Here is a 114,573-nt window from a genome sequence, read left to right on the forward strand (position 1 = left end):
AGTAGCGTGTTAATGAATTGCATCTTTATCGTTAACGCAAATATATTGGAAAAATTTTGTTTGCATAGAGTGTCAGCAAAGTAGGTCTGCAATTTTTCAAAATGGATATGACAAATTATAAGGGGAAGAGAAAGAAAAAACAAAGAAATAATAATAAAAAAAATCTTGGAAATATACCAAAATCATGTTAATAACTGGTATTGTTGAAAATTAAAATTTTAATTAGATAAATCCAACAACATTAAAAAAAAATCAATTTTTATATGAGTCCTTCGAAGACACGTAAGTACCGACATATTTGGATGGTGATTTTTTTGTATTTATCTCGTGAATGTCTTTTCAACAATTCTAGTGGTTTGAGTTTCAGTATTTCTAGAATTTTGTTTTTCTTTCCTTGTTTTTCTACAGTAAATCTCGTCAGTTTATTTTTGAGCATTGTAGTCCGAGATACTACGTTGCTTTAAATTGCTATATTTTTCTAGCAATGGACCATTTATTTTTAACAAGCGGGACGTTAAACTTAATTTTTTTAAAAATAAAAGTGAATCGCACCTAGCCCACAGGAGCAAAGACCGAATATCCAGGCCGACGGACGGGTCCCTCGCTGGTCGCTAGTAAAGAACATTTATAACTCTCTAACACCCATTTTTTCAATTTCGTAGAGTTTTAAAAAGCTTTGACTTCTTATGAATTAAGACGATCTCTATTGAACGAACACAATAGGTGATTTTCTTTTTTAAATCTCACTTAGTCCCTTTTCCATTTATTAGTTTGGATCCAATTGGAAGTAGTAACTTGGAAAATATATGCAGGGGTCTGTTTCAAATCCTCAGCTACCCTCGATGCCATTTGGCAATCAAGATGATAGATATAGAGGTAAATTAATCCCCATTATTAATCTTGGTTACAATTAACAGAAAAAAGAGCACTGTTGGCCTTTTCATTCATAGGAGGAGCCCAAAAGCCAGTCACTACGTCCTGATGTAATAGCCATTGTCAGAGTCTAGAGCTTTATGTAGTTGTTCTCGATCATCCATTTTAGACTCCAGTGGTTGGCGGCACACTTGTAAGCCCAATATGCCCATCCAAATTGGGCACGCCCGTAGACTTCGATTTGAGCTTTAGCAAAGTTTTGATAATCTTCCATCGATGCTCCGTTCACTTCCCATTCTCCAGTCCATTCCCCTGCAAAAATCTCAGCACACGGTTCAGCACATTACCTTTCGAACTAGTCGGAGCATTATCTTCAATTACAGTTAAGAGGTAGACTAGGCTTCGAAAAAACTTCAAGCACTGGTTTTGATTGCGTAAACATTGGTTTTGGACTTACCAACAAAAATGGATGGACCATTGGCAGTGGTCACGGTATCGAGATCACTAGACCGCTGATTATGGATAAAGTCAATGTTCTGTTGCGCATTCATATTACTGAATGAATCTGAGAATAGGTTGTAATAATGCACATCAATGGCTACGCAATGCAGACTGCTTGCAAATGAGAGGAGCTCCTTTGCATCAGCGTTCCCTAGTCGATTGGAGAGGATCACATAAGCATTTTGAGTGTACTTCCTTACGGCATCGTATCCAGCTTGATAATACTTCTTTAGGGTGTCTAGACTGATGCCTGGGGCCATTGGCTCGTTCATCAATTCGATTGCTGCAAGACTTGTATTGTTGGCATACCTGTTTAGTAGCAAACATTGCATCAGAATTCAAACAATTTTTCATGTATAAGCAACCTGATTTGATTTGGAAGGTAATTCACAATATGGAGAATGTGTAGAAAAAAACTCATCGTCTTACCTCTCTGCAAGGAAATCTATGACAGCCACAGTATCTTGAATGTTGGAATCTCCCCATTCTTGGTACCCATCTCGTGTCCCACTGTGACCATTGCCATTTTGTGAACCTTGAATCGCATGCAGATCAACAATTACCTTCATTCCGTATTCCCTACATAAATATACACGTAAATACGTAAACCATCATCAGAGTTATTTATAGCACCTGTACAGAAAAAGGTTCCCAAAAACAACATTAAACCGTCAACTGATTTCATTTAGTAAATGATACTCACTGTGCCCATGTGAAAGCATTGTCTAGGGCTTTCAAAGAGCCACTAACAAAAGGTTTAGGCGGCGGATCGCATGCGATCCACCATCCAACTGGAATTCTGACAGCATTAAGACCATTTGCTGACATGAATCTGAAGTCCTCGTCAGTGATGTAAGCGTTCCAGTGATCCTGGGATGAACAGGTAATTTGCAAGTCATTCGTGGTTTAGTTATACTTATAGTTGCTAAAATGCTAGCAGCCTAGCACAAACTTCGGTTCTCTTGTTTATGCTATGAATTATAACTTTTACCTGCAAGACTTGAGGGGCTCTGTCTGGACCATAACCATTTGTGAGCTGATATTCACCTCGTATGGCGTTGGGATTGACAATAGTCATTTTGAAGACTGATGGATCACCGTCGTCCCAACCTGAGCCTACATAATCTGCAGTTACCAGTGTCTCTGATATTGCCTGATTACACAACAGAAGCACAGTAATCCTTCATGTAATGCGGATGATATATTAAGCTAACACACACACACATATGGTAAGAGTATTAAACTGATAGTTAGCTACGCCACTTATAGTACAGTGATCCAAAGTGTTGATCACTAGCATGTACACTACTGCTCTTTAACTGTTAAGAGCCTGGAGTCACTAAAATGATCATGTTTTAGTCCACAAGACACTTTTCATGGTAGGATTTTCCTGTATCAGATTTATTTTGTACACCAAAGGAGAAATTTACCATCAATCTAAAACAAACTAGTTCGGTGAAAGTTCCAGAGCTCAAATGACAAAAAATAAAAGAAATTAAAAGTACTATTGCTGAGAAAAAAAGAAGAAAGATTAGGCAAAACCTGAAGGAATTGTCCATTTGATGCTTGGAGGCGAGCTATACTCCGATCATCATTTTTCCTTATGATCTGGAATGTTTCTGGGTTTCCAGCAGTATCTGAAAATGCTGTTACTTTGTTTCCTTGATCCTCTAGCCCCACAAACTGCTTGTTGAACACCCTAAAGTTGAAATATGTCTCATTGATCCTCCACAACTGTGAAATAAAATCATCAGTAAAGTAAAGATGAGAAACATGCAGCATGAGATTACAATTATAAACAAAGCTTACAAGTCCAGTTAAAATCACAGCAAAGGTAAGTAGTCATAGATATTATCCAGAACAAATAAAGGTAAATAGGAGTACTAATGTACTAAGTCTAGCTAGATCATTAGTTTAAAGATTTTAATTACTCTGAAAGTTTCCCAGTCAGAGGCTGAGGGCCGATTGGCTACAAGAATGGTTCCACCTCCATTTTCTGAGCAAAGGAACTTCTGTAGCCTTGTGGAGAAGAACCGCACTTGAGTTCCATCCTACAGTAAATTTAAAACCCAAATTAGTAAAACGACAATAAGATATACGTGGGTGTGTGTGAGAGAGAGAGAGAGAGATTATCAGCTTAATCCAAAACTAGTAGTAAATACGACTAAAACAATTATACGTGGTAGTAAGAGAAAATAAAGTAAAGAAGTTGCATGGTCTTTCAAGGACTAAGACATCGAGAGAGGTCTTAATCAATGAAGTGAGGGCTTGGGATAGATATAATGATGTTGTGATGGATAGTTCACACATGAGGCCTGAGTGATATGTTGATGATCAGGAATCAGGATGATAGAGTAAAGCTAAAATTACCAGGAGATCATTGTTGGGCATCCCATCATAGAGAGAAGGATCCATCCACCCTTCATTAACGAGCCAATTTCCTAAATTCACAGCTTTAAACGGCTGTGCAAGAGAAGGAGATGGAGCACACAAAAGCAAGAGTAAAGGAAAGACTAGTAAATAGTAAGCCATTTTTATTCGCACCCTTTGTCTGTGAATGGAAGGATTTTGAGGTTGGACAGCGTTTCAGAAGCTAGAAGCATATGTACCCTGGGCCCTTCCTTTTTTTTCTTTTCTTTTTAGGGGGGGGGGCAGCCTTGCCCCAAAGACATTGCAAAAGGAGGGGAATTTCTACACCAAGCTTTTGGATAATCAAAGGGTATTTCTCTTTGATCATAAAATGTCTCTCATGGGTTATTAATCAACAGAAAACAAGGCGGACAACAATCTGCTTTGCTTGCATGGCAGGAGTCCTGAAGCCAGTTCCTTCTAAAGTAGCAGTTTTTACATTTATTATAAGAAAAAATATTTATAATTTTAAGTTTTACCAGTCAGGTTATCTTACAGTAAAAAAAAAATGAAATTGTCGCAGGGAGAAAATACCAAGAGGGCAATTTAAAAACTTAGCTATTAGGAAAATGGGCCGGATCGATGAAGCCCACATTGAAACCCTTACACATTAAGCAGTTATTTGTTTCCCTTGTCTCTTCACTTGGCCTTGGGTTTGAAACTAGAGCGTTTCCAGTTACGAGCAGAGTGTCTTGTTCTCTTCTTGGATCCCCACAGCCTCAGGTACTCTCTCTTTCCCCCTCTCTCTGTCTCAGAGCCTTATCAATTACTGTTACTGGATGCCTGTTGGAAATGAAGAAGCAAGCAAACTGTAAAATCTAATGATTGCTCATCTGGTTTAAGTATTGATTGCCAAAACTAAATGAAATAAACAATTTTTTATTTCTCACTCAATTTTGCTTAATCAGTTGGTATCTTATAAGCTTATCCCATAATTTTATCTTGTTATTAGTTACTGAATTTGTAGTCCGTAGCTGTTTGCATCGTATTTTTTTGCTTTCATTTTAGATTTTTAGTCACTGTTATGTGTGAGCGAAAATAGGGAATTTAGGATTTGTGGAGCTTTGTTGCTGTCAAACTGGACTTTTGTATTCTTTTTTCATCTTTTGGGTTAAGGGTTTTTAATTTTGTGTCCAGTTCAATCCTGGCACTGCAGGAGTCGGCCAAATTTTGATTTGGGAATTGAAGGTGAAGGTTGAAACAGTGCAGCAGCAGAAGGATTTTAAAAAAATGGCGGCAGCAGGTGGTAAGGCAAGTAGAAGTTTGAAGAAAGCAGTAGTGAAGCACCCAGCCTATGCTTCTTGGGGGAGTGTTGTTAATGCCCAAGTCAAAGCCAAGCTGACACCATCCTCTAAGTGCAACTTGGGTAAATTTCTCGGGATTCGTGATCCTCCTGCCTCTGATATCTCCCAACTCATCACCAGGTTCATCAAGCTCAACAATCGTCAGGTTTCTATCTATTGTCACTACCCTCTTTTAGTATTACTAGAAATAGCAATTGGAATGTTGCCGGGAAAATGTTCTCTTTGATGGACTTGCGTACATTTCTTGCAAGTGATTGACGAATATTGGATGAATGGCTTGCAGAACCCTGGCATGAAGAAAGATGTTCTTTCAGAGGAGAAGTTAAGGACCATGTTGGAAGGCAAAGAGAGAGTTGGAGTTTCAGAGATCGCTAAATTGCTTGCCCAACAATTTCCTAAACGTCGCTGAGATTTCTCTTACCTTCTCATTTTGTTCTTGCCCAAGCTTTCCAACCTCATGCGCATTATTATGAGATTTTCTCCATTTCTTTGTTTGATAGATTCTTAAGTCTTGATGGAATTATCAGGTGTAGAATTGGTAACATCTTTTGAAGACCTGCTATTTTATGACACTAAAATCAGTGGTCTTGTGCTGTGACTTTTCAAGTTTTTCTATTGTGAATAAAAGTGTTACCATCACCAGTTTCTGTCTTTTTTTTATTGTGTCAAATGATGCTGTGCTTTTGGGTTTATTTCAATTTTTATATATCATGAGTGCTATGGTAAAACCAAAGAAAGAGTTCAAAATTTCTGATACACACCATTCAGCCTTGTAGTGGGCATGTGATTTTATGCCTAAAGTGCAGTATTATGTGTGTGCTATCTATATAGGAAAGGTACAAGAATCGTTAAACAGCTTAAAGCAAAAAAAAAAACATTTGTTGACAGCGGTTATGTTATACTGATCATATATTTGATTTAAACAAGGCTAACAATTCATCTTAATCCCTATGCATTAATTGCACGTACAGGTTTGAAACCCTGCACTTTCAGAGAATCCATTTCTGACAGGCTTACATGTAATTTGCAAGGTTGGGGATAGATCAGGGTCTAGGTACTTTTGCGTTCTGAGCCTATATAGGAGTCTCCTCTAAAATTCATTTAGTAGTGATCATCCTGCACATCAACTAAATGTAGCTGCAACTAACTTTAAGGATTCTGTTTTCTGAAAGAAACCAGAATTTAATGATGTGTGCTGTTTATGGTGACATTCTTGGCCCTGGCATGTTTATAATATGTTTTTGCTTTGTGCTTCTACTAGATTTTTGGTACACTGCTCCCATCTGGGACATGAAGTGTCTAGTTTTGTTCCATTTATTCCTTATCATGGCACATCAGGATTCTTGAGTGGTGTTAGTGGTCCATTAACCAATATAGTTTTTAATCTGGATAGGATCTGTTATATTACAACCTGTAGGTGAGGCATTTGTAGCATTGGCCAACCAGAAATGCTAACTCACAAGATGCCCGGTCCCTTAGAGTGAGAGACTTGCATGTTTACTGGTAGGAAAGAAGTTGGTGAATCCCAGACTGAAGTTCAGTCCTGAGTTTCAATATAGTGCTATATGAAAGAAAATACACGATTCATGCAAGCATTGTCAATATCTGTCCATATTCAACAGCTAATTAGCAAAGAAGTGGTGAATCTATTCAGTGGAGGGTTGCAAAGAGTTTTGGTGTCCTTCTGCCTTAGAAAGTTACGTGTTTTATACTTTCATCTGTTTTGGCAAAATAAAGATATGTCTGGATTTGTATTCTTTCTGCTTTAATGCACTCTGTCAGTTTGTAAAAGGTTTCTTTTTGTTCACTTTATTGAAAATAGACTTGTGGACAGAACCAGTTTTCTCATGGTGTCTTGGATTGAAGGTAGTTTTAGAGAATTTTGTGCGTGGTTGGTCAACTGGTGTCCCTTAGAATTTGTCGTGAAAATTTTCAATCATTGATTTTGTTTTGCATTTCTTCTGCTTTTTTCCCCTATTTTTCTTGCAATAAAGTTAGCATTGTCATCTAATTAATTGGTGAATATGACATTGTGCCATTTCCCTTTGAACCTCTGTTTGGATTTGTTGTGCAACAACAAATATAAGTTTCTGACTGCAAGAATCACTGGAATGTCTCTTGGGTTGTTTGACTATTTTTGCATTTTCTTATGTTAGTCCAAATTCCAACTAATGTGGATTGCTTAAAGTAGTCAAATGCATTAAATTATTTGGTGTTATTAACAATACATCTCCTGATTTATTTATTCATTTGTGCAACTCCTATAATGGTCTTTAGAGATATCTACGTGTGTTGATGCTCTGGCTCTGGTCATGTCACTTAGTAATGGAGTGGTAATTTAGTTATGCATTCGGTGATATCACAGCAAGTTTTACCTGAATATCTCGCTGTTGCATAAGATATTCATTTTTTTCATTCATTTTACAATTTCAATCTCGCTCACACCCCCAAACTTATTAGCGGCCAAGAATGGACAGGTTGTACTCAAGGAAAGGAGCAGAAAGCTCTGAGTCAACGGTCATATTACTGCCCAAATACTCTTGTAGCTTTGACAGATTAATGTTGGTTCAATCATTCTCTCCTACAAATCTTTTGATACATGTGTTATAGATCTTTCTCGACCACACCTAAGTATTGGCTGGAGTTTCCACTTTATTTGGTGTTTGCTAGTTATGCGGAACTTATAAGTGCTATCTCGAGTCTTGACTAAGTTATTCTTAAAGGAGTTTGCTGGATTCATATGCTGCAGCTTTATTTTATTTCCTCCGGTTTAGATTAGGAAAATTAAGTGTGGGTGATAATGTCTATTCTGGGTGTACGCTGTATTCTTTTGTGCATTCCTAGATTTTGCTATAACTACTGGAACAAAAAAAGGTTCCAAGCTGAGTTGTTGAAATGCATGCCTTGCTTTTGTGTTTCAATTAACATCCAACTATTTCATCATCATAGTTTCGAGATTTTTGAATTTCCTCATCTTTTTCTTATACCCTATACACAAGTCATGTTATGTAACGTTCGTGTGATATTACTCGTTGCGGTCACTGCGGTAGGGCTTGTTGTTTACAAAAGCAGGTCCTTGCTGCAGCTTATAAATAATGGGTTTGTTGTAGGCTTGTAGCTCTGCTGTGGACGGAATGCAAGATTACAAGCTGAGAGATGAGATTAAACTACTGTATTTGGGACTTTCAGTTTCATGCGTTCTCGTGTCTGTTAAAGGAGAAGAGTAAACCAGAGCCAACGTGCTGAGAAATTTGAAGTGGAAACTAGCGAACTTTTCATGAAATTTTTGGTATTTGGCTGGAGTTTCCACAAAACCCTCGCCCCTTTTCATGTTGTCTCTATCCTAGTCTCTGTATTTTAGACCCCATACGCTGAGCACGTAGACTGTGTTCTCGGCAATGCCTGTTCGATTAATGAAGACATCGTTTTTTTCTGTCAAACGAAAGATGGAAAAGGGCAATGAAAAGGATAGGCTTCACGTGTAGCGGCTCCCCCATAGAGGACTCTTCACACAAAGTGAAAAGAGTAAAGGAACAGGTTTGAGTCACATCTGTCTAATGGCAGACTAGAAGAAATCGGCCATTCAATTTGATGCAGCCTTCTAAAGTTGCCCTTTGGAGGGAGACCTACGATGCCTAAAGGTCCCTCGCCAGAACGAGTAGTCAGCGGCTCAAATAGGTAAGCGGACTCACAAATCCAGGGCAGCAGCATCTACAGACATCTAGTCATGTAGGCATATCGCAGCCGAGGCTCCTTGTACTCAACAGGGTGATTGGTATTATTTATATTTTTTAAAATTTATTTTTAGTATGAATATCAAGACACTTTAAAAATATAAAAAAAATATTTTTATTAAAATACACTACCAACGCTTTTCTAAACACGTTATTCTAATACAGGTTAAGAGGGAATATATAATCAAAGCACGAATAAGGCACCTTTTCTAACTTAATAATTTAGGGAATGCTTGTGTTTAATTTGTTAGGCATGATTAGTTTTTTAAAAAAATCACCGAATTTTAAGTTTGTAATTCGGAATATAAAATAAAAAAAAAAGTTCGATCATCGTCGCCCAAGTGCATGCACTCGACAATAAATGTCTATCTCTGCAATTGAAAGAATCGAATTCAACAATATATGAGGTACGCAGGCTGGAGGTGGTGGACACGACTTGACAAGTCCACTGCACCCCAAAAAGGAATGACCTTAGCTCTATCCACGAGGTCTTCTCTGTCGTCTCTCGCCCTCCCTTTGCTCTTTTTATCTCCACTCGTACTATTCCATGGAAATTTTCTATGATTTGCGTAACTCTCTCAAGTTACTTCAATTGTGTTTGTTTTTAAAATTTAAATTGTGTTTGCACCAAATAATATTAAATTAATATTTTTTTTTGTAAATTTGATATGTTAATATTCAAAATAAAAAATATTATTTTAATAAATTTTTAATCAAAAAATCTTTTATAAAACAACATTGAATCGCATTATCAAATATGTATATATATATATATATATAGTCTAATGCAAAGTTAATTTTTTTTATATCTCAATGAAGAATGGTTTTTTGAGTTAATATAATTATTAACTGGACCGTAGAGTTTATTAACACAAATTAATTGATCTTTAGAATATTAAAAATAATTAAATAATCTCTTGACCAACATTGACCATCCCTGTTTAGGGATTAAATTGAATATATCTTTCCTGAGAAACCATAAACTAGGAGGACTATATTCAACTCCGTTAAACTAAGAGGATTAATGTGTAAAATCACATCTAGTATTATTCAAGACACCCTTACATACACATACGGCTAAGTGTCTGTCAAACAGTACTTCCTACCATATTACAACCATGCATGCAAAGCTTTTTCATGCATCCAAGCAAGTACTTTTGCTCGATATTTGGCAGGAAAGAGGTCAGCAAGAGCCACTGAATAATTGAATGTTGCATGGAACACGACAAATTTAGCCTTGCGCAAAGAGCCAAGAGGTATGTATAGTTGTAGTTTTTCTTTTTTTCAAAAGATGGAATCTAAATTGTGGAAGATCTAACCATGCTACATCAAGAAACTTATATTAGATTTGAAATTTAAAAATGAACAGTGTTGTAAGTGCTACTATGATGAAAATGTGAAGTGATTGGAAGAATATGTCACAGTGTTTTTGGGCTATGATCATGTTAAATAATTTTGTGGGATTTTGGGTCATGGTGAACCAATTAGATTGAGGTGATTAATTTAGGATCTTGGGTCTACAAACATTCCCTTTTGCCTCGGCTACATTATTGGAAAGAGGGAATTTATATTACCTCCAGAGGCCCATTCCCTTTGTTCATTGTTTGATATTTACCATTGTTTTGTGTTGGTGAGGGGCAAGTCACGTGAAATAATGGAGGTTTTATCTTTTTTTTCTTTCAACTAAGCTCCCAGTCGAATGTCATATTTGATTCGTTATGGGTGTCAAATTAATATGAATATCCGGATTAGCTTACACGTATTTTAACTAATTTTACGGGTTCTGAATTTAACAACCATATAAATTTTTAATAATAAACATATTAGCAACCACATGGTTCGGATTTGAGACCATAGAAAAATAAGCTTTTTGATTCCAAGTTCTTACTACTGAATCACCCATTTGATCATTCTTTTATTTTTTTTATGATATTGGACTAGTATTTACAACATGCCTCCTAATAGAAAGATTAATGTTCCTCAAATTGATAAATAAAAATAATTATCAGCAAACAATCAATACAATATACATTAATATCAATATGCGGTTATGTATTGAAGTGATTGTGTTGAACTTATTCCTTGATGATAGATGACATCAAATGACTCTTTGCAGCATATGATTGTTCGTAAGTGGTGATAAGTTTGTCTTTTGTTACGAGTATACCCCTTTTATTAATTTCAAGTAAGGATTTACTATAACTCTTATCACTTTTATTGGTATCGTGTCAATAATATTAAAAAAATATATTTTATATTCTATATTGCAATTCAATAATCTATTTTAAATTATCATAATATTTAATTTTAAATTTATTAAAAATTGATCTCTTAATACAAATTTCACTATTATATATATTTTTACTCTCACCATAATCTTTAGTGTGAAAAACATATTTATTGGAAAAATACTTATTATAACACTAAATTTTTTGTTCTTGACCCAAAAAAAGTAATTTTAAACTTCCGGCATTGTTTCTCATATTATACACCTAGTTAAAGATAACAATAATTACCAATAAAAAAAAAAAATAAATTCTTATGTTAGTTACAAATAATTACAAGCATACTTATGTTTCAAACTACGTTGCGAATCGTTCATCTTATATTTAGAAAGTTTGAGTTTCGGCAAGATTTAAATTTTGAAACAACAAGAATTGATGATGTTTGCTCATAAAAAAGTTAATGTGAATTTACTATAAATGAGAAAACAAGAGAAAATAATTAAAGACTATAAAATTATAAAATAATTGATATTTCAACTTTAGTCCTTATTCATTTGATTTTAAATTTTTTATCTTGGTCATTTTATAGATGTTTTATTTTTTTACAGTTTCACCCTTCAATCCCAATTTATCAAATATTATATTCTTCGATTCGATCCTCATTCTTTGGATTTCTAATTTTTCTTCTTGATCATTTTGTAAAAGTTTTATTATTTTCAATTTCATCATTCAATTCAATATTATGCTTTCCAATTTAAACCTTATTGTTTTTATTTTTAATTTTTTTTCTTAACTTTTTTGTAAAAATTATTATTCTTTTCAAATTCACCCTCTAGTCGAACACATTATTTTTATGTCAATTTTAATCCTCATTCTTTTGATTTTTTTATCCTTTTACTAGATTGATTTTTTTTCAATTTCACCCTTTAATCAAATAGAAAATTTATTTTGTTTTTTATTTTTTTATCCTCATTATTTTAATTGATATTTTTTTAAATTTTTTTTATATATTTTTTTTTCAATTTCATCCTTCAATATTTGATTAATTGGGAATTGGATTTCATCGCTTTTTTCATGTTAGGTGCTTCAGGTCTAATGACTCGGGTCACAAGATTAAAAAGGTAACATATATTTTTTTAAAAAAAGAGTTTTATAATCCTCTTTATATTTTTATTGAGTTATTTCAATTTCATGATCTGGATCATAGATTTAACAAGATATACCAAGTTGATTTAACTTTGATTACCTTGATTACATGTTTTTTATGTTTACTCAAAATTAATTTTTTTAAAATATTTTTATTTTATTTTGATATTTAAATATTATTTTTTATAAAAAAAATAACACGGTTACAAAGGCTAATGTATAAGAATACATTTTTATGCGGCATTCCAGTTTTTTTTTAATAAAAAAAAGCAAATGAATTCTCTGCGTCATGAAGTCCAAACTATAGAATATTTCGTGATCATTGCTCTTGGAAACCATGATTATTTTGACACAACAAACAAACAAACAAATAGCTAGCACATTAACCTGCTGTAATATAAAAGCTGAAAGGGCATTGAAAATCACTCTCAAGCACATCTCATTGACACCCAAACCATGTAAATTTGAAATTGGATTCAAATCTCTGCCTTGGGAGTCGCAAAAGCACCACTTATTAAAAAACAAAAACGCATAAGTAATCCTATAACTATTTGATGCAATATTAGTACTAAGTTAAAAAATTGCAGAGCTAGCAGACAGAGAAAAGAAAGCCTCATGAAACCCTAATCTGGCCAGCCAGGCAACAGGGGGTTTCTTTTGTATAGTGGTCGTTGCTGTTGGCACAGCCTACAACGTTAGCTAGCTAGGATCATTGTGATGCAACGCCTAAGCAATAAAGTCAGTATATATGGAAAGGTGTTTGCGTTCTACAATCCAGGGTTGGCAGAAAAAGCTCACAGACATAGCTTCGTTGCACAGTGACTGGTTTTTCACTCCTTTTTTCCCTAGTCTGGGATAGATCAATGGCAAAAACAACCCCAAGTAAAACAACAGGGATCATGCATTGCAGTTGACCCTGCATCCACTTGAACATTCTCTTGCACTTTAACTGTATTTAAAAAAAAAAATTAAGTTTTTTTTGTATTTTTAAATAATTTTAATAGGTTGCTGTAAAAAGTAAGTTTTAAAAAATAAAAATAAAATATTATTTTAATAGATTAAAAAGATTAAAAACAAAAAAAAAACTATGCGAATGTCTCTTTCCATTCACGACACTTCTCTGTTCAAAAGCATCCAAAGTCAAGATCAGGATCCAGATATTTGTTCAGTGGACTTCGTTGTTACCCTTGTAGACTCGCCAACATTACATTTCCACATCTAATGTTTATAATCTTCCATTTCCATCCTTTTAGTTTCTAAAATGTTACCTCTAATTTACCATTAAATAGCGTACCTTTTGAGTTTATTTATTGATTTATTTTATATTATATTTTAAATTTATTTTCTGAAAATAATAAGATAAAGTAAGGAAACAATTAAAAAAGGGTCAGTTTTTAATTATTTAGTAGTTATTAGTAAGAGGACAACACTAAAGCTTCTTAAGACTATGGTGGTAAAATTGGAAAAGGAAAACTTTCAGGATAGAAATAGAACATTGGTGAATCTATAAGGGTAGAATATAGTTCGGCCTTATTTGTACTTATTGTGCCTTTTGATTCCTCTCCTCCTCTCTGTATTTCTTGTTACCTTTCCTTTTCACTCATCATCTCTAACTCTGTGTCCTAATAAAAGGAGCTGGCCTCTGCGTGTGCATGTATTAGACTTCGAGACCAGAAAGAAAGTGATCTAAAAGGAAGTGTTGAAGAATATGGATCTTCGTTCTAGAAGAGGCAGAGGAGAAAGATCAGAACTGAGCCCAGACAGGGTCAAAGTGTGCACGCAGCAACCAAAGGTCAAACCCCTAAAAAAGGTTCAAGTTGTTTACTACCTATCCAGAAATGGCCAACTTGAGCACCCACATTACATGGAAGTTGCCCATTTGGCCAATCAACACCTTCGTTTGAGAGGTGGATTATAACAAGCCAATTGAATTCTTGCTTCTTTCCTTCGTTTCTCAATGTTATTCTTGCCTGTGACATTCCTTTGTTTTTCGTCCTGTACATGATAGATTTCACGGATCGGCTCACAGTTCTCAGAGGAAAAGGCATGCCCTCTCTATATTCTTGGTCTTGCAAAAGGTACATGCTGCTGTTACATGTTGACAGTCTCTGATTGCTTGTGCTAAATTTTCCTTAAGGTCTACATTTACTGTTTTGATTTTCATTTAGGAGCTACAAGAATGGGTATGTTTGGAATGACTTGGCAGAAAATGATACCATCTATCCATCTGATGGAGCTGAATACGTTCTCAAAGGGTCTGAACTCGTTGAAGGATGCCCTGGTCAGTGTCTCTCTCCATTAAATGATTGTTACAACTTACAAGTTGCACACAGCACTGTATTGGTGGGCTCATTTGTAACATGCATTTCTTTTGCAGAAAGGCTTCAACAACTTAATGTAAGCAATAATAGACAACTAATTCAGGAACCCAATCTCCATGCAAAGAGAAAACAACTTCTGGAACCTATTCAACAGCCCAGACAACTCGAAGAAACGCATGGAACCAAGTACTATCAAGAATATGATGATGAAGAATCACAGGAATCACAAGAAGAATATGAAGATGAAGAGAAAACAAGCTATACAAGCTCCACAACACCCCACTCTCGCTGTTCAAGAGGGGTATCCACAGACGAACTTGAAGAGCAAGTACCCCGCAAAAACCCCACCACTGAGTCAACTCAACATCACTCCCCCCCAGAATCAACACCCTCAATACTCTCTGAGAAACCCCGTCAAAGCACCAACAATACCTCCAAACGTTTTGAAGACGGTGACCCCGTTGCCATCGTGTCAGCACCGGGTCGTAACTCGGTCTTACTCCAACTCATTTCATGCGGAAACTTGACTGTGGCCAAAGCAAAAAACAATGTGCCTAGTTTAAAGCAACCGGCTGCAGCTGTGACAGTGAACGGTCCCAATGCTAACGTGGTTAAAAGGAGTGTAAGCGATCTTCATAGAGGGGTCTTGTATAAAACTGCAGTTAAGGTTGCTGAGGAAGAGATGATTAGCTACATGTCCGAGAATCCTAGGTTTGGAAATCTACAGTCTGAAGAGAAGGAGTATTTTAGTGGCAGCATTATTGAGTCAATGAGTGAGAACCGAGTTGTGGACGAGCCAGCTTTGAAGAGATCCAATTCCTATAATGAAGAAAGGTTAGTCACCAAGTCATTAGTGATCCTATCTTAGAACATTTTTGCAATTATTTCAAGTCTAGTCGAGTTGACTCAGTTCAGTTTGATTTTGACCCTCAAACAGTTTGCATGTTGGCCATCCATGTTAGATGAGACCTTGGTAGCATAGTGGACCAGCTGATATGGATTCCAATTCCTTGACGAGCCAATTATAAATTGGTCCCTATACTTATAATAATAATTATAATGTAATCCCCATAGTTCTTAAAATATCTTAATCCGTTGACCTTATCTGGTTGTCAAGTCTGTAACAAAAATCGAGGGAGGGACTAACTAAATGGATGAAATATGGAAACACAGGGATTGATTTATTATTTTTCAAGACTAGAGGACTGTTATTACTTTATTTATTAAGACTACAACGACTGGTTTATAATTTACACTTCTGACAAGACCTTTCGAAAATTAACAAAAAAAGGGTCAAATTAGAGCGGTTGTAGTGGAGGCTTTAATTATTAAAGTTAAAGATTCATATCTTCGACTTTTTGAGGAAAAGAAAGCATAATAACTCCATGGTAAACGCACTGTAACAAATTGAGAATCCTCACTTTTTTACTTTAGTTAATTACCACCAAGTGATGATTGTCTGGTTGATCATGGCTAGAAACGGTGCCTTCGAAAAGAACGAGCAAAGTTGCCTTTTCCGTTGCTTTAATTTTTCGAAACAACTTTTTTGGTTCCCTGTGTTAGTTTTTGCTAGCTTGTCAATCCGCTTTGTTTTCCTGTAGTATAATGTAATTTGCTTGCCATTTCTAATCGTAGAATTAAATTTAACGTTTTCCCTTTGTTAAAAAACTAACCCAGGTGCACCAAGGCTGGAATGGAGGATGTTCAGGAAGAAGTGAAGGAGAGAGCAGCAAGAGGCAAATGCATCCCTCTCAAAAAATCTTCATCATCTTCGAAACAAACCAAGAAATGAGTACTGATGTGTCCCATTGAGTGGAAGTGGTTGCAGCATTAATTATTACTAGCAGTTATTAGGGTTTTACCTAGTAGGGTAACTGTGGTGCTGTGGAAATTAATTTGACAAGGATGTTGTAAATCTTGGAATTGGAGACGTTGAGAAATGGAAACCATGGTGCTAGCTGGTGTGATTCCATTTATTACTGTTTGTCTTTGTGTGCTCTAATGAGATTTCGATCATTTTCATCATGACACCCTTCAATCTGTGGTTCTCATCATGCAACCATCTTCGTTTGCTTTCACTCAACTGATGCATCTTTGATTGGATTCGATGTGGGAAAATTGTTGAGTGGAGAGAGGTTACTGAAAGAAGCCTAGAATTTCCTATCCTTGTGTGTTATTATCACTGTAATCATCATACCAAAGAATCCAACCAAATTTGATGTCTTTGACACTTGTCAAAAGGCAAATTCATGCAATTAAAGGTCCTCAACGTGATGATCCATGCTAAGAAAGGATATCAACAGACAATCGTATTCTTTGACCAATACATGTAACCATCATCTATCCACCATTTGCACCTTCCCTGGCGGGTATTCTTTGACCAACGAGTCCAGCGCCTGCCTTTTTCTTCTTTCTCCGCAAAATTCCAGATGAGCTTTTTTTTAACTGAGATCCGATGTGTGTAGGCCCGAATGGAGTTGATACAAATTAATCGGGCTTGAGTTAAAGAAGTCCAGGACCCAGTATCATTCGGTGTTTTCTCCCGATTAGATCCTTGGGATTCTTCTAATCTCCTTGTCCAATAGACGTAACAAAACAAATCTGACCTAAACTCAGAAAGATCATGAGGCATCAAGCCTAGAATACATGGGTCCGTAAGGACCTAGCAAGCCTAGTGTCTACTAGGCCCAACAACTATCTTCATCTTGCTGTTTGGACTTCTAGAGGCAGTCTGGTTAAATCCAAATTCCAAGGAACTTCGTAAGAAAATAATCAAGCTTTTAATTAAGAAAAATAAACATGAATTGCTGGTCACGAACTATTGCTAAGATATCAGCGCGACATTTTCGGCTAACCCACGGATGTTGGCCTTGTTGAAGTAGTTTTTCAGCTCAGGATCACTTTCATAACGATGATCAATGGTTCATGGGCTCATGGCTCATGCAATAAAGCAATTTCAATGCACGTGATTTGATTCGATGTGAGCTTAAAGATCTCCCCAAGACAAGGTACTTGATAAAAGCACCCAAGATTTCCAGGGCATTGCCGAAAACGATGGTATTTGCCCTTCGGATCCACCATAACACGTTAAACTATAATTTTTTTAGGGGGGAAATTTAGGCCTACCCCTCTTTGTTTTCCCTTGGATCTGCTTTAATTGCACCAGAAATCTTTTAATATTTCCTCATCCATCAGGTCAGCTTCAATATTTCATAAAATAGAACTTTGATAGAGAATTCTTGGCGCGACTTAAGGAATATTGAAGCAAGCCAACCGACACCAATTAATTCCTAGAGATAGTAATGCCGCAAGACTTGCTGTATATCTTCTTTTTTTTGTACATGTGACAGTACTCTTCCCCTCCTCAATATCAGAGCCACTGCTTACTTATTTTCTCACCCTAAACGAGCAAGCTCTCACTACAACATAATCACACTCGTTTTACCCTTCACCTTTGTTTCTCATTTTCTCAACTTTTGTTTTCTTAGTTCCTCACTCGATCTTGCCACTAAACCATGGCTAGGCTGTTACTATTTGCCTTGTGTGTGCTCCCTTCACTTGTTAGCGCATGGAGAATGGGAAACCCTTTCCATGTCCGAGGCCGCGTCTACTGTGACACTTGCCAGTGTGGCTTCGAGACCAAAAAAACTACTTACATATCAGGTACGCACGCACGCACTCCTTTTTATCCTCACTAATTCTAATTATTGCAGCTTTTCTCCATACAGATAATGGGTTTTATTCAATATACTATAATATCCGATCGTAGTTCTTGATGAATATTGTGACGTCCTCCAGGTGCAACGGTTAGAATTGAATGCAAAGACAGAACAGACTTACAGCTTAGATACAGTATGGAGGGTGTGACAGACTCAACTGGGGCATACAAGATTAAGGTTGTGGGCGACCAAGCGGACAGGATTTGCCATGTTGTTCTTGTTGATAGTCCACTGGCTGACTGCAAAACGGTACACCCAGTACGCAACCGTGCTGAAGTTATTCTAACCCGTTCCAACGGTGCCATTTCTGATCTTCATTACGCTAATTCCTTGGGGTTTGTGAAAGACAAGGCGTTGCCTGGGTGTGCTGAATTGGTCAAGAAACTTCTAGAATCCGATGAATAGATCAACAATGAACATTCTTGATAGGCTACGTACCTAGTCCCATCTTTTAATTACTTATGGTGTTCTTCTTGGTTTGATGTTTATTTATTTGGTAGCTTGTCTCTTAGCTCATGAGACTACATATGATGTCATTGTTTGTGCTCACCTGTTTAGTTTTGTTTTGTTTTTCATCTACTTGATTAATAATACTAAATTTATGACGAGTGTGTTCATTCCTTTTCTTTTGCTTAGATTGGATCGCTTTTAACATAAAATTTATTTTCTTGAAATGGTAAATAAGAGGCGTTGATATTTAATTTATTTTTATTATAATTTTAGAAAATAAATTTCATTTAAAATTTAATTTTTAACATTCAAAATGATTTAAACGTAAAATGTTAAAATATTTAAATTTAATTTAATTTTAAAAGTATTAAACATGTTATTAAAAAATATTAAAATTTATATTAGAGTCTCGTATGAAAACTAGTAGTGGATCTCCAATCAACTTTTGGAGGAAAGGATAATATTATTTATTTTCCAATATATTTGAGGAAAAATTAATAAAATCCAAAACTTATGAATCAATTTATAATTGAGTAATACATTTGGTCAATAAATGATTTAATTAATTTTATTATTTTTTTTTAATTTTTTTTAGTTTAACCTCAGTGTCCGGGTCAGCTTGCGTGTACCTCGACTAATCTCACGGATCCTAAAGTTAACAACCATATAAACCTTCAGTAGTCATCATATGAGCAACTATTAAGACTATAAAGAGAGCAAACCTCTTATTTTCAAATTTTTATCACTGAACTACCATCTAAATGGTTAAATTTTAAATTTTATTTTTAAAATTTTAACACTATAAGTGTTCCACTAATTTTTTTTATAAACTAAAAGTACTAAGCTAGAATCAACTCAAATTGTACTAGAAATTGAAAAGAATCAAATTAATAAAGACGACGCCGTTTGGCTCTCTGCCACGGCCCTCGCATGACGATCCTCTCCCTTGTCTCGTTCCTTGAAAAAGGTAACATGGATTTTTATGGTCCTTCAAGTTTAGACTTTAGTTATATTTACCCTTCAAGTTTAAATTTAGTTTCGCGAGACCTTATACTCTCAGTTATTGATCAAGTGTGTTTCCTGTATGGCTAGTGGTTGGAAAGACTGATTAAGAATGTCAATTTTATAAGAATTTGTGTTTTGATTCAGTCATGTGGTAAGAAAAAATAAGAAATAAAAAAAAAAATTCAGAACCAAAATTTAGTTCTTTTCTTCTAAAAAGATTTAAATAATAAAGGAGAGGAGGAGAGAGAGTGAACTTTTTATTGATTTTGTTTGAATTTTATTTTTGAAGAAGTATTTTGTGTCTTTGAAATTTTAGGTTTTTATTTAAAAAAAAACTAGTTTTCATTTTGATTCTTTTATTTTTATTTTTATTTTTTATTCAATTTTAATTCTTGTTTTTTGGTAATAAAATGTTTTTCAAAAATATTTTTCAATTAAAAATTATTAAAATGGTGTTTTTTTTTAACATTAACACATAAAAATTATTAAAAATATATTTTAAAAATATTAATTTAATATTTTTTCAGGTAAAAAACAAATTAAATGATAAAAACAAAAAAACCGCTAAATTAATTTGATCATCCATGCGGCATAATTCAAATCAAATCAGTGAGTTTTTGAAATGAACATCATTAACAAGTTTCTTACATTAGTGATAGATTTGGATGGAATATGGATGGACCATGTATGACAAATCGTTGAAGAACAAGGTTTTGAGTGACCAAAATTGAAGTAAAGGAGCTAAAGTGACCACTTGTAAGACCTTGAGGGACATTGGAATTTATTTTCACTCCTTTGAAAACGTTCATTTCTGTTCGTGCGTCTGTCAACTCTGTCTTTCTTGTAATATCGAGGACGAAGAGTTTTAACTTGTTTGCCATTCGCCAACAATCACTGTTAAGTCTTCTTTCTCTACTTCCAGTCTTTTCTCTACTTTGTGTGTGTGTGCGTAATTGAAAAGTTTTGGATCGTGATTCTTGTGCTGATTCTTTTATGGTGCAATCCTGTTTCTTTTTTTGTTGGGGTAGTTTGATTTGATCATAGGTTTTGTCTTTTATTGAAGCTGAATTTGAAGTGGGATTTTGATTTTGATTACCATGAAAACAAAGAGAAACTTTAATTGGTGCCCCCTTTGCATGTGTTCTTTTCCTCTTAATCTTATCATGTTTGATCCACGAAAGGTTTATTTTTTTATGATTATTTGAATTTCATGGAACCTGGAATAGTATTTAAGTGAACTGCTCAATGCAGTATGATTTAGTATAGTGAAGAAAATGTTAATTTTCTCCACGGAGAGGAAAAGAGGAGGAAGAAATTTATGGGTTTCAATGAAGTTTCGCTTTTGGTTTGTGCTTAAAGACTAACTGTGTTTAACGGGGGATCGGGTTCTAAGTTAGAGCTTTGGTTCTTTTAATTTTTATAGATAAATAATTATAGTAGCATTTGGTTTTGAGCTTATTGTAGAATGAATCTTCATGTTTAATTGGTAAAATCGAAATAATTTGTCGGTATTAGATTTTCTATGTTTCTCAGATGCTGTTTCTAGGAAAAACGAATCCATTTATGTTTGCTAACATTTTTTTTTCCCCTTTACAGTGTTGATATTTTCAGTTTGATAAGGGATGGCAGCTGTCGCCTTGCACAGATCCATTAGGACCATTCAGCTCCATGGTGGTAGCAATGATTCTGCCTCTACTAAGGAATTTGGGAATTCCTCATTGAAATTTATCTCAAAGGGTTTTACAGTAGATGTAAAGTTTCTCAGCGACAGGAGTCACAGTTTTAGCCACTGCAAAATGCATTTTATTGGTGCAATTTCTTCTCATGCATCAGTGGTGGATCAAATCTTGTCTACTTCACACGTGACCACCAATTTCAATCAGAACACATCAAGTGAGTGCGATGGTTAACTGTTCTTTTATAGTTGACTGTTGTGGTCTTGAATTTGTTACTTATAATGGCCATCGTGGTACATTGCATCATATTCCATCACATATACTTGCTTAATAAATCTGTTAATGCAATGGCCTTTATGAAATATTATCAGATAACCATGGCAGACCATTCTCAATTTCAACTTTGCTGAATAACAATTTCCGATGTCTGTGGTGTCAATTAAATACTTGCTTGTGATCTCTTTTTGGCAGTCGAATCTTCCTTGATATTGATCCGGCATGGTGAATCTATGTGGAACGAGAAGAATTTGTTCACTGGTTCTGTTGATGTGCCTTTAACCAAGAGAGGCATAGAGGAAGCCATTGAGGCTGGTGAGCGAATTAGCAGCATACCAGTGAACATGATTTACACATCTGCATTGATTCGTGCACAGATGACAGCTATGCTAGCCATGACTCAACATCGTCAGAAGAAGGTACCCGTGTTCATGCTTCCATAGCATGGCAGAACTTCACTTTACACGCACATTTGGCATGTCAAATCATGTGAGCAAGTCACATATAGTTATGTCTTCTTTCCATTCCATTTGTCTTGTATTACAATCCCCACATTATCCAATATCTTATTATGAATGGAGCAAACTCAGCTGATGCAATTTGAGCTGGCATGCGATATCTATCAGTCATGAATCTTCACTGTAGAGGGACACAGTGTTCAATCTAAAAAACTTCTTCTGATGCTTTCTTGCCTTTTTTTACTGAAAAGAAAAATGTTGCAACCCAGCCCAGCCTCATGAAGAATTCCCATTTGGTGTCTTAATTTTTTTTTTCAAACAGTACACAACACGTTTAGGTCCAAATCCTCCATCGTTTAGCCCAATAACTTTTCTCCCCTTCTCGATAGTGTCCCCAGCTCCCACTTTTACTGGAGGCTTCCTGCCTGCCATAATATGGACACACCATTTGTAATAACAAGGCCTATCTATTGTTGTAAAAGGTGCCATATGTTGGCTGGTTTTGTTGTTTGACTACCATAGATGGCCCAGTAATTTTTCTGTTCCTTTCAAAGCAGGATAATAACATATACGTCCTCATGGGCACACCTTCCTCGGGGCTAGGGGGGTTACAAAAGATGTCTTCCTCAGCACAGCTTGACTGAAATATCAACCTCACATCATCAAGTATTTATATGCATGCAGAACTCATCTTTTGTCATTTCATAGATTAGCTTTCAAAAATACAGCATATGCATTTAAAGCATAGGTGGGAATTCCATGATCCTTTTCATTTGTGATCATGTCCTTGATCAACATTCCCTGTTCTCCTTTTATTTTCATTTGGGCTGTATTCTCATGAGCTCAGTGAACATAATGTTGCTCATTAGTTTGTTAGGGTGAATTGGAAATCATGGAGCCTGTTACTTAGTTATTCGGTCAGTTACTTGAATATAGTGATCACTTCAAAGTATCCTGTTTGGGAGTGTGGTTGTGGTTGCTTTTCAAAGTGCTTTTCATTCTGAAATGCATTAAAATGATGTTTTTTTTTTTTAAAAAAAAAAATTATTTTTGATATCAACGCATCAAAACGATCCAAAACATAAAAAAAGTAATTTTTAGCCAAAAAAAAAGAATTTTTTGGAAACGTGGGGTGGCCCGCGTTTCCAAACGCTATGGCTAGTTCTGAAGTCCTTGTAGATTTATCTTTGCAGAACAAATTGTAGGGAAGTTAAAACTAGCTGTCTTCAGCTAGTATATAACATTCAGCAGTCAATGGAACCGATAATTTCAGAATCTACAGAATTATATTTTTTAACCTAATTCATGTGTACTGTAGATACCCATTATTATGCATGATGAGAGTATACAAGCAAAAGAATGGAGTCAAATTTTCAGTGAAGAAACAATTCAGCAATCTATTCCAGTCATAACTGCTTGGCAATTGAATGAAAGAATGTATAACCTTTTTACTCCTTTCTGTTTCTTTGTTTTTTTTTAAATAATATATTTACATTTAAAATTTGCTAGCTACAATGTAATCCATTTTCTTCAGGTATGGGAAGTTGCAGGGTCTTAATAAGGAGGAGACGGTTGTAAAATATGGAAAGGAGAAAGTGCATGAGTGGCGTCGAAGTTTTGATAGTCCTCCCCCAAATGGTGAGAGCTTGGAAATGTGTTCTCAAAGAGCTGTTGCCTATTTTAAAGAAAATGTAAGTCCATAAACATTGTATCCCATAATGCTTCTTATTGATACAAATCTCATGAGAGCCTTGAAGGGGGTGAAGCATAAACATAATGTGTTAGGCATATGCATATAGGGTTTACATGCATCTCTATTGGTTCATCTGGTCCATAAGAAACATATATTGCAGATTGAACCCCAGCTTCAGAATGGAAGGAACATAATGGTTGCTGCCCACGGGAATTCTCTGAGGTCCATCATTATGTATCTTGAGAAATTAACTTCTCAGGAGGTAATGCACTATTTTCTTAGGATTGCTAAGTGACTAAAAATGCTTTCATCAATTTGCTCAAGTTTTATTTGTTTGTTAAACAGGTTACCAATTTGGAATTATCTACTGGGGTTCCATTACTTTACATATACAAGCATGGGGAATTTTTGAAGAGGGGCAGTCCTGTTGGACCTACAGAGTATGGAGTTTATGCTTATACCAGGGTATGAACTCTATGCTCTTTGTTGTACTTGGTCATGTCATTTGTGAATTTTTCACTCTCAAATTTTCAGTTGTTTGTTCAGATCTTTACTTGTTTGTAGTTCTCAATTACCATCAAAGGCAAGTATGATTGAAGAAATAAAATCCTTAAACTTTGTTTGTTTTGCATTGCTTGACTGAAATAATTGGCATCTGATTTTTGAGTTATCAAAGTCTTTATTCATTACCAAAAGGTCCATCAGGATGTCAAGAATCATGTTAGTTTTTTATGCATAGACAAACATGCTCTGTTGTCCATTTGACCTGCTGTACTGTTCTTCATTGATTGAGACCTTGCCCATCCTGTAAAAATAAAAAGGGCATTATCAAGCATCTTCAATTCTTTACTTCTCCTGTGTTCGCTTCTACTTCTAGGTTTCTTATGTATCCATTTCTTACTCAACCTGTTTAGAAGCTCTTTTATATCCCTTACCAGCTAGTCGTTTTCATGGTAACAATTTTTTTGAGTTACATTTCAGTAAAGCAACTTGCAGAAAGGAATCTTCTATTAGCTGTTGCAGTCATTACTGAAACAAGTTTTCAGAGGAACAATACTTGTTGATTTTCTACATAATTCTATTTGTTTCAGTTTGCCTTTGTTTCACCATTACCACCAGCAAGATTGAGATCTGCATTGATTCAAAGCTTGCTGTTTGATGATCCTTGGTATTCATTGAACTTTTCACACTGAAATAACATAGAAAAATCATGTACAATCTTGCCCACAAAGAATGTTTTCTGTCTAAACATGTCAGAAGTGGCTGATAATCATGTGCCTGCTTGCCCAAGGAGATAGTTTTCAGTTTTTGATCACTTATGTCTGATAAATCACATACTAACTTTTGAAAAGTACCATTCTAATGGAACTTGAAAATTGGAAGCACGGGCTGTTGTTAGCTTTTAGTGAGGGTCAAGAAAGATAAGTAAACCCAAAATCTTGTTTTTGAGGTTATATAATGGACACATGCTTTGGATGGACCACAGAGAGGACATGTTTTGGGATGAGAGGGTAATATTGATATATCTAAGTATTTCATTGTGATAATTAGGAAAAAAAAGGATAGTGAACTCAGTAGAAAAAGTTCCATGCTATCAGATAGAATGTCCTAGTTTTGCTCAAGTCTTCCTCAGCATGGGAAAATGAAGTGAAAATGGCTTAAATAACTGTTTCCGTGACTCTTCTTTTAGCTGGGAATGTGTTTGTCATATGAAGTAACATTAATTCATAGCAACATTGGTGTAGATCCTTGTAGGTTGCTTAATGTGGTGTTATCTTTTTCTGCTACTGTTGGCTGTTTGTTTAGCTTGTCTTTTGCAGTTTCTGTTGGAACTTTATGCTTCAGTCCTGGTTTTATTGTGGCTTCTATTGCATATAAGCCTAGTTTTTGATATGGAACTTTATTATTACAAAGAAAGTATTTAGTTGAATCAGTTTTTTTTTTTGGAACCATCTCTTGTTATTAGATCCCATTAATGGCTTGTATGCACAATAGTTGTTTCTAAAATTCCTTTTTGGTAGACCTGTTTATACAATATGTTGTGCAAAATGTATGTTACTTAGTAAGCAAAAGCAACGACAGTTTACTGAATTTTTTCAATCTCTAAATGGAATTCATGTTCATGAATTTTCTCATGGCCTTGTCGTCAATGCTTTTTTAATTCATCTTGTGCATTAACTTGTTACCTATATGTTAAACCTCATTCAAAGATAAAGAGCAGATGATGCCCCTTCAGCATGTGCAAAATGTTCCTTAATAGCGGTTTCTTTCCCCTGCTTTCTTAGCCTGATCTATCACAATTTGTTTTTTGTCCTTCACAATTCACCAGCATATTGTAACATTATCTTCCTTTGAACTGATTTCTGATATCTTATCTGCTTGCTAAATGTTCTTAATGCAGAACTTAGCTCTTTACAGGCAAAAATTGGATGAGATGGTGCAATAATCAATTCAAAAACCTGGTAAACTTCTTGTTTGATTTTAGATATTGCCAAAGAAATGTATATTAAGGAAATCACTGTTTAACATCTGATGCGCAGCCTCATCAATTTAATGCTCAATTTTTCTCTACGGTTTTGCAGGGAATATATATATATATATATATATATATATATATATATATATTATAATTTTCCTGGAGATTTCATAAAGCACTTGAAACTTGCTGACACTTAGAGAGTACAGTTCTTCACTGATTCTACATTGCGCACATGTGGCTAATACTTTTTCAGTCAAACCACAGTGGTCGTCAAAATGCTAGAGAGTAGTTCATAAGGTAGTTGATGGCACAATATTAAAAGATTTGGGAATCTTTTTGTACCTGTTCAGGTTGCAAATCTTCTGCTATTATACAGTGAGATTCAAAGAAATAAAGCTAACAAAGAAACCATGGTCTTACAATTATTAGTTTCTTATAAAATGCTGATGATTGTCGATGGTTGCTATTAGATCACCTTTCCCACAAGGATGATGGGAAATCGACGCAATGTATTCAACTTTAACTTTGATAATAGAATCAGCTTCTGTTGATGGCATGGCAACCAAGATGCCGCCACACTTGGTCAAACGCTTGTTAAAAAAAAGACCAAGACCCTGAATATTTGTTGCTGTGGCATTTCACATGAAAAAAAAAGTGGAATCTGTCAAAAAATGCAACGCATGTAGATACAATAGCAAATGTTCGGCCGTTGAATTGCAGTTGGAAATGGCTTTTGTATATGAGAACATGTCTTTTGTAGTTGACCCAAAAAATGTGCAGGTTGCGGTGTATCTTGTTTTTCTTCCTTCCAGGCTTGGCCTTGTGGTAGTCGATTTACCATTCCATATAGTAATCAATTAACTCCAACTTACGCTAATGAATTTATTCACTCTTAATCATGTGGTAAAGATTTCCTTGACTAAGAAACTGAAATCAAGGTGGACAATGGCATCTTCGTAGTTGACGTTGAAGTGCATTGAACAAAGAAAGCAAGCTAGGTTCAGAAATCTTAAATTTTGTTTATGTTATGAGGGGATTTCACTTTCAAGGGGTACTTGAAGTTGCCTACTGTTAGCGTCCTTTGACAATATAGTTGCAGAATTCCTTCTGCTAGTCACGAAGGTGAAGCCTTGGATTATTTGTTAATTTCTAATTCTTGGATCATCAACGGTGAGGCCTATTCCATTAACAGGTAAAAACAAATGATGGGTCCTTGTCGATCCATAAAAGAAGTTAGAAGACTCGAATCTATTAAATAAAAGCATTCAAGGAAGTAGTATTATTCAGTTGAGTACATTCAATAAAATTGGAAGTGCTTTCGTAAAAAAAAATGGTTGCAAGAGCTCGAAGACACAAGTGATTCTAACCCTAGGAATATGCGTTCTGTTCTCACCAACTCAGATACGATAGGTAGGTATTGTTCGGTTACTCCTTTGGTCATGTAAATGAGGAGGATAGATACGATCTGTTTTCTCATTGTGCCTGCTCAGAAGCTGTGTGGAGTTCAATTCTGCAGAAGAATGGGGTCTGCAGAGGAATGAGGTGTGTAGAAATATGGGTGAATGGGCAGCAGAGGTGGTCATTAGGCTAATGAAATGGATAGCATGGAATGTTATTTGTGTATGGAATTGGAAGAGAAGGAACAGTGCCCTGAATCATGCAGATGTTTAGCTACAAAATACAAGATTATAATTTTGCAAGAAGCATTTACGAATGAAAGCAAAGAAGAGCAGGGACTTGACACTGTGCTCCTGTACAAGATTTCAAGCTCAACTCTTGCCGGGTATAAACAATTTCTCGAGGCCATTGGACTTGGAAAAAACCCATGAATTAACTGTGGTGCACTTGCGAGAAACTTCTTATCAGAGGACCTGCGCACCCCAGTGTTAGTCGGGGCTCCGTCTGGATATCTTATGCTAATAATAAAAAAAAATCTAAGAATGAATGCTGAAGCAGTACTCTGCTGTTTGTTGCAACTTGGATGTCCATATAAATTTTATTTTTCTTGCAAAAATTGTTATCGATTTTGTTGTTACCAAAACATCTATGGATAAACAGAAGCATTTGAATTTTAAAATTTAATCAGAATTATAAGGAGCAGATATATATTCTCTATCTGAGGCTGACAAGGGTTTTATATATATATATATAGCTGAATATCTTCTCTCTTTTCACTTTTTTTAGAATGGTTATATTTTATTTTTCTTAATAAAAAAGTGAGATAAAATCTTAAAATTGGGAATTATGGATATATTATAATATTTAGCTCGGCATATTACGCATAAACTTGGCCGATTGATTGTGTATCCACCACCGATTGCGGTTGTCCTAGTGACTCCGGTTTCTTCAATAACAGGGAAGACCATCTCCCTTATGTGGCAGAAAGTCTACTGGATTTGGAGGTTTTTGTTTTTAAGAAAAAAATAAACAGCTAAGAAATTGTAAAGCATGACTCATTGGTTTCTCTTTTTAACAGTCTTTAAGTTCCCCGAAAGCATTGGCACCAAAATCTCATTCTTTCGTAACAAGATCACAAAAACTCATCTTTCCATAATTATTTTGACAGAAATAAATAAAAGAATCCATCAAAATTCTTCAGAATTCACCATCTCAGCAAACCCAGAAAATCCCCCCCTTTTCTCTCTTAAAATCTTCAATCAACATTTTATTTTTGGTAAAGATATTTAATTAATTTAAAATAGGTTCTTGATATGTTTCAAACACGAACATTTAAAGTTCGACATAAATTCCAATTCGTTTCTATGCTTTAGTAAATGATTTCAAAGTCAAATAGACAAGCGCAAAGATAGAGATGACCAAAGCCAAAAGCCCTAGCAATGCCACCTCTGATGATTCTGCCAAGAATGAAAAGAAAAAGAAGGTATTGTATTTTTCATTATTTGATCCTTCTTAGCTTGTTTCCTGTCATAATACATTGATTTTGTTCATTGATTCTCAAATTCTTTCAAACGAGAATAAAGGCTTATATATATATATATATTGTTTCATTGCCTTGAACAATTCTTCTGGTGCAGTCTATTATTCCAAAGATTTTCAGTTCAAAAAGAAACAATAGAAGTGGTTCCAATGATGATGATATACTTGGATCAGAAGGCAGTGGAGTTTCTCTTGGTATTCCTCTCTTTGACTGAATCATCTTAATTATGTCTTACTTCACATATAATATAAATTCAATTGATGCCTATATAATATACACACATGTTAATGTATTTCTTTTTTCTTTCTTTCTTTTTTATTCTGGGTTTGGTGGGCAGATGTGGAGAAGAAGATTGCCGCAGGGAAGAAAACATTCACAGAGGCATCCCCCTTGATGAGAAAAAGTTTCTCAGGTATGTGTGTATAATAAATATATTAGGTGTATTTACTCATATTTTCCATGCTAATATATGTTAGATGCATGCATAGTGCTTTATTTCTTTTATACCATAAAATTAATTGAACCCACAATTTGAAAAACTTGCGTTACATTAACAGTACTAGCTGGCTAGGGTTGTCGCTTTTGATTGAATCTTTACATGTTTTGGGTACAAGCCACGTACACATCAAAATAAGTCCAAGTTAGCCTTATGCTCTATTTCACTATCCTGGTAGCTAACCTAACATCAATGAAGTGTTGATCATTGGCTTGATATTTGTAAACTAGAAGGAAGAAAATAAAATGGAGATATGGGGAGTTTTTCATGTATGATAGCGACCCTTTAGTCCATATCATTTGAAAACGATGATTTTGGACTTTAGGATTTACTCGGAGTAAAACATGGTGTTGGTTTTTCTTATCTGCCTGCAGAACGACGGAACAGTTCCGGGAGTGAAGGCCTAAATTTATCAAACTTTGATCAATCTATGGCACCAGCAACAGAAATTAAAGAACTCAGGTGTGGATTCTTATCATTTATTGGTTAAGTAAATTCTCTTATATGTCGACTTTTTCTGCTTCTGGTCAGTCTCATGTTGAACATATCTTATAGAAAAAATCATGTCGTTGGATTGCAGGATATGTGTTGCAACATGGAACGTGGGAGGAAAGACACCCGACCCTGGCCTCAACCTTGAAGATTTCTTGCAGGTTGAAGATTCTGCTGATATTTATGTCTGCGGGTATGAAGAACACACGTTAATGATCTATTTAGCTTTTATTCTATGGCAAGGTGACAAAAAGTGACAAATGGAAAACATGCAAAATTTAATGTGATGACAACTTCCATTAGAGTCAATAGATTCTTTCTTGATGTTTTTTACTGGTTCAGAATCTTTGAGATGAGATCTGTTTGGTGCAACTTGTCTAAAGTTCGTACTCTTCAGGTTTCAGGAAATTGTTCCACTCAATGCTGGAAACGTATTGGTGATTGAAGATAATGAGCCTGCAGCAAGATGGCTAGCTCTTATAAGCCAAGCACTTAACAAACCACTGCATGATTTCACGAACTATTATTCCGACTCAAGCCATGGTTCAAGAGGCCTCAACAGCAATAAAGACTCGAAATCACATAACTTCTTTCATAAGCCTTCTCTGAAAGTGCTTAGCAAAAATTACAGGGCAGATAGTAGCCTACTCAAGATCTGCAATTGTCACGAGGAGTCCCAACCTAGAGAGAGGCAGAGAACAAGAAAACTTAGCGACCCCATCAACAAACTAGAATCAGCAAAGGAACTTCATCGTCGTCCAGAAAGCTGTGCCGATGACATGCTTTATATTCCTGACATGCCTACCTCACCTTCCTCACCGACTAACAGGACCTATAACCTTATTGCAAGCAAGCAAATGGTTGGAATTTTTCTTTCAGTGTGGGTTAGAAAGGAGTTGGTGCCTCACATTGGTCATCTCAGGGTAGATTCTGTTTGTAGAGGAATAATGGGTCGTCTTGGCAACAAGGTAAACTGAGTATAGTACTAAATGCTCATCCTTGAGCTAAGCCTCCTTGGCCAAGAAATGTAGGGCCAAATTGGAATATTAAAGTTGCCCCTATCATTTTCTTGAAAAAGGATCATCAATTACCAGAAAGAAAAAAGAGAATTTCCATTTAATATGATTCGATCCTCCCTGTTGTATTAGATAGACAACTATCATCAAAATCTCTTGATCTTATCATGTGTCGGCAAGCTTGGTTATTTTTAATTAACAAAATGGCACGTTCTGATTCACACTATTAATTTGAGAGGCTTGAGCCTGGAAATATCCAGAGAAGGAGAAAAGTATTATTTGAAGTGCATGTGCAATTAATAAATCTTGTATGCATTTGAAGTTTGATCGGTGCAGTCTTACATTGCAGGGATGTATATCAATAAGCATGTCATTGCACCAAACGAGCTTTTGCTTCGTGTGCAGTCACCTGGCTTCTGGGGAGAAGGAAGGCGATGAACTAAAGAGGAACGCTGATGTAGCTGAGATCCTCAAGAGCACACAATTCCCCAAGATTTGCAAGCATAGACCTCGTCGAGCCCCTGAAAGAATAGTTGATCATGAGTGTGTTAGACTTTTCGTATTATTATTATTTTTCATTTCCAATTCTGTAGGTGTAATATCCAATCTTTTAACTTGGGGCCTTCTGTTTTTAATACTGCAGCCGTATAATTTGGCTAGGAGATTTAAATTATCGAGTAGCTTTGAGTTATGAGGAAACGAAGGTTCTGTTGGAGGATAATGACTGGGACACCCTGCTGGAGAAGGATCAGGTCTGTTGCTTAAATCTATTTCTCAATATCACAAAAAAAGAAAAAAAAACAAGCCGTGAGTCCCCACGCCTTGTCTGTTGTTGTAGTCAATGTCATTTCTCCATTAATTTACTGTTGGAAGTAACCTTAACAATGGGCATCCTTTTCTTGACTCTTCTCTGAAACAACACATCATGTTTAATTATTCAGCAATTGATTGTTGGATCATCCATCTAAAAGTTTAAGAGATAATCTGGACTGATCTTTCATGTTTACGCTAGACAAGATATCTAAATCCAGTCTCCTCAAATCGCCACAGAGGTCACAGGAAGTCAAGCCTGCTTCAATTTGTCTAAAGCTCATTAATAGCACAAGCACAGGAGAATGGGATGATCATGCTCTGTGATTCTTTCTAACATTTAGAGCCTAGGAAATTAAAAGCTTAACAGGAAGGAAGATGCTGTTGTTTGACAGGAGATTTTACATCCTTATTTGACTTGGTTTAATGCATTGACTTTCAGTTGAATATTGAAAGAGAAGCAGGGAGAGTATTCAAGGGTTTCAAAGAAGGACAGATCTTGTTCGCTCCTACTTACAAGTACACACAAAACTCAGATTCTTATGCTGGAGAAACTGTTAAATCCAGAAGGAAACGTCGAACACCAGCATGGTATTTACTCTTCTAGTATTAACAGTATAAACTACTAATGAGAAAAATTCATTGCTTGAAGCTCGTATTTCAGGTGCGATAGGATATTATGGCGTGGTGATGGCATTGAGCAGTTGTCCTATGTCCGCCGCGAGTCAAGATTTTCCGATCACAGACCGGTTTGTGCTGTCTTCGCAGCAGAGGTTGAAATGAGGAACAGAACCACTAACAGATTCAGGAAAGGTTACTCCTGTGCGGCTGCAAAACTGGAATTTGATAGCTGCATACCCCAAAGGCATAGCTTATATGAATTCTAATGAAAAACCAAATTGTACATTTCATTAGTCATTTTTCTTTGAAGAGGCAATTAATATAGGAGTATAATTAGGAAACTACTAATTGCGCTTCATAGATTAATGTAGCAAGGCTTTTGTTTACTAATAATCCCACGAGAAAAAGAATTCTAACCTTCAGCTATTATTATCATTATCATCATATGCAAATTTACCAATTATGCAATTCATATGCAAATTTACTTTGGGAACAAGCACGGCTGCTTTGAATAACAATAAAATTCTATAATATTAAAAAAATGAAAGAAAGAAAAAAACTTGAATTTTCAAATTTTGTTTCAGGTAAGTTCATTCCAAGCAATACACTCAAGAACTTTTTATGTAAACTAATGGCTAGGGAGAAACAGAAACAGGCAGCCTATGCTGCAAAAGTACGAGAACCAGTGAATGTTAGTACCTTCAAATTGCTTTACACCAAGATTGAACAGCTATGGAAACCTACTGCTGGTTTTGGCGTACTGGATTTGGGATTTGACTATTTCTTGGTCAAGTTTGATGAGAAGGAAGATTTTGACAATGCCTTAGGAAGGGGTCCAAAGATGACACTTGATCATTATCGAACAGCTATGAATTGTCTCGTCTTCATAAACCTGATATTTTCGTAATTGTGGAGAATCACATAGCAATCCCACCTTTGCTTTCATATATGGAGGGATGAACATCCAAAGCATTGTCAGTCTCTAAATAGAGCCCCTAGACATACAAGAAAAACCCTAAAAGGGGTTTATGCACAGCTGTTTTTCCTTCTCGAAGCTCCAAGCCACACCAGTGCACATCATCTTAACAAAAATCTTTACATATATCTAAGGAAAAGAGTACGTACGTGAATCATCCCCCTTTCATGAAAGGAAATCCCTAGAATTGGAATACAAAACATGTTATTTATTCCATATATATAGACAAGTTCCACAACACCAAAGAGCGTTTTGCCTTGAAAAATGAGATGCAAAGGCTTATAAGCAAAGGTTATCTCCAGCATTTTATGAAGAACTCCCAGCTTGACCAGAGGGGGGAGAAGAAAAGTGAGCACCATGAGACATTATCTGAAATCAATGTGATCCTAATTAGCGAGCTATCTGCTAGGAAAGACTCCAGCCAATAAAGAAAAGCAAGTCCGAGTTACCTCCCGTGCTCTAAACCTATGGTACAAATCGATCATGTTCAACCTAGAAGATGGAGAAGAGGTGGCTCCCATATAGATACCCCGGTAATCACATTATTAAATATTACGTAGAGGGTACCTTTGCTAGAAAAACACATTATTAAAGAAAAAAAATGATGAAAGTGCTTAATTAATGCAATAAAACAAAGTTGGTGTACCAAAATGAGAATTATTAAAGTCTATTATGCACTCAATTGAGATAAATTAAAAAGTTATGTACCAACAACATATCAAACTCAAAGGACACGCCATCAAATAATTAAACGATTAACAAAGGGAGACCAAAGCACTTGGTTGGAAGTTCTAAAGAAATTAAAGGGAAACAAATATTAAAATTTATGTACTTTATTTATTGACAAAAATTGTAAAGCTGGCATGCTCTATTCGTATAACTTGTAAGACATTATAATTTCTCATTTTCAACATAGGTCTCTATTCCTCATTAGTTACTAAATTTGTAATTTCAATTCGAGATATAAATTTAAAGGATGTTTAGAAGTATGATAGTGATTATTTTTTAAAGTATTTTTCACTTAAAAATATATTACAATAATATTTTTTTAAAAAAATAATTATTTTAACATTAGTATATCAAAACAATATGAAAAAATATATAAAAAATTGAAGTATTGGAAAAAATATTTTAATTTTTTAAAAAATATTTTTAAATCACAAAAACAAACGGGTTATTTACATATAAAAAAATGGAAAATATAATATATTTGGCTTTATCGTGAATTGATCTCAAAGATACAAGGAAATTCCTTGAAACTTATAGTTATAAAATTTGGGAAAGGGAATCATAAAGTAAGGGAAACAATTAGAACATGAATGGATTATTTTTATATAAACACCTAAAGGTCAAAATCATAGGATTAATATTTAATTTTGTTTAAATTTATATGAAGGATGTGCTTTTACGATGTGAAAACTATGAATTATTTTGATGAAAAAATAATCGCTTGAAAGTCTTAGTTTAGAATATTTATTTTTTAGGTAACTTTTGTGGTTGTGATTTAAAAAAAAAGTTATAAAAAAAGTGTAATTAGTTGGATTTAAATACGTGTTTGGTAAAAATTATGGTTGAAGTTTATGTGCAGCAAAATATATATATAAAATGTTTAGTAATTGTGTAGTTGCGGTTGCTTTTTAAAGTGCCTTTTACTTGGAAATGCATCAAAATAACTTTTTTATTTTTAAAAAATTATTTTTAATATCAGCGCATTAAAATGATATGAAAATACAAAAAAATATTAATTTGAAGTAAAAAAATTAATTTTTTTCAAAAACACTTTTGAAACGCAATAACAAACAGAGTTTTATAAAACTCAGTTACAAAAGCATGTAAAAATTGCTTCTCAAAAAATGTATTTCAAACTTAATTTTTTAGTGGGATCCACAGTAAAAAAACACAGTTTAGTGTGTTACTAAATATCTTATTGTATTTTTTACACCGCAAACGCAAAATTTTCAAATAAAAAAACGCATCCTTTAGTCAGGGGTAAAAATTGAAAAAAAAAAAGGAAATGGAAAGTAAGGGAAACAATTAGAATCCAAATAGATTATTTTTATACAAGCATTTATTAAATGGTGGAAAAAATATTATACTGTGAAATCTTAAATTTAGTATTAAATTTATTAAACCGTGCCCATTCGTTAGTGGTTTTTCTCTAAGCTGGTGCTGGATGCAGTTTATCCATACCCACGAGTGCCATCAAGCTTTTCTTTTCTCATTTTCCTCTTAGCTATTTTAATAGTATAATCGTAGTATACTTTTTTGGCTGATTTGCAGAATAACCTCTTTTTGACTGTTTTAATAGTATAATAGTACGCAATTTATCCCCTCCTTTTGACTTCCGTTCTCAAGAATCAATAAATTTATCCGCAACACAGCGACATTCCATGCCCAGAAACCACCATCATGTTCTTCTTAGATTATTGAATATTCAATCACTGGATCCTCGAAACAAGAACACGACGTATTTTTAGTTGTATTATGAGTAATGATTACCTCCTTTATGTATTTTGAGAACCGATGCCAGCACTTCCAGTAAACCCAGCAGGAATCTAAGCAACAAAAAGGGTTATATATATATATATATATATATATATATATATATATATATTTAACAAGATATTCAGAGTACGGGTGTTTTACTGTAGCCTCAGATCATTGCTTGGGGGTATTTAAACTTTTCTTCTGTTTTTTTTTCACAATTAAAATATTTTTTTTTACCTTCGACATCAACGGAATTTAGAGTTGTTAATCAATGATTTTTTTAATTTTTTATAAACTTTTAAAAACTAAATATACTTCTTTACTCTGGGATCAAAAAAATATTCTTATGTTGGACAAGGTTTTTTTTTCCATTCTTATATACATTTAAAATTCGTATTTGATATAAAAAAAACAAAAAAAAAGTTTATATTTTGAGATCAAGAAACTAAGATAAATTCATAGAAAAAACTTGAAAATAATTACAAAACCAATATAAAAAAACTAATACAAAAAGATAAGATCGTACGAAGGTGAATTCCTAACAAATTAAATATTGAAAAATGAAACCATGAAAAAAATTAATTACATGAAAAAGATCTAAAAAAAATAAGGGTGAAAGAAACATTAATCAGAGGGATATAAATTTTTAATTGGAGGGTTAAGTTGAATTTAAAAAATAGTTTTAATAAAAGAAAAAATAAATCAAAAGAATGAGAGTTAAACAAAAACTTTGATTGAATATAAGATTGGAAGTAAAAAAAACTTCAACAAAAATGTCAAGGAAAAATATTATAAAAAAGACCAAAATGAAAAGCAAAACATATGAGAAATTGCAATTGAAGGACTAAATTGAAAAAAGATTCTATACAAGAAATAAGAAAGAAATAAAAAAAAATAAAAAGAATAAGGACTAAAATAAAAAAAAACATATGATAAATTAAAAGAAACAAAAACTTCTATAAATAAATAAAATGAACAAAATAATAAATTAAAAGAATGAGGACTGTAATTGAAAAGTAAAAAATAAAAAGTACAATGTTGTATATTACCCGCTAGCAAAGAGAAGAAAAGAGGGAAACAAAAAATCAACAACAACAATCTAACCATTGTAAACTACCACACGCCCCACATGGAAGAGTATATGGTGACGCATCTAAAGAGAGGATAAAAGGCTAGTTTTGGTCATTGGATGACTCGCACCAGCAGTTTTTTTATTAAAAAATTAAAAAACAAGGTGAAAGTACTAAAATGCCCATAATAACCCTAGTAAGTACACAAAATACCAATATAAAAATACAAAGTTTTTTTTTGTAAGGTTTAAAATGTATTTTGACTTTATATTAATATTTGTAAACCTCAAAATACTCTTATTTAACAATTTAATAATTTTTTTACCTTAAAAATAAATAAATATTTTTATGGTTAAGAAACTAATGAAAAATAAGAAAGTTATTGGTTAGTAGTTTTAAATTTTATTAATTTTTTTAAAAAATTCTAGGCTGAAAATTTTTTAAAAATATAAATACCCCGTAAAATTTCTTAATGATTAATGAAGGAGTGAAAAATACAAAAACATCTCAGCCTCAAGCTTCATATTTTTCCACTCAAGGACAACATAATATTTTACTGTAACAATCCATTTTACACCATATTAGAGTTTTTGTTAACGGGGCAGTAAAAAAGCAAGATTCCCCACCCTTAAGGTTTGATCTTTTTCCATTGAAGGGTAGCATGATAATTTTACTGTTAGCTAAACTGTGTAGAGTTTTTGTTAATGTTAATATAGCATTGGTTTTCGTTCCATCAAATCAGTGAACATCACTACTATTATGCACACAAAACGAGGGCTTGCCTTCCCTCTCCGCTCTGTTATCAACTTTTGCAGATACCTATCTCTCTTTCCTTCTGTATGCGCTCTTTGTGCATTTTCATCATTTCACTCTCGCTCTCTCATTCTTTTACAGTACAAAAACTGCCCTTTTTGAAGTCCTGATAACTGATGCGCTTCAGTGCCATACCTGCATTCATTGCTTTTAATCTTCCCTTTCAGGTTTCTGTTATTATCTTGAGTTTTTGACTTCCCAGCTCGTGTCCTCTTCCCTTCCTCGTATCTTGTTTGAAAACAAATACTCGTCTCTGCTTTTGCCTTGTTTTGTTCTCTTCTTAAAGAAAAGAAAGTTGAATTTTTTTCTATTACAATTTCGTTTTTCATTATCGGGTCTTGACTCAATCCTATAATTAAAGCTTTCCCCAAGTGGGTTTTTCGTTTCTTGGAGAAAAAAACTTTTATGTTCTCATGGCAGGAAAAGTCTGTTCTGTTTCTTGACCAAGGTGTGTGATTTTGAGGTGAAAGGTTTTAGCTTTCTCATACTCTTTGTTTTTTTCATTTCCTTAGCTTCTTGGATTTCTCCAAGTGGTTTTATGGGTACTGTTTATTTCCCAGTGCATAAGTTTGGATTTTGTTGAAGCCATTGCCTCATTTGAAGAACTTTCTGTTTACAGGCTTGAGAAATGAAGTTGATTTTATGAACTGTATTTTAGTATTTTGGCTCAAAAATGGGTTCTGCGAGCTCCAAAGTTGACAAAACTGAACCTTTGGCTCTGTGCAAGGAAAGGAGGAAATTCATAAAGCAAGCAATCGATTCGAGGTACAATCTTGCAGCAGCTCATGTCTCATACATTAACTCTCTTAGAAACATTGGTGTAGCTCTCCGGCGATTCGCTGAAGCGGAGGTTTTGATAGAGTCTTCTCTGTCAACAACCTCAGCCACCGAGCTTGACAAGTCTCCATCACATTCTTCATACCTCTCTCCCTCTCCCTCCCACAATGCAGAGGTCTCAGATTCACCATTGCACTTTGAGAGTCCAATATCACCACCAGTGTTGAATATGAATTATATGAGAGCTGGTGGAGGTGGTAATGCAGTTACTGTTAAGTTTAATTTGAATAATAGTAGTGATTTTGTAGAGGATGAGTCGTTAGGGTTCTCCATGCCCCCGCCGCCGCCTCCTCCTCCTTTTGAGTCAGGTGGCTCTTGGGATTTTTTTGATCCAAGTGATACTGGTGAGAGTTTTAGATTTGTAGGGCATGGTGACTTGGATATGGAGTTTGATGATATTGGAGGGTGGAATGAGTTTAGGAGTGAAAGGGTTGGTGTTGAACATAGTGTGGTGGATGCAAAAGGAAAATGGACAGAAGTTGGTTTGGATAAAAACAGTCGAGTACATGAAGAAACTTTGAAGCCTGGTGTGGAGCTAACCGGGGTTGAAAATTCTGGCAATTCAATAACTCAAAATGGCAGTTGTAACTTCATAGTGGAAGGTACTGCCACATCATCTAGATTGAGAGCAGTTGAAGGTTCTAGCGGACAAGTACTTGTTGGTCAGATGAGGCATGTAGAAGAGGGGCAGAATGTTAATGTTTCCACCCTTGGACAATCAGGTTCAAAGAGGGAGAAAGCAGTAGCGGTGAACAATTTGTCTGCAGAGAGAGAGGATCCGTCGGAGTTCATTACGCATAGAGCTAAGGATTTTCTTTCAAGTATTAAGGATATAGAGCATCGCTTTTTTAGAGCCTCTGAATCTGGCAAGGAGGTCTCCAGAATGCTTGAGGCAAACAATATCAGGGTTGGATATACTGAGGCAAAAGGTAATTATTTCTGTAAATGAGTCAAATGGCTGAGTTATAGTTGGCATATTTATTTGTCCACTTAAATTCAAAATGCCATGGATGCTTGTTGGTGCAATTTTTTAAACTTTTTTAGTTATCGAACATTTGTGCAAACATAGTATAACCACTTCCATTCTCATAGGGGGGTCATCTGCCTCAGCTATTTTGGTGGCTGTAAAATTTGTTTGCTGTCGTGGAAAGACTGCACTTGTTTCTCATGGTAAGATTAGCACAGCTTTCTCAGTGTGTTTTTTCATATTTCTTTCCATTTTGTCAATTCTCCATTGATTTTGTAGAACCTATGGAACATATGACTAAGGTCATCACATGGAAACGGACAGCATCTTTGAGGTCATCTTCATCAAGAAATCCTCTTGTCACGGCAACAAAAGATGATGCCTCTGATAGTGGTAATGATTTTGTTGAAGAGTTCTGCATGATTGCAGGGAGTCATTCCTCCACCCTTGACAGACTGTATGCATGGGAAAGAAAACTCTATGATGAAATAAAGGTATTTTTTAAAGCCTTTTTGCTTTTATACAATTGTTTTCTTCTTGACCCTCTTGACTTTGTAGTTTTTCCTACATGACACTGTGTGATGCGAAAATGTGTATTGACAATGTTCAGGGCATATCAATTTTAAGGTGTTCATGTCATATTAAGTTTTTATGGGCATGTTTCCATTATTATATGCTGATTACCACATAGAATCTTTATTGCGTAATGTAGAAAATCATTTGAATGCACATGACAGTTTTGCTGGTGCAGAATGCCTATTAATTTCTGTTGTAAACATAGATATGTGTTCATAGAATAGTATATCTAAAGGTCAGCTTTGTGTCTACAGGCCGGTGAATCTATCTGGAAAGAGTATGATCGGAAGTGTGACCAGCTTAGGCACCAGTTTGCCAAAGATCAAAGCGTTCATGTGATTGACAAAACCCGGGCTGTTGTAAAGGATCTACATTCACGCATAAGAGTGGCAATTCATTCTGTAGATTCAATATCAAAGCGGATTGAGAAAATAAGAGATGAAGAGTTGCAGCCGCAACTTCTAGAATTAATTCAAGGGTAAATATGAGTTTGTTTTCTTTGTCTGTCATAATATAGTTGAGCATAGAAGCTTTACTACCAAAGTTACTTGTCCAGTTGTCTTGAGGTTTGTAACCCTTGAGGTTCATACTGAACTAAATATGTGTTAATTCATCTCTATTTTCTGGCATTATATTAATGATTAGTGAGCCTATGCAGGTTGATCAGGATGTGGAAGAACATGCTTGAATGCCATCATGCACAGTACATCACAATCTCATTAGCATACCATTCAAGGAGATCAACAGAAACTCCTCAGGGAGATACTCGGAGGCAGATTATGTCTCAGCTTCAGCAGGAGATTGAATGCTTCGGTTTTAGCTTTGCAAACTGGATTAACAGTCATGCTTCCTATGTGGAAGCTCTAAATGGGTGGCTGCAAAATTGCATCCTGCAACCACAGGAGCGTTCCAAGAGTAGGAGGCCATTCTCCCCTCGCCGACTCTTGGCCCCACCTTTATTTGTTCTCTGTCGTGATTGGTCGGCTGGGATCAAAGGTTTGCCATCTGAGGAACTTAATAATGCCATCAGAACCCTCTTAACTGATTTGCACCACCTAATGGAGCAACAAGAAGAACAGTTACAAAAGGAAGAGAAAGTAGTTGATGTAAACAATGGAGAATCAGGAGGCAAAGAGAATGAAAGGAATGATGACGTGTCATCGAGCTTGTACTGCATACATGCAATTTTGACAAAGGTTCTTGACAGACTGAACAATTTTTCCGAGGCTTCATTGAAAATGTACGAGGATATCAGGCAGAAAACTGAAGCAGCTCGAGTGTCTTACTTGAATTGCAGGCCGCTTAGGTGTTAAATGTTATTTAATTTAGAACGTATAAGCATTTCCAAGTTTGTGGTTGGAAATAGAAACTTGTACATACGAAATGAGTTGTTTCAAAAGGCTTTTGAGAAGCAATATAATATTTCTTGTTTGGGAGTGAATTTGCAACTTCGGAGAAGCTCTTGTTGCTGTATTTCTGGCAACACTGTTCCGTAGTTAAAGCTGTTCACTTGACAGCTTGCCACTTCTTTACAATGCAGTTTCTGCTATTGCCTTCGCACCTTGGTTGATGTATGAAAATAATAATGCAAAAGTGAAGGTTACATCTAGCCCGTTGGTTGACGGGGTTTCTTTTCTTATAGAATCTTTAATGAGTTTCATTACCTGCATCTTGCTAGTAAATTCCATTACTTTTAAAGTTAAGTTCGAATGGTACCTGTCTTCTTTCTACAATACGGACAGTTCCCCTGTTCTCTCATTTAAAAAAATTGAACCAAGCATGAGCTGCCGTTGGGAAGAGTTTAGTTGAACAAACTACAACAACATATATTTCTTTCAATTTTGACAACATTATCCTCACGCACTAGAGGATGCCAGCTTAGGTTTTCGGAGATGCTATTCTACCTTGACCCAAAAGAGTTTTAAGCGAGGAAGAAACAACAAGAATAACGAATGAGAGAATTCATCTCCTATGTGGGAAGCTTTAGTTGTTAACTTTATCTTTTGCTGCCTTCAGCTTCCTATTAAAATCAGAACCCAACGTACTGTGTGTACTGAGCATAAGCTTCTGACTGCATGGCAATTGGGGCCCTTGTAACATGATTAGGAAGATCAAATGCGTCAACAAGCTCCTTCGCAATATTTCTCACTTGGAAACTTAAGTAATCTGTCAGCTTGTGGATTGCCTGCACAAGGCGATAGTAAAATGAATGAAAGTATGCAGAAGACCCACATGTTCTCCATAATCCAACTCATTTTAACGATCTAAAATGCAGAAATCAGGGGGGCAATTGTTGTAGCACCAATATGGATTCTGGTTCAAAACATCCTGATTTTTTTTTCTCTTTCCTTTTTTTTTTCCAATTCTGAAGGACATTTGAATACCTTAGCTTTGTTCGGTGCCACATAGTCAACATTTCGATAGGTTCCTATGTCATTCCAGATTTGATTCAAGGCATAAAGATCGCAGACAAGTTTCAAAGCAGCTCGTGTACTTGCATCAGGACATCTAGCACATAAAACAGGAAATTAGAAACTAATTAACGACAATAAAAAAAAAAGATGGGATGTTCTGTAGATGGGTTTAGCAGGTACTTCTCCACGGTTTCAATGAACTTTGCAAGGATGACAGACTCAATATGAGACTCTGCAAGTGTCAGAAGGTGATTCAAGCATCGATTCCAAGCTCCAAATCCCCCAAGAGTTTTATAATGCTTGCGAAGTCGAACAGCAGCACTTTGAAGCAATCTAGATGTTCGGTACTGTGAGAAGAAGAATCACAAAATTTTTAGAAAAAAATAGAGATGATTGCTGGGTCTATGTGTGTGATTTTTAAGAAACAACCAAGGACAAGAACTCACTCTGAAGGCATCCAGTTGGAATTTAGGATCTCGCAAGTGTTCTGTACCTTCCCAGCGTGCTGTTACAGGATTTGGCTGTGAGAGGTATGTGTTCATTGATTCTCTCAAATAGTTCCATGTAACAGCCAGTGTCCCACCTTGAAATTTTTGCTTGTATTGCTTCAAGAGATCAGCTGCTACCTGTATCAAGTAAACATTCAGATCAAGCTTTCATCTGAACAGAAACAATGCTTAGTAATCTATAATACCATAATTGTAGAGATAGATTGTAATGTTCATAGTGGTTCTTATTTCATTTTATCCATAAATGAACCTTACATCCAGTTTAGTGACAAATCCATCTCATGAATCTTTTCTGTTACTCCTAGAGTTTAGCTCCATGAATTTTGGTATCCTCGGGATTTATGCAACAAACAACCTAGGAGTTTGCATTGAGGGTTTTCAAGTAAGGGCACGATAAAATGAGATGTGCAACCTGTTGTAGAAGTACTGTGTTGTCCCCTTCAAATGTCTGGAATATGTCATGATCATTCCTCAAGATACCAAACCGGTTGACGGCAGCATAACCATGGCCTCCACAGGCTTCCCTACAGACACTCAATGATTTTGCTGTATAGGACGTCACATAAGCCTTGAGGCCTGCCGAAAGCGTATGGACATCTCCAACCAATTGTTCAACATGTGTCGTTTTCATCTGAGAATATATTTCTACCAAATACGAAGTGGCAAAATGAAATGCGTAAGTTGAAGCCAGCATTGGCATGAGCTTGTGCTGTTGAGACTGATAATCAAGAATACTAACTTCAGGTTGCTTGGGAGGACCAAACTGCTGGCGCAATAAAGAATATCGGATGGCAATTGCATTAGCAATCTTGAGGACACTAGTTGAAGAAGATGCAAGGGCTACCCTTCCACCTACAAGTTCCCCTAGTGTAGCAGCAAATCGTTTGTTTATGGTTGGAAGACTACTTGTGTACTTCCCATCCCAGGACACATCTCCAAATCGATTGAGAAGATTATCTCGGGGAATTCTTACTGAAGTGAATCTTAATGCTCCATTATCTACCCCATTCAGGCCAACCTTGTGGCCACAATCATGTATTTCAATTCCTGGAAGTGCCTGGTGGGTCTTCAAATCCCTTATTGGAACAATGAAGGCATGGACACCCATATCAGAGACACCTTTAGCATCATGAGCAGGCAACATCAGCTTAGCAAAAACAGAAGCAAATTTTCCATTAACTGCAGCATTGCCAATCCACCATTTGATGGCCCCGTCACTGGGTGTGTTGATTATAAATGCATCTGTAATTGGATCAAATGTTGCAACTGTTTGGAGACCTTGAACATTTGAGCCTTTGAAGCACAAACGTTGAGTTTAGTTCAAATATGTCAATGTTGCAATTCTAAAAATGTCAAGTAAAACACAAAAAATGCATACCCCCACGTGACACTCTCTCACGGAAAAGTAAATAAAAACATAAAAATGAAAAGCTTAATGACTATAATCTACAATTTGTTCTCTTATGTTTTGTGTTTGTTTTTAGTTAATGAATCAGTTCTGCATCATAGTCATGACAAATAACAATGAAGTGAAAACAAACGACACTGCTTAGATGCCCTTCCACATGAAATATTGGGACCTCAGCCATTTCTAACCCAACTCAATAGGGACTATCACATAAATATCTTCAGAAAGTTTCACTATTTATGCAGAAAATATGTTTCTGCAGGAAACCTCGTCTACTCAAAGATAATGCTTCAATATTACAATTCTAAAAAAAAAAAATGATGACTTGCAATCCTACTGAAGTTCGCTACAGGTAGAACTGAGAACTAGTTGCGATACTTCGTTGATTTATGATAAATAACATTAATGGAGAAATATTAAGGTAGCTAATACCACACCAGCAGAGGTTTAATTTAATATCAGAAACACAGAGAGAAAGTTACGAAATAATACGGGTAGAAAAGATTACCATGATGGAGCTCCGTCATAGCAAAACAACCTGGATACTCCAAACTGTCAATACCTTCAAAGTACTTATCCTTATGCTTTTTGGTTCCTAAGTTGATCACAGAGCCTCCCCAAAGGCTGTAAATTTCAAAAACTTTCTTCTAAACAGATGATATAAAATTCAACAGAAAAACAAAGGTCACAAAATTAAATGCTTTTCTCAGGTTATCATCTTTAAAATCTCAACACCATGAATGAACCAAAAAGAAAAGGAAAAAAGCAGAAATTTCAAAAGACTACATGAAGAAACATGGAGCTTAACAAATTCTAAAGACAGCAAATGAAACAGAGTAATTGGCATTAACAAGGGGATGACTCAGGATAGATGATCCAAATACCATTAGTATGAAATAAATCATTAAAAAAAGAGAGAGACGTGGCTACATAAATTGATTCACGGTAGAACCCTCAGTGAATGCCAAGTACAGAGAAAGCAAATATTCAACAGAAATTCATGAATAAGCAAGCATTACAAGGCAAAATAACATGTATTAATTTCCCTATCTACCTTTCAGAAAAAAAAGGAAAAACAAAAACAAAACAAAACCCATAAGAGAAAAACGAAGAAATGATCAGTCACTCACCTATACTGAACTCCCAACTTGATACCAAGAGAGATATCCACAGCACCGGCAGCCTCAACAATAGCAAAATACTTGCCAGGATCTTCAACAACATATTTTAAAGGCCTAATACCAGCTTCTTTAATCAAACCATACATTTGTCTCCAACATAGCTCTCTATGATCATCTTTTGAAATCTCCAGCGGTGTTTGCAACTCTGGCCTTGCATGAAAATACTCATAAATCTTCTCTTGTATTTCTCTGTATTTCCCTCTCATGTACAGCGACAACTTCTCCGTTTCCACATCAAGTTTTGCTGATCTTGCACATGGAAACAACCCTAGCTGCTCCTGCGTGTCATGCTCATGCAGAGGGCGGGGTACGGGTGCCAAGTGCAAGGAGACCCGTTGGATTCGTCGAGATACGACAAGTGTTTCGTTCTCGGCCGTGGGATTTTGCTTCTTTTGTACCATTTGTACCTTTTTAGGGGTTGGTGGTGACGCTGGTGGTGGTGATCAATGAATGAAGGCAGAGATGAAAGGTGTTGCGAGGTTGCTTTCTTCGTTTATACTTTATAGTTTTATACGGGGAAGGGGAGAGAGAGACGTGGGGCCTATAAGAGTGTACAGGTGGCGAGACGGGATGGGAGGAAGCGTGGCTGTTAACATTGGCGCGCCTTTCAACGTCAAAGTGGATATGTTCTGATGATGAAACTGAAACTGATACGGATAAGAACGTGAAAGAGATTTTTCGGGTTTTGCCTCTTCTTTGTTGACAAAAAATAAATATAAAAGTGGGAGAAATTCTATATGATAATTAAAAGCATCTTCTTAGTTATTTTTAAGAGTTCATTTTAAAAAATAGATAGATAATAAATAAAAATTATAAGTAATATTATTTTTATAATAGAATATATATTTTTTATATTATATTTTTTTAAAAAATATAATAAGAAATAACTAATAAAATATTATTATTATCGAGATAGAAAGAAACCAACCGGCAGAAAGGAGACAAATAGCATCCACGAACAAACTTTAACGGCAAGGGAGACAAAAGGTTGAACAGATTATTTTCATGTTAGTTGAAGACCAATGCCTCTCTTTTGTTTTTCAGTTAATAAAAAGGTTGGGAACTTAGGTTTATCAAATAAACATAAATTTTCTTCGTCCAATCACGTGGGACTTGTTCCTTGATATTTATAAACATGTGGATATATTAATGTATGATTCAATGTGTGTAAATCTTAATAAAGCAGTCTCCACCTGTTTCCATGGGATTGGAGCAGACATCATTTTATTTTTATTTTCTCTAGGGGGACCAAATGATAGAAAATCTAAGTTTTTTGGGATCAAACTAAAGTTTCCCACACAAAAATCTAAATGAGGAATGTATTTTTGTTCTTTGTCAAATATGATCCTTGTTCATTTATTTTCTATTTTCAACCACAATTAAGTTCTGATTTCACACAATCGAAACCAATTCATTTTGAATATCCTAAAAATCTAAGCACATTGAAGATAATGCAAATTGAAAGAAATACAAAAAAAAAAAACAATAATATTATAATTTTGGAGGTTGAAATTGCAAAAATTAAAAGTTCAACGAACAAAAAAATAAAAGCACAGTGTTCATATGAACAGTTGAAGGCAGATAGCAATGAGTCTGCATGAACTGTGTTTGGTGCTTAAGTGAAAGACCCATATACTCTATTTATTTCTTTAATCTAATAAACACGACCAAGTCCAGTGAGAATATTTTAGCTCATATACTAACTAATTAATTTCTCAAACACGACTACATATTCTACGAAGAATGCTATCACGGTTTGAAATCTTGCCCATTGAAGTACAAATAGGGCAGTTTGCCAGATGATGTTAGTGTATGCACTGCTGAAAATCCACCATAGCTACTCTGTGACTTAGTTAAGCATATCTTGGCAATATATTCGAATGGCTTGTGTTCCCGGTTGTAAGTTTGGTTCACATACTCATCGATTGGAATCCACTGCAAAAAAACCAAAAACAAAAACCAAAACAAAAGGAAAGGAAAAAGAAAATGATTGTTATTAGTATAATCATTAGAGATCTATATGGATTCACATTTTATATTTTTCTCCAGTTAATTCATAATAGATTTATCATTGAATGAACTCCATTGTTGATATTGACCCAAAAAAAGAAATTGTAGGTATAGTTAGTCCGTGAACAGCATGCCATCACAACGTAAAAGTTGGATAGGTTCGAGCTATATTCATTAGGCCCTCCTAACCTCCAACGGATCAAAACAGCCAATTATCAAGAGAATTCCTTGTCGGTTCTTGTAAAATATTTCATTTAGACAAGGGATTCTAAATACATCATAAGATACCTTTTTGTGATTTGTTTTCTCCATTATTATGCTAGTGCTTCACTGATTTTCGCATTCATGGATCTGACATGATTCCATGTATGGCCAAATCACAACAATGTAATACTGAAAATTCCTCATACTCGTATTGTGTTGGTTTTTGTCTCTACAAGGGTGCATTCAACTCATAACTATAAGGGCCCAAAAACTGAGTTAAAATGCTGACGCAAAATCAAGTATCCAAAGCATTTCATTCACAAATGTCAACCCTCAAGATGGAACACATTAGTAGCTTTTTAAGTAAGATAATGCGATTGTAACTTCAATGACTGGTTTAATTTTTTGAAGAGAATATTTATCCTGTTTAATAGTTGACATGCACTACAATGTCCAGTTCAAGTACAAGAAAAGATGAGTAGTACCTGGGCTGCCTTAATCTCTGAATCTTGTTTTGTGATGTCAAAGGAGAGTGGTTGTAACATGCAAACAAAAAATAAATCTGATTTTCCAAGGAATTGCTGGTGGGTTTGGCTGTGCATAAAAACAAAAAGGAGAAATCAATTAACAGGAACAAGCGTATGTAAATTGTACAAAGACTTGAAACATTTCATCTTTAATGTTAGTATCCTTCGCAATTAAAGATGGACGACTCTGGTTTTAGTTTGCAAATAATAGAAAACCGACATCCACTCGCCTTATTCTGAGCATGGAGGATCCCCATACTCAAAACTGATGTTGCAGCAATCATTGATAGAAATCATTGGTTGATGTCACCTACAAGATCGAAGGATCTTTTCTTATTCAGACTGGGTTATGTAACATGAGTATATCTACCCTAACGCCTCCGAAATAGACTATTTAATGGAAGCTCACTATTGGGGGTGGGCAGGGGAGCCTGGCTGGCTAAGAGTAAATAGGAGCACATTACACATCCCAAACAGGGTTTCTTTAGCTGGTTTGCTATCAAATAGGCGATAGATTAAGCCTACAAAAAGATAGAATTATCTGATCCTACCTGTCTACTCCGTAATCAAGCATACGAAACTAGAGATTAAATTCACTTTTCATGCCCAAACCAACTAAACAGGTTTGCTAAGATAAATTATGTGTTCATTAAAGCCTTAATATCGTCCATCATGTCTTGTCATTTTACAATGAAATTCTTATTTCATGTTTTTCTGTTCCCCTTTTTCTTGGAGTGGAAACATTTGAGTGATAACTAAAAAAGAATGGAAAATTGAAGTGATTAATTAGAAGAGATCTTCTTACCTGAATGCTAAAATTTCCATAAATTCTGTGTCAATCTGAACCATTATAAAGCCAAAGATGTTAATGTTAGAAAGATGTGAAAACTTCAGAGGATGCAAAATACAACAGTATTTAATTTTGTTTGAAACCTGTGGAATTTAACTTACTCCTGTCTCTTCTTTTACTTCTCGAATTGCAGCCGCACAAATATCCTCACCCTGCGGATGCAAAATTTCACCATGTGCACACCATGAAAAAGCATTAACATATAACCACCATCATATAATGCTTACCTGATTAACAACGCCTGTAGGAAACTTCCATGCATCTTTACCTTTGAAGTATCCATGTTTCTCCTTAACTACCAGCACCTTCCACGTAGAATAATTTGACCTCAACATGAGACTTGAATAATGATGACAACCAGCCAACAAAAGTTTCTAACTGAATTACTGTTTTAGCATTTTATTGAATTTCTTTATATTTGCTAACCATACCATGCGTTAAATAACTATTTTGTAGCGAGAACCTGATTTGAAGATCAAACCTGGTTTGAAGATCAGAAATCACATTTGCAGCCCACCAATGACAGAACAAGAAGGGTGAGCTAAGAGAAAATTGAATTTTCCTTACTCGATGGCCCACCACCACCTTAAGTTCAGAGAAAAACATAAATATATTAATGCTACAGTCGAGAAGAAGTACCTCTCTCTTATTGTTCATAACAAAGGCACCAATGCCAACTATATGTGAAGCATTTGCAGGAAGAGTATCAGGACTGTCAGGAATCCAATAGACCAGCATCAAGTAATTTGATTCAGCATGGTGGTACCTAAAACCCTCCTGCACAATTAATTACAAAAACACTCTATCATGCCCTGGAACGCAATAGAGACATTGAATCAATTATAATTGTTTCCAGTTCGAAACATTAAGTGTACGAATTTCAGAGGCATGCCACTTTGAATTTATGATTCACCTTAACTGTAGGTTCAACAAGGTTAGCTTGTTGAATAGGCAATTTGATCCAAACACCCTTCTTCCCCTTGAGAAAAAATGAAAACAAGTTAAGCATGATGCAGTTAACACGTAAGATCTTTTTAGTAACTAGCCATGATCTTTTCGAAAAGGAGGTTGTCAGTTTTATTTACCTGTTGCCTCCATTGGGATATCGAAGCTCTAAGCAAAGGAACATAGATGTGAGAGTCCATGGGTTCCTTCATATCCACCACAACTCCTCCATATTTATCATTAACTGCATTAAGTAGCCCAATCTGTTGAACTTTATCTGAAGGTAGTGCTGTCTGTCCCTTCAATACACTGGTTGGGGGAGACGACATATTTCTTCTTGAGATTGGGAGTCTATAACTGGACCATAAAAAAAGAAAATTCAAGAATCACCTGTCCAGTTATGCTATGCACTTTCGAAACCCAACTAAGAGCATGCCGGCATAAGGACAAGTAAGGATTTACAACTGAGTTAAGTCCAGGAAAACCTTGAAATCGCTCTATCTTGCTATGAGAGGTGAAATCTGTCATGAATCCTATGTGAGTATGGCTATTGAATATGCAAAATCTCTGGCGAGTTCTTCCTTATTGTTTCGTGTAATCATGCAAAAAGAGATTGTATTTGTCACAAAGCAGCCCCAAAACTCGATCTTACCCAGATGAATAGTATTGGCTTGAAGAGGTCCTTGAATAGATTGAAGATTTGACTAATCTTAATGTTTCTAATAATAATAATACAAGTCCATTTCTCCAGAAAAAAATACAGAAACAAGGAAGACTAGAAGCCTCTTAGTACGCTCAAAGTCAACTATAACGGCAACAATAACTAAATAAAAATACACTACTGACCAGTCAGAACCCTTCACCAATTATACCTCGCCGGTCTGCTCTAGCCCTTGAACAACTTGCAGAATCGATGAGATTTCATCGAAAAAGGATTTAGGGCATACACAGGGATGTTATATATGAAAAGCCAAAAAAAATTAAAAAAATATTAACTTAGTTTCCCTGTTTACATGAATGGTAAATAAAATATTAAAATATTATTCATACTTATTCTGGTTTTTTTCTTTGATTTTTGTTTTAAAAAATATGTTTTTTCAGTTTATTTTTATAAAATTATTCTTATTTTATTATCCGAGCGAGGTTATTAGAGTTGTTTTTTAATTCTTTTTTTATTTTTTAATATTAAATTAATTGAGAATTATTTTTTATTTATACTATTCAAAAAATTATATTATTAATTTATCTCTTCGTATGTTTTTTTCTTTCATAGATGCTCTTGAGATCTGTTCTGGAGTGTGTTAAAGGTTTGACCAAACACATGAATTAATTAAGTTTCCACTAACTAAAACTAACCCTCTACTTGATCAGTGTTAAAGCAGTGGAGTTTTTAGATTGTAAAGCTGTGAAAACTATAGTTTAGAATCCTCAAAATCGTTAATTCTCGTAATTCAAATCAGATTATAACCACTGAAACGGTAATTAGAATGGAAAATACCAAGTAGAAACCAGAGCTGCAGACGTCGATTCAGTGCAGAAAAGTGGAAAGTAAGTTCCTGGCAAGATGAAAGAAAGCACAGATCTGCATTCATAGCTGTAAGTTCCTGGCAAGATGAAAAGAAGCAAAGCATAGATCTGCATTCATAGCTGTAAGTTCCTGGCAAGATGAAAAAAAGCATAGATCTGCATTCATAGCATTACGGCTTAGATGTTTTGTGTGTCTGAAACTTAAAAAAAGGTGCTGCGGGTGCAATCGCAGCTTACTCTTGAGTGATTCTGTGTTTGCTTGCAGCTATTTTATAATTTATGTAACTCCTCCTCATCTTCTTTGATTGTTTCCCATGAACTCTCGCTCACGGCACGTCTCTAGTCTCCATGACCACTCGTTTCCAGGTAATCGTGATCGTTTTACTACAGACGAATTAGGGATCCTTATCCATAAATGTTAACAAAGATCACGAGAACTCTTTCACAATCCATCAAGGTAATATTTTCATGCACACATAACCATGGTAGGTAACCTTCATACTCTAAGTCTTTCGAACGCTTTATTTAAAAATTTTGAGGGAATATGTACAAACTTTAATTAAAAAAATAAATAATTTATTATTGTTAGGGCCATGTGACCCAAGAAAAAAAAATTCAATGTAGCACAAACATCAATAATTTTTTATTATTATTTATACTTTATTTTGTTTTCCTGTCTCAAAAGTATTTTTTAAAAATATTAAAATTTTTTATTTTTTTATTTGGTTCGAATTAATAATTTTTGATATTTTTAGATTATTTTCATGCACTAATGTTAAAAATAATTTTTAACAAATAAAAAAAGTATTATTTTGATATATTTTCAAGTGAAAAATATTTAAAAAAACAACTGTAATCATATTTTTAAACAAAGATAGTAACCTAAACAACAACACACACATAGTTACCTAGGCCTCTACCTAAATGATTACACCCAATAAAATTCCATTCTCAACACATTTTTTTAGTCTCAAGGAGTTAGAATGCTGTATATAGCATCTGCAATCTATACTCTATAGCTAGCAGTCAAGCAATCAAAGGTTAACATTGGCAGCTAGTACTTAATTAGTAGTATAATTAGTGGGATGAAGGTGTCAAATTACCATTATAATTAAAGACTGAATTAACTGTTTCTGTGAAGCTGAGGTGCTAATTTTAGACTCCTTCTGCGAGACAAGTTAATTTTTAGGCTGATTCCTCGTACATGGATTCGAAACAGCAAGCCTCTCAGCAAACAAAATTGATGATGCTTAATCCGGTCGGCAAGTGATCAATGTATCCCTCGAGTTAATAATCAAAATTCGCTTCCGTAGAAGATCGCAAGAAGAAGAAGAAGAAATTATATGCACTTAAATTGGTATTATTGTTAATAATATTGAGGGAGGAGAGAGAAACAAAAGAGATAAAATAAAAGGAATTTTTTGAGTCTAAATGAAGATATTATTGTTAAATGCGGTGGGTATGAATGTAATTTTCTTTCCCGTCATTTATTTCTTTTTAAAATGGACATATGAAGTAAATATTGATAATTATTTTTGGAGCGTTATATTTTTTTTTCTAGATTTAAATAGAAAACTTGTTTGCTGAGCACTTGATATTTCTAAACAAAGTAATAAAAATTGACTCTGAAGATAAGTAAGTTAATTTGAATTAATCATGTTAATCTAAAATAAAATTATTTTAATATTTTATTTAAAAAATAAATAAAATATATATATATATATATATATATATTGTTTTTTAAAAAAATATCAAAATCTATTCTCTTCTAGATTTGAACCGGTTAAATTTTATTTCAGAGGTTGATGGCAGGTATGACACTATCCCGCTCTAGAGCCCAAGTAATTCAAAACCCAACCAACATGGTTCCCGCCAAAACCGGATCACTACTTACGCCGTCAACTTTTCGTTACCCAAAATTTGCAGATGTTAATTGCCGCGCACATTTTCATTCTTTAATATTTCAAAATTTCACAGATTTTAAGGCTTCGTGCCATTACCATCAATCTTTCCACAATATATGCCCAGATTCAGCATCTTACGAAACAAGGTGTTTTCTTTTTTAGTTGCGTAATGCATTATTTTTACTGGTTACTTTAACGTTGTCTGCGTAGATCTCTGTTGACGAATTCAAAAGTTTTGTTCTTTAGGTCTTGTGGATTAGTGGGTTTGCTGCAAATTTCGTTGATTTTTAGCTAATCGGGGAAGTGGGTTTTTCGTTTTTGTTAATTTGGAAGTTGATTTCGTTACTGGTTCTTTTTCACCTGTTTCTTGTTTCTGTTGGACTAACCATGAGTGGAGATAATTTCACTTCCAAACCGCGTGCCGCTTTGGGGGATGTGACCAATTTGCCGGCAAAAGGGGTGTTTTCATTGATTTCGGGTGATTTGGGGCTTAAATCTAGAGATGGGTATGGTAAGAACGTGGATAATGGGGATTCAGGTTCTGCAAAACAAGTTTGTTTGGGAGTTGAAGATTTGGTGAAAGAGAAATGTGGTGGTATTGAGAAAGGTTGCAATTCGTTGACTACTAGCTATGAGATTGATGTTTTAGAGGAGAATGTAGCTGGTGTGTCTGTTGTCGCAGATAGGCCTAGTGATACTAAGGAAACATCTAATTTGATAGATGGCTGTATTGATCTTGTTAAGAGTGGCGGTGCAGGTACACACAGTATTGGGGAACTTAGTTGTGCATCTAGTGGTTCAGTGCATACGAGCTCTGGGCCGTGCACAAAAGATAGTGATGACGAAGGGAAATTCACCTCCAATGTTATGCTGATCAATCCAGTTGATCAAGCGTTAGTTGGTGGTGCTTCTGCAAATGATGACAATGATTCTGGAGTTGGTAGGCTAGCTAGAGAAAGATGTGGGCCTGTTGGGTGGTCGAGGTTGCCCGCTTCACAGGGTTTGAAATCGTTTGAGTCGGAAAAGTGCACAACTCTCCAGGGTGATGTTTGTGCCAATCTGAATGCAGGTGCTGACATGCTCAAAGCTTGCTCCTGTTCTTTTTGCTTGAAAGGTAACTGTAAGCCCTGCTTTCTTTGTAATTTCCATTATAACTAGTGATTACCGAAATTTAGTGCTCACATATGTATGTATGTAACTAAAGAGAGCCTTTCACTTTGCAATTTGTCAAGCAGCTGCTTGTATTTGGTCGGACCTATATTACCAGGACATTAAAGGCCGACAATCTGGTATGTGTGTCTAGAGCAAATTAATTATTGCTAGAACTGCATTTACGTTTTTCTAAATTGCTATGTTTTGTCAATGTGATGCACCTGTTTTCGGCTGTTGACTTCATGTGTTTCTTTTTCCTCTCAGCATTGAGGAAGAGTCAGAAAGAAGCGGGAATCTTGGTTAATAAATATGCTAGGGGAAAGCAGGCAGACATTCCTAGCCAAGTAAACTCTAACAAATCTCTGAAATTAGTATCTGACCTCACTGATCTGTGGAGGTCCCACTTTCGACACATGGAGGATATGTTTGCTAATGAAAGCAGCCAACTTGTGAGTGTAGATTTTCTTGCTTTGTTAGATAACGTTTCTCATTGTGGAAAATTTGGATCCTTTCCCAGGTTTGTCAGAAGGGTTCCTGATTCCTATTGCTGGAATCACGATCTATTGTGTCTTTCCTTGAAATCATTTATATTGTGTTTACCTGAATTTTGATTTTTTGGTTGGGGTTACTCCGTAAGAGTTTCAAATCAATGTCCCTGATGACTTATTTTGATCACTCTTTTATTATCATGAACTGTGAATTTTGACTTAAATCCCAAATTTTCCTTGCAGCAAGCTGGATACGTGACACTGAAAGATTTGAGGGCCAGCTGCAAGATGGATCTAGAGATGATCACTGGGATGCCTTCGGACACACTTTAGGGTACTTCTGATGCATCTGATGTTTGTAGGATTGTCTTGTCATTCTAATTCTTGTTATTTCTGCATACAGTATGTGTAATGTACACATGCACTTCTGTGTGATCTTGGATTGTCTAGCAAAGTTCTCCTATGTTTTACTATTGTTATTAAATATCTGCACCATTTATAAGATTTGTTGTTGCAGTTTCTTTTACATGAGGAAAAACTTCTGTGATAGAGGATAAAATTGCCGCTTTTCATATACCTCTTTCTACGGTGGCTGATTATATTGGTGTTCTCAATGTCTTTATCTGGTTTGCTTATTGCTGATTGGATGGATTTCTTTTATAACACTTATGGCTTGTGATTCTTACCCTTATGTCAGGTTCCAGACCATACGAAACCTGCTTTTCTTTTACTGCTCGAACTTAAAAGAGATTAGCCTTCTGACCTTAGACCAAGTCCCTGGACAACTAATGAAAGCATAAATAAAAGATTCCCCAGGCCTATTCGCAGTGTATGGTTTGCCGGATAATATTGGTTGGATTGGATTAGATATGAATATATAAATAATTGTTTTTTCATGTGTTTAGTGTGTTTTAGATTGATATGGACAATTTATTTTATTTTATATTGCTAGATATTAGATGAGAGTTGATCCATTTAAGGTTGAGATTGTTTTAAGTTTAAGAAAAAATAAGGAATGATTGATCTGACATGACTCGATAAAAAACTTAAGTCAACTTGCAACCCAGTCAACCTGAGATAACACGGGTTAAAAATCTATTGATATTTTTTATATATATATTTTGGTTAAAATGAGGTTGTTTTGATTTTTTTTTTAATTTGGATTAATCTGGGTTGACCTTTTCAAGTTGTGACTTAAACTTTACCCTAGGTTGACCTTGAAGTTGAGTTTTAAAATTATAATAATAAACATTTTTATTTTTATGTTGTTTTGAGTCAACTTGGATTAACCATCTCGATCTATATGGCCTGGGCCTTACCCCAGGTTGACTCTTTAGTTAGATTTTAAAACTATAATAATAATTTTTATTATTATGATGACTCCTAGTTCCGGGTCGATCCTTTAATGAGGTTTTAAAACTATAATAATAATTATTTTTATTTTTATGTTGACCTGGATCAATGGTTAATTCAACCTGTAACTTGAATAGACTCTCAAATTAAATTTTAAAACTATAATAATTATTATTTTTATATTTTTGTTGATGTAAATTAATGATTAACTTGACCTATAATACACTGGATCAAATTGACTCTAAAGCTGAACCAAAATGATTAGCCTTCAAGTCCAATTTATGATTTTTAGAATTGATGAACGATCGAGGAAGGAGATTGTTATTCGCCCAGGGTCCCAGGCTTCTACTGTAAAAAGAAAACGAGAAAGCTTTTTATAGAGTAGGTTGAGTGTTTTAATGAAATGTTGTTTGATGATATCTTGCTCCTGAAATTATTTTAGTTTATGTAAAGTAGATTAAAATGGTTTTGCTTGTACGTGGGATTCTTAGTGGTTTAGGTTTAGGTTTAGGTGTATAATTGAGCCTATCCTTTGCTTTTATGGTGGGTTCTGGTATAGTTAATTACAAAATAAATAATGACCTTTTCCTTTCCTTTCTTTTTGCAAATTTCTTGACTGCACAGTAACCTAGCAGGATTATCTAGAGAGGCCCTAGTTTTTTAACCCGTTACTGATGGAGAGATCATGGTCGGATATATATTGACATCATTCAGAGGGTAAGGGGTGTTTTCTTATAGTGAGAATTGTTTAAATAGATGAGGCTGTAATTTACCTGTTTCCAGTGCTTTGCATGTCAGCTATATTTGATTTTTACGTGAAACCAATGAGCAATAGTGACCTTGGAGCTGTTGCACCATGGATTGCCATAATATTGATATATTGTCAGCTTATCACTTAGCCCGTGTGAGCTATTATTTCAAGTTCTAAATTAGCTGACCTTAATTTCTTAATGGTTCTTGACATCTTCGATTGGATAGCTGTTGTGAGACAGAAGAGAATGCTGATTTTCTACTAGGCTAGAGTAGGTTATGGAAACGAGTTGAAAGATTGATTGCCATGACATAAAACTATAAAGATGGAATTTTTGGGGGGGAACTCTACTCTTGGAGATGCTTTCTGCTCGCATAAAGGGTGAGAAACTTATTCCTCCTATCAATTAGTGTTTTTGGAAGTAATTTTAGTTAATGGTAATGAGCAAGAATACTCTTAGGTGCAAGTTGTGTACGAGGGGCAAAGTTCAAATTTTAATGGTCAGTGATAAATTTTGCAGCAGAGGCATGCTAATGCTAGACAGACAAATGTAAGGCTACCTAGGAAAGAGAGGAGAGCATTGCAGAAACAGCTAAATAAGAGGAATCATTGCGGCATTGCCTTAGTTTTATATCAGAAGGCAATAACCATATTGTCACAAAAGACTGGACTCGGTTATAGTTTTGTATTTGTTCTAGTAATTGCCTTAGTTTTCTTGTGGCCTGGGGAACTGACCTGGTAATTGTTTTGAGTTTGGTTTCCTTGGGTTGGTGTCGGTCAACTGATCAGTTTTGTTGTTCTGTGGTTTTCTTCATTTTAGAGATGGTTCTTACTTCTTACTATGCTGTTACAGATTCATTTGGTTTAATTTTTGGCAAAATGATATCGCAGTTTCCAAGCATTGTTACATTGACGCTGTATGGGAGCATGTGGCTAATAATCAAAGTATACGAGGTTGAATTGACTGCCAAGGTTTGTGCTTCTTTCATATGATAATCAACTGTGAGCTGCCATGAACGCAGTCAAGGCAATGAATTCTATTCTACTGACCAACAATGATTGCTGTTTATTTTAAAGATCCACCAAGAATGGATGCATGTGCATTCTTAGTTGAATTTCATGAATGGAAAGACTAGCGATTGAGTGAAAGCTATCTATTATGTTAGCTTGTTTATTCAACTCGTCTCGTTAAAAATTAAATAATTATTTTTTTAACATAAAAAAATCAATATATAAGTGTTATTTATATATTTTTTAATATTATATAAAAAATATATTCATGAATCAAGAAATCGATACTTACATATAATAAAATATAGTTAATATAATATGTATTAATAAAAACATATAAGATTTCAAGATAATTTTTAACATGGCAAAAGAATGAAATAATATTGTAATTGTTTTAATGAAATATCATTTCCTTGGTATTTGTATAATAATTTTTTTAATAAAAAATTCAAGAAAAATAAATTATAAAAAAATAAAGATAAGAAAAAAAAAGTGAAATAGGATAAGTGTAGAGTAATAAATATTTAGAGTGTAAAAAATAAAAAATAAAATATTTTTTTCAAAATAAATGTAAAGAAATTAAAGAAAAAAATTTCAAAAAATAAAGAAAAGAACAAAATTTATGATAAATAGACATAATATAGAATGATAAAAATATCAAATATAGGGAAAAAAAATATAAGAAATACTTGTTTTCTTAAAAAAAAATTATTATAAATTACAATTTTATCGCCAAAAAAAAATTACAATTATGCTATTTCTCGTGATAACACCAGTTCCTAGATGTGTACTGAGAGAAGCTGCTTTGACTTTTTCTTTTTTTCTCTCATATTTTAATTCCCACTATAAAGATTGGTCAATTACCCATGTTTAAGTTCCAATAATTGCAGCTACCCTCCTCCACCGTTGGTGGCAGGTGGGGGAGATGTTGTGCCCAGCCTCAAGGCAAAGGGTTCTGGACCCAGTGGAGAGAGATTCTGCTACGTGAAAACAACTATCATTCAAATCTCATATGTGCATCGATCTGGGTGTGCCACGTCTCAGCCAGCTTATTTCCTTATGATTATCTGGACAATCCTTCTGATCAAGGATTATCTTGGACAATTATTTGTGATGCATCGAGGTTGACATTGGTGATAGTCAACTGGTGGCCTGAGATTGTCTGACATTTGTGATAATCAAGGCTTTTTAAGTTTGGGTGCTTGTTATCGGCGGTGTTCTCTGAACCACCATTAGAGGGCTTTGCAATTCTGTAGCTCAGCACTTGTATTTTCGTTTAGGTTTATGTGATGTCCATAAGCAATTTCGTGATTTTTAAGTCAAGCTAGTGTGATGGCTTTGAGGTGTTACTTCACTTGGTCAAGTTACATCTTGATTCTCAACTTTGAAATGTTATGATTTAGTCCCTGGCATTGAAAGTATTTATTCAATTAGATTCCTCTGCTACACAGCCTACACGTTACAATTTTCACGGTACCAGGTTTGCCCCCAGTAATGTTCATGATTTCCTTCAGTGTCCGCCACTATTTGCACGTAAACAAATGAATCCCTTTGTAAAGTTAAATGACAAGTTTAGATATTTTGGTATTGTTTTTCTGTGTTTTTTATAATATTTTTTGTTTAAAAATATATTTAATTAATTTTTTAAATTTAAATTTTTATTAATTCAAATAACACACGAGTATCTAAAAACAAAAATTACCGTTACATGCATTTTCGTTTTAAAAGTAGACTAAAGCAGAAAAGATGGTGATGACCGAATAAAATAATGAAAAAAACCTTCATTTTAACTATTTATGAAAATAGAAGAATTTTCTCACTCCTCTATTAATTAAAGAAAAAGTATTTAGATGGTGGTTCAGTTATAAGAGTTTGGGATTAAGAAGTTTGTTTCCTCTGTGGTCTCAGATTCGAGCCATGTAGTTGCTCATATGATGACCATTGAAGACTTACATAGTCGTTACTTTCAGGAGCTGTGAGATTAGTCGAGATGCGCGCAAGTTGACCTGGACACTCACGTTAAACTAAAAAAAAAGTAAAACTACCGGAAGAAAAAAAATTTCCAGACACATGATGGATTGATGGGGAAACTCTAAGCGAGTCACAAAATTTTTTTTTTTCGTTTAAAACTTTATTTTAATATGTTTTAAAAAAACATTTGACATGAAAAGCTTCAAATTAATATTTTTTTTAATAATTTTAATATGTTGGTGTTGATAATTAAAAAAATTTTAAAAAAAAATTTTGTATTATAAAATTAAACACAGCTAATTTACATCACAATACTAAATATACATCAAATTAATAAAATTTATTTAATTCAATTTATATAGATCCACCGGCAAATGAGGACAAGTGACTTTGAAGAAACCACTCGATGCGCCCCTTGGGAAAACCATTCGACAATTTCTTTTGGGGGGGTCAGGATATGTTTTAATTTTAATTGGAAAATGAATATTCAAACAAAAAGATGTGCTTTCTTTTGTATGATTGGTTAGCTTTCAACTATTAGAAGTAAAAAATTTCTGATAAGCTTTCATACACTTTTTTTTTTTTTAATTCGAGAAAACTCTATTTTTCAAAAAGCATATTTTGTGGGTTTAGATAAACGAATAAAATCTCAGTTATCCAATATTCTTACAAGAGATACACGCTCTAATTCGAAAACTACCAAATTTAATTTCAATAAAATAGGTGAATTAATTTGTAAAAACACCTCTTGAATTATTGTTCATTTAAATGGGTGTTCTTTACTTTTTTTTTATTATTTGAAATGACACCCCCATTTAATATATTAAATTATAAATAGATCTTCAATCATAGTTCATATATTAAAATAAAAAATGTATACATAATAATGAATGCATTAATGGCTTAACAAAGTTGTCTAATTCACAACAAAGAATTTGCATTCAAATGACCAATAATTCAAAATTATTTATAGGAATTCAACAGATAACTAGAGAGAGAGGGGGAGAGGGACAGAGGGAAAAAGAAGAGCTCATGAGAGGAGGATGGATAGAAAGTGAGGAAAAGCCGTCACCAGGAGACACCTTTTCTTTCAATCTTCATCGGATCTTCACGTCTATCAAGGCAATTCATCACTTCTCACGTCTTCCCCAACCTTGTTCACATTAGTTTTGTCTTTTTTTTTTTTTTACAGGTCCATGCTCTCCTCCCTCCTATCTGAATAAATAAATAAATAAACAAATACATTTTCGTTTGGGTATTCTCAAAACACCTGCTGCCTAGCTAGCATCATCACCAAGAGACCACTTTCTCCTTTTTGTTTTTTCTATATTGGTGCCCTAAGCTATGATCTTAGCAGGATTAAATTTTTTCTAATGTTAAAGAAATATGTGATAATAGCATTTTTTTAAAAAAATAAGAAAAGATTAAGGGTTTGGTCATTATCTTGACTAGATCTAATAAACAACATTAATTTAATAGTATGAAAAAAAAACAACAAATAAATTGAAAAAGAAAAAAAATTAAGTCAATATATGTTAACCCGTCAAACCAACAATATGATATTTAGGATCGAGATAACCCAATATAAAAAGAGAAAAAAATAACGAAGTCTAATCCTCAATAAATCCAATATTAAAAGAACTAAAAAATATGATCTAAATAAACATGGACTAACTTTTAAACATGTGACCTGAGTCTTGAAATCAGGATTACCATATAGAAGACAAGAGAGGAAAAATCATGAAGCCAGATTCATGATCAACAAAATATCGATAAAAAATATTGAGAAATGAAATTAAAAAAAAATCAATAAAAGAGAATCAATAGCAAAAAAAAAAAAAGAACCTGATTTGACATAAAAATAAAATGAAATTAAATGTTGAATGATGAAATTGAAAAAAAATATAATTCTAAAAATTATTTCAAATAAAACAAATAATAATTAAAATAACATGGATCAAATCTGAAGAAAAATAAATTGATGGGATACTTTGAAATTTTAGAAGGTCAAAAGAAAAAATCAAGGAGAAGAGAGAAAAAAAATTTTTTTTATCAATATTAAACCTTAGGTTTGTTGGCCATACATATACACGTATATCAATCATGGAGGAGATGCCAAGATAATACAAACACCATTATTGAAGCCTGCAATTAGCCATTGAGAGCCTCCTTATGAGTCGCCTGGAGAACACGAAGCATGCAACACATTATCTAGTGTGTTGCACGCACCATTCACTTTATATATATATATAAAATCAAATTATTTCTAGACCAACTTGATTATAACTAGAAAAACTATGATGAAAATACAAAAGCTCCTCTTGATATAAATTAAAAAAAAATTGATTCAAAGGGTAATTGAATAATTTTAGTATAATTAAAAAAGTGAAAGGTCGAGGTTGTAGTTAAATAAATTTTGTTTTTAATAGTAATTTAGTTTTTTTTATTATGTTTTTAAAATGTGAAAAGTTCGGATTGTACATGATTAATTTTGACAACGACCAATGAATTTTATTAAAAGAAACTATATTGCTTCCAATAATAGTGCAATATTTTTTTTTGTTTGAAAAGGTAAAACAATAATTATATTATTACAGGGAATAATATACGTGTATTCAGTGAATTCACCTTGCCTCACAATTTTTTATTTTTTTAATATTTCCAACATAACCTGGAAGAAAACAATGCGTTATTTGATATTAAGCCTTAATATCATTGAAATTAAGCAACATTACAACTCTCTTTTTGTATCATTCCAAACGCAACCCATAAATTTGCAAAGACGAGATGTTTTTTTTTTTTTTTTTTTAAAGTTGAGTCTTTTTTGGGACTTCGTTCAGAAGACAAGTCACGAAAGCCTTCGAATTTTGCAACCGTAAACCAACACCACATCTACAATTGGAGTGAATAAATTAATTAAATTATTCAGAATATTCATAAAAACTGACTCAGATTAAAAAAACCCAACCGAATTATTTAAACCTAAAAACCCAAAATAATTAAAAAAACCCAAAAAGCATATTAAATTAAATGAAATTATTCAGAATACTCATTAAATTTTTTTTGGTTCAGTTGTATTTCTATTTTAGTTTTAGAAACCCAAAAACCCAAACCAAATTAAAAAAACCAAACTAAATCAAACCAAAAAATCATCACAAATTAAGAGTTCATTATATCTAAACTTGTAAAAAATAATCCAATCAAACACCAATCAACTTAAATTGAACTTACTTGATTTACAAAAACATAATCCAACTGATTGATCTATAACTCTTTTTAACTGGGTTCTGTTTGGTTAAATTTCTTAAAAAAAACAATTTAATTATATTTTTAATTCAAACTGAATTATTTAAACCACTACCTACCTCTTACACGAAGCAAGTGGGCACCAACAGAGTAGACTCGAGTAAAAAATTAATGAGAGAGAGAGAAATGGATTGCTACCTTGCTTGGCTTCAAAGTGATGTCCAGGTAGGAAATGACGTGTAACATCGTCAACGTAGGCCCCGCTGTACACTTTCGTAGGCCCCACAGAATGGACGAACCAAATTGATCCCTTGGCTTACATCTTACGCAACTTTAAAGCCAATCTTTTTGGCACATCACTTACACCCCTCTCCCTTCTCAACGTTTTGACTTGAGAAACTAACCGTGGTTAGCTCGAGACGATGCCCCGAGAATAAACTTGTATAATACAGTAATTTTTATTTAAAAATATATTAAAATAATATTTTTTTATTTTTTTTTAAATTATTTTTTTGATATCAGTATATTAAAATAATATAAAAATACTAAAAAAATATTAATTTAAAGTAAATAAAAATAAAAAAACTTTAAAATATTTTAAAATATTTTTAAAACATAAAAAAAGAAGAAAAAAATATGATACCCATTTCCCCCCTCTAATCTTGGAATATTTATGATTAACAAATCATTTTGTGTTGACCAACCGCATTTATTTATACTAGACAAAGGATGATAGTAGGAATGTCAATTCATTTTTTTATGAGCACACCCCGCTTAATAATGGCACTCGATCTTATAATAATTACATTATTGACTGTCCAAGATTCTATAAAAAAAGGAGAGGAAAAATTAATAATGGCATTTAAGGTAATTTGTTTTTTTTTGTTATTTTTTAAAAAAAGGCACGCCAACTATGGTCGCACTAACTAGAGTTGGAGGACAGATATGGGTGACAGAACGCAAATTGGCCTTTCACGAGGCTACAGAATCCAATTCCATTTCGACGCTCTTAAAAATTCTGTATCCAAGTAGAGGGCGCCGCAATTGACGATGCCTTGTCCGTCTCGCAACTTGTCGTCAATTGTCACATGATTAGGTGCTCTGCTACGCCACCCCCACCCTCCAAGGCTTCAACCATGGTTTATATCAAGAATTTAATCATGGTCAAGTAACAACAAACTTTCAACTTTAGCACGCGCCACCATTTTCTCTATCTGCGCATATGTAATCATCATAATCTAATAATGGATTTAGTACTAATCACTATTTGCTTGTCCTAGGTTACTGGGAGCTGGTTTGGAAAAGGATGGTGCTTTATTACGTGCCTGGCTTTGTCTTTCTATCTTTATTCATTTATTTATTTATTTATTAATTAACAGCTCCATACCATGTCATTTCTGGGTACTGATTCAATTTAATCAGTGCTTGCTTAGTACTGGATCTGAATTCAGAAGAATTCATGAACAAGGGAGAAAGAAAAGTTTTGAATTTCTCTCTGTTTTTTTGGGAACTTGATTAGGAGGGCAGTAGTCTTGAATCTTGATGATAAAACAAAATGTTCATTTTGCTCCACGATTTTGTTTTATTTAATTATGGTGTAAGAACCAAAACACATGCAAAGGTCCCCTTCCTGCCCACAAAATTTTTGATAAATTTGATGTGGCAGAGGAAAGTGTGTCGCAACAAGAGGAAGGACAAAACCCCATAAAATTCCAAGATAGCAGCTGAGCCATTATCCTTCAAACAAATCCTTACCAAATCAAAGACGAACACGTGTAGGACCACTGCTCACTCAACAGGCACCTGCCGGTCACTAGGTACGACATGACCCTACGTGTCACTCACCCACTGGATGTTCCACATCGGATTGAGGTCTCTTCGAACTTGAAGAGGGCAAACGCGGTGACCTCTGTAGTAAAAAAAAACATAAAAAGGAAAAAAGAGCGGTTAGAAACCTTAAGAAAATCAAAGGTGAAACCATGGGCTGGAGGGTTATATAAGGAGAGATAGGGAGAGATCAAGAAACACACTACAAAGGAAGACCACCAAAAAGGATAGAGTGCTAAAAATCTTGAATTTCTAGCGGCTTATTTTTTGATAAAATCTTTCTTCTTGAACTCAATCCCCCTCCCCCCTCTAATTCCCCGCTTCTCTGTATCCCTTTCTGTCAATCGTCTGTCTTTCAAAGAATCTAATTTGGGGTTTGTTTCTTTTGTTTAGTGATTTTAAAGCTGAAATCTTTGTTTTAAAAAAGAAAACAAGCAATTCCCTGCAAAGGGTGAAAGCCAGGTGATTCAGAATAGAGATCCAGGTTGATTTTCATTTCTTCTACCTTCCTTTTGCTTTGCTTTTTTAATTTCATCAACTTGACGGGTTTGTTTTTGGTCCCTCAAGGTTGGTTTTTGTGCAAAAAAACCTCTTCTTTTATCTGGGTTTTTTTTCCTTCTCTTCCTCTTGTTTGTAAAACCTCAGTAATTTTGCCACCTCTTTAGTTTTGTTTCAAGTACTGATTAACAGGAATGGCAGCAGCTATCGATATCTACAACACAACAGTGCCAGTTTTTTCAGATCCTTGTAGAGAAGAACTCATGAAAGCACTTGAACCTTTTATGAAAAGTGCTTCGCCATCACCAACTTCCACTTATTCTTCACCTTCTCCTTCAACTTCTTCTCCTCCTTTCTCTTCTCAACCTTCTTGCTTTTACAACAATAACTCTCCCATCTCTTCATATCCCAACTTGGACCTTAGCTTTTGCTCTCCAACGAGCACCCAGATGTTTTCTAATGGGTTCTTGGATTATAACCAAATGGGTTTCGAGCAAACAGGTCCAATTGGGCTTAACCACCTTACACCTTCACAAATCCTCCAAATCCAAGCCAAAATCCACTTCCAACAACAACAGCAGCAGAAAATGGAAAATCTTGCTACCACCACATCACAGTTTGTTCATAACCAAAGGGCTAGTAACTTCTTGGCTCCAAAACCTGTCCCTATGAAACAATCTGCTGCTTCTCCTCAAAAGCCAACAAAGCTTTATAGAGGAGTCAGGCAGAGGCATTGGGGAAAATGGGTTGCTGAGATTAGACTTCCAAAGAACAGAACTAGACTCTGGCTTGGCACTTATGACACAGCTGAAGAGGCAGCTTTGGCTTATGATAATGCTGCTTATAAGCTGAGAGGAGAATATGCTAGGCTTAACTTTCCACATCTTCGCCACCAGGGAGCTCATGTGTCTGGTGAATTTGGTGATTACAAGCCTCTCCATTCCTCTGTTGATGCAAAGTTACAAGCAATTTGTCAAAGCCTGGGCTTGCAAAAACAGGGGAAAACAAGGGAGCCCAGTTCTGTTGCTAATTCAAAAAAGATTGCAACAGCTCCTTTGCAAGCAAAAATTGAAGATGATTGTTCTTTGAGAGGTGAATTGAAAACGGAGTATGAGAATTTTGGAGTTGAGGACTATAAGGTGGAGATCCCATCACCATCACCAGCTTCATCTGACGAATCATTGGCTGGTTCTTCTTCACCAGAATCTGAGATTTCTTTCTTGGATTTCTCTGGCTCTTTACAGTGGGACGAGTTTGAGAATTTTGGTTTGGAGAAGTACCCTTCAGTTGAGATTGACTGGTCATCCATCTAAGTCTTGAATTATTACCATGTAATCTTCTTTTTAGGTTTATTTTGGTGTCTTCCAGTAGCTTCTGCAATGAAGTTTTTGGCATTTGCAGAAGTGCTGTTAAGGGGTCAGTCAGTTTTAGATTCTAAGTTCTATTAATTATGCTGTCGATATGTATAGTAGGTCGCTCTCCATCTTTGGTCTAGCTGGTACTTTTTTTCCTTGCTTGACCATGGAGGAGTTTCTATGTTTGGTCTGTATTTTGAGGTCAGGTGTAATTAAGCATCAGTCTTTGAATATATCAATCTAGTCCAACTTTTCTCCATGGGTTCGAATATGGTGAGCATGTAATAATGTTTTGTGATATCAATTTTTCTATGCATATATTTTCCTTAGAACAGATTCACATTCTTATTCTTGTGGTACGTGTGCTTAGTATAATGTTTAGATTCTTGCTTGTCCGTGACTTGAGCTGCGCGAGGCTGAAAAAAGAAATCTTAGCGTTAAAAAAAAAACCATCAAGAGACTGTAAAAATGTTTTAAAAAAGCAACAAAAAAATCAAGATTTGGATCACAGACTCCCGGTTAGGTCGAATAACAAATAATATTATCTTAGCTCACAACAGTAGATGCTTCAAACAAAGAAACAAAAAGTAATATGACTTATGGCATCACAAAGAAAAGGGGAAGAAATGACTCAAGCAAACTTGAATGTCGGCATGTAACTCATACATAAAATCATGATAATTTTTTAAAAAACCTAAAAAAAAGAATAAAATATAAAATATTGAAGGATAAAAAAGACTAATATCACCTGAGTCAACTTTTCAAGCTCGTTACCTTGATTATGAGCTCGATGCAACCCTATGAGCGATAATCATGACTCTCGATTCACAACCAACCCGATATCAGATGATGAAATTGAAAAAAAACATTAATTTGACAAAATTTCCCAAAAAATTAGTAAAACTAATTTATTTATTTTTGACAAGATCTAATATCAAGACAAAATAAAAGGACAACATGGATTTTTTTATTGGACAACACATTTTCCAAGGCAAATAGAGAAAAAGAGAAGAAAGAAAGAAAATATCGTCGGAGTCAAACCACCTAACAGACCACCACACACCTCACCTCATTTGGAAGAGGATGCCGTGATCTTTCTAAAACCGCCGCGGATGGTAATTTCTACCACCTAAATCCTCTACACGTGCTGCTTGAAGCATACGGAATGGCCTAACACATCAACAAACTTCCTTTTTTTATTTTTTATTTTTTAAAAATACAAAATTGTCATTGTCTTGACTCCATAACTATAAAAAAGACCAAAATAAAAAAGCAAATAAGCCATTAAACCCTAATTTAAATCTTTTTTATTGAAGGGGGTAACCAAATAAATTTACTATTGATTTTCAAAGCAAAAGGCAAATCCACCCCAGTCTTGACTTGATAATTACAAAAAAAATCAAAAGAAAAAGACAAATAAGCCATTAGACCCTAATTAAAATATACGAGATGACATACCCGCGCGCTGCCGCAGGCTTATAAAACAAATGTATTTGATAGTATTATAATTGTGAACCAACGCTAGATAAGTAATAGAAATTAAAGGTATGATGGAGCAAATATTTCATGATGAAAAAAAAATGTGTTGGTGATCCAAAACTTAGAGACTGAACAAAATGATTTGTAGTAATTTACAATGTTTTGTGAGAAAAGATACAGTGCTTTCGCCACATGATTTAGCTTTTCAGTTAATAAAAAGAAAAAAAAATTACAAAGCTAAATTCTCTACCAACTTAATATTAAAAAATAACCAACAAAGATAATTTTGGAAGGAAAAAAACCCATGAGAAAAAACGTTGCAGCAATTGACAATGTTTTGTGAGGAAAACTATAACGCTTTTCCCAAATAAAATAAAATAAAAAACCATTTAGAGAAATATTGTAGCAATCCACAGTGTTTTGTGAGAAAAACTACAACGCTTTCCTCATATGATTTAGTTTTATTGTAATTATAATTCTTAACCAACTCAATATTTAAAAAAAATCGACAAAGATAATTTTGAAAAAAATCATAAAAAAATCACATGGAAAAACACTGCAACAATTCACAGTATTTAAAAAAAAAATTATAAAGCTAAATTCTTAATCAGCTTAATATTAAAAAAAATCGACAAATATAATTTTGAAAAATAAAGAAATAAAATAGAAAAACTAAGTGGAAAAACATCATAGCAATCCATAGTATTTTAAAGAAAAAAATTACAAAGCAAAAATTTTAAAAGGTAAAATCAACAAAAATATTTTTGAAAAAAAAATAAATGACAAAAAAGAAAAAATAAGAAAGTTGAAAAAAAAAATTTGAAAATAAAGAAGGGGAGAAGAATCACTGTGGATTACTGTTGTAATCCACAGTGTTTTGTGTGTGGGGGAACAGTAAATCCCCCACACGGTTTAGTATATTAGTTAATTTGTTTCAAGGGACAATAAAGTAATTTTACTATACTTTTTTAAAGAGAAAGACAAAATCTCCCTTGTATCACATATAGAATTTTTTGTATTTCAAAGGCAACCCAGCCATTATACTGTACAATTAAAAAAAGAGAAAGAAATCCTAGATTCTAATCAAAATGATAATGACCGATTGGTCCTTATACAATTATAATTTTACCCCTATAGGCTATGTAGATGATTTTTTTCTTAGAAGGGAAAAATAGTAATTACATTATCCTCGTCCATAATGCACTGAGCATCTGTGCACATTAATTTCTCTCTCTTTTAGTTTTATTATTATTATTATTAATTTGTCTTTAGAAAGTGTTGCGTGGATATCTTGGCAAGCTGATATTTTGATTGTTATAGTCACCTAGTTTGGTAAGTAGAAACCCCAATTGATTTTCAAAGGTTCTAGGTATTATCCTACTTATGTAACAGGATCACTCTAACATCATGCTTTTGGTAAACTGTATTGTTAGCTTATTTTTATTGTTAACGATACATATTGTGATTTTGCTAAAGTTTGTCTAAACTAGTATATATAAGTTTGTTATTAAAAAGAAAAACTATCAAAATCTATTATAGTGATTTAGGATTCAGACCTAGCAACACGATCTAATCCTCACTTTTAGAATATAGACATTACATCTGAGAGGAAGAGGGTGGTAAATGATAAATTATGCTTTGAGCCTATTTCTTGGTTATGTTTAATATGGGCTCGAAGACCTTCACTCACACTCTACGGGTCTTTATGGATCACGTTGACTCGGTCCAAATCTACTCGTAACAAAAGCTAAAGGGAATAAAGTATCCTAACACATGAAAAAACAAAATTTCAACATTAGAATGATAAGACCTATTTAAGGATCATATTGCCAATAAATCAATCATTTGATAAGAAAAAAGAAAACAAGCTTTTAATATAAAAATAACCTTACACTTTTGAAAAAAACTTGTGAAAAATCTCCTTATCTCATATCTTCTCATCTCACAGTAGTTTTGAAAAGAGATTCAAACTTTTATATTTACTTTAGTCCTCTATTTTTTACTTGCCTACCATTTCACTCCCAAATCTTTTTAAATTTTTTTTTTCTGATCTTTTGAAAGCATGTTTTAAACAGGGGCAAAAATTGAGTTATGTTAACAAGGAAGAAAAGAGATCAATTATAAGAAGAAAAAAGGTAAATAAACTAGAAATTAAAAGTTTAAGGAATATTTCATTGCAATCATGCTTTGCAAAGTATGGGATGTCAATCGTAGTAAAGGTTAAGAATATAAATCTCACATCTCCAAAATAATATTCCTTCCGTCGGATAATGTGCAAGTCTTAGAATTTGTTTATTAAATTAAGTATTTTACATTTTACATATCAATGCTTTTTTCTCTGCAACTCTTCGTAAGTTTTATTTTTTCAAAATTCAAAAATAAATTAATTTTTATTTTATTTTTTGGCATTGGACCAATATTTTGGCTTGAAGGGAGAACATTTATCTGGTTTATAATTTCAAGCATTGTTCTATCTAATGTTTAATTTTAGGTTGAATGATTCTCTATTCTCTAGCACATGGTTGAGGTCCCCAATTTTAATTTTAATTTTTTTTTATCAATGGTAACTTGAATTATGTTATTTTTTGTTTGTTTTTTGTGTTAGTTTAGTTTAGTTTAGTTTAATTGTTCGAATTATGTTATCAATCTATCTAATTGTTTTTATCAATGGCTACATTAATTACAAGTTATTATTTTAGTCTATAAATATGTTGAAGGAGTAGATGAAAAACAAATTATAGTATTTTTTGAATTTTAATTTTTTTAATTAAAAATAAAGAAATTGATGTATATGTATAATCCATTTTACTTTATTTACATAGTAAGTATATTGTAATATATGAAGGCCAAATAATTTTTATAATAAAAGAGAGAAAGACACGTTTTTGACATGCAAGAAACCTCTTTTTTTCTTATGAATATTTGCCACAATCATCTTTAGTTAAAACTCTCTTTTCTTGTTAATGCATTTCTTTGTTTTTTGTTTTTTGTTTTTTTTTTAAAACATATCTCTTTTACTCATAACTTTTTTTTAAATAAAAACCTTATCACAATTTGAAAAGTAAGTTTCATTAAAAAACAAAAAATTATATCTTGATAATTTTTATGCCACTGTATGTGAAAATAAATGAATAATTAATTTGAAAAACTTATATGAAATATTCATAACAAAAAAAATATGTATATATTATTCTTATTGAATATTTATGAGAAATAGTTTAAATAATTATGCATATTAAGTTCGTATGTAATTATTCATAAAGTAATTGTTAATATAATTATAAAAAATCTATTATTTATTTGAAAAGCATGGTATAATTATATGATTTTTAAAATATCATTATAATTATTTTATTTTAAAAATAAAAAAAATTACAAGAAAATCAAAGTAAGCCACATTTGGACTTGAAAGGACGAGCTATGACTGTCTGGGCTTAGAAGGTTAGGCTTGTATACGCGATTTTTTTGGGTTGAATAATATATAGAACTTTGATAATAAATACATTGAAACATGATAAAGAAGGTATAAATATTTAAACTTCTTATTCAATAAATAATAATTAAGATATAAATATATTAGAAATCTAATTTATAAATACTCATTACCATTTCTAACAAAAAGGCAACAATCAGGCCTAGTTAATAATTTGATCCCATTGCCAATAACTTATGATTATATATAGGAAAGAAAAGTCTCATTCTATGTATTGTTCATGATCCATTGAGCCTCACTAATGGTGTAGAATTAAAAAAAAATTAATTTTTTTTAGGTGGGGCCAAAACAACTAGGAAATGAGTGTTTTTTTTTTAAACCGATGCATACAATGAATTTTTTTCCATTATGCACAATCCTTCCCACATTTCACACCTATAACAATTTTGCATGTATTTTCCGGATAGAAAAAGTGACATGACAGGAGAGAGGGGAGAGAAATAGAAGAAGAAAAAAAAATAAAAAGAAAGACCATTTCACTAGAGTCACACTGAAATTCTGATGAAGACATTCTCAGTACTATTATAAAGATTTTAATGAAATGAATTCATTCATACCTTAAAAGACCCCATACATAGCCATAATAGGCCATATGCGCTGCCCAAAGGTGATGGTATAGTCCATTCCCTAGTAGAAAAAGAAACGAAAAGAAAAGAAAAGAAGGCTTTTCTGGCCTAAATGACCAGGTCTCTCCTCTCTCTCTCTCTCTCTCTCTCCACAAAAACCATACTCGGGCAAACACATTAATGTATTTTCAAGTTTTGAGAAGTCAGAATGCGGTACCACACACCAACCATATACATAAAATTTTTTATGCTTTACTTGTATATTCTCTGTAAGTAGATACTTGCTGACATCACACTTTTAGCCAATTATCACAATACAAACACCATAATATTTTTCTAAGTTTGTACCATATTCAATGCAAAACATGTGTCTTCTTTATTGTTGATGGTTATTTTTTGTTAATATGTTGCTAACATTCACTAAACTTTCCACCAATAGTAGAGTCAGACACTATAATCAAATGTGTATATCAACCTTTCCACCAATCAATTCAACTGCAACACTCCATATTATAGGAGGTGAGATGATGTGATCAAAGTTTATAAATACCTTGGTTCACAGGTAAATAGATAAATTATTATTATTATTATTATTATTATTATTTTGAAACAAGACTAAGGATTTCATTCTACAAAAATTCATTCTTATATGATTAAGGTCTATAAATACCTTGGTTCACGGGTAAATAGAGATTTTTTTTTATTTTGGAACAAGACTAAGGATTTCATTCTACAAAAATTCATTCTTACATATATTTTCCTCTAAATTTCTCTCATTCACTTACTGACTTGTACATAAGAGCATCCCCTATTTGATACGAGACTTATTTTTTTCTTAGGAATAATCAAGCCTAGACATACAATTCATATTCAAGCCCATACATTTCAAACCATGATTGCAGCCTATGAAAAGCTCAATTCTGGCTTGAAGTTTTCATGACTTAATCAATGACGACATTTATGAGAATTGAATAAAAAAGTAATTCACACCAACTTCATTAGGTAAGAGACTCTCAACTATATTATAGAGTGTTACACATTTATTTTTTTTCAAAGATTGTCTCTGCCAAGGCCAACCTATATTTTGGTCACAATATAAACACCATCATATTTTTCTAAGTCATCATCATATTTTTCTATGCACCATATTCTATGCAAAGCAAACACCTTCTTTCTCGCCAATGGTTATATCATGCTAACGTGTCATTGACATTTGCCAACCTCTTCACCTGGCAGAGCCAGATACTACAACCAATTATGAGCACCAATCTCTCCACCAATCAATTGAACTATAACCCTCCACGTTCTAAGAGGTGAGATGATATGATAAAGATCTATAAATATCTTGAGCAACCAAGTAAATATGTAGAATGAAAACTTTTATTATAAAAGTAGATTGAGAATTATATTCTACAACAATTCATTCTTACATATATTTTTCTCTAATTTCTCTCATACACTAACTGATATAGACATCGAATAGTCCCTTCGATGGGGAGTTTTTTTTTTCATAAATAATAAAGTCTAGACACAAAACTCATATTTAAGTCCATACATTTCGACTTAGGATCAAATTCATGAAAAACCCAATTCCTATATGAAATTTTAACGTCTTCATCACTTTTGAACAAAAAATGCAAAAAAATAAAAATAAAATCTAGCAACTTAATCGAGAAGAAAAATCAGAAGCAGAAATGGCTGAAGAATTTTGATGGTAATAAAGAATGACCAACCTTTTAAGACGCCATTAGTATTGAAGTACCCAAGTCTCTTTTTGTCCAAATTGTGCATTTATCTTTTTCCTTTTTTATTCCTTTTCCTTTTATAATTTAGCAACCTGTCTTGACCAAGCGGTCAAGCTTTTGATTTGAACAGACTACTGTAATACAATAGGATTCAGTAAAGAGAACTTGGAGAATTAGACTTATGTTGCATAATTTCTTAAAGCTCCTTAGATCTGTGATGTAATTGGGTATTTTACCCCCAAGGGAAGTTTAAGCTCCAACAAATCTTCCTGCAAGAAAAGAAGGCTGTGATAGACTTCCAATTCAAGATGCAGCCATTCTCAGGGGAAAAAAACAGAATCAAACTGTAGCCAAAACATGCCATTTCACATGGAGGCAAAAACGTTGCGAGAATATTTTCTCAACATCACTAATTGTCACTCAAAACACTGTAGTGATTGAAATTTCAAGGGACCACTAAATTCTTGAAGATTGAACTAAATTCCAATTCGGGAAATGGATCGAATCCGATTATTGGTGCTCAATTACTTCTTCTTTTGAATTTAAGGCATGTCTACAATGACATGTGAAGCTGGCCAGAAAGTGCTACTCAGAAACATGCTGCAACAGTCGTGAAAATAACAAATTTGCATTATTATAACTCTCCAATTCAGTGATCCATAGTGCTTTTTTGAGTATTCATGTGTCTTCTCAAATGTCAATCAAATGTCCCATAATTGCATGTTAATCTATTGACCTACGAGGGCTTTAATGCCTCAAATTACGGATTACTCATGTGCTCCATGTTCAGTGTAGGTCCAAACGCAATTTTACACACCAAGATGGGCTATGGCTGGCAAAAACTTCTTCGGAGGCAATGAATTGAGCTTTGAATGAGATATTTATTGGTACAAGGAAAAGAAAAACCTACACAAAAAAAATAAAACAAATTCAGTGGAACCACCTGGGATCTCCAGTCACTCTCGGAGGTCCTGCAATTTTCCTTACTCGCAGCCTTTGATTGACAGGAGAGACCCGCAATACCATGGGTTGCTAGCTAGTGTAACTTTACGGTAAAGAAAGATAAATATGCACACATATCTTATTATCCCTTTAGGCACGAGATGAGGAATTTTGGAGACCACCACTCAAAAGATCAATCTCATCTTATATTCTTATTCTTTCTTCTAAGCATGCCAAAACAAGTTCACACTGCCTACACACAAATTGGAGGAAGAAAGAGACCTTGAAAAGCCCTCGTTGGGCCACCAGGAATCCTCACAAAGTTTACAACATAGGGCTCCTCACCTCTCTTTTCTTGATTATTAGAATTTTTTAGTATACGGTTTTCGGTTTTAAATTTTGTTTACTTTGCCTTGCAATTCTCTCTACAAACAATCTTATAAAAGGCCAAAAGATGTGTGAACGGGATCCACACTTTGCATCCGAAAGTATTCTGGGGATTGTTTGAATAAAAAGAAGAAGGTGATTCGAGGATTCCTTTAAAGGTCGAGACAGGGCAGGAACCAAGTTGCTCTTTTCTCCTTTACAGGTTCTCATGATGTGGCATTGTAGGGTACATACCCCTAACGTAAGCCAAGAATCTCACCATCCTTAGATAGCTAGCTACAAATAGAGGGATGCCTACGGTATGCTGGTCCTAGGTGGCAAAGGCGAGAGCCTCGCCACTATGCGTCGGCAAGAGGCAATAGAATTTGCAGAAAGTGAAGATTTAATCAATTTACATGTAAGAAAAGAGAGAAAGAAGAAGAAAAAGTTGACTTGGTGCGTGGAAAGTGATGATCTAGTATAGATTATCTAGGGAGATGACCGAATTAGGGTATAATGCAATCAGCAAAGGGTCATGGCTTCATTGGCAGCCCTGTGAACGTGTGATACAAAAAGAGTAAACATCCTCAACAACCATACTCTTTGTCATCGCCATTTCTTGTACTTAAAAGGTTTTTAATTAGATGATGCTTTTTTTTTTTGTGTTTTAAAAATATTTTTAAAAAAAATTAATTTTTTTTTGTTTCAAATTAATATTTTTTTTATTTTTAAATAATTTGATATGCTGATATCAAAAATAATTTTTTAAAAATAAAAAAAATATTATTTTGATGCATTGTTTTTGTGTTTCAAAAGTGTTTTTGAAAGAAATTAAATTTTTTATTTGCTTTAAATTAATTTTTATTTGTGTTTTCATATCATTTTGATGTACTGATGTCAAAAATAATTTTAAAAAAATTTAAAAAATATCATTTTGATGCATTTTCAAATAAAAAACACTTTAAAATGCAACCACAATTACACTTTCAAACACCCTCTTATAATGCATGTCCCATGCTCTTCTTTTTTTGTTTAAAAGTTCACTTTAATACTATTTATTTTACTATTAATCATATACATTATATTTTTATCATCATTATATATTTTTATTAGTTGTTGTCATTAACGTTGTTAAATAATGATAACACATGCTCATAATATAAAAATCTTTTATTAATGTATATTTTAGTTTCTAAAATTGCTTAAAAAAAATACTTTGATCCTGTATTTTATATGTATTTAGTCCTTTTATTTTATTATAAATACAACTCATTAAGTCCTAGTATCAAATTATAGACTTGGTCAAAATATTCAAATAATTTAAATAGGTTAATGAACAATACAAGAGTTGAGTGAATTCATATAAGTACACTGGTTTAAAAAATAAAACTTTTGTTTCTTATAATATCGATATCTATTGTCATAATTTTCTTTTGAAAAAAATTATTTCCAAAATATCAATTTAAAAAAAGTAAAATAAATAAAGAAAATAAATTAAAAGAAGGAAAGATATTCTCATAATACTTAGTTATATGATATTATAAGAATTTTTTTTACTGAAATATAAATTAATATTATCAGGCGGTTTTACTTTAATTTTATTTTTAATCATATTATCCTAGATATACTTTTTCAATAAATTTTATTTTTATTTTTCTTATAATTTAAATGGATTATGGACAAAGAAAGTGTTAAGTGAAATTCAAAAGATATATTTGTTGAAAAAAATAATCTTATTTCTTATAATATCATATATCTATTGTCACAATTTTGACAAGTCCAAGATAATCATCCAAGCACTAAATCGTGTGTATTGTTAAATACAAGGATAAAAAAACTCTCAGTTAGGAATTTATTTGTAAGAAAAATAATATACAAGGACTAATTAAAGTACATTTTTTCAAGAAATTTAAGAAATAAAATATACATCATTAAAGTATTCTATACTTTTGAACAAATGACAAGTATTTAGTGACAATAACTGAAATAGTATAATATAAAATACATTGTTATTTTTTTAAAAAAAGAAAAAAAATCAGCACAAAGTCGTACGAAAACATCATTCATTGGACAGTTAAGGTGCTGGGATTGAGCTGTGCTATCCAATTCTTTCTTTAGAAAAAACAACAATCTGGAAAGGAAATTCTTTATTTTTAGTTAAAAGTAGCAGTGGGATCATGCAATGCTACGGCGGTCTCAATATTAAAAAAAAAATAAATCAATCCTAACACTTTTATGATTGTATATAGAAGAGAAAAAAAAATATCTTTACTTACTTTCTGATCAAGTTTTTTTTTTATTAAAAATACTTGGGATATATTAATACATTTTAAAGAATAATTAATTATGAGATTGATATATCTTATGTGAACTGTATTAGGTTTCTATATCGAAACTTTTTTTACTGTTTATTTTAGGTTGTACAATCTTTTATTAAGTATGAAATTTTTATGCAAGTTTAAAATATAATGTATTAGATAAATCTAGTTAGAGGAGTTAATAAATGAATTAACCGCTTCCTCTATATATATATATATATATATATATATATATATATATATATATATATATATATATAAAAGGACATAACTCATATGAAAAGAGGTAAGTTTTTATTTTTTGAAAGAATAGTACTTTCTTTCTCTTCTCTTATCTTGGATTCTCTGCATTAATTTGACAATATCTATAAAGACGTTCGTATTTATGAAATATCACTTTTGTAACAGCCCGGCCCAACATGCCATATATTGTCTGTTTTGAATTTTACCGTCCTCACGGTTTTGTTCCTGGTGACGCGAGCTCACTTATGAGCCTGACGCCCCAAAACGTGCATGACAAGTTGGTAACCAACACTCTTAATAAGGCCAGCTACCACTCCCTCACCCGTCGATGTGGGATATTACAATCCACTCCCTTTAAGGAGCTCGATGACCCCATCGACACAGCCGGACAGCCAGTGAAGTCGGTTTTGATACCAAATGTAACAGCCCAGCTTAATATGCCATTTATTGTCTACTTTGGGCCTTACCGTCCTCACGGTTTTGTTCCTGGTGACGCGAGCTCACTTCTGAGCCTGACGCCCCAAAACGTGCATGACAAGTTGGTAACCAATACTCTTAATAAGGCCAGCTACCACTCCCTCACCCGTCGACGTGGGATATTACAATCCACTCCTTTTAAGGAGCTCGATGACCCCATCGGCATAGCCGGACAGCCAGTGAAGTCGGCTCTGATACCAAATGTAACAGCCCAGCTTAATATGCCATTTATTGTCTACTTTGGGCCTTACCGTCCTCACGGTTTTGTTCCTGGTGACGCGAGCTCACTTCTGAGCCTGACGCTCCAAAACGCGTATGACAAGTTGACAACTAACACTCTTAATAGGGCCAATTACCACTCCCTCACTCGCCGATGTGGAATATTACAACTTTGATTCTAGTAATTAAAGTGATATTAAAGTAATTGATTTAAGGATAAAAAACACATTCTCACAAGTAAGTTTTCTTTTAAATCTACACGTTTCTTCTTCTTCAATATTTATGCAACCGAGTTAGCATACATGAGTCCAGGATCGGCATAAGCTTGAACCGGTGTCTTGTTACTTTTATGCATGAAAAACCTTGCATCTTCTAGCCAAGCTAGGCACATTATATTCATAAAATCATCATCACCCTTCATGATATTAACTATCAAAGTTACACATCTTCCTTTTGCAAATATATATAAAATCAACCTAGCCCTTGCCTTACCATGCAAACTTTATTATTTTTAGACTCAATACATAGCGCATGTTACAGAACATGGACTTTTGACAAGCTATTGGCAGCTACGGAAGCATTGGATCAGATTAAAAGGAAAGTTTAGATAGCGCTAATAATTAAATTAAGGTTGAAGCAACCATGTTTAGTGAAACTATTTTAGTTTCAAAGTCTGATATCCCTCACATATATAAAAATGGGATTCATATTCTGCTTTACCTTGAAATTAAATCTAATTGTATAATTCAAATTTATAATTTATTTACTCCAAATTTTATTTCTTTAATTCGACCCCACAAACAAAATAGAGGAAAGCTTTTAATTGTATGAAATCCGAAAATTTTAAAACAAAATCGTATTGTATCATGTTAGTCAATTACTATTAAACATCAACTTAGTCAACTCATTTTATTTTAAGTGTATTAAATCTCAATTAAATTATTTAATGATTCTAATTACTAAAAAAAACCATGTGATGTTTTGGGGACTGTTTCAGTTTTACTTTTGTTTTTATTTATTTATGATATTTGTGTGTTTTAAAACAAAGAATTTATTTATTAAGTAATTAATTTAGTTTTTTAAGGAAATTATTTAATTTAAGTTATGTCTTTAATGATAATTTTAATTTACATGATCTTACTAGCAATACAACACACCATCGTATTTCATTATAATTCTTTTTTTAATATGTTTAATCTCCTAAGACACCATAACACATATATCATAAGATAATACACAACATGGACTCAACGACTTGGGCTTTTCTACGATTTACGTTAGTTGCCAGCAGGTCCAGTATTTGGGTTTTCAGAAGGTTCTCTAGTGGATCCATATTGTGGGCCGAAGTGGGCTTTGTGCCTATCGTGAAGATTGCTTGGGGTTGGGTTGAGGTTAAAACCCTGTGATCGGATACTGGGCTATCTAGTCTAGTGGTTGGCTTAGGCCCAAAACATGTAACTGACTTCTATTGATTGGGTCGAGCCCAAACCCATGTGACCAGACAACTTGGCTATCTGGTCTATTGGTTGGGCCGAGGCCCGTATTGGACAACCTGTTGTCCAATCTTTTATCTTTTATATTTTTAATCATGGTATTATTAATAATTTAAAAATAGGAACAGATCGTTTATCTAGTTTTTTCTCCCCTTCAAACTCTAGCTGGCTAATATTTAGTTCGTTAATTTTGTCTAAGAACTGGTTTGCCATTGCAGCCCACGTACGTAAATCGCACCAGCTAGCTTTTATTTATTAAATCTTGACATCTTATTTATTTATTGTTTTTTGAGTGATCTAATAGATCTTGTGATTTATATGACGAGCATTCATTTAATTTTTTTTGTAAATAATCTTTCAACTTTTCGGGTTAATATCCTCTAAGTGAATTTTCTTTATTAATAAACTTGATTATTATAATTAAAAAAAAAAACTATGCCAAACATGCATGTATTGACATTTTGTTAAAAGAATATATACTGAAGATTTTGTCAAATCACTCAAGATACATTAGATGTAATTAATTTCTTATTTTTTTAGCACACATACCATATTGATAATTATTAATTATGACAGCTCGCAATTTTGGCCTATATTACAATAGTTGGCCTCTTCACCTTTCAGTCAAAACGCCCCTACGCACATCTTGAATGAAGCTTTGACTAAAGGAACTGCCTATGGAGTCTCTAGAAGGAGCGCCATACACGTCTACGCTCACTGGAAAAAAAAAGAGAAGAAATGCACCTCCTGGTACAGTCCTATTGGCTTCTGAAAGTGAAATTCTTGATGACGTACCAATGGAGAAAAGAAAAGAAAGGAAAAAAAAAAACAGAATTATGTCTGCGAGAGAATTACTTTGAAGAGCTACGAACCGTTGAAGATCATATCAACCAGATATTGTGCAATCAAGAATCCCAAATGAGAATCAAAATTTTCTACCAAGAAAAGAAGCACAATGCGTACATCATCGTACTTTCTGAATGCGCATATTTTAATATGTCCTTAGACCTACCCACTTACAAATTGTTGTATAGTGAATGAGATTATACGTTTAATAGCTATGAACCTCGAGCTAAAGAATGAATAATCATCTCCAACGAGGGATATCTTGAAGTCAGTTATGATCTCTCAAATCTTCCCTCTCACCATATACAATCTTTTTCTTACCATGCTTCTGAGCTTTTAGCACGCGAATTTGACATAAGCATTAGAGATTTCAACAGCAAAATTCAAGGGGATCGAAAAGCAGTCATCCTTTCCACAACGTTTTTTGTTGCAAATTGTGATTTGCTTGTGAGCCCTGATGATCATGATTTGATGCTGAAAAGATCTAAAACAAAAAGATTTTCCACTAGCTTATCACGTACACTTTTCTTTAACCCAGGTGCGCATTTTATCAAATGGGTCTTAAAAGAAAAGAAAAAAAAAGTCAATCTCAAGTTGGTCAAGTATGGCAAGTTTGTAACTATCAATAGAAAACCATGCATCCACCAATCTAAAGGTGTAGGTTTCGTCGATTCCATATGGAAATTTCAACTCTAGATGTTGTTCGAATTGGCGTTTTAAACAAGACTAGAAAGCTTAGGATGACAAGAGCAAACGAAGTCATGGATTCTCATGCAAAAGTATTCTAGAGGGTGAGAGAATTCCTTGAGAATATAGGGTTAGGAACTAATGCTTGAAGGAAAGTTTCAACACTCTGAGGATATTGTGGAATGGAGTCCAAATTAACATTCAATTTTTCTATTTATTCCTTATGTTTCAGAGGTCGGTTCTACTCTTCTCCTGCCGACTATTCGTTGTTGCATTCTAAAAGCGTTGTTGAATTGTGAAAGCATAATTCGTAATAGGAGATTTTGCAACTAGCAGAAGAACAGCTACCACATGGATGTAATAATGTTGATGCCGGATAATTTATGGTATTTAGATTCTTAATTGGAACCCTAACTTCTAATATTATACGTTATTCTTATTATTACGAGGCAAGTTCATTGTCCTTGACCTCAAAATGTCGAAAATCAAAGGCCATCCTACGTAACTAATATTCAAAACTATGTTCCGTGGCATTTCTTTCCCATGTGGGAGGGGGCATGATCAAGAGATTAAGAGGAGTTGTTCTGATTGTTTGTGCTAATTAGGTATTATTCTACAAAGATTTCAAAAGTGAAGTCGTACATATTCATCTTGTAATGACTTCATGTTTTGTCATGGCATATCAATGTCTTCCAAAGAATAAAACGAGGGCCAAAGCATATGCGAATTTCGAAATCCAGCTGGAACTTTCTTACAAGATTGTGACTTGTGAGAGGCAGTACCGGCTGAAGGTGTTGCTAGCCATTTTAGAACCCATATAAATATATAAAAATATACAAAAATCAAAAATCAAAAATCAAAAAATAAAAAAATAAAAAAATATATCAATAATAAGAATATATCAGAACATTCAGGAAATTGCTAAGGAGTTGTTGAGGAGGATCAAAATACCAAAAATTAAGAATTTGATAGCATATTTTTGACTGTTTAAAGGCCATGTTAGCAAAGAAAATTCAATTTAAAAAGAAAAAAATTAAAATTAGATATTTAAGGACTCAATTATACAAAAATAAATTGATTTTTGAAGTCAATTTAGGCTTTAATTGAAAGAAATTAAAGTCCAGGGGTTGAATTGCAATTTTATAGAGTCAATTTGGTCAAATCAAGATCTTAATTGCATTAATTTTGAAGTTTAATGAGCAATTATAGACTTGTTTGAAGAAATCCAAAACCAAGGATCAAATAAAAAAAGACGCGTGAATGCAGAGGTTGAAATTAATCAAATCAGAGGTCGAATTGAAGAAATTGAAAGTTTGTTGATCAATTAAGGGTTGAAATGCATAGTTTCATAACCAAGAACTAAAATGAAACATGTGGTCAATTTTGGGGCTGATAACACAGTTTGGCAAGAGTGAAATTGTATGAAATTAAAAGTTGAGAGACAATCACGAGTATAATTAAAAGCAATTAGAAGAACATGAACTAAATTGAAGTTTGTCAAATCCTAAATTAAAAACCGTAGTTTTTAAGGTTTAATATAGATAACACGTCACTCAGATTTAATGAAGGGAGTGAATGGTGCGTCGTTCAACCACTATTCAATTTTTTTTACAGTTTTGGCTAATCGAGTAGACACTTTCAAGTGGATGAATGTGACATTTTCGACCACTTATGAGGTTATAACTATCACATTTCAACTAAGAAACACCTCGTCTATAAAGATCAGCCTCTCCCATCAAACATTTACATCCCATTTTTTCAATGAATTCAATAACATCTTGTCTCTGATCAATCATCACTGGAAATGCTTGAAATGTGAACACATGAAAAAGATTAATAATTTTATGAAATGGATATCACAGTTATGGATAACTAAGTTAACCACTTTTCAAGTTAATTTGGTCAAATCAGGGCCTTAATTGCATAAATATTGAAGTTTGATGGTCAATTAGGGACTTAATTGGAGAAATATGAAATCAAGGACCAAAATGGAAAAGGCACGCAAGTAGAGGGGCTTGAATTAAAACCGGTCAGGGGCCTAATTGAAGAAATTAGAAGTTTATTGCTCAATTGAGGGTCAAATTGCACTAATTCAAGACCAAGGATCAAATGGAAAAAGGCGGCCAACTTCAGGGGCGCTGTTGAATTTTGGCAGGGATGCAATTGCATTAATTTTTAAATCGAAATTGCAATTGAGGACCAATGTAAACTCTGTCACGTTTTGCCGTCTTTTCCTTTTAAATGAAATGGCGCGTTTTGTCCAAAACGGCGCCGTTTCATACACTGTTAAAAAAGAAGAAGAAAGCTAGAAACGGTGCCGTTTTGAGACGGCACCATCTTCTTCTTCCCCTGGACACGCAAAACAGGGGAAGAAGAAGATTTTTTCTTCCTTCCTCTGCCACCGCCATCCATCCTTCAAAAAGACACCGCCTCCCCTTTAAAAGATGCCGAATTGCCAACCACTTTCCACGTGTTGGAAGGGGCGGTCGCACAGCGGCCGCCCCAGCCACGTCCCCTCCCCTGTTTTTGGCTATAAAAACAGGGGAGGCAACCTAAAGAGGTGGACCAAAAAAAAAGAAGAAAAGGGGAGACCGAGAGAGAGGAAGAGAGGAAAAGGAAGAAGAAGAAGAAGAAGAAGAAGAAAGGAGACCGAGAACAAAGAGAAGAGAGACCGAAAAACTGAAAGAAAAAGAAAGAAAAAAGAAGCAGAAAAGAGCAAAAAAAAAACAGAGGAGGGAGAGGAAGAAGAAGGAGCAGCTCTTCCAGCCACCGCAGTCCCTCCACCGCGATAACAGCATCGCTGCCGCCGCTCCAGGTAACCTCCTGTTGCCCCGTTTTGTTTCCTCTTGCTCAGCCCCTGCCTGCATTTGCATGCAGAACGTGAATAATTCACGTTCTGTAGCAAATGGTGAAGGGGCTGGTTACTGTGTTGGTGCACAGTAACCAACCCATTTGGTTTTGGGTCGGGTCAGGCCCAGCCCACTGATCTGGGCCGAGTCCGGCCCATTTGAATTTTTTTTTAAAGAATAAATATTTTTCAATATTTGTGATTTCCCGAGTGTATTGTTTTACGTTGTTTTGTTTAATCTCGATTTGTTTTCTGTCATTTAAAAAAAAATACAAATCCGGTATTAAAATACCTGGTTTTCATCAAAACTTCCAAAATACGAAAAAATAGAAAAATAGAAAAAAAATGTTTTGTGCATACGGCCAAGTGTCTCAAAGCTAAAAAATCATATTGTATTTTTCATACACCAAAAAACAATGTTTTAGCATGCATTTTGGCTTTAATAACCAGTTTATTAAAGTCAAGAGAACATTGGCCAAAATTTCAAAAACAACAAAATTTTTTTATTTTGTTTATCTTTTAGTGTCCGGGGTATGACATTACACGCAATGCGTATTCCGGATATTTAATTCTTTTTTCGGACAATAGAACCTGGGGTATGACATTACACGTAATACGTATTCCGAACAATAAGAAACCACAACACGACCTTAGATTTTATCAGACATTAAAACAATGCAACCTACCTTAGATAGGGCGTAGTTGGGGTGCTAGTACCTTCCCTTTATGCAACCAGTCTCCGTACCTGATCTCTAAAGACCAGTTAGGGTTCATAGTAACCAGAATACTAGGTGGCGACTCCCAATCCATATTTTTCACTGATAGGAGACATGAATTCCTTGTCTCTACACATTTTCCAGGAATATACCATTCCATGTTTTTCCTTGAGGGTGAACGATCGCCGCGACGCTGCACACGTGCGACAACTCTCTTATCTGACCAAAGACTATTCCAGATCATTACCCGATAAATGTCACCGCAACACCGTGCCCTCGCGAGGAGGGCACGACAGAAGGTCTACCTAATGGTCTAATACTATAATTCCAGTAGCAACTTCTCACAATTTTAATTAGACTTCAAAGGTTTGGTTATCACACAACGATAAACCTTTAGCGTCTTTTTACCTTTTAAGTTGTAACATTCATAAAGATGTTGTTACAAATATGAATATAGTTTTTTTTTTATGAATAAATATAAATATAGTTTAAAAAAGCATTTAAAATGTCAGTGGTTTTTTCAATTATGCTATTTTTTAATAGATTGATATTGTCAATGAAAATAAACCTACAACAACAACAACGTAGCAGCAGTGTAGCACCACATCACAGGAACAGAGAAATACAATAGTAATAACAACAATGACCTTGAATGTTTCTTTACTGTAAAGAATTTTTTGTATAGTTTAACCTATAACATCAAGGTGCTTAGTGTTTGTATCATAATGGTAAAAGTTGTACCACTTCTTTTATATAATAGAAGATCATACCAGCCCTAACATATTCAAGGTTAGGGTTACATTGTCTAATCTTTCTTCTTTTTTGTACATCGGTGTAATGTAACTGTGATATTTATGCAATTTTCATTAAAATAATTGTGACATTTCTTAGAAATGCTGCTATATTCAATCTTGGTAAGGCAACTAACTTACCAATTAAAGTTGATAAACTTGCCACTCAAATTAATCAAATTAAGGCATCAAACATGCCTAATAAAAGTAATTATTTAAAATTCCACTATATTTGTAATGATATTTCCCTTAAAATATCATGTAAGTAGTCTCAAAGAAAAAAAACTGCCCCCTGCTTGGACATGACATGTCCAATTCTAAGACAATTAAAAAATTTCCGAATACAAGATGCTGCTATAAATATGAACATAGTTTAAAAAGTCATTTTAAACAACTGTTGTTATTTCAATTATGTTATTTTTCATGGGAATTATATAGATTGAGTATATGATGTATTTATGATATTTATGCCAAAAGTTGTTAAAATAATTGTGTCATTTGTTAATAAATTTAAAATTATTCTAATAACTTAAATTTTATGTTGGGATTTTTTTTGATATGGTAATAGATATGCGATGATAAAAAAATTACAAGTTCAAATTCTAACATCTTAAAATCTCATCTAGTTTAAAATTTTAAATTAATATAGTTTTTTTTTTATCATAATACTAGAGTTTTGATGACTATAAAATTTTAAATTTAAATCTCACTATCCTAAATTCTTATCTAATATATTAATTTTCAGCATAACTAGTGTAAGCTTTTAAAAGTTTCAAACTAAAAAATTTTATTTAAGAGATTATGTTAAAGAATTAATATAAAATTATCTTAAAAATCTCTTCTCACGACACTTAAACTTTTGGATAGACTTTTAGAAATAAATACTTAAAACATCCAATATTAATAAAAGCTACACAATTACCAAGTAAAATTGTCACTAAAATTAATCAAATAAAGGCACCAAACAATAAAGATAATTATTTTGAAATGCTAGTGTATTAATTTGAATTGGCGAGGTTTCCCCTTAATTCTACTATAATTAAGGGGAAAGCTTGCTAATTCATTAGCAGTCTATCATATTACTAATTCCTAATTCCTCCAAAAACAACATATTTTACCAATCGATACAATTCAAACATTTTTCAATTGGGTCCTCCTATTCATGCTTGTTGACTTTTGTGTTATTATTTATTTTCAAAACCGCGTCATTTTGCTTTATAAAATATGCACATTGAACAGAAAGTATCGATAGTAATTGAGGTCGGGATCCCATTGATAAATTAATATATGAAATCTAAGGGGTTTGATTGATAAAAATCTCTGTTTAGGGACTAAATTTACATCAAGGTTTATCCTTATTTTAATATGTCAATTGCTTACTTTTATTTTGACAAACAAATCTGCGCATGTCACATTAAACTCTTGTATGAAATTGATAAAGGGGATTCATCCTTGAACAAATGCTTCATATTTAAATGCATAAGCTACATCTTTAGAATCACATTACTGTTTTTTAAAATGTTTTTTGAATAAAAAAATATTAAATTAATTTTTTTAAAACACCTTTCAATAATTTTGATGTATTCATGTTAAAAATAAAAAATAATTTTTAATTAAAAACTACTCTTAAAAAACACACAACAATACATTAAATTGAATATCATGACATACATGCCGACATGCGTATATCCGTGACTGCATAAGCTGCAATCATTCTTTCAGGAGCACAAAATAGTAAATGGATCTAACGCCCGGATCATGACCCATTTGTCTCCATCCCCATGCAATTTGTTTGCAAGTTTCCATTAAGTAGTACAAAAAAGCAGTGGGAATATATTAATTTAATTTGTTTAGCTTAGCTTTTATTGCTCCCTCATTCTGGAAAAAATAAAAAAATAAAAAATTAATGACAATATAATAAAGAAACTCATATATCCTATGAAGGCATAAAATTAATTTTTTAGTCGAAATATCACTTTTAGGATAAGAATAATATGAAAATATATCTTTACGAAAGAATGTTTAAAAACTACATTTATCGCGTATGTAAGGATCATCCTTTCCTTTTAGGCACACTTCAGCTTTTACTTGAAAAAGTAGGGACTGTTTAATATAATTGATGATGTTCTTGAAAATGATCTTCATTGTAGTAATTTGTTTTTAATCAAGACATTGATGTCGTCCACGTGGAACTCCATCATATTGACGTGGACATTAGTATTAAGGGTCCCACTGCATCAAATCACAAACTAGCAACTGTTTTCAGTTGGAAATGTTCAGGGGATAAGGAAGAAGCCAATCAGTACACGCGGGTTGTATTCTTTAATATTTATATCATATCTGTTATTTAAATATCTATTAATTAGTATCTTCTTCCACTATTACTTATTAATAAAAAAAATAATATATATATATATATATATATATATCATATTGTATTAAAAAATAAAAATATTATAAAAATATATTTATATAATATAAATATATATTTGTAGATAGTTTTAAGGAGGTTTTGAGTCGGATTTAACAATATTTATATCATATTTATTATTTATTGAATAATTAAAATTTTTTATTTATTCGACTTCATATTAAATTGTTATAGGGGATGATATCAAAGAAAAAAAAAAGAGATGAGTTTTTTTCCCTCAAATCAAAGCTGGAAAGTCGACTTTTTATCTATACACTCATGGAAGATAAGAAAGGGAAAGCACATGGAAGGTTATTGAAATTATACTGGGAAAAGGAACAAGATCAAGAGCTCTTTTAATTCTTGAAATGGAGAGACATACACATTGTTCTTCTAGCTAGCAGGCTAGTACTTCATGGATTAATAGTGGACTGATTTGCCCGCCATAAAATTCCAATCAAGATAAGGAGTAGATAATGAAGTGATGTCATTGTGGTGATGATCAAGCAGGAAAAACTAATTAAAGGAGTCGGGCTCGGAGGATAAGCACCAAAGATGTGGATTAATAAACTAAGGCTACTTGATCATGATTTCAAATTGTGTACTATTATTTTACTTGGCAATGCTGAAGTGCAAAGATGTGATTTTACTATTATTCTGATTTTTTGTATCAAGAGAGTGAAAAGGAATATGTTAGAAAATTAGATGTGCTTTTGCAGTAGCAGCAACTACTGCAGGAGAACTCTCGAAAAAACCATTTGGACACGCCTGAGAATTGGTGAGAGAGGCCGCTAGGGCTGACGAGACTGAAGAATACATGCGATCAGTAACATATGATCATTGATGGTGATTAAGGGGAGGCCTCATTTTACAGTGGTAAGGGCATACCTAGCATCGGACTTGAGACGTGCAGGTATATATGGTGGGGCTGCCAAAGGGCCATGCCTGGAGTTGCAAGCTTTTATATCTCATTGCCATTTACAAACAAGAAAGGAGAAAATGGGATTGTGGTCCCATTTTGCTTGGCAGCTTCTGCAATGGAAAGATTTGTCAAGGAGCTCGACGGCAAGTCGACGGAGCAGCCAGTTAACTAGTGCGCAAACAAAGTCCAAATTTTGTTGTATCTTCCCTATAAGTTGATTTACTTGCTCTTTCTTTTCAAAAGCTAAATTGTTAATCTTTGCTACATATGTACTAAGGTTAAAGTGATATATGATGAGTGCTGATGAAAAGGGAAAAAAAAGAGAGAGTGAATAATATGTACAATCATCATTTAATTATATATGTTTGTTTTTTTGAGATTTTCTTCATCAAAAGCTTAGTAAAGTATTCACTTTTTCTGTCAATTTAGCATGTGCTTCGACTATAAGAAGGTGTTTGACTTGGAGGTGTAGTGATTTTTTTTAAAAAGTACAATATATTTTAAGTACAAACCACACCTAACCACACTTTCAAAATCTATAAAAACATGCTTTTTACTCAAAAAAAGCACAAGCTACCTGTCATCCAAACACTCTCTTAGCTACCTGTTATTAGGTCTAATAGAAGCATGCGCACATATAGTGCGTGCACTTGCGAATACAATTAAGTGATTCTAGGGTGTTTATACCATTTTGAAATTTGTATGCATTATATTCTCTCTTTGATAGAGGCTACTAGATGATTTTGATGCAAAATCAGTTGATTATATTGTTTTTGTACGGGCTAAGTTAATTAAATGATGTTAGGAAAATTTTTATACTGTTTAATTTTAAATCTAACTAGATTAGATAAGAAGTTGGGTTAAGAGAGTTTTTTTCTCAATTTTATTTTTAGATCTTTTTTACAAGTCAACCAATATATTTTTTGATCAACCAAGTCATGTAGAGTTAACTTTCATACGGTTTAATTTTAAATTTGAGATAAACAAAGAGCCATAGAAATTTTTAAAGTCGACTCGCTGGACTAATTTTAATAAAAATACCAAGTTACTTTTTTTATAACTGGAATATCTTTTAAAAAATTTAATCCAACAAACTGTAAACTAGCTAGTTTCTAAGCTAAGCATATCGTCCAAGTTTGTTTTTATTAAAGTATCTCGGTGGTTTTAAGAAAAAGATAGAAAGGTGAAAGGGCAGTTAGGAAAGACAAATTATAATAGTTTAAAGAATAAAAGAAAAGGAAAAGACAACTTGTTAAAGAATAATGGAATCTCAAAAGAGAAAATCAATGTAAGGAAAAGGAAAAAGAAGAGAGGGAAGAAGACAAAGGAAAAAGAAAAAGAAAAAGAAAAAGAAAAAGAAGATACAAACCCAATAATTAGAATTAGCAACAAGTGGCCTACCTCTTTTCAACATCTGAGGGTTCCGTTTGCCATTTGTTAAACTTTTTAAAATAGATAAAATGTGCACGGATCTAGCTGCTGTGGTTAACCGTGTGACTTGTTCCGTCCCCGTCCCGGGTTCGACCCTCTATGTGCACGCCTGTCACCCCCGCGGTGTCTTACCTGCTCTTGGGCTTGCAGGATGTCCAGTGGGCCGTGGGGAATAGTCGTGGTGCGCGCAAGCTGGCCTGGACACCCCACGTAAATAAAAAAAAATAGACAAAATGTACGGTTATGTTTTATTTCATAAACAGTAGTTAGATGCTGATTAAAATTGTGGTTATGATTATTTTTTAAATTTTTTTTACTTAAAAATAATATTTTTAAAATTATTTTTAATATTAGTATATTAAAATAATATAAAAATATCAAAAAATATTAATTTGAAATAAAAATATAAAAAATTTTAAATTTTTTCAAAAACGTTTTTCAAATATAAAAATAAACAGGATCCAGACAATTTTTTTTCTTTTTTGCTCACCATCCTCTTATTCTGTAATATTCTGTAATCTCTTGGTTGATCTAATTCCATCTGATCTTCTTGATCAGAAAGAAAAGTGAATAATAATTAGAGATAAAATCAATTTTCCTTAAGTTATGATTTTTCTGAATCAGAATAATATACAAAAGATGTTGGGAAGTGAGGGGCTGGGTGTTTGTTAGGGCATCGGAATCGATCGAAGAGACTGTTTATTAAGCTCATAACTGATTTTCTGACGAAATCTTGAGAAAGACTAGCTAAGTCAGAGAGTTCCATGCATTTAATTTTGATTTTTCTCTTCTAATTTTCATCACGATTTTTCCTTTTTGTTTTTTGGTTTTGAAAATAAAAATAAAAAAAACAGATGCGGACCTTACCCAAAGTACTGTAGTTTTTGTTTCTTTTTGCAATAATCCATGATTATTCTGAGGTTTTACCCTTCTTTAAAATTCAAGGATAAATTAACACGTAGTTTCCCTAACTTTATATAATTAAAATTTGTTTTCAATTTTATTATTTTTTAATTTTTTATATTTCAGATTTAATCACCATTCTTTTTATTGCTTTTACTTGATATTTTTTTCTTTGAATTATTTTATTAAATTAAAATTTGTTTTTAATTTCACCTTCTTTTAATTTTTTAATCTGTCAAATTTGATTTTTATTCTTTTAATTGTTATTTATTTTATTTGAGATCATTTGTATAATTTATATTTTTACGCTTTTATTCTCCAGTTTTTATTGCTATTTTTTTAATTTGATTTTTTTTAAAAAAATTGATATTGTTTTTCCGATTTGATTTTTTAAAATTGAATTGAGTTTGTTAATTGAGTCTAGTTGTATAATTTAATAGGTTGTGAATTTTAGAGACCATCCCAGGTTTAGGAGTTTGGTTTCTCGTTTCTTTGCTTCTTTTTCTAATTGCTTTCTTGTAATCTCTTTTGTTTCGATCAGATGTTGTTTTATATATAAATTCTCTCTATTACTATAAAAATAAAATATGAGTAGGGGAGCCTGCAACTTGGATAGAAAGAAAAAGTGGGTGGAGAAATGATTTTTTTAAAAAAATAATTAGCATGTTTTTCTTTTAAATAGAAAAATAATAGTTTGAGAAAATTGGACAAAATAGCACAATATATACAAGTCACGATTGGAAAATATTTCATTCAAATCACTATTAAAAAGTATAATATTTCAAAAACAAAATTACAATGAGAATAGACATTGGAGGTACACCGAGACTCTGATTACAACATCATCAATATTGCAAAAAGAAATCTTTACGAGATAAAGTCAATTATATCAAAGAAGGTCACTAATAATGATCAAAATAACAAATTTAAATTTTTTTTACTTCCAAGATCTTTTTTGTCCTCCTCATTGTAATTTATACAATCTATTTCATAATTTCTTTGAATTGTTGCGTATCTGAATAATAATGACAAGTTTAAATGTTGTATTTTTCAATCACAATTTACCCATTTACTTTCAAATTGTTTTTTATTCATATTTAAAAAAAAAAAATATGCTAACAAGCAAAAATAACAGTAGAAGATAGTTCCTCTTTGTGGGATCAGCTTGAGAGTTGGGTTGGCAGGGACCCACACTTCGTCTCATTTGTAAACTTGACACGGCGAAACCCCATACAAATCAAGGTGTGGGTCCATGTCATGCGTGGCACGTGGATAACGAAAGATCACTTTTCTGGGACCCATAATCAACCGCAAATTTTGGAATATGTGGGCGTGGCAGTTATTTCGGTTAGCTGCCAATTTGCTGGTTATGTTCTGTTTTGTGAAATTTTGAAAAAGTTTCTTAAAACCATTCATGGACTTCTACTGAAAAAGATTGAAAATTATTTTATTTGAATTTGTATTTTGAAGTTTTTTTTTTTAATTTGAATTTTTCATAAATTGGCTAGGAGAACAGTTTGTTTTATTTATGGGTCCATTTTTTTTTTCTTTATGAGAACACAGGTCCTTTAGAACTTAAACAAGAGGTAAGAATATTAATAACATGAATTTTTATTTTATTTTATTTTGAAAAAATAATTATGCTTTGGTACGAGAACATGAATTGTTTATTATTTTGAAGAAATGATATGAAAATAAATTTTTGACATCTTACTAATTTCAATACTATTTTTTTTTTATCTAGATCATGCTAAGTATTTATTCTTTGAGAAAATGCACAAGTTTGAATTTTATAGCCATAATTTAGTGAAATTTATTATTTTGGATATTGCATTATTAAAATTGTTCCCAATAAATTTTTTGATTGATACATGACCTGGTCTAAAAATACTTTAATTATCTTAAAAATATATATGAATAATTGTTCAATAATTTTTTTTTAATTTTCTTGAATTTTTGAAAATATGGATGGCATAAATTTAGAATGAATCTGCTACCATATTGAATTTTAGTTTGGTATTTTTCTTTTAAATAATTGTTTTCACTAGTTTTTTTTAACCATAAAAAATAATGATTTATGTGATTTTTTTCCAAGTTAAAACTAAGTGAAAGAAATTTGTTAGCTTTTATGTACATATTAAAGTTATCAATCTCAATCCTAAAACTACCAAGATGCGGTCTACTATTCCAATTGTTGAGCGTTTAAGTGCTTATTAATTTGGCATATCCTATATATATATATTTTTTAAATAAGGTTTAATTTGAGTTTTTAGGATGTGTTTGTAAACACTCCCTTAAAACATTTTTAATATCTTTGATTTTAGAAACATACATTTTACTTTGTCATTTTTTTGGAGTCTAACCAGGCCTTAAAATTTTCAAAAAAAATTAAAAAAATTTAGGAACTATTTTGAACTTATTATACGTCCCTCACATGTTTTTCCAATAAGTTTTTTTCTTTAAAATACAAAATAAATATCGTAACCAGTTTAGTCCAACCCAATTTATATTTAATAATAATAATAATAATAATAATAAATGAAAAAAAATTCCAAGGGTCATTTCAAAATATTTGTGATTTTCTCGCATGTTTTTTTCTATAATTGTGCATAATATCGGGTTGTATATTCATATTATAAGGTACAGATTCGGTACTAAACTACCTAGTTTCTCTAAAACTTTTCTTAAAAAAATTGAAAATAAAAAAAAATTAAATTAATTTCTTCTTTTAAGAAGAAACAAAAAAAATATTTTTTTTTCGTTCATACGGCTAAATCCTAAAAGTTTTCAAAGCATATTTTTATATAAAAAAATACATTTTTCTCATGTTTTAAAATACAAAAATGAATATCGTAACTAATTTATGATTGTCCATTACGGTTTGACCAAAATATTAATAACTATTCACCAATCATTTTGTTCACTATATATTTTAAGTGTTATGGTACTTTAGTTGTAGACTTTAATAGTTAGGGGTGTAAAATTACACAGTAGAGTATACCCTCAGGTATTAAAGATACAAAAAAATAAATGCGATGCTAAGATTTAGATCTTAGAATGATTAGGATTTAATCAGATATGATAGAGTCTTCTTCACGAATGAAGATCTACTTTGAATCTTAGATAATATTAATGGACAAAAATGAAACTTAGAATAACAATGAAACAATAATGCAACTTACCTTAGGTTGGGTGTACTCAGGATGATACGTCTTTTCCTTGAACAAAAAGTCCCTTACCCCGACTTTCACAAAACATAAGCTTGCTATTAACCATAATACTAGGTAGCGACTCCTAAACTTCATAATCATAATTTTATGATTATACCCAAACTTTTTTTCTAACACATACTCACAAGAGATAGACCTGTCATCGCTCGATGCCCTTTGCGGGAGATGGTACAATATTCTAGATGATAAAGTTCATTTCGGTAAGTCTATAATTGCATGATGACATATAATGATTACAATGAGATTTTATATTGGACAGATAAGTAATCAAATTATTATTACTTGTCTTTTATTCAACCTTTTTAAATAACAAGTAAAACAAAGAACAGAAATAAATTAAAATGGATGTTAAAGTTAAAATGATTGATAGTACTCTTACTATTGATGTTCCGGTCAATAATTAAAAAAAGTTAGAAAAATATTTCATTATTGACTCACACAAATCTAATGTTCTGGCTTTGATGGTCAATTTTCTTGATGACTAATAAGTTGCTTCATCTATTCCTATAAAAAAAAATAAGAGCAACAATTGTTTTCATTCTTTAAAAAAATCTGAAGTCATTAAACATGCTAAAAATCAAAGAAATATGAAGTAAAGGTGACATCCGAAAGACCATTTGATGTTAGTAAACATGTTAATATTAAACCAACTTATGAAAAATTAGAACAAATTGGAATTACTTAGGAGTTTTAAATTGATATTAGAGAGGGAAAATAAGGAATTTATCTTTTTAAGATGCAATAAAGGCTGATCTAGAGGATGAAAAAAAAAGTTGAAGGGATTGATTTGGTTTAATTGTTTATAAAAGAGGTACAATTTATGAATAGACTAGCTACAATGTTATATTCGAAATACCTATTCTTTTAAAAATAAAGAATTTAATTTATGATCATGAACTTGAGAGTGATTTTTTTTTCAAGTGAGAGAGCTTGACATGGAACATGTGTCCACAAGTCCAAGTTCAAGAAGAAATATGAAAGTGTTGAACAAGTTTCCTCACAAAAATAAATATACTTTTTGATCCAATCATTGAATTTGAATGAAATTTGTTAGACCCGGTTCTATAGTGAGTTAGTTGGTTATAATTAGTTGAAGTCAAGATCATGCCCAAATAATGCTTAGAACTTGTTCAAGTTTTTTTTTTCTTGTTATTTTCAAGTTTCTTTCCTAGTTAGGTTTTAATTAGAATTTTAATTTGGTTTGAATTTAATTAGGTAGGTTTCTCCCTATACGCTACATCATATTCAAAACTTTATGATAAGGTTTTTTTCATGAAACTTGTTAAGGTCATTTTTAGGATCAAATTCATTTCTAAGATCCATTTTAAGTCTTTTTTTTATTTGTGATTCCACCTATAAATATCACCAAAATCCATATTTGTTTTGGTTTTGAAATTTAAATTATTTGCTTTCCTTCTCCATTATTTATTCATGTTGGTTAAAATTGTTTTGAGATGGTATTTTTTAAAAACTAGTCTTTATATAAATTTAGGCATTTTTATTTATCTTTTATAAGACTGTAAAAGTTTTATTCACACAATCTTATAAACATGTGTTTTCTTCAACATTTCTGTTGTGATTCAGTCCTTGAGTTTTTTATGTAAAACAATTACTGTTTTTTTTTTCACCTTGTCACAATCTCTAGGTTATCATTCACAATCAAAAGATAGAACCTTGCAAGTAAAAGTTTCAAATTTAATCTTTAACATGTTTCATTGAAGACTCAAGTTATACAAATTTATTAATAACTCATGATGTAATGTGATTTATGATATATTTTTTATATAAAAAAGGTTAATACATGTTAAAGAACTAGTAATTGAGAGTGAGAATTTTTTTATTTGGGTTCTCGACATCTATACTTGTTTAGAAAAGCAGCTGCTCTTGAAGAATATGTTGTTTTAAAGTATTAAATTTTATCCGCTAAATGCATTCTTTTGTTATGTATGAGACCAATATTTAACATTAATGTCTGTTTTGACTGGATTCTTGAATAGACAAAGCATTCTTTGTCGTCCAGAGCATGTATGAGGCAACTCCATTACTTGAGGTTTGTGTTGGCTTCCTTCTATTATGTATCACACATTCTCATATTTGGCTTAGAGATGGCTAAGTTAAATTTAATTTTCTTTCCTGTGGTTATTCAGATATGTGTAAACTTCCCATGTAGAAGGTTTTGATGTTTTCCATGATCTACTGTTAAAGTTGTAAGGGAGGATTCACATATGTATACCTTAAGAAACCTTGATTTTTTTTAGTTATTTTGAAATGTGAAAGTTGGACATTGTTTGAAATGTTTCCTTTTGTTTTTAGATGAGAAGATAGGAATCTTGGAAAGCATGAATAAGGACACTAGACTATTAATTTTCAACAGGTATGATCGAAAACAATCGCCCGCTTTACAACGGGCATGTTTTGTTTTCTCAACAACTAACGATTTCTCTTCATGACCATTGTTAGGATTGCATTGTCTTTGAGAAGTTTTATTTTTCAAGCTTTCTTCACCTTCACATAACATAGTTGCTTAAAGACCCTCATTTTCAATTAAAAAAAAAGTTATAATCTTCCCTTGATGAAACTTAGAATTGGGTTCATTATGAAAGACTTAAGTTGGATTTCTTAGAGGGACAATGACAAGGACTGTGAATTTAAGTAAGTTGTGTTAGCCATTTATGAGAAAGGGTCTAATGTTTTAGGGTTTTTTTATTATTAGTATTATTTGGGAATTGAGTTTCTTTTATATAGAACAACACAACAGACTTGAAAATGTCATTGAAGCAGTGTGTTGATAAGCACCTGATGTGTGATGTCAAGTACAATAATACCCTTACTCCCACTGCTACAATTGACTATGATGGCAGCGTTTAGGCTTAAAACGTTGCCTTTTCTCAGGTTTTGTTTTATCCAATTCTTAACCTCTCTGATTAATTTGTGTTCACTTGCTCTTTGTTTGTTTTTTGTTTTTTTGTTTTTATTTTATTGTTGCTCTACCTTTTGGTGCCTTGTAGTTCTTGTTTCCTTTTCTCTTTGAAGTCTGTCATTACTCTTCTTTTGTATGTGGTATGTTGTGTAGTCATTAATGTGGTTAAGCGTGGTTGCTTTTGCATGTAGAATGACTGGTTGATTCAAGCTTCTGATTCTAATTCCTTTTTTAATCTCTTAAATTAATGTCCAGGTCTGCAGGGGTGTTGTTTTGCTATTAATGGTCTTTAAAAGATTTGTGAAGGTTGTGGTTGGCCTACGTGTGTTTTCCTTCTTCTTCTTCTTCTCTTTTTTTGCTATATTCGCTTCCTTATGCTGGCAATATTGTAAGGCATAGGGTTATGTGTTATATTTTGATAAATGTTTTTGGGTCACAAGTTGACATGTTTAACTCTTTTTTTTTTTTTACATGCTTGGTTTTGATCATGGTGTTATTTACTGTGTTTATGAATGCTTTAATTTTTGCTTGATTTATGAATATATGGATTGTTCTGAGTCAGGTTAGGCCTTCATGTGGGTATGATATCAGATTGGATGGTGTTGTAGTATTCATTTTTCTGTTGACTTGTGTATTGGCGTTCACTTTCGGTAAAAGTAGGCTTGCCTTCCCTGTGATGTTTTCTCTTTGCGAGGTATGGGGATTTCATATACAGGTATTGGACCGCACTTATGTGGTTGCCTTTAGTTTGTTACAACACCTAAAGTGACTAAATAAATAGTTATATTATAGAAACGACACCTAAAGTTATAGCTTTTAACCTAAAGATTTTGTAGAGGGTTAAGACATAAAGTAAATAGTGGTGATTTCATCATAAATAGAGGTCAGGGGAGAGGAAATTAAATTAAGGAGAGAGGTTTTAGTTTTGGAGAGAGATGAGGCTAGAATTTTTTGTGGGAGAAAAGTTAGGAAAGATGAATAGTATTACTCTAACGTTTATTTGCCTAAATTTCAGCTCACTCTCTCTCAATTTTTTTGCAATGGTGGCTAGGGTTTTGCTTAAGGTTTTGTCGCCACCCAATGCTTGAAACAGCTGACTAGGAGAGCAAGGCTTCGTTAGATGTAATATGATGTAGTGTTTTCTTAAGTCAAACCAGCAACGTTCTTTCATTCGATGAAATGACAAGGGATTTACAACCCTAATCTATATTAGACGAGCAGCTTTCGGTATCAGATGACAAGGGATTTACTTGCTATATCTTTATTTACGATGAATGATCAAGTTGAGATTCTCGGTCAAACTAGTCTCTAAAGCTTTCTCATGATGTTGTGAAGGATATACACAGATAAATATACGAGCAAGTGCAAGAGCAAGTAGATTCTTGACGATAATGGCTATATCCTCCGAGGATATAGAGATCGAGACTCGATATGAAAATAATCGAATTTGTTTTCCTTATCCAAAATTTAAACACAGCTAACAATAAAAGGCACTAAGAAATTATAGAGTAAAAAAAACTATATATTATTATGGCCTGAAATTAGAGCCCATGGCAGTACTCATCAAGCACAATTAATAGCCCAAAATTAACTAACAGAAGGTGAGCTCCATCTTCGAATGTGTTTTTATGTGGAATGCCCAGCTAGATAACATGTGTGTGAACAGAGGGCTAGCTTCTTATGGTTTTTCAACAAGGCAATGGTCAGATGAATATTGTTATCAAATATATATATTTTTTAAGCAAAATCAGTATAGATAATAGATATAGTAAAGAAGCCGGAGCGGTTCCAACAATTTGTTAAGAAAAAAAATAAAAATCAAGAATCTTCGATGTTAAGATGGCTACCCGCAGTGGAGCGCGGGCAAGCGTCTTCTGGAACTGCTTGTAATGAATTATAAGTTGCGTATCTAATAAAACAAGAGTCGTAGATGGAAATTCGAAGTGAAAGGTGTTGTGTCTTCAATATCCACAATTTGGGGCAGAGAGAAACAAAAACTAGAGGTCTCATTTCAATCCTGTCCCATCACAAAAACTAGACTTGAACAGATATTTTGCACAGTGACAAGTGGCGATTGGCGCACCTAACAAAACTGAACGGTCACTGTTCTTCATTAAACTTGTGAAGACGACTTGACCAATTGGCTCACTAAACCATTGAATTGCACTCACAACCTGACAAAGGACGATAAATCTGTGAAGACAAGCCCAGTGGGCAGTGGCTAAGTGGGGCTCACGAGGTCAAAACCAGCATGTTAAAGTGTGGGCCGACATAAAAAAAAAAAAAAAGAGCTTTGGGTGCACGCGCAGGAGAAAAACTTTGATTACCGACTCCCTGGGGCATTGCGAACTAGGATTAGTTACCCCACAAGGAATGCCTAATCATTTGTGCTAGCTCCACTCACCACAAATACGGATTCATATCCAAGTCGACACTTGGCTAGAAAAGACTTTTCAGATATTTCGTCCACCCAGTTTGTTCACCACTCTCTCCCTTGATCTTTTAGCTGTATGGTAGTAAATTCCTACAGTAGACGCGTTTGGCACACGAACTCGACAAAGTAAATACTTTCGGTCCTTGATAAGGTTGATTAACCTCGAGATACATTATATTAGAGTGATGTCTCAATAGTTGAGATCTACAATTGATATTATAAGTTTTTCAATTCAAAATAGAAACGGACTGTTCATGTTATGTGCTTCCAAATCTATTAGAATTGAAGGAAGCTCAAGAATTCAACCCGGGTATAATGAAAATCTTGTAAGGAATGAATCAGGAATACAAACAATGACATTCATAACAGAAACAATCCAACTTTAACTAACATATGCTGCAACTAAAAAATGGCCAAGGAAATTGATGGTGTTCGATTTTATATATTTTGACACTTCTTGACCTATTTTATTACAATTTTATGGGATTTTGTTATAATTTTCTTAGAGTTTTGACATGTTCTTTTCAAGCTAATAGATATTTTTTTATTTTTTTGTTATTTTGTTATTTATTTATATTGTCTCTTTTTCTTTTATTTTTGGTTGTTTATGTAGAGCTCCAAAAGGATAACAACAACTATCATAATGAATTTTGTAAGGGTATTTAGACCTCAAGAAACAAGTTAATCTTTCAATTGACTTCAAGATTCAATTTTTCTTGCAATTAAACCTTCAATAAATTCAATTAAATCTTAAAAAATTCCAATTGAGTTCTTAAACAACAATTTTAATTTTTTCTCCTCATAAATTGAACCCTCTTGGTCAATAGGATCAGATTTTTCAATTTTATATATTTGGACACTCCTAACCAATCTTTTAACAATTTTTAAGGAGTTTTGCTATGTTTTTCTTAACTGAAAAATTCCTTTTATTTTCCTTTTGTTATTTTTGTTATTTTTTGTATATTTTTTTAATTTATGTAGAGCCTCAAAATAGATAGGACACAACAACTATCCGAGGGAATTTTTTGTAGGGGGTATTTGGACCACAAGAAATAAGTTAATATTTAAAAATAAAAGCATGGTTGGAATACACAACCCATTTTTCATCGCCTTGCACTTTGATTAAAGACCTGCAACAATAATTTCTCATACACATGGAATATTTTAATTAGAAATCCTGAAAACATTTTAACATGGTCTTATAAATAAAGTGTTTTTGTTTATAAAAGCTTGGTAGTGCTCGTCTTCTTGGTAACGAGAAGTCTTCTTGTTTATAAAGTCCTTTTGTTCTTTGACTTCTAGTTTATGGCATATTGGTCTCATTAAAAAAAAAAAAAAAAAAACCATACATTCATTGTATGGACAGGAGATCCTGTAAATGTGATGCGTGTGTTTTATTCTCGAACCCGCCGACCTTTATTTCTCGCCATGTGGTTTTGCTATGGACCTACTTAAATAATCCATAGAATCTACAATGTTATGCCACGTTTGTCATACATGTATTACGTGGAGGACAGTGGAAAAGGAGAAAGAGATGCCTCATAAATCACACGTGCGGTGTCGCATGGAACCCCTACAAAGCTCGTGGCTCTTGTCCCTATATCTTAAGGCCATGTCTCTGAAGAGGACATGCTCACATTTTTCACCCTCGTTTTGTAACGTTGAGAAGAAAAAAAGAAAAGAAAAGAGTGCTTGCTTTTTTGTCAGTACAATTTTTTGTAAGATGGTGGAAGGTTTTGGTAAAAGTAATTATTTTGTCGTTTTTTAATCCGAGTAAAAGTAAAACTTTAATGTTTTAATTCTACTATACTTTAAAATGGTAAAAATTATTGTGAAAGTAGAATATTTAAATTATGAAACATATATTATAGGTGTTTAGAGAATTACAAAAAATATTGTCTTTTTATTTTTTATTTTAAAAATTATTGACGGTATAATTATCTAACCAAAAACTATTAGGTTAAATATTGATATCTTTCTATTATATTAAATTAATTTTTTACATATATATATTTTAAAATCTTTTTTCTGATCTAATAAGTATGATTTGTGCTTTTATTACTTTGAAACCAAGATATAAAGAAGTTGAGATTAATTATTTACCGAAAATATCATATTAAAATCTTCGTTCTTATGCACATTTAATTAATCAGCTTAAGTTTCTTCCGGTTAGGGCAGTGACATCCTCTTTCTACCTCCATTGATTATAATGTAGTACCAAATTCAATTTTATGCTGAGAAATTTGAAAGATTACTATTTTTTTTCATCAGGTATTTATTGGATCTCAAACTACACAATAAAAGATGACTCTTCTCCATTATATAAATTGTATTCATTACAACTTGAATCTTGAATTAAAACTAATCTAAAAGGAAAAAAAATATTATTTATTTTGCCTAACTAGATTATTTTGCTAACTAATACTTTTAGTGGATTAACTATGTTTCTTTTTCTTGACGTGGTTTGTGTTAAATAATATTTATGTAGTCTTATTTATTAAGGGTAAAATAATACTTTCAGTTTAACCTATATATACGTTATTTGTATTTAGATTAAGACTAAGCATTCATAATATACAGATTATTCAGAATTCTAGCCTTCTTTTTGTATTTGATCTCAATTATTTTAACATGGTAGCTGGTTTTATGGAACGAGGCTTAATCACGAACATAAATTTTTTGGAGTGAGATTTTATCTTCCGCTTCTGTAAAATTTGGTATTTCGTCAGTTTCTATAATTATTTTGGTATTTCGTCTTCCCTTCAACTTTAGCAATTTGATATTTGCGTTCAGTTTCTGCAAAATAATTTTGTGTTTTGGAGTAATTGTATAATTTTGAGAAGATATTTGTTTAGTTTCTGCAAAATAATTTTGTGTTTTGGAGTAATTGTATAATTTTGAGAAGATATTTGTTTAGTTTCTGCAATCTCTGTTCAGTTTCTGCAATTTGGTATTTTGTTTTCCTCTGCTTTTGTATTCTGGTTCTCTGTGATTGTTAATTATGGCTATTGAAAAAGATGATTCGCTTTAATCTGTGAGTGTGAGGTTGGATGGGAAGAACTATTCGTATTGGAGCTATATAATGCGAAATTTTCTTAAGGGTAAGAAGATGTAGGGGTATGTTAGTGGAACTTATATGATACCTAAGAATATTGAGGAGGGGGGGTGTTGTTTTGATAGATACATGGGAAGCAAGTAATGCAAAGATCATTATTTGGATCAACAATTCTGTTGAGCATTCGATAGGTACGTAGTTGGCGAAGTATGAGACAGCAAAAGAGGTTTGGGATCATCTGCAAAGGTTATTCACGCAATCAAATTTTGTAAAATAGTATCAATTAGAGAATGACATACGAGCTCTTCATTAGAAGAATATGAGTATTCAAGAGTTTTATTCTGCTATGACAGATCTTTGGGATCAATTGGCTCTTACAGAATTGACAGAATTAAAGGCATGTGGTGCCTATATTGAGCGTAGAGAACAACAACGATTGGTACAGTTTTTAACAGCACTTCGTAGTGACTTTGAAGGACTTAAAGGTTCAATTCTGCATCGTTCTCCACTGCCTTTTGTTGACTTTGTTGTCAGTGAGTTATTGGCTGAAGAAATATATCTTCAGTCTTATTTTGAAAAGGGAATTCTTTTCGCTTCAAATCCTTCTGTACCAACAGGACCTTCTAAGCCATACTTAGAGGTTCAATTCTGCATCGTTCTCCACTGCTTTCTGTTGACTTTGTTGTCAATTAGTTATTGGCTGAAGAAATACATCTTCAGTTTTATTCTGAAAATGGAATTCTTTCTGCTTCAAATCCTTCTGTACTAACAGGACCTTCTAAACCAATCTCTAATCATCAGAACAAGCCTTACACAAGGGTTAGCTTCGATGAGTGCAGTTTCTATAAGCAGAAAGGTCATTGGAAGGCTTAATGTCCTAAGTTGAGATAGCAGAATCAAGCTTAGAAGTCTGGCAGTCAGTCACAATCTAATGCTTATCGACCACCTCAGGGTTATAAACCACCACACCACAATACTACAGCAGTAGCTTCCCTCAGGCTCTATTACCGATCCTAATACTTTGGCTGAGCAATTTTAGAAGTTTCTCTCCTTGCAGCCACAAACAATGTTATCTTCTTCCATAAGCCAGTTGCCTCATAGTTCCTCAAGTATGTTACACTCTGAATGGGTCTTGGATTCTGGTGCTTCCCAACATATGTCTCCAGATTCCTCATCTTTTACCGCTGTGTCTCCTTTGTCCTCCATTCCTGTTATGACTGCTGATGACACTCCTATGCCTTTAGCAGGTGTTGGTTCTGTTGTCACACCTCACTTATCTCTCCCTAATGTTTATCTTATTCCAAAACTCAAATTAAATCTTGCGTATGTTGGTCAAATATGTGATTCTGGTGATTATTTAGTTATGTTTTCTGGTTCCTTTTATTGTGTACAAGATCTGTAGTCTCAAAAGCTGATTGGGACAGGTCGTAGGGAGAATGAACTATATATTTTAGATGAGTTAAAAGTGCTAGTTGTTGCTGCTGCAGCTACTACTACTATTGATTTGTCTTCTTTTTGTTTGAGTCTTTCATCTTCTAGCTTTTATTTATGGCATTCCCGTCTAAGTCATGTTTCGTCTTCTCGTTTGAGATTTTTGGCATCCACAGGAGCTTTAGGAAATTTGAAAACTTGTGACATTTCATATTGTAGTGGATGTAAACTGACAAAATTTTCTATTTTACCTTTTAATCGAAGTATTTTTGTTTCATCTTCACCATTTGATTTGATTCATTCTGATGTATGAGGACCTTCTCATGTTGCCACAAAAGAAGGGTCTCGATATTATGTCTCTTTTATTGATGATCATACTCGTTATTATTGGGTTTATTTAATGAAACATCGTTCTGAATTCTTTGAGATATATACAGCTTTTCGAGCTCTTATCAAAACTCAACATTCTGCTGTGATCAAATGCTTTAGGTGTGATCTGGGTAGGGAATACATCTCTAATAAATTTTGTCAAATGCTTGCCTTAGATGAAACCATCCACCAAACTTCATGTACTTTCAGTTTAACCTATATATACGTTATTTGTATTTAGGTTAAGACTAAGCATTCATAATATACAGATTATTCAGATTTCTAGCCTCCTTTTTTTATTTAATCTCAATTATTTTAATAGTTTGCATATTCTTAGGTGATTGTATTGTGAGATGTTAAATATTTCTCTTAGGGAGTAACAAATTAGAAGCTAACAAATAAAGCATGATGGAATTGCGATTAACTATGAAAAAAGAGAGAGGTTAAAATCGTAGATTTATGGGGTGTTTGAGAGTGTGGTAGTGGTAACGGTTCAAGATACTTTTTGCTCGAAAATGTATCAAAATAATATTTTTTTATTTTAAAAAGAATTATTTTTAACACCAACACATCAAAACAATCTGAAAATATATAAAAATTAATTTTAAGCAAAACAAATTCAAATTTTTGAGAAACGTGATTTATATAGCATTCTCAAACATTGTCTTAGGAAGAAAGTAGAGTTACTTTTTTGGGGTGAAATTAAAGGCTTAACGGTCAGAAAACTAGATTAAATGAGGAAAAATAAATCCAATAAAATTATAATATAAGATTGAACACAATCATGAAGATGGGTCATTAATAAACTAATTGTTTACAATTTGCTTCGTAATGAGTTTTACTACTAATGAAGAGTCTTTAGAGTCGAAGTATCCCAAGTGACCAAGCTAGCTCCAAACCAGTGACAACAGCCCATAATTTTGCTTTGACTGACGAACATGTACATGTGTTGATGACGAATCCTTTGCACCACGATCCCAAGATGTCTTTTAGGATCCGTCCAGCTCCGATGTTGCCTTTATTACAACCATTTACATTTAATTACATTCAATCATGAGGAGGATCCTTCCACCCCTACAAAGCTCGTCTTCTTATTGGTTCCTCCTTATCATTTTTTAGAAAAATTTACATGTTCAATGTCAGCCACCATGTATTTAGACACAGCAACCATGTTATTCATGAGCTAAGCCTTATCATTGATATCATGTTATTTCTTGCTTTTCATATACTCCATGTTGTCACCCTAAAAATAATAGATCATTGCCATCTTACCCTGGTGGTCTTTTTGCTTGACAAGTTATTAATGAGCCAAAGAGTTAGTGTTGTTGGATTAAAAAACCCTTGCTTGTTATGGTGTTGAACAAATTACCTCAAGATATTTATTGCTACTAGAAAATCCCAAAGAGTGTACATGAGATCTTCTACATGAGATGGGCAAAGATGACAGTGATGATTGCCAGTCCAATGCTTTGATGCTCTTCGTTCATTTATCAATAGACCATTGTGTGTCTTTAGCCATAAAAAAACTTTTTATTTTTTCAGGACCGTGCCAATTCCAAAATGAACTCCAAATTTGATCCCTAGACCCTTGCTGCATGGCATTGAACTCTTGTTCCATAGAAGTTGATTTAATTGTAAAGCTGTCAGTACACAGATCCCTTTCCAACCTATTACTTGGCATGAGAGGACTAGCTATTGTTGGAAAATTTCACTCGGAAATAGAGAAAAAAAAAGTATATTCACAAGAAAGATTTTGCTTACACATACAGTTTTGGTAGAATGCAAGAAGTACTCTCACGCTTTAATTAACAAAAGTTTTACAAAATATATAGCCATTTAAGAATGTCTTTTATAAAATTTAAAAAACTTAAATAGATTTTGACTCAATTAATCTAACATTGACTTCATGACATTGCTGATTTTCATGTCATTTTATTCTAATACTAACTTCAATATACTTGGTTTTTCCGCAAAAAAGTTTAAACTTTAACATTCTCCCCTCTTAAACTTGTTTCACCCATCATCATAACTCTAAGCTTCCTTTGTAAATAACAAAATATTTTTATCTTTAGTTATTTGTTTAATTGTTCTGACATTAATCAACTTCACATATCCTTCTTTCACATGCTCCTTTATGAAATGAAAACGTGTATCAATATGTTTTGAATGTTCATGATAGACTAGATTTTTTTGCTGAGGAATTGAAGACTTGTTATCAATAAAAATTCTAGTAGCTTCTTTCTACTCTTTTTGTAAATCTTCCAATAATTTCCTTAACCAAATTGCATGACACACACAAGAGGTTGCGGTAGTGTATTCTACTTCATACGTTGATAATGAAATAATTGATTGTTTTTTAGATGACCAGGTAAAAGTTGCATTTCCCATATAAAACACAAAATTAGTTATGCTCTTCCTATCTTCAAGATTTCCAGCTTAGTCATTATAGTTATAACCAGTGATCTTAAGATTTTGTAAAGATGAATAGAATAAACCATAACTTAATGATCCTTTAACAAAATGCAGAATCCTCTTTGCTACTTTTAAATGTAAACTTCTTGGTTTTTCCATGTACTTGCTAATCAAACCAATTCCAAATATAATATTTGGCCCGGTACATGTCAGATATGGTAGACATCCCAAAATGCTCTTGTAGTATGTTGGATTCATCAATGCTCTTTCTTATTCTTTAGTTAACTTTATTCCATACTCATCTGGATTATCTACAGGTTGACAATCTTTCATGAAAAACTTCTTCAACACCTCTGCTGCATGCTTGGCTTATGAAATGAAAATCTAATTGCTACACTACTTCACTTATATTTCTAGAAAGTAGGTCATAAGAACTAAATCTGTCATTTCAAATTCCTTCACCATAGATTGCTTGAATTCCTGAATTATAATGAAGTCATCACCTGTAAAAATTAGATCAACGACATACAAATAAACAAATATCACATTGCCTTGTAAATTATTTTTCATATATAAGGTATGTTCATAAAGGCATCTAACAAATCTATTTTATGTAAGATAGCCATTGATTCTAGAATTCTATGTTTTTTATGTTTGCTAAAGCCTATAAAGAGCTTTCTTAAGCTTGTAAATCTTCTCTTATACTTTTTTAACCATAAAACTATGTGGTTGTTCTACATAGACTTCCTCTTCAAGACTGTCATTTAAAAAGGCCGACTTAATATTCATCTGGTACAATTTCCATTTTCTCTAAGTTGCCAAAAAGATTATCAATCTAATTATTTCCACCATTGCAACTAGAGCAAAAATATCTTTATAATCAACTCCATGTTGTTGTTTGTACCTTTTTGCTACTAATTTGGCTTTGTACTTTTAAACTTCTTCTTTTACATTCCTTTTAGTTTTGAAAATCCATTTCACTCATATCACCTTGTGCCATGTTGGAAATGATATCAACTCTCATATGTTGTTCTTGTTCATAGAATTGATCTCCTCTTTCATTGTTTTTTTCCATTTAGCTTCTTGATATAAGACTTATTTTGAAGTCTTCACTGGTACCACCATTTCAAAAGCTGCTTCATCAAGATATTGATATATAGATTGTAAAAAAGGCTTTATTATTCTTTTTTTTTTTTTTCTTAGAGCCTGTTTTTCTATATTGTTCATAGCCACCTCTTCTCTTTGTTGATTCTAGTTTAGTATAGCTATCTTCAACTAACTTTTATAATTCTTATTATATGAACAATACTTTATAGTGTATGCACCACAAATTATAGTTTTGTTTTATAAGGCGGGGAATGTGAATTTAAGTACTATTATTTCTGGAAGCCATAGTTACTCTCAAGCTATAATAAGAATTCTGTTGAAAAATTATACTAATATTGGTACTCTCATGCGAAGTTTTACAATATATATATATAAAAGAATGTCTTTTGTATTGACTCAATTAATCTAACACTGACTTCATGACATTACTGATTTTCATGTCATTTTATTCTAATACTAACTTCAATATACTTGGTTTTTCCACAAACAAGCTTAAACTTAAATAGCTATAACCATAACCACAGTTATGGGAAGAAGATGTGCAAAAGCTTCCCATTTCTATGTGGTATTTGTCGTCATCAAATGTTGCTCTTCTTATCTGGGATATCCTGTAAAGAATGCTGAATCAGTGGTTCGAAGCAATTCCTGTACCAACTTGAGACAGCACCTTGCACATAGCTTTCCATAGCGTGGTGTCTTTGCCTGTAGCCTGCAACTGGGAATCAAGTGTCTAATCTCTTACATAATGAAAATGTTACTACTTTGCACACTTTATTATGACATGATCAACTCTTCGAACTTGAAAGCCAATAGTTCTTCATTAGCATCTTCAAAGGATCCCTGTTTTGACTAGTAAAGTATAATTTATAAAAATTCAGATACTACCAAAAGCTTTGGTTAATTAAAGAAGGAAATACGGAGCAATGCATGTGAAATATTCTGAACGTGATGACCATAAAATTAATACAAGAATCTGTTGCTTTTGTTAATTAATTAAAAAAAAATATGTAAAATATGAGATTCAAATCTTCAAATAGTCGGTTTCTCCGGTCAGTTGTGAATCTTTTTATTATTATTATTTATTCTTATTCTTGGCATACAAGTCATCTTGGTTGGTTTTTATTTTTTTTCGTTATTGTATTTGTTTTTTTTCTAGATGGGGCTTGAACTTTTTAAAGGTAGGGGACATTGATACCATTCAGCTAGAGGTTCATTGTCCATTACATGATGATAGGTAGTCATTGCATTATTTGTTAAGAATTCGGATATAAATTGTTTAGCTTATATCGTACGAAATAACATTATTTTAAATAAAGTATTATTGTTATTTTATTTTAAAATATTAATGTATAAATAGACTGATTATACATTAAATATAAAATATTATATATTTCAAAAATCAATGTGTGCAGATGTTATATTCTCATAAACATGGAAAAGAAAAGAAAAGAAAACAGAAGTATATTTGTGCATGCATAATATATGGTGACCTTACCGTAGTATATTCTCAATAACATCTCTCTCTATCTCTCTCGACAATAATAGAGATCTGGAAAGTAGAGAAGAATATATATAATACAAAGAAAACATTCCAGACTCAGTGAGTGGCTGTTGGGTACAGAGAAGAGAACCAAGAGAGAAAGGACGAACTGTCCATTCTATCCTAACAACATACATCTGTATCACCTGCCAGAGTCTGTCCCCTCTCTTGCTTGGTTGCGATCTCCCATGCCCTTCCATTTTCTTTTTTTCTTGTTTGACATTTGACTGATATTGACCAATCGGAGAAGGAACCTAACTATCTTTTCTTGGACTTTCTGGTCTCTTTCTTGTTTCCCAAATACCTTTCTATACAATTCACCATAAAATTACTAAATACAAATTACTATCGGTCCACCCTGGGTAAATAGGCTAGGTGGCAATTCCATGCTGGTATATTTCAAATTATGGGTCCAAGAAAACAGAAATAGTAGGAAAATTCAAAGGAAAAATGCTTGGGAAACACTGTAACGCTTTTCGTTTCTTGTTTGAAGCAACATACACGGTTTTTGTAGTAAACGTTTCTAATTAATTTATTGAAAGGAAGCTCACCATCAATTTGAATACGGTGCTTTGGCTATTAAAAGGATGTTCACCATCAATTTGAAGTAACGTACTACCATCCCCATTCTTATCAAATATTAAATTAAATTAAATTTTATCATAACATAAACTATTCATGGAACTTTAACTACTCATTAAACTTTTGGTAAATCCAGTCAAGGTCAAGAAAATATACTATTATATTAATTTTTTAGGTTTGTGATGGGAATCCACCCAACGCAACCTTAAAAGAGGCAATGTTTTATTGTGGGAGCGTGATGCCAACCAAATCTTTTTCTGAGGTTTTTCTTTTTTCTTTTTAAGAAGGTCTGTTAGTCAATGATATTCGATTCGTTTGTTGTAAAGTCAACATTTAAGTTTGAACTATACAAGACTCTCATGAAAAATCTTGCCCCACAAATTAAATGTTACCAAGTCACAAGACCAAAAACTTAAGCTACCCATCGAATTACTTAATTACTAATAAATACCTGTTAAAATCAACTTCTCTGGAAAATAATTAGTACTTGTTTTAATGTTATAATTAGTTTATTGGCTCACTCTACACCACAAGTTTGACCAAACTTTTTTAAATGAAAAAAAAATATCAATGTCGAGGGAATATTTTGATAATATATTAATCTTGAAACTTTTTGATATAAGTTTTTGTCTAACTCAAATTTTAAATTAAATTATGTGAGAGTTGCCCCAACATGAATACGCCAACTTCACGGGTTCAGATATATACAACCAGTAAAAACATATATGGTTTATCTTTAAAAAAAATTATGATTTTGTTTAAAAACAAATATTAAGATGATGACATTTTAGATCTATCTCGGTCACCATATGCTCCAGGTCATGGACTCTATTGGGTTTAATAATTTTTTTTAAAAAATTATTTTTATTTAGTTATGAAAAAACGATGCTCGTAAAATCAAGCACCAACACAATATCAGACGCTTGTTTGAGACTACAATAACTCTAAAGAAAGCATATAAAAAAAATCATGAAACCTATTTCTGAATCAACTTAATATTAAATGATGAAATTAAAAACAAATAAAAAATTAAATGAAGAAAAAAACTAAAAAAAAAAAAAAACATATTGGGTTTGATGGGTAAACCTACAACACTTGTGAACTGGGTCACCTGGGTCAACCCAACAAACCCGTGAACCAAGTCGCTTAGGTAAACATGTTGAATTGTGAACCAGGTCATGGTATCCACTGAGACTAATAACTTGTTTTTTTTTTTTCGAAACTATTATTTAGTTAACTATATGATAACAAAAATTGATGATCACAAAACAAAGCACTAACCCAATATCAGAATGTTTTAAAAAATTTACAATAACTCCATAGAAAGAAAAATAAAAAAAATTATAAACCTCAATTTTCAATTAACCCAATATTGAAGAATGAAATAAAAAAATAATTCAAAAAATTTTTTAACTCATCAAACTCGTGAATCGAGTTAACTTGCTAAACCTGCAAACCGTGTCATGGACTCTACAAAGTTTAATAACTTGATTTTTTTAAAAAAAAACCATTTTTTATTTAATTATATGTTATGAAATAAACGATCACAAAATCAAGCATCAACTCAATGCCTAAATTTTTTTTAAACCACAAAACCTTGTAGAAAGCAAAACAAAACAAAACAAATTATAAGTATAATTCTCAATCAACTCATTGTTGAAAAATAAAATAAAATAATCTAGAAAAAAATTGATAAAAAAATATATCAAGATTTAATCCAATAAGTTTAAAAAAATGCAGGACTATATGAAAGAAGAAGATAAAAGAGCCTTACACGTGTGAAACACACGCCAGAACATAAAGAAGGCTTGCATCATTTGGGCGGTGCAGAGCATTCCTTCAAGCTTTGATCATGTTGTTTTTTATTTCGTTGGAATTGTCATGGGGTCCTCTTTCTTATATGGTAGCGTGTGTTGCAGGAGGAGGTTCGTTGTGACTCCATCAACCATTCTTCTTTCCTTTCTCTTTCTTTTCGTTTTTCCTTACCTTGTTTTCTATGATCGCTTATGCTATTATAATTCCCTTCGAGCTTCAATGTTTTCCTATTTTACTCTCCTTACTCTTAATCTTTAGAAAAATAAAGAATCTGAATAATATCTCGCAAAATCAATTACCAACCTTATATTAGGACAATTCTTTAATATCTTAGTGAGCACATAAGAAACATATCAAAATAAATTATCAACCAAAAATCATAATTAACACAACATCAAAGAATAGAATTGGAATAACAAAATAGAGGGTCAAACTTGAAAGCACCTTAAAAAATAACTATAAAAGGGTTGTTCATTTGTCTATCTTTTAATTTTGGTCCCTTGATTTTAAATTTCATCTAAACAACAAAATCAATTTTTTTATGAAACTGAGTACAAATCCGATGCTGAAATATATTTTTGATATCGCGATTACTATATAAAAAGTGAATTAAAATAAGTTATAAACTTTAAATCCCATTAAACACACATTCTAAGGCTGGTTTGAAATACTAAAATAATTCAATAACCAAAGCAAAAACAAAAAAAGAACTGAAACATCAATAAATAATAATAATAAAAATGAATAACCCCCCCCCCCACCCCCAAAAAAAAAAAATCTTTTAAGTTCCAAAACCCATAACATTGAGGGTGGATATTAATTAGTTCATGTATTTGTATATTATTCTTTGATTTTTTTTTTGTAACAATAAGAATTACTTTCCCTCTTGCTTCTAATTTATTTATTGAAAGAAAATAATATTTTTAGATTGACCATTGTCAATATGATATTACGAACAAATGTGAAAATTAATGCAATTATCTCAAAGAATTAAATTTGAAGCACCCATCTTTTCTAAGCAATGTATTTTACAAAAACAGAAAAAGATAGCTATTTATAAATTACATAACTTTAGGATTTCTACAATTCAATGATGAAATTGTCAAATGGGTGATGAAATAATTTTGAAATGATAATTTAAATCCAAAGATATTGAACGCACTACCAAAAAATTGACAAATACAAATAAAAATACCGACATAATTTTTTTTTTCAATAGATTTCGGTGAGCTTTATAGACAAAATATTCTCTCATTGTATCCATCGGTAAAAACCAATGAAAAT

General features: G+C 33.1%; 11 protein-coding genes and 1 long non-coding RNA gene across 17 annotated transcripts; 8 read left to right on the top strand and 4 right to left on the bottom strand.

The window, feature by feature from the left end:
* Positions 1 to 871: 871 nt before the first annotated feature.
* On the bottom strand, positions 872 to 4,003 carry LOC133693245 (probable glucan 1,3-beta-glucosidase A). The gene is made up of 8 exons (XM_062114424.1): positions 3,745 to 4,003; positions 3,306 to 3,425; positions 2,917 to 3,108; positions 2,366 to 2,527; positions 2,078 to 2,244; positions 1,804 to 1,953; positions 1,331 to 1,683; positions 872 to 1,185 (listed from the first exon to the last, which is right to left on the bottom strand). The coding sequence occupies exons 1-8, from the start codon at positions 3,904 to 3,906 to the stop codon at positions 1,004 to 1,006; spliced, it is 1,488 nt and encodes a 495-aa protein (XP_061970408.1). The 5' UTR covers positions 3,907 to 4,003; the 3' UTR covers positions 872 to 1,003.
* A 347-nt stretch (positions 4,004 to 4,350) lies between these two features.
* Positions 4,351 to 5,729, top strand: LOC133693246 (uncharacterized). The gene is made up of 3 exons (XM_062114425.1): positions 4,351 to 4,506; positions 4,921 to 5,232; positions 5,371 to 5,729. The coding sequence occupies exons 1-3, from the start codon at positions 4,366 to 4,368 to the stop codon at positions 5,494 to 5,496; spliced, it is 579 nt and encodes a 192-aa protein (XP_061970409.1). The 5' UTR covers positions 4,351 to 4,365; the 3' UTR covers positions 5,497 to 5,729.
* Positions 5,730 to 13,781: 8,052 nt separating this feature from the next.
* Positions 13,782 to 16,538, top strand: LOC133694069 (protein SOSEKI 2). Its single transcript, XM_062115493.1, has 5 exons — positions 13,782 to 14,099; positions 14,201 to 14,270; positions 14,361 to 14,473; positions 14,570 to 15,347; positions 16,191 to 16,538. The coding sequence occupies exons 1-5, from the start codon at positions 13,901 to 13,903 to the stop codon at positions 16,303 to 16,305; spliced, it is 1,275 nt and encodes a 424-aa protein (XP_061971477.1). The 5' UTR covers positions 13,782 to 13,900; the 3' UTR covers positions 16,306 to 16,538.
* A 1,317-nt stretch (positions 16,539 to 17,855) lies between these two features.
* On the top strand, positions 17,856 to 18,837 carry LOC133695346 (protein DOWNSTREAM OF FLC-like). The gene is made up of 2 exons (XM_062117289.1): positions 17,856 to 18,176; positions 18,312 to 18,837. Exons 1-2 carry the CDS (start codon positions 18,029 to 18,031, stop codon positions 18,635 to 18,637), a joined length of 474 nt encoding a protein of 157 aa, XP_061973273.1. The 5' UTR covers positions 17,856 to 18,028; the 3' UTR covers positions 18,638 to 18,837.
* A 1,577-nt stretch (positions 18,838 to 20,414) lies between these two features.
* On the top strand, positions 20,415 to 26,694 carry LOC133693956 (2,3-bisphosphoglycerate-dependent phosphoglycerate mutase 1-like). 2 transcript variants are annotated; one of them, XM_062115341.1, is made up of 9 exons: positions 20,415 to 20,583; positions 21,284 to 21,580; positions 21,835 to 22,058; positions 23,416 to 23,534; positions 23,632 to 23,788; positions 23,951 to 24,052; positions 24,136 to 24,255; positions 26,192 to 26,252; positions 26,373 to 26,694. In XM_062115341.1, exons 2-8 carry the CDS (start codon positions 21,310 to 21,312, stop codon positions 26,234 to 26,236), a joined length of 1,038 nt encoding a protein of 345 aa, XP_061971325.1. In that variant the 5' UTR covers positions 20,415 to 20,583; positions 21,284 to 21,309; the 3' UTR covers positions 26,237 to 26,252; positions 26,373 to 26,694. The 2 variants fall into 2 exon arrangements, with proteins under 2 accessions (XP_061971325.1, XP_061971326.1); XM_062115342.1 differs by lacking the exon at positions 20,415 to 20,583 and adding an exon at positions 20,614 to 20,683.
* Positions 26,695 to 29,917: 3,223 nt separating this feature from the next.
* On the top strand, positions 29,918 to 33,064 carry LOC133693099 (type I inositol polyphosphate 5-phosphatase 5-like). The gene is made up of 7 exons (XM_062114221.1): positions 29,918 to 30,165; positions 30,284 to 30,388; positions 30,593 to 31,163; positions 31,561 to 31,754; positions 31,855 to 31,963; positions 32,464 to 32,612; positions 32,686 to 33,064. Exons 1-7 carry the CDS (start codon positions 30,134 to 30,136, stop codon positions 32,906 to 32,908), a joined length of 1,383 nt encoding a protein of 460 aa, XP_061970205.1. The 5' UTR covers positions 29,918 to 30,133; the 3' UTR covers positions 32,909 to 33,064.
* A 4,866-nt stretch (positions 33,065 to 37,930) lies between these two features.
* On the top strand, positions 37,931 to 42,012 carry LOC133694806 (protein ALTERED PHOSPHATE STARVATION RESPONSE 1-like). 3 transcript variants are annotated; one of them, XM_062116509.1, is made up of 6 exons: positions 37,931 to 38,451; positions 38,608 to 39,754; positions 39,918 to 39,995; positions 40,072 to 40,286; positions 40,623 to 40,846; positions 41,027 to 42,012. In XM_062116509.1, exons 2-6 carry the CDS (start codon positions 38,662 to 38,664, stop codon positions 41,679 to 41,681), a joined length of 2,265 nt encoding a protein of 754 aa, XP_061972493.1. In that variant the 5' UTR covers positions 37,931 to 38,451; positions 38,608 to 38,661; the 3' UTR covers positions 41,682 to 42,012. The 3 variants fall into 3 exon arrangements, with proteins under 3 accessions (XP_061972493.1, XP_061972495.1, XP_061972492.1); XM_062116511.1 differs by having other exon boundaries at positions 37,931 to 38,436; XM_062116508.1 differs by having other exon boundaries at positions 37,931 to 39,754.
* A 43-nt stretch (positions 42,013 to 42,055) lies between these two features.
* Positions 42,056 to 46,366, bottom strand: LOC133694807 (acyl-coenzyme A oxidase 2, peroxisomal-like). The gene is made up of 7 exons (XM_062116512.1): positions 45,830 to 46,366; positions 45,208 to 45,323; positions 43,704 to 44,584; positions 43,229 to 43,408; positions 42,963 to 43,129; positions 42,753 to 42,876; positions 42,056 to 42,553 (listed from the first exon to the last, which is right to left on the bottom strand). The coding sequence occupies exons 1-7, from the start codon at positions 46,279 to 46,281 to the stop codon at positions 42,398 to 42,400; spliced, it is 2,076 nt and encodes a 691-aa protein (XP_061972496.1). The 5' UTR covers positions 46,282 to 46,366; the 3' UTR covers positions 42,056 to 42,397.
* A 1,003-nt stretch (positions 46,367 to 47,369) lies between these two features.
* Positions 47,370 to 52,389, bottom strand: LOC133694808 (nudix hydrolase 7-like). Its single transcript, XM_062116513.1, has 9 exons — positions 51,915 to 52,389; positions 50,557 to 50,773; positions 50,385 to 50,450; positions 50,111 to 50,248; positions 49,699 to 49,776; positions 49,573 to 49,623; positions 49,427 to 49,461; positions 48,580 to 48,688; positions 47,370 to 47,815 (listed from the first exon to the last, which is right to left on the bottom strand). The coding sequence occupies exons 1-9, from the start codon at positions 52,055 to 52,057 to the stop codon at positions 47,630 to 47,632; spliced, it is 1,023 nt and encodes a 340-aa protein (XP_061972497.1). The 5' UTR covers positions 52,058 to 52,389; the 3' UTR covers positions 47,370 to 47,629.
* Positions 48,698 to 49,417, bottom strand: LOC133694809 (uncharacterized). The gene is made up of 2 exons (XR_009842343.1): positions 49,031 to 49,417; positions 48,698 to 48,931 (listed from the first exon to the last, which is right to left on the bottom strand). It is a non-coding gene; the product is annotated as an uncharacterized LOC133694809 (long non-coding RNA).
* Positions 52,390 to 53,752: 1,363 nt separating the features above from the next.
* On the top strand, positions 53,753 to 60,035 carry LOC133694153 (uncharacterized). 3 transcript variants are annotated; one of them, XR_009842238.1, is made up of 6 exons: positions 53,753 to 54,961; positions 55,083 to 55,136; positions 55,264 to 55,448; positions 55,731 to 55,821; positions 58,483 to 58,563; positions 59,493 to 60,035. XR_009842238.1 is itself a non-coding variant. In XM_062115611.1 (5 exons), the coding sequence occupies exons 1-4, from the start codon at positions 54,235 to 54,237 to the stop codon at positions 55,818 to 55,820; spliced, it is 1,056 nt and encodes a 351-aa protein (XP_061971595.1). In that variant the 5' UTR covers positions 53,753 to 54,234; the 3' UTR covers position 55,821; positions 58,483 to 60,035. The 3 variants fall into 3 exon arrangements, 2 of the variants coding, with proteins under 2 accessions (XP_061971595.1, XP_061971594.1); XM_062115611.1 differs by having other exon boundaries at positions 58,483 to 60,035; XM_062115610.1 differs by lacking the exons at positions 58,483 to 58,563; positions 59,493 to 60,035 and having other exon boundaries at positions 55,731 to 56,061.
* A 5,786-nt stretch (positions 60,036 to 65,821) lies between these two features.
* LOC133694528 (ethylene-responsive transcription factor RAP2-4-like) lies at positions 65,822 to 67,758 on the top strand. Its single transcript, XM_062116066.1, has one exon. It carries the CDS (start codon positions 66,339 to 66,341, stop codon positions 67,455 to 67,457), a length of 1,119 nt encoding a protein of 372 aa, XP_061972050.1. The 5' UTR covers positions 65,822 to 66,338; the 3' UTR covers positions 67,458 to 67,758.
* The last annotated feature ends 46,815 nt before the right edge of the window (positions 67,759 to 114,573 follow it).

Source organism: Populus nigra, chromosome 5, assembly GCF_951802175.1.
Source record: "Populus nigra chromosome 5, ddPopNigr1.1, whole genome shotgun sequence".
Taxonomy (NCBI): domain Eukaryota; kingdom Viridiplantae; phylum Streptophyta; class Magnoliopsida; order Malpighiales; family Salicaceae; genus Populus; species Populus nigra.

Bases quoted from the DNA above. Each gene is read 5' to 3' on its own strand.
- LOC133693099 (XM_062114221.1), top strand. From the start codon at position 30,134: ATGGCACCAGCAACAGAAATTAAAGAACTCAG. The intron at 31,164-31,560 runs GTAAACTGAGTA...CTTACATTGCAG, and splicing joins TGGGTCGTCTTGGCAACAAG to GGATGTATATCAATAAGCAT. The intron at 32,613-32,685 runs GTATTTACTCTT...CTCGTATTTCAG, and splicing joins AAACGTCGAACACCAGCATG to GTGCGATAGGATATTATGGC.
- LOC133694806 (XM_062116508.1), top strand. From the start codon at position 38,662: ATGGGTTCTGCGAGCTCCAAAGTTGACAAAACTGAACCTTTGGCTCTG. The intron at 39,755-39,917 runs GTAATTATTTCT...CCATTCTCATAG, and splicing joins TGGATATACTGAGGCAAAAG to GGGGGTCATCTGCCTCAGCT. The intron at 40,847-41,026 runs GTAAATATGAGT...GAGCCTATGCAG, and splicing joins CTTCTAGAATTAATTCAAGG to GTTGATCAGGATGTGGAAGA.
- LOC133694069 (XM_062115493.1), top strand. From the start codon at position 13,901: ATGGATCTTCGTTCTAGAAGAGGCAGAGGAGAAAGATCAGAACTGAGC. The intron at 14,100-14,200 runs GTGGATTATAAC...TGTACATGATAG, and splicing joins TCAACACCTTCGTTTGAGAG to ATTTCACGGATCGGCTCACA. The intron at 15,348-16,190 runs GTTAGTCACCAA...AAACTAACCCAG, and splicing joins AATTCCTATAATGAAGAAAG to GTGCACCAAGGCTGGAATGG.
- LOC133693956 (XM_062115341.1), top strand. From the start codon at position 21,310: ATGGCAGCTGTCGCCTTGCACAGATCCATTAGGACCATTCAGCTCCAT. The intron at 22,059-23,415 runs GTACCCGTGTTC...TGTGTACTGTAG, and splicing joins CTCAACATCGTCAGAAGAAG to ATACCCATTATTATGCATGA. The intron at 24,256-26,191 runs GTATGAACTCTA...TTCTTAATGCAG, and splicing joins GAGTTTATGCTTATACCAGG to AACTTAGCTCTTTACAGGCA.
- LOC133693245 (XM_062114424.1), bottom strand. From the start codon at position 3,906: ATGGCTTACTATTTACTAGTCTTTCCTTTACTCTTGCTTTTGTGTGCT. The intron at 3,426-3,744 runs GTAATTTTAGCT...AATTTACTGTAG, and splicing joins TGCCCAACAATGATCTCCTG to GATGGAACTCAAGTGCGGTT. The intron at 3,109-3,305 runs GTAATTAAAATC...TTTATTTCACAG, and splicing joins CTGACTGGGAAACTTTCAGA to TTGTGGAGGATCAATGAGAC.
- LOC133694807 (XM_062116512.1), bottom strand. From the start codon at position 46,281: ATGGTACAAAAGAAGCAAAATCCCACGGCCGAGAACGAAACACTTGTC. The intron at 45,324-45,829 runs GTGAGTGACTGA...TGAAATTTACAG, and splicing joins AAGTTGGGAGTTCAGTATAG to CCTTTGGGGAGGCTCTGTGA. The intron at 43,130-43,228 runs GTGAGTTCTTGT...TTCTTCTCACAG, and splicing joins TCCAACTGGATGCCTTCAGA to TACCGAACATCTAGATTGCT.
- LOC133694153 (XM_062115611.1), top strand. From the start codon at position 54,235: ATGAGTGGAGATAATTTCACTTCCAAACCGCGTGCCGCTTTGGGGGAT. The intron at 54,962-55,082 runs GTAACTGTAAGC...TTTGTCAAGCAG, and splicing joins CTGTTCTTTTTGCTTGAAAG to CTGCTTGTATTTGGTCGGAC. The intron at 55,449-55,730 runs GTGAGTGTAGAT...TTTTCCTTGCAG, and splicing joins CTAATGAAAGCAGCCAACTT to CAAGCTGGATACGTGACACT.
- LOC133694528 (XM_062116066.1), top strand. From the start codon at position 66,339: ATGGCAGCAGCTATCGATATCTACAACACAACAGTGCCAGTTTTTTCA.
- LOC133693246 (XM_062114425.1), top strand. From the start codon at position 4,366: ATGAAGCCCACATTGAAACCCTTACACATTAAGCAGTTATTTGTTTCC. The intron at 4,507-4,920 runs GTACTCTCTCTT...TTTTGTGTCCAG, and splicing joins TTGGATCCCCACAGCCTCAG to TTCAATCCTGGCACTGCAGG. The intron at 5,233-5,370 runs GTTTCTATCTAT...AATGGCTTGCAG, and splicing joins TCAAGCTCAACAATCGTCAG to AACCCTGGCATGAAGAAAGA.
- LOC133694808 (XM_062116513.1), bottom strand. From the start codon at position 52,057: ATGCAGATCTATGCTTTGCTTCTTTTCATCTTGCCAGGAACTTACAGC. The intron at 49,624-49,698 runs GTAAGCATTATA...TTGCATCCGCAG, and splicing joins CTACAGGCGTTGTTAATCAG to GGTGAGGATATTTGTGCGGC. The intron at 47,816-48,579 runs GTACTACTCATC...GTTTTTTTGCAG, and splicing joins CAGAGATTAAGGCAGCCCAG to TGGATTCCAATCGATGAGTA.
- LOC133695346 (XM_062117289.1), top strand. From the start codon at position 18,029: ATGGCTAGGCTGTTACTATTTGCCTTGTGTGTGCTCCCTTCACTTGTT. The intron at 18,177-18,311 runs GTACGCACGCAC...GACGTCCTCCAG, and splicing joins AAAAACTACTTACATATCAG to GTGCAACGGTTAGAATTGAA.